The sequence below is a fragment of the Hyperoodon ampullatus genome (genome assembly GCF_949752795.1).
Source record: "Hyperoodon ampullatus genome assembly, chromosome: 13".
Lineage (NCBI taxonomy): Eukaryota > Metazoa > Chordata > Mammalia > Artiodactyla > Ziphiidae > Hyperoodon > Hyperoodon ampullatus.
The window spans coordinates 88768720-88909639 of record NC_136926.1 but is presented as its reverse complement, the minus strand read 5'-3'; the positions used below and the strand labels follow the sequence as shown (position 1 = coordinate 88909639).

The following is a 140920-nucleotide window of genomic DNA, read 5'->3' as shown; positions in this document are numbered from 1 at the left end:
GCCAGACTCGGGAAGACTGCCCCACGCTGCTGCCCCGAGGCCGTTCTCGAAGTCTCCAGAGACCGGGCTCACATGTGGCCCAGTTGTACACGCACAGACGAGGGCACCCAGGGAAGAGGCCGGGGTCCCAGGCTGAGTTACTGCTTCATTCTCGCCCCACTTCAGACACTGTGCTTTCCAGCCATGGAGGGTCTCGTTGTTTCTAGAAGAAGCCCGATGCTTAATCACTTTCACATGTCATGCTGGGGAATGCTTCTCCCGCTGAAAACTCCTCAACATCCTTCAAAGCCCCGCCCTGCATGACTGGGCCTCGCTGCCCCTGGAGTGAGCCCGCAGGCTGACATTCCGTGCACAGAAGGGGAGTGTGTGGCCAGGAGCGTGGAGCAACGCGCTCAGTGCCAGGCCTCCCCGTGGTCCCGTAGGGACGCTGGAGTTGACCAGACTTGGGATGTGGACAGGGGAGGGGCAGACAGGGGCTTGTCCAGGCCGGGTGCACGGTGCTCACCCCTCGGCTGCACGGTGCTCACCCCTCGGCTGCAGGCGGGTCTGGGAGTCCTCGGTTGTCACTTTCCCTGGACGTTCTGGGCCCCGCCCTCTCCCGCTCTCTGTCTGGCCGCCTCTCAGCTCACGGGAGAACCTGCCCTTGGCAATCCTTTGGGCAGGCAGGCTGCCCAGTAGGCCGTCTGGGGGAGTCCCGTCCTGCCCGGCCTTGGGGGCTGGGCCGCTCGGTGACCAGACCCCCTCCCCGGCCACAGGGGCCTCCAGGGAAGCTGGATTCCAGGCCTGACGATGCACCAGGATGCAGTGGTGGGGACGCGGCTGCTGAGAGCGTCCGCCAGCTGGCGGTGTTGCTGGCGCCCACGTCCCCCCAGCCAGCCTCCAGCTCACCAAATACCTGGGCTTCCAGTGACTGCCTTTCTCCCTCCCGGCAGTGGCCGGGGCCCAGGGGCGGCTTTGTTTGGGCGGCTGTCTCTCCGAGCTGTGTGAGCACAGCTGTGGAAGAAGGCAGAATCGCAGGCTTGGATTTTTCACCCTCTTCTTTCAGTTTATGTGACTGAATGGCTTGCAGCTGCTTCAAAGGGACATCCTCACCCCCCCACCTGCCGCCCCGTCACTTTATTCACCGTCCGCAGTGGCGGAGAGGCCCGGCCCGCACAGCTGGAGTGAATTAAAACCCACCTATTCAGGCCTGGCATCTGTGAGCCACGCATACCCACCGCATACACAGACTTACACAGCTCGGCAAAAATAGCCTTTTCACGGCAAGGCAGGACGGAAACCACAGCCGCGTGTAAAAGGCCTCCCAGTTTAGGTCCGGGATCCTCAGATCCAACCTGCGAACAAGGAGTGCTGTGTTCCCGCGACCTCTCTCCCTCGAGAGCCCCGGGGCCCACATTCGACAGACGTGCACCCTGAGTGTTTCTCCCCATCTGCTAAGGGCAGGCCCCAGTTTGTCATATTCTTACGCTTTTCCGCTCCCGTTCGCTTGAACCCTTTTACCCAAATTGTTCCACGCGAAGGGAGCTTTCCCCCGGAGCCTTGCCAAAGGGCTCCTGGCAGACCTGCCCCCTGGACGGCGTCGAGAACAGAGCCGCTGCAGGGCAGCAGCTTCTCCAGGAGTCAGGATGCTCTCAGCACGTCCACAGCCGGGAAGAGGCCAGGAGGGAGCCGCTACTGAGGTCCACACCCGTGGAAGAGGCGCAGGAGCGAACTGCCGCTGGGGATGCTCAAGCAAACCGTTTAGATTCGATGTGACGGGAGGCCCGAGGCAAGTTTGCTAGGATTTGCTCTCCTGGATCTGAGAAGGAAGTTCCTTTTTTTTTGTTTGTTTAAAGATTTTTGCATTTATCATTATCTCTCAGCCAGCACTGAGGTGCCTGGAATGCGTAAAAGAGTATTTTTCCAAACTGAAAATCTGAAATAGAAGCACCAATAAAAACAATAAAAACAGATCCCAGATTTACGAGCATGTTTTTTCACCTCCCTTTCCCTCCCTCTCTGTCTCCTCTTCTCTCTCTCTCTCTCTCCCTCTCCCTCTCTCTCTCATTTTTCTTTCTTCCAGTTAACTTGGGACACCTGAAAACAAGTGACTTCAGAGACCAGGCGTGGGCTCACCCCGCATGCTGTGCGCCTCGGTGCCCTGCTGCTGCAGCCCCCGTGCAGCCTTGGGCGGCCGGGCCGGGCGGGGGTCCACCCTCGCCTTTTGAACAGCTGTTTGGCAGCTCTGAGTGAAGGTCAATTTGGGGGTGAACTCAGAAACTGCAGAATGCAGGCGAGGGGTTAAGAAGCGGGTTCTCCACCATTTTTGCACCTTTGCATGTGGTTTCCCAGCTGCTTCCAAGGGCTGCCCGGTCGCGGCCGACTCTAGCCTGTGGCCCTTTGGATTCCTCCAGAAGGTGTTCCCTTCTCGGCCTCTGGGCCCCGTCCCCAGAGGCCCCGCCCTCCACGGGTCAGCAGCGTCCCCGCGGCCACCTCGCCGCCCGCCGGGCACAGGCCTGTGCTGGGCCAGCCTCGCCGCCGGCGCGTGGACCCGGGCCCGGGAACAGGAGGCCTGAGTCACGCCCTCCGGCGCTCGCACCCAGGCCTCTGGGCCCCGTGGCCGCGTCCGGGCTGGGAGCCCTTCGGGGCCCCTGCGGCATTTGGCCACCCCTCGCTCTTTCCTCATCAGCGGGGGCTGTTTGTTTTGGGGGCTAAAGGCAGACAGAGGGGTGAAGAACTCCCCACAGTGGCCGTTTGTGCCATTTAAAAATACTTCTTGACCTAACAGACGTCAAGAACTTCACAGGATTTTGCACAAGCGGTCTGTAGGGTAGAGCCCTCCCCTGTGAGAAATCAGAGCAGAACTATGCTGTCGGACGTACCGCGCCTTCCAGGTAAACACAGAATCGCTTTTGCTTTAACATTATTTTAAGTGAAAACCATTAGGTCTGCAACTTAGTATAAGCGTTTGCCAGACCCTATTTTTGAAATCCTAACCATTTAGGGGTTAAAACTTTCAGTTTCCTTTCCACTCGAGGAATACTGCAGGAGCTCAGCCCGGGTGGCTGGAGAACTCTGCTGCAGAAGAGCAGAAGGCAGAGGCTCCTTATCGAGGCAGGCCGGCTGCGCAGAGTGTTAAAGGGCAGGGCCCCCGTCGTCACCCGGGCCCCTCCCGAGGGCAGCCGTCCCCGGCACCAGCCCGGTCTTCGGGGAGCTCTGGCCTCCAGGTCAGCAGGGAGTGGGCTCAGCAGAAGGGCTCAGCAGAAGGGCCCGCTGTGTGGAGCCCATGCCCTGCAGGGAGGGGGGGTCTCCCACCTGGCCCTCCCGCACAGGGAGGCCTGGGCGCCGGTGCTGGGGCGCTCACGCCCACCCCTGCGCGGTTCATTTCTCTCCTTGGTGCGCAGTGAGGGCCCCTGGCTTCGGGCCCCTCTCTGGTGTTGATCACCGCACTGGTTACTTTTACTAAAGTTAACAAATTCCTTTAAATGTAGGCGTATTCTTATATTTGCAGGGCAACAAAAGAACAGCATCACACCCCGCCTCTCGCTCCCCAAAGGCCCCCATTCCATTTCTTTCCACTTCCTTTTCATTTCTACCTCCAATTTTTGAAAAACGTGTTTCACGGCCAATTTAGGATTTTTCAGACTTAGGTGTCATCTGCTGACGTCCTGCTATGGAAGGTGAAGGTTCGGGGCGTTGAACCTTCACCTCTGAGGCCTCACACACACCCTCCCCCGCGTCCTCGCACTTAGGGTAGGTGACTCATCCTGGGGGTGGCTTTGTTACGTCCACATGGATGCCATGGGGAACACCTGGATGGGCGGCATGGCCATCACCCCCCTGGCATCGCCAACCTCCTCTTCTAGACAAGACAAGACACGTGCTATGACTTTTTAAAAACTGACTTTTAAACTGAACAAGTTTACATAATATGAATAAATACACTTGGAGTCTGAAACAAATCTCGGACATCACGTTGTTTCATCCATAATTACTTCAGTTTGTGCCTCTTACAGGTGAGGGCTTATTCCTAACATTACCCCAACACCACTTTCATACCCAGCTAAGGTAAGCGTCACCTTCAATATCCCACTTCCTCCAATTTCCTCAGGACGCCTTTTGTAGCAAACTGTCGCGGGGCATGTGGGTAAATCTCCAAGGTTCCTTCACACCAGGTCTGCCCTTGAGTGGGCGGGAAGGGCAGTGGGCTTGGCAGCAGGGGTAAGACCGCAGAGGAGCGCCACGTGCTTAGGACGGTGAAGCCACAGGAGACAGGCCTGTGTCCCTGGCGCTAATCTCCCCGGACAGCAAGACGCACCAGACTTTGTACTGGCTCCAGGTGTTCCTTGGGGGCACCCACCTGTGCTCTCTGCTCTCACACGTGAATCTGGCCACTGGAAAACTGTCACCCAGGACATCCTCTCCCGTGGTCCTTGGAGTCCTCAGCCTCCCACCGGTGCTGGGCGCCTGGGCTCCTGGCCCCAGGCTTCCTGTTCCATGGTTTACGCTCTCAGGTTGCTGGCGCACATCATCTAGGAGCCTCCATACATGTCTGAAAATATCTCTTCTTTCCTGCTTGATTGATAAAGCAGTTCCTAAAAGGGTAGGAAATTATCTTCCTGAAAGAACAGTAAAGCATTTCTCACCGTCTCCTGGGTTCCGTGTTGCTATTTAAGATTCCAGTGTCTTTCCCGTTCCTGACCCTCTGGAAGTTGCACGTTCTCTCTGGAAGCTCTTGGGGTCTTCATCTCAGAGTTCTCAACTCCAAAACGTCCTGAAGGTGGGTCTCCAAGCAGGTGTGCTTTACTCACAGGGCCAGGAACTTGGTCCTTTCAGTCTGGAAACGAAACACTTCAATCCGTGGAAGCATCGTGCATGGTTTCTTTGACTGTATCCTGCCCTCCGTTTTCTGAACTTCCCTTACTTCGATGTTGGGCCTCTTGGACTGATCTTTTAATTTATTTAATCCCTTTCTTCTCCTCTCTTTGTATTTTTCTTCTACTTTTCAGGATATTTCAGTTTTACCTCCAACTCCTCCTTTGAATTTTTATATGTGCTTCATTTTTTCTAATTTCCAAGAGCTCTTTCTTAAACTCTGAATAATTCCTTTAACCTAGCCTCTCTTATGTGATTGCAATGTCTTTTTCTATCTTTCTGAATATTCGTTAGGGTTTTTTCCCCTGCTCCCTACATTTTCTGTGTTCCTACTCTTTTCCTTTTCTGTCTATTTTCCTCTCATATTATAGGCAGAGCAGAGCTGGAAACTGTTCAGCCATTAGCTCTCCGGAGAAAAAAGGCCTTGAGTTGTCCAATTTCCACGGGGCAAATTCTCGCATGGTGGGCAATTTCTGTTACGTGGTTCTCTCCAAAGGCCATGGCAAGCAAGACGCCTCCTGCGTCTTGGCAGTGTCCCCGGTGCTGGTCAGCCCTGCGTGGTCAGCACGGAGTGCCTGATCCTTTCTCAAATCCATTTGTGGGTCTCACTGATGCAGCTGGGAAGGAGGGGTTGAGGCAGGGGGTCTGGATTCAGACAGTCCGAGCTGGGAGGGAAGAGGAACAGTGGTGAAAGAGAGAAGGAAAGAGAAGGAAGGCCCTGCAGCAAGGTCAGCTCACCGGCGAGTGGAAGGGCCGGTTCCCGAAAGAGCAGCCGGTGGGCTCCGGCTGAGTCATTTTGGGGCACTCGAGACTGCATGTTCTTTTTCGCTCAAACGGTTCCTAATTATAATTCTGGGAGAAATTAGAGCAGTGAAGAATGGGGCCGATGGCCGAACGGCGTTTCTGAAATAAAGATCCCGTCTCTCAAGCATCGAAGCGCCCCGCCAGACGACAAATTGCAGGACGGTTAATTCCCGTCTCGCGTCCAGTGGCCAAGAGCACATGCCAGCAGGACGCTGCTACCACGCTTCTCAGCCCTCGCCCGGGAGGACGGCGCTCTCCGGCCCGTGCAACCTCCACGCGCCTTTGTTCCCCGGCGCGGGCCGTCGGTCGTGGCAGGTCACCCTCCATGGCGTCTGCTGAGGCCTCCAGGACGTCGGCTTCCGAGACGGGGGCCGAGCGCCCCCGTTCTCACCCACCTCCAGTGCAGGAAGGAGACAGATATCCGGGTGGACAGAAAACGAGACCCCTGCCTCCCACTCCCGTGAGCTTTCACGCTGTGACCACGACAGCTGTGAGCGCTCCCCTCCATAATAAGCATCAAACTGAGCAACGGTCAAGTGGCCCGTGGCTTCCTAAAGCCACTGTAAAGGCTGGCGCGTGACGGGCGCCCTTTGTACCTTCAGCGTCCGCCCTGCGCTCGCCGCCACCGCCCCCTTCCCTGGGGCCCCTGCGAGGGCTGGGGATGCTCTGTCTTCAGCGGGTCTGGCTCCGGTCTGGACGAGTCCAGTTCCCTTCGTCTCGATGGCCTGTCCCAGTGCCTCCCCAGGTGCCCAACCGAAAAAGCTGGAAGTCACGTCATCAAGGCGCCGTTTGGGGCCCAAAGGGGCCTCCTGCTTGCTCACTTCTGTTCATCTGCAGCTTCAAATACAAGGACCCTGCAGACATCATTCCTCCCACGTGTGTGCGTTTACACAGAACACATTCATACTCTTCGCCTTCTACAGGATTTAGGACTAATTACCTAGTTCCCCAAACAATAAGGGGTTGCAGGGGTGACTGTTCCTGGAATCCGGGGGTGGAAACACAGTAACGTTTCTTATCCAACTTCTTGATGCTGTTCCGTCAAAACACACCTGAAGATACAACATAAGGCTCACGGCAAATGCCACAAAAAACCTCGCAAGGCTGGTACAGCTATGCGAGCCGGGCGTGTCCCCTACAGGGGCGCGAAGCGGACCTGGGGGATGTGAGGAAACCCGGTTAGAAGCTTTGGCTGCCGCAGGGTTTCCAGATCCCTGCTTACTAGATTTGTGTCACTCTGTTTGAGTTGATTAACTTGGGTGTTTGTTTGGACCTTGGAAATGTGTTGGCTTGAATCTTGGTTTGTTAATTATGAAGAAACATTCCTCTGGGTTTTTCCGGAGATGGATACAATTGGATTCTCCAGATGTAGGACACTTCTCAGTTCCATGATGAAAAAAATTGTTAGTATATCAAGCAGCTCTAACTTAAAATCTCATCCTGTCACTGAGCTTTGTGTCCAGTTTCTAATATTTACTGGGACCCTTTGGTCAACCTAATCTGTTAGCATGTGGAAGCGCAGCTGTGTCTGGTGCCAGGTTTTTAAGCAATGTTGATGCACCATACATGACGCAACTAAAGCCTGCACAGAAAAGAAAGCTCGCAGACGGGCCGCTTCCTGAGACCTGGTTTTGGATGCATGAGTGAAACCTGAGGCCACGCGGCCACGTGATGGGGAAGAATGTGAAATGGGTGGGGGTGGCGCCAGCCCACGGCAAACAAGCCTGACCACCTGGAGAAAATGAATAGCCGAACAGTTGAAGAAGCAGTGCTTCCTGGGCTCCACGGGGCAGTCGGGCCTCCAAGCTTGATCCGTGTTTATCCTCACAGCAGCATCTGGGCTGGGCACTGCTGCCACCCCACTGCCCAGATGAGAACCGAGGCCCAGGGCGGTCCGGGAGCAGGTCAGGGTCAGAGCCCAGTTCAGACCCAAGGAGGCCTGGTTCCAGGGCCCGTGAGCCTTTACACTTGGTGCGGCAGACGCACAGCCAGGTGCACGGCTTGGGGAATGTTCACGTGAGTGTCCGCCCTAAAACCTCCACTGAGACCGAGATACGGAGGGTCCTCGGCACCTCGGAAGGTGGCCCCGAGCCCCACCCAGAGTCGGCCCCTGTGCTGACCTCGGTCCCCGCAGGTCTCCTCTGCCGGCTCCCGACACTCGCGCCACCGGGTCTGTTTGCTCTCATCTGACCTGTCAGAGCCATCCCGCGGTGTGAAGGGGCCGGTTGCGTTCCTTGCTGTGTAGTGTCCTGTGTGTGGACACACCAAACTGACGATCTGTTCTGCTGCTGGTGGACATTTGGGGTGTGTCCAGCCTTTGGCTCTTTTGTATAGACAAGACTCTACAGACACAGCCACCCCCATCCCCGGTGGGCACACGCCCGTGCTGCAGGGTGTGCGCCAGGAGCTGAGCAGATGGGCACAGAGCCCCGCGGGCTCAGCTGCGTGGACGCTGCCCGCTCGTGCCTCCGTCGGGCCTATGGCCCCATGCGCTCCACACCCACGTGCTCGTCAGCTCTTTGACCCCCAGTCACTCCGAGCCCCTTTCCAGATGCTGGCCGGACACCCTACGTCTTTGTGTGGACGGCCTGCTCAACTCTCCTGCCCACTGGAAGATGGAGCTGTTAGCCTTCCCACACTGGTTTGTAAGAGTTCTTGGCATCCTCAGTATCCGTGGCTACGTGGAGGCAGATGCCGCGTCTGTGGCACCTCTTCACTTTCTGAATGGTGTCTTCTGATGAACAAAAGCTCTTAATTTTCATGAAGTCAGATCAATCAACCTGTGTCTGTTGCTAGGTTCTCTGTGTCCTGGTTGCCCCTAGGGTCCCCTGCCCCTCGTCCTCTCAGCCTCTGCTGCACCGCCGTGTCCCAGCCTAGAACCATAAGGGCTGCACTCTGTCGTCTCAGCTTCTGCAGACGATGAAGCACAAGACAGACGGGAAACGGGACCGGCATGGGGCCTCGGCACCCCTTTCTCCCTCCATCCCTCCTTCCTCCGAGGCCAGGGTTCGGAGGAGCCCCTCTTCCGTGCACCAGGGGGTGAGCCGAGCATTCCTTCGGCCGACTCGGCTCCGGGAGCAGCACGTTCGCGCGGGACGCGGGCGACCCCATCGCTGCCACTGAAGGCCGAGTGGCCGCGGGTGTTCCACGACTCCAGGCGGAGACTGGCCTGAGCCCAGTCGTGGGGTAGCGGCCTGAAGCTCCGATCGGCTGAGAGGCACTGACACGGCTCACCCGGCTGGGGTACAGGCGAGGTGAAGAGGCTCCCGAGGAAAAGCGAGGGGAGGCACCTGCCCACCTGCGAGGCGGGGACTCACACCAGCCAGCCTTCAGCTGCGACGCGGAGGCCGCCTGGGCCGGGGGACACGGGCGGGCGGGCGGGCCACCGTCTTGTTTCTCCTCCCCCGTCGCATCCCAGGGGGAAGGTGTGCCAGGACAGGGGCCAGCCCCGCGGGACGGATGGGGCCCTCGCAGACGGAGGCTTCACCTCGAGCCGGGCACCCGCTGTCCCGTGAAACGTGGGCGGACTCCGCAGTGGCCCCATTTTATCCTGCTTTCTCCTAACCTTGATTTTCTTTCTGGTTTTAAAAGTAACGTGATCCATGGGAGACAATTTGGAAAATGCAGTTAAAAAGATAAAAGAACATTTTCAGAGTCATCCGTAACAGTCGGCTGAGGCTCTGCTGTGCTTTGTCCGGTGTAATATCGATGGCGTCTTGGTCTGTGGCCACAACAGAGGAGAGCTTCGGGCAAAGGAACGCAGGTCCCCCAGGCACCTTCACAGGAGAGGACGGCCGCCCTGGGTCAGCAGGTCCTGGGCAGAGCTGGGTGTCCAGCTGTGGCGGCCATCAGGCCAGCGTAGACGGAGTTCCCTTGTGAACTCAGCCAGGCTGCAGGCGACTTGAAAACTGCAGGTCACCACCCATTAGCTGGTTGTGAAATCAACGTCATGAGTCCTAGCTAGCATTAAAAAATGGAATAGAAATGTCCATTTCTACGATTGCAAGAGACGCTGATTTCTAGTGGGGAATCGCTCACCCGGCGAGGTCATCTCCCATCTGCGTGTGCCGTGTACACTGTTGTGACAGCAGGGCCATTTCTCATGGCGGGACTGGCCTCGGTTAACAAGGTTGGGAAGCCCCTGGCTGGTGAGGACGGGCGTTCGGAGGCTGCCCGCGGCAGATGGCCTTTTCAGATGAGGAGGACGGGGAGACGGAGTTATCAGGGCCAAGGTGTGTTGACGCAATGCGGCCGGAATGTGGGCAGAGGTGCAGCCGGACCTGCTTAGACCTGGGCTGAGCACCCCCTCCCCGGGCAGCCACCCCTCCACGCGCCACGGCCATCCCCTTGTCCCCAGCTCCAACCATAGCTTCCCTGGAGGGACCCTTGCAGTGGACATCAGAGAAACACGGGGAGCGTCCACACACATGCCTGCTTGGGTAGCACACACACTGGCCGCACACGTATCTGTTGTGGACACACTCTGGGGCGCGTCAAGATCCTCCGAGAACTTGCCCTCGACTCCATGTCTGTGCTGGGAGGGCTATTCGCCGATCACATCTCTCTTCCCTCCCAAAAAACGATTCCCGTGTGTCGCTCGGAAACTGAGGCCCCCGCTCCTGCGCTGGCAGCGTCAAGGCCACCGTGCAGCCACTACGCTCAGCCCAGGCACCAGTCTGGGGCCCTAACCCCTCGGCGGGTACCGTGCTGACCAGATCCAGTTAGAGCTGTGAAGCCAGGAGGGACCCTGTGAAGGCGACGCCAAGTGGTCCGGGCCCCTCCCTGGAAGATCAGTGGGAGGCGGGCACCTGGCGACAGCAGCCTGGCCGTGGGGGGCTGGGTGGTCCTCCTTCCAGCCCAGATGGTGCGGGGGCCCCGAGGAGCCTGCATTTTTGGCTCTCAGAGTCAAGACGCAAGATATGAGACTGGGAGCGTCTGCTCCGGGCCCATTTTCTGACTTTATATTACAGACAAGTGAGAACAGAAACGGTAGCGAGAACGGCCGTGTAGACCCCACGGGCCCCCTTCCAAGGCCAGCCTGGTGCCCTCTGCCCGCCAGCCACAGAAGTCCCAGGCTTCACATTTCATCCATAAATATTTGGGTAGTTTTCCCTGAAAAATAAAGATTTTTAAAAAGAACATTAGTAGAAATCTATAACCACACAGACAAAATTAATAATAGTCTTGACATCATCAAATTTCTAGCCGGTGCTCAGCTCTGGACCGAAGCCACCGGAACAGAGCTCGGACGCAGCTGCGGGGCAGAGGAGAGTGTGGGGAAGGGGGTCCTTTGGTGCATCTGCCCCGAGGACAGAGGTTGGACGACGGCAGGAATTCCAGGGCAGTGATTCGCTGCAACGTGAGGAAAAGCTCCTGCGATCAGAGCTGCCCAGTCCCGGGTCGTCACTGAAACTGCCCTGCTGCTTTGGGCTGCTGTGAAGCTGGCGCTGCCCCTGGCAGGGCAGAGCCCGGTCGCCCGGCCGCCCTTGAGGAGCTGTCTGCTGCCTCTGCACAGGCCCCCAGCAGGCCCTGGCTCCACCCGGTGTCCCTGGTTTCTCCTCGCGGCACGGCCCGCCGGCCCAGGCCCCACAGGAGGATCCACGCTGGGGCGGCCATGCCCCGCGGTGCAGGATGCTTTAGTCTGGCTTAAGGCTACCGACTGGCTTCCCACGTCCTGCCGCAGTGGACGTCGTTGCATCCCCACCTGGCACACCGTGCGGTCCCTCCTGCTTGGTGCAGACCTGCGGGGCCACGATGGGGACCACAGTGCCACGTCCTCACCACCTGGACACCCCCCAGGCAGCGTGCACTCCGTGGAATGTCACCGCTATTCGATGTGGAACTGCTGCTAACGGCCGACACGGGGTCACCCAGACAGAGGCCAGAGGCCTGACGGTGAAGGTCACGGGGCGAGATCAGACCACGGCGCGGGCCTCGCCTTCCAGCCCTCGGAAGTGAGGCGGAGGGCGGCATCGCTTTTTTCTTTGTTTTTTTGTGAAACCAGCTTTGCGCCTGAGCAGTTGTAAGACGGCCGCACCCGACCCTGAGTGCTTCCCGCTCGCTCACACTCACAAACGTTATACGCAGCCCGCAGAAAAGCCCAGTTAGATCCCCGCGGGACCCTGTCCAGGGGGTCCGTGTGCTAACTGCCGACCCACAGGCCCCCGGCGGGCCCAGGTGACCGTGGCGAGCAGCAAACTCTGGGGATGCGGGGCAGGTCCCCGCGAGGGCGCCGCATGGGTGCCAGGCCCGGTGCAGCCGTACCCACATGCCTTGTGGTGAGGCCTCAGGCCTGGGCTGTGGTCCTGCCCAAGGCCCTGCCCCCAGCCTGGATGCTCTGCCGTGGATGTGCTGCCTTGGAGGCCGGGGTGACCCGTCCATCGGCGCTGCCCACGCAGCCTGATGAGGTCCGTGTGAGCAGCACCCCTCTCCCCCGCGCAGATGGAAGAGGAAGCAGCGCTGTCAGCCCGTTTGGTGGAATCACTTCTCGGGGTCGTATCTGAGAAGCAGTCCTCAATTCCACAGGCGATTAGGAACGGCCTGCTGAGCGCCATCAAGCATCTCGGCGCCCCGGCCCGGAGCTCTGGGCTGCGCTGTTCCGTCCCCTCACAGGCTCATCTCAGGGGGCCGGGTGCCCGTCCCCGGGGGAGTGAACTGGGCGGCCCCCTGGGACGAGGAGGGCTGTTTGGTGCCGGGAACTGAACCTGCTTCCCTAGACCCGCCCCGCCCTTCGCAAGCCTGGGTCTCATTCCTGAGGGCGCCAGGCCAGCGATGGTCCCCCCGCTCCACGTCTGAGTGTCAGCCTGGCTTGGGGTTTGCCTTGTGCCCAGGGCGCTGTTGCGGGATCTGAGCTGCCCCGGGCGGTGAAGAGCAGGAGGCTGGGAAGCGGCGAGTCCGGGGAGCGGGCGATGTCCGGACACAGTGGTCTGTGGATGGTCAGAGGGGCACGGGGCGACCAGGTGGCCAGGAGGTGGGAGAGATGCTGACCCGGGCCACTGAGAGGGCGGAGACCCTTTCAGCTGAGGCAGGGAAGGAGCAGTGAGCTGGGCACAGGCTTGGCCGCTGTGCCCCAGTGCCTCTCGGCCTGCGGGCACCCCCAAGCCCGCCCTCCTCCAGACCTACATGGACAGCACCTCCCTCACCCTGCATGCTGCTTCCAGAAGCTCTCGCCGAGCCTCGGCACCCGGGGAGAGAAGCGGCCCAAACGCCAGTGACCACGGCCAGCAGACAAGGGGCACCTGGCCCCGCTCACCCCCCATCTGGGTGGGCAGCCCCTCCCCGTCAGGACCCCCGTGGCCTCAGGCGGGAGGGCCCCTCCTGGGGAGAACGGCCTGCCCCAAGCCAGCCCTAACCCTCACCCTGACCCCTGCAGACCCTCGGAGTCGCTCCCCAAATCGTCCGCCTGCCAGACCACACAGCCAGGGCGGCGTCAGCTGGACAGGTGGACCGGGGTCAAGTCGGTGGGGAGGAGGCTGAGGAAAGCAGATGGGGACCTGAGCCTGGTCTCTCCCCTGCCGCCACTTTGACTAGAAAAGCCAAGAATTCTAAGTTCAAAGCTGGGCTCTCAGGTGGTTATGAAGGCATAGCTTATACAACTTGCAAGCTTGATTGAACACTTTTCAATATTTAGGCAGCCCTGCACCCAGGCAGCAGGGGACCTGTGGCCTCCAGTGCAGAGAAAAAGCGGGTCTGGTTCTCAGAGTCACTGGCCCCAACGCCCGGCGGTCTCAGCCATCTCCGAGGGTCCCACTCAGCTCCCCTCCAGACGCAGCCTCTGGGCCATCCTCTTGGCTTCTAGGACCGGCGACACCCTTTTCGTGGTTAGCTGCTGGCTGTCACCACCATGGGCCCCCAGGTCCCCAAGAATGGTCCTCCTGGACCCTCTCTCTCCGGGCCCCGCAGGGGGCGGCCAGTCTTCCTGCAAACTGGCCACAGAGCGTCTCCCGGACATGCGTCTCCCAGCAGGTGCAGCGCTGTCTTGGGGTGAGGGGACTTCACCCTAGAAGCCACGGAGCTGCCCCGGCCTGGGAGACCCCGAGCCAGGCCCTGCTGCTTGGGACGGCCGGCTCTGCCTGCAGACCTGTCTCCGTGACTTCCCGAAACCACCCCGAACCAGGAGTGAGACGCAGCCCCCTGACCACACTCCGTGACCTGCTGGGCGAGTATCTCAAGCCGACTAGGGGCCTTCGCAGCCCTGGGCGGGGCCGCTGCTCCAGCCTCGCCCTCCAGCCATGGGGCCTCCCAAGCCACCATCAAGTGGAAACAATGCAGCTTTTTTGGCTGCAAAAAAAAAAAAAAAAAAAAAAAAAAAAGGAGGGGAGGAGGGAGCGGGGAGGAGAAGAAGTCACTTGCCTCCCGGTGGCAGGGCTCCAGCGTGGAAGCCACCGTGACCCCCCGCCACTGGCAGCAACCTCAAAAGGACTGTTGATTCAAGAGCTGGGAATAAATCAAGAGACGTCCCGGTGTTTGCAGGAGCACCAAGTGTTGTGAAGTGTGCTTTCCATCTACCACTTAGCGTTTAGGAAGATAAACAAGGTGTGGTTTAAACAGCAGTTCAAAACTCCTGGGTATCTCACAGAATTTTGCCAGGGATTGAGGGAGGGGCCATCGGGCAGAAACTTTTCGGTGGGGTGCGGGCAGGATGTCTTGGTCCAGGGACCGCCGGCCAGCCTCCTGAGGTTCACCTAACACCTGCCGAAAGGGCCAGGAAGGTGCAACACCCTCCTGACCGGCCAGGGATTCACAGTTACACGTGGCCGTGCGCTGCGTTTGGACTCGGGCTAACTCCTTACTTCGTTTTTCAAGCCAAACTGCACAAACACACGAAACTGATGAACAGTCCCCCAGGAAGAGATAGCCTCGCTGTTTTCAATCAGCCTCTGACATTGGTGAGCGGCTCCTAAGCTAGAGGCAGCTGTGCCACACGTTCGAATAGGGAGATGGATTTCCACCTGGAGAGTCATCTGTGTGAATCAGCAGATCAGAACGATGTTGGAATTTCTAAGGGTCCTTGGTGGCAAAGCGAGCTCTCTCGGATGATATGGTTCGAGGGGGCCAGGAGGACAACCCTCCAGCAGAGGCTTGAAATCCCATCAGCTTCTTCAAGCCGGTAGCTTAAGGCGGGAAGGCAGAGGCCTCCTCTCAGTGTCTGAACGTGATTGCTGGGCAGTGGCTCCTGGAGCGCCAGGCTCAGGGCTGTCTGGGCTCAGTAGGAAAGGATGCTGGGATCAACCAGTGATGTCTGGGAAAGGATGCTGGGATCAACCAGTGATGTCTTCCGTGGGTGCGGAGAACGGGGTGGGAGCATGCGTGCCGTGGAGACCCGGCTGTCCTTTGAGGTGGTCAGCTGCTGTACCTCGGCGCGGTGGAGCCAGGCGGCACCTGAAGGGACACGAGATGGCTTGGGGAAATGAGCCTGAACTCGTGTTCTTGTGTAGGGCCTAGACCTGCCACTGGGTCCAGGGTGTCACCCTGACGGTGATGAGTTACGGGAATGAAACTTTACTGCCAGCTAACACGGAAAGCGTGGTCACGAGGGGACCTGCTGCTGGGGCAGGGCCTCTCTCCTGAGCCTCTTGTTCCCAGTTCTCCCAGCACCCAGCACCCAGCGCAGCTTCTCATACATGTTCATTCCCTCGTTGCTTTATTCGTCTGCACCGCGTTCACTCAGAGATCAGTAGCCTGGGATTGGCTGTTTCCCACGGAAGGCAGCTTCCACGGGCTTCCGTCTCCGCGGGAAGACGGGGTCAGGCCAGGTCCGCCTCGGGAGAAGCTGGTTTCCCGCAGCGGGGCAGGCGTGGGGCTCAGACTCGGTGACTCAGCGGGTGGCACCCAGTCACATAGTCATGGAGACGCCGCCCCGCGCTGAAGGTGTCTCCCTAGGTGTGACCGTTGGAACTGGGCCCACCGAACGTCGGAGGTAGATTTAGTGCTTCACTAACCTAATTTTAAAGTCACAGGACAGAAGCCTGAATGGCCTTTGGCAAAATCACCCTGAATTTCCATTTCTCTTGCTTCCGCAGCTTCCCGGGTGCTGCTGTTAATCCTATAAAAGCAGCTCCTCTGCCAGCCCTGGAGAAGCAGGTCCCAGGGCCGGGCCCATGTGGGCCCCCAGGGCCTCTGAAGCCTCCCCGCCCTGGGGGAGGTGACAGACGCAGAGCCGCCCGGCCTGGACTCCCACGTGTTCAGAGGCGATGCCAACTCCAGCTCCTCGGAGCAAATGCCAAAGAATACATTCCTCCCCGGCTGAGTCACGGCCCGCTCCTAGCGCCTCCTGCTCTGTGCTGTGGGGCTCGGGGAGCTCTGGGGGTAGGACAGCCGGCCGCACAGAGGGGGTGACCGTGGGAAGTCCCGGGAAGTCCGCGCGGGGTCCTCGAGGCCTCAGCCGCGGGGCTCTGCAGGCCTCGCCTTCACACGCTCAGTGCCCCGTCAGGGGCGGAGGGCCCCCCAGGAGGCGGGTCGGGCGGGCTCCTGGTCCCCCTGGAGCTGGCACACCTCTGGACGCGGGTGGGCAGATTTGCGAGGGGCCCGGCAGGGTGCGGACCGCGTCTTCAGGGCGCACGCAGCACACGAGAGGGTTTCAAGCCAAAGCGACAGGCCACTGTCCAGCCTCAGGCAGTCGGCGACGGCCGGCTGCCAACCCTGGAGCCAGAGAGCAGGGCCGAGGGACGAGAACCTTGGAGAATCTCCCCGTGCCTCTGGCCCAGAGCCAGCCAGTGCGCGAACGCGGGGCGTCCGGCCCCGCCGGGGCTCTGCCTGCAGTACCTCTGCTCCTGGCGTGGGCGCGGACGGGCTCAGGCCCCCAGGGTCGGGGTGCGGACCATGCCTGAGCGGTCCACGGGGGCCAGCTTTCGTCTCTGTAGTTTTCTAGAGAAATCCTGCCCAGCTGTTCACTTTTCTTAGGTTAAATGAGGGCTTTAAAGAAAGATCACGCAGTAGAATACACTCATGTTATCTTCTGTGTAAACTGGACTAGTTTCAGTTTGCACTGTGGTGAATTAAGTCTTGTTACCAAGGGAAGTGTCAATATATTTTGTCTCGGTGACCAGAAGGAGAGAAAGGAGGGACAGTTGGTAGGAGAACAGTCCTTGGGGAAGCGGAGGCTGAACCCTGGAGAAACTGGACCAGGCCTGGGCGGAGGCGGCGGGAATGGCGGGGGGAGGCGGAGGGAGGGGAAGGAGTGGCACAGGAAGCCCCGCTGGCGACTGGACAGCAAGTACCAGCAAGCCCGGCAGCTAACGTCAGGCCTCCGCCGGGGCCCGAGCGTGTCTCCCCAGATGCACACGCTGGAGTCCGACCCTGGGGCCCCTGAAGGTGCCCCTCTTTGCACGTGACTGGTTAGGATGAGCTCGGGCTGGAGCACGGTGGCCCTGGCCCAACATGAGTGGTGTCCTTGTGAAAAGGGGACATTTGGACACAGGCACACCTAGGCAGAGGCCACGTGACCACACGGAGATCGGGAACCCCGGCGATCTCAGGCGGCCACCAGAAGCTGGGGAGAGGCTGGGATGAGATGCCTCCTCACAGCTCGGAAGGCACCAGCCTGCCCACAGCTTGGTCTTGGCGTCCAGCCCCCAGTCCCGTGAGGCGCTCAGGCCGCCGGCTGTGGGACTTGGTGCAGGCAGCCCAGGGAAGTGACAGCCTCCAGTGACTCCCGCCTTGTTTTCCTGCCACGTTCCTGCTTTTTCTCCCGCCCAACCAGGCACCTGGGTGTGAGGCCCTGTGTGCCCACGGGTTTACAGTCATGCTAATTAGAACCAATTTGCCAGATGCACTGGGCAGGTCCCAACAGGAGGTGCTGAAAGGATTGGCAGGAAATTCAGGTGACAAGGAACAGGCAAGGCAGAACCAGAAGCAGATAAAATAAACAACGCCTTCTTGAAAAGACAAATCCAGGTGGGTGGCTGGCTGGCACCCGGGATGGGGGTGGGGGGGTCCCGTCAGAAGGCAGGGAGGGCCGGCCGGCCCAGGTGGAGGGAGGACCCAGGCGGAGACAGGCGTCTGACCAGGGCACCTGTGCAAGGGGACCACGTGGGTCCCCCGTGCGGGGCCCATGGGTGGTTTCGAGGCCGAGGGTGAAGGAACGGGAGGCCCGAGCTGCGGCGTTAGGACCTGAGGGGCCCTGGAGGCCAGCCCTGGTCGGATGTGGCCACAGTCACAGGTCTTGTCGCAGGTCTTGTCCCGGGTCTGAGCTGGACCATGTGCTGTAAGGACCCCCGACCTCTCCTTCCTTTGTTCCCCACCGGCCCTGGGCACCTGTGACCCTGACCCCGCCCCTCAGCCTCTAAAACAATCTCTGCGGGTGGCTTCCTTGCTGTCATGCCCTCCTCAGGGCCTGAGCTTCCCTTTTGCCGGGCTGTCAGGAAAATCCCTGCCTCACACTCGGGCCCCACGGCCAGCAGCCCCGCAGGCCTCAGCCGGCTGCGGAGTCCCATGGGGGGTCCTGCTGACGGAGGACAGGCCACTGACTGCCCGGGGGAGGGCGTGGCGATGTGTGCGGCAGCCCCGGAGCTTTGGCTTTTTCTCTCAAACAAAGAGGAAGACAGGACACGGTGGCCTCGGGCACTTCCTGTCACAGGGTCACCTGCCCGCTGGCCTTTCCATCCACGGGGCACAAACCACAGCACAGAGCCCAGAAGATGTGGTGTCAGCTCCACTGTCAGCCACATGAGAGGGGACCCTGAGACTGTCACCCCCCAGGGCACTGTACGCTTTGCTTCATGGTGACGGAGCATGGTCTGAGTGGCCCTTGAGGCCAGCACCTGTTTTCTCAGATGCAGAGAAGGAGGTGTACACGTCTAACTGAGTCAGCACGGATCTGCGTTTGATCAAACTCGAGGGCAGGTGCTAAGCTGCCCCCTCTTGGACAGCGGGCACTGTCTGTCCCCTGTCTCCTCTCCCATCAGCTGGCCTCGGCTGACGGTGTGCTGAACGCAAGGCTCCCGGCGCCTCGCTCCCGGGCAGTGAACTCTGCGGAGGCCACGTGCCCCGGGCTTCACACTGCAGTCGTCCATGACCGAGGACAGGGCCTCGTCACGGAAGCCTCCGGAACAGAGCAGGGGCCCCACCACGGAGACATCCACGCCACCCAGCACAGCCCTTCCCCGCCGGGCGGCTCTGCCAGTCGCTGGCTCTGCGGGGCCGAGTGTCCTCCGCTGTAAAGAGGGTGGACAGGTCCCTTTGCGTCTGTGAGGACAGAGCATCACCGCCCGCCTCGGCCGCGCGCCCTTGCTGGCGAGGGGACGAGCCACACGCGTGGCCGTCGTGTGCATCTCGCCAGGAGGGGCTGCGGTCGGGGGTCGGGGGGATGACAGCCAGACAGGGTCAGGGGGACGGGCGTCTTCTTCTTCCAACTCTTTCTGTCCTGTCGCCATGTCCAGGCTCACGGGCCTCCTGGAGGCTTGTGTAGAGCTTACAGTTTAAACAGGGCCTCACAGGACCTCGATGTCCTAAACCCACATTTGAAGCAAAGCTGAGATTCAGCCTCAGAAGGTGGTGACACAGAACACACCTCAGCCGAAGCCCTGCTACAAGCGACAGTAAATTTGCTTTGCAAACCACCACTTTAGTAACAAAAGTAATACTCCTCACCCACCAAGACCAAAGACAGGAGACAACACTCCCAGATTTCGGGAGCAAAGGCACTGACGGGTCTGGCCCAGGAGCGGCCGCCACTGTCCGGTCAACAGCGGGCCGTCAGCAGTGAGCCGGCACGCTCCGTCCACGTGTTTCCCCGGAGCCCCCAGCCCCCAGGAATCGGCGTGGCGGGGTCCTCCCACACTCGCCTCCCGCGGTTCGGCCCAAAGCACCCTAAGCCCAGGTCCCGCCTTTCTCCCCACGGCTTCTGGTACATCTGGGTCCCACCTGCTCGGCCAGGCTCACCACCCGCACGGGTCCAGGGGCGTCCCTGGCACAGGCCTCGTGCGCACGGGGAACAAGGTGGGGTCCGGCGGCCAGGAGAGTGTGATTCTGGGGCCACGGGAGGGTGTCGAGTTTGGGTGACAGGGAAACGGCACTTGGCACTTGGGACCTGGAAGCAGCACGAGCTCAGCTTTAGGCCCCTGGGGGGGCTGAGGCCGGCGTGGCCCCGTAGAGTGCCCGGCCAGTGAGGAAAAGGGCTGCGGAGAGGTGAGTCCTTTACATACGGACAGAAATAAAACCGTTAGGTCGTAGCAACCTGTGAGGACTGCAGTCCCAGATATCCATGCTTCTTCACGGCGTCTGGAGGTGTGGGCCAAGCGAGGAAGAGGGTGCGAGCACGGAGCCCCCGTCCCTCGGGCGCGGCTGGTGACCCCCGCGTGTGTGCGCAGACCCAGCTGTCAGGTTGTGGTCGGGAGCGAGGGTCCACCGTTCCCTCGGGCGCCCGGCTCTCCTCCCCTTCTCGGGGACTCCCGGAGGCCAGGGCCTGGGTACATTTTCTTTTGTAATAACGCCTTCCCAGCCCAGCCCTCGTTGGGCGCTCGGACACCCCCCCAACCCCAGGACTCAACCTGTCGAGCAGGAACAGCAGATATGATGACTCTGCTGAGCTCAGGCCTTGGGGTCCCTTCCAGTCCCCACGTGCAGTCACCAAGGGCCAGCCCCCCAGTTGTGGGCGATGACTTCTTTACTGAGAGCAGGGACGAGACATCCCACGGGTTGAACAAAACCAGACTGCTCTCCCAGCGCCCAGAGGGCCCTGGCACAAACACAAATGCTTCTAATGAGGACGCAGCCTGCGATGAAACGCCCTGTGACCCGGGACTGTCCGAGCCCTGTGCTGACTGCTGTCCACAACTGGGGCGCCTCCTGCTTTGGGATCCAGACCCCGTCTCCCATCTTGCCCCTCCGCCGAGCGGCTTCCCGTCCTCAACATGCCCGTCTCCACTCACCCTCTGGAGCCAAACGTTCTGCCCTGGGTCCCCCTAATTAGCTCTGGGCTCGAGCATCTTTCTGTATCTCCTCGCTGCCCTGGCTGGGGCCTTGGCTAGCCTCCCAGCTGAGCCAGCGAGGCAGGCAGCTCCACCGTTTAGGGGGAGCAGTCTCCAACTCCTCCTCCTTAAAGAAACACTGCCTGGGATTTCATCACAAGCCCATCAAAACATCATCCAGAAATTTTTGCTTAATGGAATAATCAGGAAATAGATGATGTGGTTAATGGGCTTCCTGGTTAATGGGGGTTAAAACCTCTTTTGTCCGAGGTTTTCCTCACATGTGTCACTAGACCACCACCTCCAGTGCCTGCTGTCACATGACGCGGCCTTGAACCCTTAACTCCCATGGAACCCTAAGGAAAAAGGCAGGCCTTTCACGGCTCTGCGATCAGACGTGGCCGTTTTTGTTCCCCAGAGCAGCCTGGCGCTCCCACCTCCGTGGGCTGGAGGATGGCAGCTCAGCTCAATCGCAGGAGGACGTTCCGTGGAGGGGGCAGCTGCACCCCCAGGCGCCCACACAGCCGGCGCACGTGGGAAGCTGGGCTGCGTGGATCCCGGGCCGCAGAACAAAGTGCGGGTCTGGATCCGCTCACCTGCAGAACCCGTGTCGATACAGCAGCTGCTTACCTGCCGCCCCTTGGCTGGCCTGGCCACCCACCCCCACCCCAGCCCTGGGGACGACAGGCCTAGAGCAGAGCTGACCTGGGAGACCTCGGGCAGGGCCGGAGGCTGAGAGGGAGAAGCAGCCAGCACACGGCAGAGCGGACGGCAGAGCGCTGAGTGCGTGCGGACCTGTCCTGGCCGCACATGGGTCTCTCCAGGACCAGCTCCGAACATGCCTCACTGCTGCATATCAGGTTTGGGACGCCTGCAGACAGCTTCCAGGTCACTGTGAATGTCAAGTACGGCAACATAGAAAACTGAGAAAGCTGTTAAAGTGCCACCGCTGGTAACTCAGGCTAAAAACCCCAAAGTGCTACAAATATGGGGCCTTGGGTTACTCAGTCCCCTCCCTTAACCCCCAACACCACAGTCCCCTCAGCTTGGCAGCCACGGCCCCATCACAGCAGCACACGGGTCCCACGTGTGCAGCTTGATGTATACAAGCACACCCCTCCCCCGAGGCCTCTCCCCTGCAGGCCCCACCTTCCAGATTTCTGGCCACAGGGAAGTTCCAGGCAGGGGTGGCTAGGCCAGTGGGGGCCACAGGCGTTGCCTCCATCTTCCGCTTGGTTCTGGCTCCAAGAATAATTAGGAAATCCCTGTGAGGGGAATACCAGGCCATCTGTCACCAACATCCAGGATGGGAGGAGATGGCCTGGCCCAGGGGGCCTGATGACAGGAGCACGGCTGATGGACACAGGGGCAGATGGAAACCTACCTGCTGGGCCAGCTGCCCCAGCCAGGATGCATATCTGCCAGAACACTGCAACCAACAGATGCAAGGAAACCCAAATCTAGGCACAACGGTGGGAGGGCAGCAGGAGGGGTCCCTGACCCCCAGCAGAGGAGGGTCACCAACCATTGGGGGTGGTGGGGCACAGGGGATGAATGGGTGGGTGGATGGGTGGGTGGAAGGATAGGTGCATGGGCAGGTGGATGGATGGGTGGGTGGATGGTGGATGGATGGGTGGTGGATGGATGGGTGGGTGGATGGATGGTGGATGGATGGATGGTGGATGGATGGATGGGTGGATGGAAGGACAGGTGGATGGGCAGGTGGATGGATGGTGGATGGATGGGTGGTGGATGGATGGATGGGTGGTGGATGGATGGAAGGATGGATGGATGGGTGGATGGATGGATGGATGGATGGATGGGTGGGTGGATGGATGGTGGATGGATGGGTGGATGGATGGTGGATGGATGGGTGGATGGAAGGATAGGTGCATGGGCAGGTGGATGGATGGGTGGATGGATGGGTGGGTGGATGGTGGATGGATGGGTGGTGGATGGATGGGTGGATGGATGGATGGATGGATGGGTGGGTGGATGATGGATGGGTGGATGGATGGATGGGCAGGTGGATGGATGGATGGATGGGTGGGTGGATGATGGATGGGTGGATGGATGGATGGGCAGGTGGATGGATGGATGGATGGATGGGTGGATGGTGGATGGTGGATGGATGGATGGTGGATGGATGGTGGGTGGATGGTGGATGGGTGGGTGGGTGGATGGATGGGTGGATGGATGGATGGGTGGGTGGATGGTGGATGGATGTCTGTTCTCTCTCCTCAAAGCACGAGCACAGGGAGAAAGCCACAAGTTAACAGAGACAATTTCCTCCCCCGAGGCCTCAGTAACTTCACCTGTCGACTGGGGGTTTGATTTGTCTCACCTCCCTCACGGGATGGCTTTGAGTATCAAATGACGTACAGCGCATTTGAAAATAATTTTGGAAAGTGTCATTGAATCATGTACATGAGCCATGTACGGTTTCTTTTTATTTTTAATTTAAAAATTTAAGTATTTATTTATTTAGGCTGCACCACGCAGCTTGTGGGATCTTAATTCCCTGACCTGGGATCGAACCCGTGCCCCCTGAAGTGGAAGCCCAGAGTCCTAACCACTGGACCGCCAGGGAATTCACCATGTACTGTTATTATCTAGATTAAGTGGAGTGAGTAGAAATTACTGAGAGGTTTGGATTAGAGGGTATACTTTTAAAAAATTTACTTTATTCCTTTCAAGTATATGTAGTTACAGGAACTAATTACTAATGGTATATTTTCAAGTCAAAGTCCTGCTGGGCCTACTACAATGAATAGGAAAAAAATCATAATTAGCAGCCTTATCTGTATGCAAACAACGAATGTTCCCAAAGACCTTAACACCACTTACATTCTTATTTTAAGTGATTAAATTGCTCGCAAACCCCTTTCTCACTAGAAAGTCTAAAAGTGAACTTGAACCAGCCAAATATCATTAAAGTCTAATTGTTCCAAATTCCAAACGAACGTAGTCTCAGCTAATATGTTTTCCAGGCACAGTACATGAAAACACAAAAGGTAGCTGCGCCCATGAAGTTCACAGACCCTCATTTCTGGGTGAGAAGCTAGATTCGCCGACAGCCCACTGTGTTAGTTTTGGGTCCGTGTCGTCTGGGATGAGCCTGATAGCGGCTTTGACCTGGGAGAGGCCGCGGCTGCGAGCTTCCTGTCTTCCTGTCACAGGGACAGCAGGACACCAGGGCCGTGTGAGAAGGGTCTCACGCCACCTGAACCCAGATATGTTTTTTTCTTCTCTGTTGCATTTTGAAAAGCCATGAAACCTCTGTCTCTTCCCCAGGATTCTTTTGTTCTTCCTCCAAGTAAAAAGCATATTTGGCAGCTAAGGCGATTTTTCAGCCTCCGTTTGACGCTTTCCCTTCCGGTTAAAATTATATGAGGCCCCAAGGCATGTCTGGTGATCATGAGCCACTCTCTTGGCTAGACATGTAGTTTTTATGTGAATAGCATTATTGTTATATGATATAAAATGCAGGGAAAATGGAAGATTGACTACTTCTCTGACTAAAATTTGGCCTACCAAAGAAGCTTTGAAAAACCAAGCATCAGAACTTCTGCTTTCAGCCAAGATGGACTAACAGGGCCCAGATTTACCCTCCCACCCAAACAAGCAAAAAATGGAAAAAATATATGAAGCATGTGTTAGACGTTAGCCATCAGGCAACAAAGAACAGTGATGCCTGAGAGGGGGACCCTGCAACGGCCCAGCCTGCGGCCGCAGAGGGTTTTCCAGCCCCCGGTGTGGGGAGATGGACCCCAGCAGAGCCTCCCACAGTTGAGGAGATGAGAGGGCGGGGCAGGGCTGCCAAGGCTGCTCAAAGCTTAGGGGCGTTACTGCACAGGAGCGGGTTTCCCAGAAGGGGGCTTGGAGACCTGCGGAGGGTTCGTCTTCGGGCTGTGTATGAGTCCTGACCCACACAGGCATGGGAAGGAGTCCCCTCAAGTTCTACTAAAGAGCGGTGGTCCTAACGGATTAAAGGGAGAGATGCTCGGTCCCCACACAAGCCTGACGCACGGTGGAACACACTTCACAGGGCATCGGAGAGTGTCCTCAGAAGGGTTTTGCCCTGAGAGTGGGAAAAATTAGCCTCAGGCTAAGTGTTCTTCTGGTCCCATTAAACAAAGTTTAAAAGCTAAAAAGACCCAAAAGGATCAAAACTTTCCAAGTGACTTAAACTGCATCCCAGAACAAGCATTCATTAAGAACACAGAACATATCCAGCCCTCAGTGAGGCAAAATTCACAATGTCTGACCTCTGATCATGCAAAGAGGCAGGAAAATACAATCCAAATGAGACGAAAAATCAGTCAATGAAAATCAAGTAAATATCAGACCAATCATGGAGTTGGCAAACAAGGATATTAAAACAGGTATTATAATTACCTCCTACATGTTCAAGAAGTCAGAGGAATGAGTTAACATGTTAACAAACCAAGCTTCTCTCATTAAAGGCTGCAGTGTCGGGACTGAAACACTCCAGAGCCACAGGGGGTTGAATGCCGTGGAAGAGGACGCAGCACGAGAAACTGAGGAAAGTGAAACAGAAAAAGTCTGCAGAGCTGAGCGTTGGTGGACTGTGGACCGACTTCACGCAGCCTCATGTGTGTGATTACAGCTGCGGAAGGAGAGGTAGAAACATTGGACAGATCGTGGCTGCCATGTTCCACTTTGGATGAAAACCATAAAGCCACGGATCCTTGAAGCTCAACAAACCCCGAGCACAAACGACACGCATGTGAGGGCAGAGGCGGCTGAGGATGGGGGCTCACACGCCCCACCTCCCACCCCAACAGATGCTCATTAGTGTTTTTCCTCCTCCTTTTTGGAAAAAACGAGGAGTGGCTGCCGAGGACAAATGTGCCCTGGTAATTAAGGTCATGACCACGAGCTGCAGCCCTGCAGCCATGCGGAGGCCGCGATGCTTGAAGACCTGTGGTCACAGCCTCCAGAAAACAGCAGCTGCTGGAGGATGGAAGATTCTACGGGTGTGTGTGTGTGTGAGGGGGGTGATCTGCAGCTCTGTTTGCAGAAGGGCCCTGTGGCAGATTCCACCGTCAGCAGGGAGGTCGTGTGAAATGCCTGCAGCAGCTCCGTTCTTTAAGAAACAGGGTGAGGGCCTCCCTGGTGGCGCAGTGGTTGAGAGTCCGCCTGCTGATGCAGGGGATACGGGTTCGTGCCCCGGTCCGGGAGGATCCCATATGCCGCGGAGCGGCTGGGCCCGTGAGCCATGGCCACTGAGCCTGCGCGTCCGGAGCCTGTGCTCCGTGACGGGAGAGGCCGCAACAGTGAGAGGCCCGCGTACCGCAAAAAAAAAAAAAAAAAAAAAGAAACAGGGTGAGGCAGCGGTGGCCCCCGTGAGGCGCTTTTCTCCGCTCTTGGAATTTGGACGTGTGACGTAAAAGACACACGTGTAATCTGGGGCCTGGTTGGCACCACCTGAACAAATCAGACTCACAGGCAGAGGCCCCACTTTCCTGGCAGGAACCAGGACAGGCTGATTCCACCCAAGAGGCTGTGGTGGGCACGGGTGAGAGCCGCCTTCTGCTTGGGCATCAACGAACACTTAGTCATCTTATAGTTAGCGTAATTTTTTTTGGCACAGAGAATTATAAATACAATGTGCTTCACATATGTGATTCCAAATTAGGTTAGTGATCCAGAGTCTGTCTCAGGGACGGATAATCTAAAAATTGAACAAGGGAAAGCAGTTCTTCAAAAAGTAAAACACACAATTACGATATTACCAGGAATTCCACTCCTAGGTGTGTACCCCGGAGACCTGAAAACAGGGGCTGGAACAAACACTCATATACGAATGTTCAGAGCAGTGTTACTCACAGTAGCCAAAAGGTGGAAACAGCCCAGATGTCCATCGGCTGATGATGAACATGCAAAGTGTGGTCCATCCACACAGTGGATGGTATTTGGCCATGAGGAATGAAGTTGTGATAAATGCCGTGATGTGGATGAGCCTTGAAATCACTCTGCCCCGTGAAAGAGGCCATGAAGCATCCAGCACGTACAGATCCACGCGCAGAATTCACGTCGTTCCCAGGGGCTGAGAGAGGGGTTGGGGGTGCCGGCGCACAGGCACAGGGTTTCCTTCTGGGGGACACGGGTGGTGGTCACACAGCACTGTGAAGGGACCAAATGCCCCGAGTTGTGCACTTTAAATCGGCTCATTTCATCTTTTCTGAATTTTACCTTAATTGAAAAAAAAACAGTGGAGCAAGGACTTCCCCCACATCCGGCCCTTTTCTCTCCGCTTCAGCCGCTCCGGTCTTTCTTCTTTCAACTTCTTCTCCCCAAACACATCAACTCAAATGCAGTTTATTTACTGCAACGCGGAACGTATTTCTGAAGGAATATGTAACGAGGGTGGCGCAGAGACCCCCTCCTTGCAGCATCGCTGGCTGGGGCCAACGGCGGGGAGTCACGGGACCAGAAGCTGCCGGGCCCGCGGGTCCCTCCTCGAAGCCAGGGCAGGGCCCGCGCATCCCGGGGGGGCGGGGAGGGAGCGGCCTGTCTGGGTGACAGGGTTGGGGGGCTGCAGGAAGTCTTCCAACCAGCCGGGGACCAGCCTCCTCAGGTCAGGGGCGCCCTCGGACGGAGAGGGGTGCTCCCATGGCGAGCTCTGCTCGGGCTGCACTTGGCCTGACGTGTGGCAGATTTTCTTCACGCTGCCCCGTCCTGGGCTGGGGCCGGGCTGGAACCGCAGGCTGGAACCGCAGGCAGCGCGGGACGGGGAGAGAGGGGAGGTCAGCAGGGCAGCCCCTCGAGGCTGCCCCGCTTGTCCCGTGTCAGCGGCTCTGGGGCCGCACCTGCCCGGGCTCCTGCGGGGCCGAGGTCACCCCGGACGTCGCGGGCGGGGGCTGACCCAACGCTCCGGGTCTATACGCCTGAGCAAAACACAGTAGCTGCCTGCCGGAAACGAGCTGGTGGGTAAGCTTTCCTTATTTTTCAAGAGCAACATAAACACAAACTAAGTAAATGGGTTTTCGCAGAAGCCCGGCCTCCTCTGCAGAAACCTTCATTTTATAAATGTACATTTTTATTCCTGGAATATAAAATGCTGTTGTTGGGAATGGGGGTGGGCTTGTAAAAACTCACTTTGAAACTAACAGCCTCCAGCACATTCTTCAGTGAGGCGGACGGGAGTTCTGCCCTCCTCTGCGCCCCATAGGCTCCGGGATTCCCTTTGGGGCCCAGCTCTCCAGCCGGACCTGGGGGCTCGAGGGCACCTTGTCCACAATCTCCGCCAGGCCCTCTGAGTGTGTCCCCGATTCCCCAAGCTCCCGTAGACCTTATCACTGGGTTCCCTTCAAATACGTCGGCACAGAAAACGGGCTGGGACAGTCGGTTGCTAACTGCGTTGATGAGATTCTCCTAGGATTTTACCTCAACCTGTAAACCTTCTGGCCAGAGAAACAGGAATTCTTGCGTTTTGAACGTCCCGAATGCAAAATATTGTTTCCACAATTCAGGGCACTCATCCCTGGAGAAGCTCCAGGTGCCACCCTTGCTTTATCAACAACTAGATGCTATTCTCCCACCCAAGCCTGAGGCAGGGGTTGGGGATGGGGGCAGGAGGGTGCTGCAAGAAGCAGAAGGAGACGGCAAAGCCAGGCGGCCACTCGCTTTGTCCTGTGGCGATGGCGTGTCTCCCGTGAGCGTGCCAGGCCTCGCCAGGCTCCGTCTCTGGGCAGAGATGCTGACGGCCTCCCCGACGTGTAGGGAGGAAGGAGACACCCCTCACACCGCTCAGCGGTGAAGCCCTTCTTACAGACACAGAAGTACACGGACCTACAGCAGAGAACGCGCTTCAGAACAGAGAAGGATTTTCCAGGCGTGGAATGAATCACTCTCAAACTAAGATCGTCCAGCAAAAAAATATTGCTTTATTGGATCGATTTTCTAACTACAAAGAGAGCTAACACAGTATCAAACACTTCCTTTCCATAGGACAGTCTCCCGAGAAATGTCTCATGCAACTCCTAGGAGGCTAAATGCAGGGCAGGGCTTCAGGCGGGAAGGCAGGGTCATATGTACACGAAGCCATATGTCTTCAGCTCTTCACAGTAATGTGCAAATGTTACAAATATGGCTTTCAGATTTTCGGTTCTGTGACTTAAAAAAAAAGTAAGACATGATCGTACAGAAGAACATTTTTAAAATAATTCTTTCTGTGGGAGAGCGCTTTCCCCACCAAAACGCCGAATCTGGTGACAGGACTTGTCACCTCCCCCGAGGGTGCGATTCGATTTGCGGAGTTCCAGGAGGGGGGCGTGAGTTCCTAAGGCACAGTTATCAGGTTAAACATGTTTCGTTAAACCATGCTTTTTGGTTACGTGAAACGACAGGTCACTGCTAGCAATAACGCGTAATAAGCTGTTAAGGGTACAAAATGCAGTGGTAAAGCTCACACTAACCTATCTGGTAACAGTAACTAGTCTGGAAACACACTACAGTCACCACATATTAAACGCTGTTTTTGGTTATCGTTTCCTTAGATGAAGCAGAGTTATAAGGCTTCTGTGAAATAATAATCTTACAGCTGAACAAATATATTACACTCCTTCTGTAACGTTATTTATAGTTTCTTTCCAATTTTGCCGTTTGGTAACAGACGGTATTGTGGACGCACCTCTCCCGGCTTCTAAAGTGCTTGGTTAACTGCAGGAGATGACAACACACAGACCTCCCGGGGGTTGGGTGACGCCCCCTCGGAAATGGCTGGGAAGCTGGCTTTGGAGCCTCAGGTGAATTTTCCAGAATGGATACTGGTTATTGCTGACATGGACGCCCTTGCTGGGCGAAGAGTGAGTGTCACCACCTCCGTTATGTTCATACATAAATATATGGCTATATATGTACACACATGCAAATGCAAGATCCATCCCGAGACGGACAGATTTCTTTTTTTGTCCAGTAACCTACCTTGTGCTATTCAACTTACCTGTGCTATGTTCGAAGCCAGATTAAAAACAAAATCCTAACATGCTATAATGAATAGCCCTAAGGCTTGAGTAACACAGGGGAGGGAAGGCAGTCATGAAAGAGCTGAGATGACACCTGGGAAGAGTTCTGAAATGCTCCGAGTAAGGCAACAGGATTGTATAGCACAGCCCAGGAAAAGGTGAAGGAAGTAGGAAACGCGTTAGGTTTTCCTCACCAGGCCCGGCTCGCCAGTATTCTCTTAATTTATACATAGGATAAAGCCTCAGGACGAAATGTCTTTACAGCTTTTGCTCCTACAAATACTCTCCGGGTAGCCAGTTCAATGCTCAATTCCATGATGCCCTGCTGCTGCGGTCTGCTTAAATAAGGCACTTTCAGTATGAAACGCAGGAGTGCCTGAAGCGTACGCTCGGGGTCAGGCTGCCACGTCGGGCTGCGGTCACGAGGGGAGCACCACGCGGCCTGTCTCCTGTGCTTCCCCTACCCACCCGCCTGCGTTTCCTTCTTGAGATGACCTTCCTCCTTCCTTCCTTCCTTGAGCTACTTCTTTGTACGAATGATCTAAGCCTTCGCTAAGGTGGAAGTTCCGAGTGGTACCAGGTGCGAGTTCAGTCTGTTGACTCGGTTGTCACTGTCGAATCAACACCACGCAGCTTCTGAGAGTCCAAACTGCCGACTACGAGTGGATGCTGGTACTGGAGAGGTCGTTCCGTATGATCTCGTTTACTGCAAGAAAACAAAAACAGAGCGCGTTAGCACGACAGGACTCTGCAGACGAGCGTACATAAATCACCAGAAATTCCACCAGTCAGTTAGGTTCAGCCTGTGAAAAGGTGTCCCCGGAGGGTGAGGAGTCCTGAGCCGGGACGACACAGCTGCCCGGGAGCCGGCGCTGTGATTCCAGAGACCAGTTAGGCCTCGGCCTCAGGGCCTGACGACCGACCCAGGCGCCGGTGGGCAGCCTGGGCTCCCGCAGGTTTGCGAAACCAAAAGATAAACCCCGTGGTGGAAGCACCCCGGTGAAGTCCACGCCCTGTGGGCCCCTGTCCGTGGCCTCGTGGTCAGACAGGCCAGGGCAGCTCGGGGAGAAGGGCTGGCCGGCCGGGCCTGGGCCTCCCTTTGTTCGGGGCTCTTCCTTCACGTCTGTCCCGTCGTTCGTGTCCACGAGCGGCCTGTGTTTTTTGGCAGCCGGAGGGGAAGTGAGAAGAGCTGGCAGAGGCCACGGGAGTGACCTGCACAGCATCTGCCCCCTATCGCGGCACCAGAGGGGGAAACGCTGCCCAGAGGCTGTCACCACCGCTCGCGGGGCTCAGAGGTGGGGACGTGCTTGCGTCACGGAACTGCCTGGGCTCCCTCTGCTGCCAGATAAACCGTGTGTTTCTGCAGGGCCCCCGCCCAGCCAGGGGCGGCTTCCTGGAGCAATTAGTGGAGTGCGTTTCCCGAGCCCACTCCCTTCCCTGAACTGCCTTTCAACACCCCCCCCAACTATTTTTAAGAATAACAATAATAAGGCCCAGCGGGGGAACCAGGAACTGTGTCACGGGAACTGATAACAGAACGCGCTGGCCCGGGTTCAGTCAGGAGCCCGCCCTGCGGACCCCAGACCCGGGCTCCTCCCGAGGGGCCACCAGCACGCGGGAAGGGGGCGCCGGGCAGCGGCCTGCAGGGGCCACGCCTGGACCGACACGCCGCCCAACGGGCACCACACGTCCTCCGCAGCCAGCCCTGCCTCGCACGGTAACCACCAGGGGGACTGCGCTCACCCGGCCAAGAGGCTCCCCGGCCACCAAGGAGGCCAGGACGAGGCCCAGGGCGCGGGCAGCTCCGGGGTGGCGGGCCGTCTCTGCGCCCCTCGGCCGCCCGGGGCACGGGGTGGCGGGACTCGGGCCACCAGGACCAGAGCTCCTCTCCGTTTCCTCCACGTCACGGGTCCAGCCTCTGTGTCCCTAAGAGGCACAGGCCCCGTCCATGCCTCACAGAAAGTCACCATGAAAGAACATTCTGACAAAGAACACTCACACGTCCCGGTCTCTTCGGGGTTTGGTCTGGGTCAGGACAGGCCGCACATGCACACAGGGTGTCTCTGTCTCAGGCCAAGTGTGTGGAACGTACTAGAAAGATACAGGGCGTGTGTGTGGGGGGGATCCACACACGAGGTGTGACAGCACTGGCACCACAGAGCCCTTCGCCCTGTATTCACTCAGCAACCGACGGTTTACAAGGTGCTTTTGTGGCCACCATCTCATTTGTCCTAAAGCAGCCTAGGCCGTGGGCCCAGTGGGGCTTCCTAACCTGTTCTGAGAAAAGTGAAAGGTTTGGGGCCACACATGGGCCAGAGTCCCTCCCACCGGGTGGCAGGTGCTACTGGGAGGGGGGAAGGGAGGCAGCGGGGCCACCTCCACCCAGGAAGAGAAATTAGCAGTCAAAACCTCAAAGCAGGGACTTCACGGTGGGAACGGTGGTAAACAAGATCCCACATGAAGCGAAGAGGTGAAAGTTCAATCATACCACACAGAACTGGGGTTTGCCTGCCCACTCAGGTTTTAGGACAATGAAAGTCTCACAGCAGAAATCTGATTCTAGTAAGACCAGCAAGGGGTGGTGGAAAAATGACTGAGGAGACAATAATGATGGGGATTGAGAGGGAAACCTGAGAAGCAATAATGAAGGGAATTGGGAGGGAGGCCTGAGGGGTAATAATGACAGGAGTTGGAGGAAGGCCTGAGGGGTAATAATGACAGGAATTGGAGGAAGGCCTGAGGGGTAATAATGAAGGGAATTGGGAGGAAGGCCTGAGGGGTAATAATGACAGGAATTGGGAGGAAGACCTGAGGGGTAATAATGAAGGGAATTGGGAAGGAGACCTGAGGGGTAATAATGAAGGGAATTGGGAAGGAGACCTGAGGGGTAATAATGAAGGGAATTGGAGGAAGGCCTGAGGGGTAATAATGACAGGAATTGGAGGGAGACCTGAGGGGTAATAATGAAGGGGGTGGGAAGGAGACCTGAGGGGTAATGATGAAGGGAATTGGGAGGAAGGCCTGAGGGGTAATAATGAAGGGAATTGGAGGGAGACCTGAGGGGTAATAATGAAGGGGGTGGGAAGGAGACCTGAGGGGTAATGATGAAGGGAATTGGGAGGGAGGCCTGGGGGGTAATAATGAAGGGAATTGGGAGGGAGGCCTGGGGGGTAATAATGAAGGGGGTGGGAAGGAGACCTGAGGGGTAATAATGACAGGAATTGGAGGGAGGCCTGAGGGGTAATAATGAAGGGAATTGGGAGGGAGACCTGAGGGGTAATAATGAAGGGAATTGGGAGGGAGGCCTGGGGGGTAATAATGAAGGGGGTGGGAAGGAGACCTGAGGGGTAATAATGACAGGAATTGGAGGGAGGCCTGAGGGGTAATAATGAAGGGAATTGGGAGGGAGACCTGAGGGGTAATGATGAAGGGAATTGGGAGGGAGGCCTGGGGGGTAATAATGAAGGGAATTGGGAGGGAGACCTGAGGGGTAATAATGAAGGGAATTGGAGGGAGACCTGAGGGGTAATAATGAAGGGAATTGGAGGGAGACCTGAGGGGTAATAATGACAGGAATTGGAGGAAGGCCTGAGGGGTAATAATGACAGGAATTGGAGGGAGGCCTGAGGGGTAATAATGAAGGGGGTGGGAAGGAGACCTGAGGGGTAATGATGAAGGGAATTGGGAGGAAGACGTGAGGGGTAATAATGAGAAATTGGGAGGAAGGCCTGAGGGGTAATAATGACAGGAATTGGGAGGAAGGCCTGAGTGGTCATAATGAAGCGGGATTGTGGGCGTGTCCTGAGGGTAAATTATGATGTGGATTGACAGGGAGTCCCGAAATTAATAATGATGGGGATTGGGAGTGCTGCCTCAGGGGTAATAAGGCAGCAGCAGAGTAGCTGCGATACTTTTAGTTACTCAGGGTTATGCAGACCACAGGAAAAATAACATCTGTTTGACAAGAGAAAAGGGGAAGGAGCCTCAGAAGTGGGCTTCCCCCTACTACCCACTGGGGCACCTGAACCTCGGAGGGGGCGCCCGGGCTGGTAGGAGGCGGCGCCATTGCTCGGTGTGTCCTGGACATTCTGGGCCCAGACGCAGGCCATGGCGTGGCTACTCTCTGAGTGAGGGTTGGCCCTGTCCTCCTTTGGCCCCGTCAGGAGCCCTCAGGAGAGCGGCACAGGACGCACCAGGGGAGCCGAAGCTCTTGCCCATCACGGTGGGCCAGTGGTGTCTGACGAGCCTCCCTGAGGACAACCTGTCAGCTGGACCCACTGCTGTCCACACCTGGCAAGGTCAGGCTGGAGTCACAGGGTTTCATTCCTTTTAGAAACGGACTCAAGAACCATCCCACACGCACAAACAGCGTCCAGCATCTTCCCTGAGAGCCGCGGGGCCCGAGTCGGGCAGCTGCCCGAAGTGATGTTGGACGGCCAGGAACCCCATGGCAGATGATGCTTCACACAAGCGTCCACACGGCTGAGGGTGGACGCCCAGACCTCACTCTCTTCCACAGACACAATCTGGGCAGGAACCCTGTAGGGAAGCCATGACGGTCCCATTTCACAGATGGATAAAGAAAGACCACATCAGGGAAGGGCTGCTGAGGTGGAGGGGCCTTTGACGGCAGGTAAAGGAGCAAAGCACAGGGTCCTGGGGCCCCACCGCCTCCCGGCCACATCCTATCTTCCCTCCGTGAGGTCATGGGTCTGAGCCCGTATCAGTCCCGGCCACGGGGCTCTGTGTGGGTTATTTTGGGGGTGGCTTTCTCTCTTTGATATGGTTGTGCCGATGACACCTACGATTTCCCACAATGTCTTCTACTGATAATTTCCATCTTCTTATTCAGCTTTTCCACCAACACAGAGGTTTTTTTTTCTTAACAGAAGTATTTTGAACTGCAGGTAGCATGTGACCCTCACGGATCGTCAGGAACCTGAAAGAGGAACCTTTGTTCTGCCGCACGTCAGATGTCCCTGCAACAGGATGTGGTGAGCTGTTGTACCACGATTTAATAAGAAGGGTTTTTTCCCTTATATTTAATTTGTCTCTAAAATGCTCCTAAGGTGGAAAAGTCTTGTTTTTTTTTTCTAAAACTCATGTGGCAGTTTGAATTGTTGTTCCAATCTGGGGTATGTACGCAGGGTGTATGTGTATATCTGATACACACACACAAATCCACCTCTCTATATAAATCTGGAATTGAGAGAAAAGGAAGTTAGCATTTTTTAAAATACCAAAACTAACATGTACAAAGTACAGGCATAGCTTTTCACCTGTACTTGCATGACATTTGTAAATATCCTTCCTGACACTATAGAAAGATGTCTCTGCTATTCATAAATGAGCATGTAAATTAACTAATAAGGTGAAATGTCCTTTTTAAAGTAAAATATTTGTACTTTCATATCTGAGTTTCTTCTTTTGACCCCCACTTTGAGAACCAGAGCTTCATGTTGTAGTGAAACATCCATGGTTCATCTCTTAGGTTTCACGCGTGGGTTTTGTGTGACTATCTTGAGAACAGTGCAAACCTAAAAGGAACTGTGAGTCCAAACAGTTTTTATGTATTTCTCCCCTCTCAACGCCTAACCTTTAAGCAAAGTGCTCCCACGTTTCTGAATGCTAAACTAAGGATCTCAAGACAAATCTTTTTTTTTTTTTTTTTTTTTTTTTTTTTTTTGCGGTACGCGGGCCTCTCACTGTTGTGGCCTCTCCCGTTGCGGAGCACAGGCTCCGGATGCACAGGCTCAGCGGCCATGGCTCACGGGCCCAGCCGCTCTGCGGCATATGGGATCCTCCCGGACCGGGGCACGAACCCGTATCCCCTGCATCGGCAGGCGGACTCTCAACCACTGCGCCACCAGGGAGGCCCAAGACAAATCTTAAGGACTGAACAAATCACGTATTTACCCAACACCTACGCAGCCTTCGGTGCTCATTTCTAAGCCCTTGCATGTACATCATTCTTGATTCTGCAACAACCCCTCGAGAAAGTCAAGGCAGGCAGTGTGACGATGGAGGCTTGGCCAGTGGGAACGGGGTCACTGCCCTTGAGCGACAGGGGAGAAGCTGAGACCAGGACTCGGGGCCGCCCTCCTCCCCACCTGCACGCACCGCGGGTCTGGGAGCTTCCAGGCTGCTCCCTCCCGGCTCCATGGGCAGATCCACGGGGCCGGCGTGAACTGCTCTTTCTCAGTGCTTACTGGGAAAGTTGGAAAGGCGCAGGGGAAAGGTGGACGGGCACAGGGTCTCAATGATCCCGACAGCCCAGCCCTCGGGACCCGTGCCTGCTTGTCCCCTCCTCCTGGGTCTGCCCCCCACCCCCAGGTCCCTTCTGTCCCTGGTCCTCACGTCCTCCGCTGCGAAGCCAGTCAGAACACAGACGCGAGGGCAGGCGAGGGCACAGTCACTGCTTTCCTTTTCTGTGCACATTCCTCTTTCAACAAAACAAAACATCAACACACCCACCAACCACCACATACTCACAGTGTTGTGTTTGAGCTAAAAAGACCTTTTCTTTCAGTCATTTTTCCTGTGTAGCTTTTACGTGCTTCAGAAACTTTTTTTAAAAAAGGAGGACAAGTTGCAGGTGACCGAGGACTATCTCCCCTGCCCTGGAGGAGCCACACGCCAGCAGCACGACCCCGGCTCTAAAACCGACGGCAGATGAGCTGGTCAGTATCAACCTGCTGGTGCAGGTACCAGCGCCAGGAGGGGGCATGCTGGCCGCTGTCTTAGCAACATCACCCCAATGCCGCAGCAGCGCCAGCTTGTCACACGAGCAGCCCGGGGAGGCTCTGAGAGCTGCCCCACGCTGAGGGACCTGGCGAGCATCTCACTCTTCTCTTCTCACTATTCTACACGACTTGACTTGGTTTTCAGATTTGACATCCGAGCAGCAGCGGCCGCCGTCACAGGGGCGGGGGCCTCTCACCCTCCCAGCCCCGAGGCGGGTCCTCACAGCCAGTGTCACGGCCTTATCGGTCCCAAGACTTTATCAGCAACTGTCCCGCTTCCCCTACGCTAAGTGAAGCATGACTACGATGGAAAACCCAGAGTCCTGACACCCAGCAGGACCCTGACACCCCAGGAAATACAGGACAGCACGTGGCCAGAGTCAAAATATAAAGCAACCCCTACGGAGCGACAGAAGCCACAAGAGGGCTTCAAGGCGGAGCTGTTTTTAAAGATGGCTGGCCCGGTGTCCCTGGGCAGCACCTGGGCCCCGGCTCCTCCGACGCCAGGGGGCAGCCCCGAAGCCAAGCATCCTTTACTTTTTCAACTTCTCTCAGCCCTAAGTTCTTGCCGTGTCCACGTTGTATGGTTCAAACCGTCACTCAGAGACGCGTGAGCAGCCTGTGACCTTCCTTTAGAAAACCTGATACAAGGCCTTCGTCCCGAACACGCTGTGGGGAAAGTGCTGGACAAAGGCCACCCGGGTCCTGTCCTCTTTCTGCCTCCGAAGCCCCCGTGAGACTGTCCTGCCCCTGTGGGGCCTGGAGGTTTTCTCTGTGAAAACAGGAGGCTTGACTAAGGCCCCTTTCTGCCCCAAGAATCAGGGAACTCCTCAGTCATGTCAGAGGGGGAAACAGTTTCCTCCTGGGTTAGAGTTCTATGTGCTGGGAAAGGCATGGCCCCTGCATCTTCCCAGCTCTGGGGGGCAGCTACTACTCTGATTCTCATTTTGGATGGGACCAGAGAGGGCAGGAGACGCACCAGTGCTCACACAGCGGGGACGGCAGGGGCCTCCCTGGGGGGGCAGCCCGGGCAGAGGGGCTGGCGACAGGGCAGCCCCTCGGTCTGTCTCGATGTGGTAGGATGGCCGCTGAGAAGCCTCCATCGGCGGGCTCGCCGTCCTGCATCAGTAAAGGGAAGAGAAGTGCTCTAGCGCCTTCCGGTGAACTTTCAATTTACCGGCTGTCGGAAAAAGAGAAAACGACTGGGCGTGTGAGTGGCAGCCGCCCTGGTCTGAAGTTAATGCAAAGTCTGGGTTCAACCACAACACGCAAAACGGGATGAGGGACAGGGCCACCTCAACTCTCTCAGTTTCCTTATTTCTGACAATGTGTGTGTGGATCAGAACCTTTATGATCAGAACCAGGATCTGTGTAGGTTTTTCAGGTTAATGAGAACATCAGCCGTGTCCTTTTGCTGGTCACAGAGAATCGGCAGTGTCGCTAGTCTTTCATCGGACACAGCTGTGAGTGACGACCGGGAAAAGCAACGGGAGAGCTGCCTGTGCCTGGCCCCTGTGCCTGGCCCCTGTGCCTGGCCCCAGGCTGGGAGCGGGCAGTGGGCTCTGTCCCGTGCCCTTGTCGGGACCCCAGCAGAGACGTGGCCCTGCCTGCCGGGCTTGGGGAAGGGAGGGCCAGGAGCAGCAGGTGCTGGAACGTTCCAGCCGGCCTCCACACAGACATCATCCTAGTTTCTCAGGCCTGGGCTTGGGATTAGAGAATAAGAAATCTAGTTCAGCAGTGTTAACCTAGCCACACTCGCTTAAAAAAAAAGCTTCCTTAACTCGGGTAAGGACCATACTTTACAAATAATACCTTTGTGTGAATTCAAAAAAAACCATATTTGTTGATATAGCTTATCACATTAGCCATATTCCATGATTACATACTTAACTACACACAACACACTTTAAAGCATCTTTCTCTTTTCCAATAGTTATGTTAGTTCCAATAAGGAAATGAATTGTACTATGATTTTTTAAAAACTAACAGTGTTTATCTACTGCTACTTAGTAAACTAGCCAGCCCAGCAGGGATACTGTCATTTTTTCCATTTCTGGCTTTACAACGTTCTGCGATGCTGCCTTTTTACGGAGAGAACTATTTCTTTAAAGCATCAGTGTCCTTTAAACAAGAGCAATATAGGGAACAAAGAAGGTCTTGGCGATTCCACTGCCCCGTAGAGCGCTGTCCCCGTCCCCGTTCCAACACAGCACCACATGCTGCATGAGGTACCACGATGCTTTCCATCAGAGCTCACCATCGATTAAACACTCCACATAAACACATGCATGGCACAAAAGCAACCGTTACTTGCCCACTCCATTTTCCTCCGAGGTACAGAAAACTGCGTATTCTTCCAGAGGACAAGTCATCAAAGACATTTTTATTTTTAAGGGAAAGCCAAAAGAGCTTTTTGAAGAGCAAAACGAAACAGGAAGGACATTCTTTCCCATTCCTATAACTAAAAGATGATTTAAAAAAGTATTTGCTAACTTTCCCAGAAAATACACCTTTGGCTAAAGTTAGTATTGTAACCTAAGAGGATGATAATTTAGGTAGACGGAAGTAAAGATGTCTCAGGCCAAATCTCTTCTTAAAGAACTAACTTCTAGGAAGTCTCCAGATGCCATTTGCTGTGCTAAGCCTGCAAATCTAATGATTCTTGGATAAGGAAGCCCTTTGATGGTGGCTGAGAATCCTAATGCATGTAAGGATTGTCACTGCTGTGACTTTGTCACCGCTGGGACACACGTGCCCCCAGGTGAGGGACACACACCGTCCCCGTTTGCACTGTGCATTTACACTCAGTTCTCACTTAGGGTAGCAAAGTGGACGTGAGCTAAGCCGAGATTCAACACGACTAAAGCTGCAATTCAGAGATCAGGGCACAGCCAGGGAAGCATGTGCTCCGGTGCCACTGGCGGCGGGGGCGTCAGCTCAGGTGCAGGAAACGTGAGGTGGTGGCTCCCGTGTGGGTGTTTAGTTTCTTGAGAAGAGGCGGCCTCCTGGCAAGTCTGCCTCCCCACAGGTGGGCCCGGGTCAGTTGTTTCCCAGGTCCAGTGACCTCTGTGTCCACAGTGTGGCCACATCTGGTCCACCAGCAGCCCCTGCCCACCCCCATCGGGAGGCGCCGCCTGCATAAGACTCTGGGCTGAAAATGGTGATTTTGCCACGAGCGCATCACAACTGCTGTAATTCTGAAAATGCAGAGTTGCAACATCACTAAAATCCTTTTTGCTTTTCTGTTTTTTTTTTTTTTTTCCAGAGATGCTTTGTGAAGCAGTGGAAAATAAAACAGTTTCTCAAGTTTCATTAAAAAGTAAGTTCTTGTGTTACCTCGGGTGTCCTGGACCTATTTCAGCCTTCACTTATTTTTATCTTTTTAATCATAATAAGCCACTGCCACGGGGCCTGCTATTTTTGGAAGGAGAGAATGGGACAGCGGAGGGACTGGATGACAACAAGTCACGGTTTTAATAAAATATGACCCTCCCAGCTGGATGCGGGCTTGGCTCTGATGGACTCCATTGTTATGTGGAGCTGCCAGCCATTAAAACAGAATAATTGTCCTACCTCCGTGGCTGCTTCCTTATTTAGCCTGAATACGCCAAATAATGCAAACGCCCCGCGTGGAAACTCCAGGGCCCGTGGGGAGGGGGCTGCCACCTGACCGGGAGGGTCCCCTGGCTCGTCCCCGGGCCTCCCACTGGTGTGTGCCAGTGAATGCTTTCCATGTGACCAGGGCCATTATTTTATCTGTGCCAGAGTCACTCTGCTTTACTCGCTGGGGTCATGAAATCACCAAGAAGCATTTTTCCAGGGCCTGCTTTGTGCCACTAGAAAACACACTGCCCCAGTGATGAAATTCCTATTCCAACAATTAACAGAGTTGGATAAATAACAAATTTAAAAGCCCTCTTTAATTAAAAAATAAAATAGAATAAATGGACGCGGACAAGGAGCCACCGTGGGTTGGCAGGTTTGTCCCGTCACCCGGCTACGGGAACACAGGTCCTGTTCTGGCGGCGGGCACATGACGTCAGGGCACCCTAAGGCCCAAGACACACACCATGTGGCTGGTCTTACTTTGTGGGGTGTCAGAAGGGACAGTGAGGTCAAACACGCCCCTCTGAGTCTGGGACACTTGGGCCCACCTGGGACCCGACCCCCCATCTGGCGCCAGTTTTGGTCAGAAGATGCTGCTCATGAAGGAAGCACAGGAAGACCCTGGGTTCGCAGGAAAAGAAACCACACCTCAAAGCTAAATGTGACCTTGAACTAAACCCTCACCTCACCCAAGCATCATCAGTAGTTTTGTTAGGTGTGATCGTGTAAAAAAAATAGCCATTTAAAAGGACGCCTGTAGGACTTCCCTGGTGGCGCAGTGGTTAAGAATCCGCCTGCCAATGCAACGGGCAGCACGGGTTCGAGCCCTGGTCTGGGAAGATCCCACAAGCCGCGGAGTAAGTAAGCCCGTGCAACACAACTACTGAGCCTGCATACCACAACTACTGAGCCTGCGTGCCACAACTACTGAGGCCCGCACGCCTAGAGCCCGTGCTCCGCAACAAGAGAAGCCACCGCAATAAGAAGCCCGCGCACCGCAACGAAGATCCAGCGCAGCCAAAACAAATGAAAAAAAAGAAAAGGATGCCTGTGTCTGAGGGACACAGGGTGAAAGATGTGAGTCCGGGACTGATTTTTAAACATCTCGGCACGAGGTGGCAGATGCAGTGACAGTGCCAGACTACCCCCTGCACCCGGCCTTGAATTAGGGTGAGGGGCTGGGGGACCCTTCATGCTGTCCATTCTGCCCCAGCAGACATTTGGAATTTCCATAATTCAGCAACAGCACCACGATCAGAGAGAAGCTGGGGATGGGCTGGCTCAGCATCCATGGTCCCGTGGCGACGGGGGATAAGAGGGCCCTGCGCTCTGCCCGGCCATCACCCCTCCCTCCCCACCCCCGGCCATGCCCCGCTGCCCAGGCCGGGTCCTCGTGCTGCCCAGGGCCGCCGTGCTGCCTGAGCTGGGAGGATGCCAACGCTTAGGCCCACCCAGACCCACTGAACATTCTAACTAGATCCCCAGCGACTGGATTTGAGCCCACAAGAGTCTGGGGGGCCCTGGGCTAGTTGGGGGATGGACAGGGGGCAGACAGGAAACCTTCGGTACCACAGAAGAGATTTACCTTAAAGAGAATTCTCCAGAGCTGCTGCCGTAAAGCCCACGCCTACACCCCTGTGGACAGAAAAGCACGCTTTTCTCACCTTCAAAATATTCTAAACTATCGTTCAAATCGTTGAGAAGAGATGCTGCACCACAGGCCCCGTGCAGCCCAGGGAGGGCGCAGCTGCGCTCAGCCCCTGGGAGCAGCCCGGCTCCTCCGGGGCGTTGAGAAAAGAACTAAAGTAACACGCAGAGATTTTCACTTGTATCGGTATAGTTTGCAGGTGATACTGCTTTTAAAGTAGTATTTTAAATTGATATTGGTGCAATTCCCCGTTTCCTAGACTGAACTCCTGCAAGACCACCTCCACTTAGGGTGCACAGGCCGCGCGGGGAGGGGACCGGGCCGCACTGTTTCCTGCAGGGTCGCGCGAGCGCACCATCCTCCGCCGTCCTCCCCGCATGCGCGGGGTCTCAGGCCCTCCAGGGCCGCGCGTCTGGCAGGGCTCCGGCTCTGCGAGTGCTGAGACCGCAAGGCCTCGGCTGTGGGGAGCAGACGCCGCCCTGGCCCCGTCCCCCGTCCCTGCCCAGGGCAGCGCTCGCCCTCCGCGGCTGCGGAGGACAGTCCGGGCGTGGGTGTCGTCCGGGCCCGGCATCGTCGGGGCGGCTCTGGAAGGACAACTAAGAACTTCGGGGCCCGGTGGCTCGGGGCGAGGCTGGCAGCGGGGTGCGGTGTGGACACCTTGGCTGTTCACAGGGCGGTGACTCCAGTTCAGTTTCAGCAAAAGGTTCAAACCGTGGCCTCGGGAGCCCTGCGCCCCACCGCGCGCCGTCAGGGGTGCGGGTGCACGCTCCCGGCTCCCACGCCGTCCCTGCGGACTCAGACACGGCTGCCACGCGGCAGCAGGGCCCCGGCCTTCTCCTGGGCTCCACCGTCCGGCCCGAATCTTGCCGAGCCCCGCACGGGTCCTGAACATGGTGGCCGCCCCGTCCGCCCGCTCGCACGGGTCGCCTGAGCACCAAGCACCGCTGCCGGCCAAGCGCCCAGCGCCCCACCCGCGGCCGGCGCTAGTGGGCGCAGGAGAGACGTCACGGAGGGTGTGCAGGGCCCGTGCCTGCAGCCCACCTGCCCCCCGGGCAGCCCCCTCCTCGGCCGCACCCCTGCCCCAGGCCCCAGCCCCTGCCGACCGCTCCCCCGAGACCAGATGCCAGCCCACTCCCGCCGCCGCCTCTGTGCGGCCAGTCTGCCCCTCCCCACGGCTCCGAGCCCTCCTTGAGGGTCACACTGTACCGCTGAGTGCTGACAAAAGCAACCGACAGCAGAACCTGTTTGCTCACTCGGTAAAGATCTGAACAGAAAAACCACAGATGGCGTGAAGAAAGTGTGCAATACCAAGCTGGCAAATGGGTCGGAACTCCTAATTTGGAAAACCGGCCGACAGAGAGGGAGGCAAGGAATCAGAGAATTCGGGCAAATGAGACGGGTCCCATAATCCTCAGGACCTACTGACTTTGGAGTAGGGAAAAGGCAAAAACCAAGCCTGCATTTTTGTATTGATTATCCAATTATGAATCTCTACAGAAGCTATTCCAACACTGCACATAATGAGTAATTCATCAAAGTATATTAGGTGCCATGGAAGTTGCCTTCAGTATAAAGGGCCATTAAGTTTCTTGTAATTGCACATTACTGGAGCTTTCGTTAGCTCTAAATCAAATCAACAGGACCAGCATGCACGCACTCTAATCGACTTTATGTAATGATGCCGCGCCCCTGGTGCTTACCAAAACGAGAAGCCCTGCAGAGTTACCCTGCCCCAAGTCCACTTCTCAGCCTGAGGAATGGCACAGCCACTTCTAACGACACTTGCAAGAACAAGCAGGACAGTCACCTGCGTCTCCCTCCTGAACCCGGAAAGGACGCACAGCCCTGTGGACCAGGGACCACCGGGGGTGGGGGGCACCAGGGGCACATCCCCATGGGAAGGGTCTTACAGGCTGGTTTCTGGAGGAAGTTCTATCCATTGACCGCTCCGGAACTCGACAGACGTGGAACCCAGGGCTGGAAATGTGTCCTTCAGAGGCCTCATGCCCAAAGACACTGCATTTCCCACGTGAAACAGAGATGCCAGTTGAGGTAGAGAAGACAGCCCCTGAGGCTTAGCTCCCATCTCTCCTCCTCTGAAAAGTGCTTCCTGAAATGATCTCTAAGTCCCTCAAACCTAAAAGCAAGAGCGCTGGAATCACTGGCCTCCGTAATTTACTTGGCAGCTAATCGGGTACTGTCTGGAGCCCTGCTTTGTCATCTTGAATTGCTGTTTATATTTTAAATACTATTTAGCTGTTTAACCTGCTCTCCCTGACCCCACTCTAACTTCCCAGGGGTCAGGAGTCTGATCCAATCACGTGTCTCGACAGCCCTGCGATGCCAGAGCAGAACAAGCAATCTGCAAATACTGGTTGGGTTCTGTCGTCTTTGAAGGTTGAATTAATCCCTTCCAGGAGCCTCACCAAGGCTGAGTCTGGGCAAGGTCTGCCCCACAGGCCTCAGAGCACTTGTTGCCCAGCTGTGAAGTTACAACCACAGTAACTGCACATCATCTTCCTGTCCCTGGGGCGGAGCTGTGTGTTTGGAAATTTAGCATTAATTCCTTCTCTGTTTATCTAAATTTTATTTCTGAAGAAGCCTTGAAATATGTCCTTAGAAAAAAAAAGAAAGAAAGAAAACAGTACGTAGAGAACAAACTATGTAGAACATTAGTTCACAGTAAGTGTCAACTCAGACTGAAGGTCAGTGAGGCCTTATGGTGGCACCTTGAGGGGTCATCGCTACGCCTGAGCCGTGCTGGACTTTCACGTAGGATTCAGAGTGCGCTTAAGGATAAATCAGGGGCCCATTTCCGTCACAGGGCATGAAGAGATCCGAGATGAGGTGACAGGAGCCTCAGGCCGGGAGCTGGGGCTCTGAGCTCAGCACCTCCCCTGCTGGCCACCGTCCCCTGCTCCGTGAGCTGTCGGACAAGCTTCCTAACCAAGAGCACAGGCAAGACGTTGATCAAACTCTGTGTATTTAGCAAGCCCTGGTCCAGCGGAGATCACTGATGCAAGCAAAGGGATGAAAACTCCTTAAAAAATCCCAAAGTGTCTGTAAAATTCCCCGTGGTGAGCAGGACGTGTTTCTAAATCCAGGGGGTCCTCTAACCAGCCATTGACAGTGAAGGGCTCCGTGAAGGAATGTCATCCTGCATTTTTAAGTCTCCTCCTCACCTTCCTACCACTTAGTAAGTGCTGGTCGCCGCCTGCGGAGCGAGGCTCGCGCCCCATGGCCCAGCTCCTGCCCGCTGTGTCGCCATGTCCCGGCGGGGCAGGTAGGAGCCAGGGGGTCTGGGTGACCCCAATGCCGGCTCTGAAGACTTAGCGACGGTGGCGATCGGACAGCTCCAGCTGACTGTGGTGGCCGGTGGATGTTGGCCTGTTATGAGTCAGAGGTCGTGAGCCGACCTGGCCTTGAAAGCAGAGAGACACAGGACGCCATGCAGAAGAGGGCACGGCAGGTGAGGGCAGGGGTGCGATGCTGGGGAGAGGCTGCCCGCAAGCCCAGGTCAAAGCCCATCCGCAGGGAGCCCACCCAGCTCGCCACATTCATCCATTGCGGAGTTTCCATCCGCATGTCTCCCTGCAGCTCTGTGATTCTGCAGCGTCACGGCAGGAAACTGCTCGCAGGATGGAAAGCTGGCGTGTGATCCAGTGGAAACCACCGTTTCCAGCGAGGGAAGGACGCGGTCACAAGAACATCGCAGGCTGCAGCTGGGGGCGGCGGCTGCTCTGCATTTCGTGGCCTGGATAGCGGACGAGCTCTGAAGGATGATGACCTGTGCTCCCAGCCGCTGCTTTCTGTCCAGCCCGAAGGCCGAGTTAACAGACAGACTCTGACAACAGGATTTGAGCTCTTTCCTCAAACTAAAGCGCATTAAAACTGCCTGCACAGCACCCCGCCTCCAACGCGGACCAGCGGCCCGGCCGCGGCTTTTCCAGGGCGGCTGCAAGCGCCCCTGCCGATGCCAGAGCAAACACCCAGGTGACGCCCCGCGCGGCCACCTCGCTCCAGCCACATCCACCACCTCTTCTGCTCCGACCGGCTGCCAAGAGGAAATCACTCCGCTGTGCTGGGAGCCTGCGAATCCCAGAAAACAATCTTAAATCCACAAAAAGAACTGAACTTCGCTTCTCCTGAGCCGCCCGCTTCCATTCTGATTTTTATTACAATGTCAACAAGAGTTTAATTTGTTTTAAAGTTTAGGTTCTTAAATCTGAGTGATATAGGGTAGTTTACAGCTTGCTGGCAACAGCTACTGTGGAAAAAGAAGGAAAGTGCATGTAAAGGCGATTCTAAGTTTGACGCTGTGAAAGCAAGGAGCCGTGCCAACAGCAGCACACGGCAGGCCTTCCCCGCCGGACAGCGGCCCCGACACGTGGCCACGGTCCGTGTCCCTCCCGGACCAATCTCGCCCAGGGACAGTAATGAGGAGGAAGTGCCCTGAAGTCTCATTTCTCTCCCTAAACACTCGAGGACGCCAGCTGTCTTACCTGGGGTCCTCCCTAAAACCCGATTCCAGAGAAAGCCCTTGAGGGGGGAGGGGGAAGGAGGGTGCTCCCCCCACCCCTCACCGGGTGACTTGCTCATTCCCTAGACTTTGGTCCCCGAGCTGAGGAGACGCCGCACGTGTCTGCACGGGACGCTCCGACCTCCAACGCAGTCAGAGGCGAGATGTCAGCTCCTGAGGCCTCTGCTGGGGCCCAGCTCCCAGCTCTTTTGAAACTCTCTGCAGAGACTGGAGACTAGCCGGCCAGCCAACCCGCCTTATGGAGAAAGGACGGGGCAGGCCTTAAAACAGGGCTGTCCCCGGAGCCCCGACCCGCGGCAGGGCAGCAGAGGGAGCCGTCGGGCCAGCGGTTCACAGCCGAGGCCCCCGCGTCTGCTGCAGACGCGCCCCCGGCGGCATCTCCCCCTCTTCCCTCTTGCCAGGCCTCTGACGAGCCTGGGGGAATCACAGACGTTTCTAGCTGTCGCCCAGGGCTCTTCCAGGCACCCTTCCTGCGTATCTGAAATAACAGCAGCTGTGGGGCCCGATAGGGCCGAGTTGGGGCAGCCTTCACCTCGTGGGGAGGGAGGGCAGGCTGGGGCCGATAAAGCCCCCCAGGCCCCGGCTTAGGACGGCATCCAGCACTGTCTACCGCTGCTTCGGAACAAAAGAAAACTGGCCACCGGGTTCTGGGAGCGATAAGCATCCGCGTCCTTGGGGAGGGGGGGGTGGGCCTGGCCCGCCAGCTTGGCTTATTGTCCCAGGACCAGGCCGTGATTAGTCGGGTCCCCCGGGCCTGATAAGGGCGGATGTTTTAAAAGGGGGAATAGACGTTCTTTGTTCTTTACTGCGTGGAAGAGTCCACGTTATAATCTAGAAGGAAGGAAGGACGCTGTGTCAAAATTCAAACTGAAAAAGGTAAAGGGACTCAGGATTCTGTGTGCCCAGCCTACGTGAAGAACCCACGTCACCCACGGTCGGCAAACGTCCGCGGTTGGTCCTGCATGCGGCCCACGTTTTGATAAAGAGAATCCTTAATTTAACTAAACAGTTAAGTAACGGAGAAGCACACACATTTTTTTTTTTTTTTTTTGCGGTACGCGGGCCTCTCACCGCTGCGGCCTCTCCCGGTGCAGAGCACAGGCTCCGGACACACAGGCTCAGCGGCCATGGCTCACGGGCCCAGCCGCTCCGCGGCATGTGGGATATTCCTGGACCGGGGCACGAACCCGTGTCCCCTGCATCGCCAGGCGGACTCTCAACCACTGCGCCACCAGGGAAGCCCCAGCACACACATTTTTATTCCATGAGAGAAGCTCTGCCTTCAGCATTATGTTCGTGTCATATAAAAATGGAATTAGAATTTTCTCCCAACACCCCTGAAAGAGGGCTGCGCATGTTCCACATACAGAGGGAAACACGCACGACACACACAAGCCTTCGCTTCAAAAGCACCTTTCTCCTTCTGTGTTTTAACAAAACTGGACTTAATGAACCTGCATAAGAGGTCAGACCTAGAACCCTCCCCAAGCCAGGCCGCCTGCTGCTCCTGGAGAGCTGCCTTTCTGGACATCTTCATGCAAATGGAACCATAACACATGGTCTTTTGTGTCTGGCTTTTTGACTCGGTGTAATGTTCTCAAGGTTCATCCATGTCCTAGCATGACTCAGTACTTCATTTCTCCTTCTGGCTGAATAATACTCCATTGTATGGCTATATCACACTTTTTCTATCTATTCCCTAGTTGCTGGACATTTAGGTTGTCTCAAACGTTTAGATATTATACATAATGCTGCTAAGAACATTTGTGCGCAAGTCTTTGTGTGCACATACATATGTGTTCATTTCTCTTGGGTAGATGCCTAAGCACAGACTTGTTGGGTCTTAGGGCAAATGTATGTTCACCTTTTAAGACACTGCCAAAGTGGCTGCACTGTTTTGTATCCCCACCAGTAATGTGTGGGGGTTCCAATTTCTCCACATCCTCTCCAAAATTTGCTATCGTCTCTGTTATTTTTTACAGCCACTCTAATAGGTACGCAATGGTATCTCATTGGCATTCCCTAGGACTAATGATGTTGAGTATATTTTCATGTATTTATTAGCCATTCATATACCTTCTTTGGAGAAATGTCTATTTAAATCTTTTACCCAGTTTTTGACTAGGCTTTTTGCCTTAGTACTGAGATATGTGTTCTTTGCATTTTCTAAATATAAGCCCTTTATCATACGTTCATCTCGTAGGTTGTCTTTTTTTGGACATGCTGCATGGCTTGTGGGATCTTAGTTCCCTGACCAGGGGTAGAACCCAGGCCCTGGCAGTGAAAGCACTGAATCCTAACCACTGGACTGCCAGGGAATTCCCTTGTCTTTCTTTTTCTTAATGGTATCTCTTGAAGCACAAAAATTTTGAATTTTGATGAGGTCTAATTTATCAATTTTTAAATGTTACGGACTGTCTTCTTGGTGTCATATCTAAAAAAATCTTCGCCTAATCCGAGGTCTCAAAGATTTTCTCATATGTTATCTCCTAAAAGTTTTATTGTTTTAGCTCTTACATTTAAGTCCATGATCAATTTTGAGTTAACTTTTTCACATAAGGTGAGAGGTAAGGGTCTAAGTTTACTTCTTCCAGTGTATCATTTAAATGCTTTTTTTGGTCTTGTTTTGTTTACTACATATATTCTTAACATTTTCTTAGTTGTTCCTCTAGAGATTACAATATACTTAATATCTATTTCAGATTAATACTTATTTCTAATAATATATAGAAACTGTTCCAATATAGCTTCCTTCCCATCTCCTTCCTTTCTACTATCACTGTCACACAAATGACATTTTTATATAAGCCCATCAGCACAGTTTTGTAATTATCGTCTTATGTATTTTCTTTTAAATAAGTTAGGAGAAGAAAAGTTTTCGTAGAATGCTTATGTTGTTTTTTTAATTATGTAATTATTTTTACCAGTGCTTTTTACTTCTTCATATGGATCTGAGTTACTGTCAACCTGAAGGACTCCCTTTGGTACTTTCTGTAGGCCACGTCTGATGGCACTACATTCTCTTATGGTATCTTTGCTTATTTCTCCTCTATTTTTAAGTCTAGTTTTGCTAGACAGAAACTTCTTGGTCACCAGTCTTTTTCTTTGAGCACTTTCGAGGATGCTGTCCCACTGCCTTCCAGCTTGCATGACTGCTACTGAGAAGTCAGCTGTTGATCTTTTTGAAGATTCCACGTACTGTACCTGATGACTTGGTTTTTTCTTGTGGCTTTTAGAATTGTCTCTTTTTCTTTGACTTTTGACAGTTTGGCCATGATGTGAATCTCTGAATTTATCCTACTTGGAATTTGTTGACTTTTTGGGATGTCTACAATGTTTTTCTTCCAATCTGGGAAGATTCTGACCATTATTTCTTCAAATACTTTTTCTACCCCTTTCTTCTCTCTTTCTGGATTCTCATTATGCACACATTTGTATGCTTGATGGTGTTTCACTTCTTCAGTTTTCTTTAATCTTTTTACTTTCTATCCCTCAGACTGGATAACCTATTGACTTTCCTTCAAGTCTGTTGATTCTTTTATTCTGTCGGCTCCAAAATGTTGTTCAGCCCTTCTAATGATTTTTCATTCTAGTTACTGTACGTTTCAACTCTAGAGTTTCTACTTGGCTCTTTTAGAAAATGTATCTCCATTTGGTCAGACATAGTTGTCCCACTTTCCTTTAATTCTCGAAACACAGTTCCCTTTAGTTCCTTGAGCGTCTCTATGGTGGCTGATTTACTTTGCTATGAAGTCCAATACCCGAGCCCTCTCAGGGACACTGTCCACTGCACGCGGGTTGCTTCTTCCCCTGTGTATGGGACATATTTTCATGTTTCTTTGCACGTCTCATAACTTTTTGGTTGAAAACTGGACATTAGAGATAGTACACTACAGCAACTCTGGAATCAGCTCCCTTCCCCACCTCCCCCATCCAGGATTTGTTGTTACTGCTGGATTCTTTTTTTCCCTTAGTTGTTGCTTATTTGATTAGTGACTTTCCTGGACTAATTCCATAGATTCTGTAACTCTGCAGTGTGTAGCTGCTAAGTTCTCTGTTCCACTTTTTTAAACAAGTCTTGCTTTTATTTTTAAGCCTGGCTTCCTAGGGGTCACCCTCAGGTTAGCATCCTTCAAGGATCAGTCAGGTTTCTCTGAATGCCTTGATCCATTAGGCCTCCCCGTTTTGTCGAGGAGATATGTGTGCAAAGGCCGCCTCTGACATGCCCTCAGTTCACAGTCAGCCTGGGCTTCACTCCTGCTCGTACAGTCGCGAGGTGAAGGAGCCACAGGTGAACGGCTGGGCCCTCTCCTTGCCCAGGTCTTCTGAGCGTGCACACACCCACATGCATGTGTGTGGTCTTCCTGAGTGTGCACATATCCATGTGCACATGTGCAGTCTTCCAGAACCCCGGGAGCATGTCAGGGCTTTTCAGAATCCCCTGTGGTCACCTAGTTTGGCCAGGCTCCTTTGCCCTAATTGAGATCACAGCCTTGGGCAGCTCCAATGAGCATGATCCCAGCCATCTGCTATTTTTTATGCTGCCCTGGGAACGAGGCTTTTCCAGGGAGCTTCACGACCAGTCGAAGGACTGACTGTGCTGTGGGGATGGGTTTGAACAGAGCCCCAAAGAGGCCAACCTCCTTCACTGACAGTGAAGCTGCTGGCTTTTCGCGGCTACACTCCATGGAGCTGGGGATGGGGGATGGGAGTAGCCCCAAATTACAACACCACAGATCCCATGTTCGTTACCAAGGTCCAGTTTCCCTTGAATAAATGCTTTTCAGTTTTTTCTGCCTCTGGTTAATGTTCACACTCTGGGATAATTGATTTGAAAGTTTCATCAGTGTCTTTACTGCTTTTTAGGGGGTGCTCTCTCACTGAGGTCCTCTCTCCACCATTTTGGAAGTCCTGCCTGTCTTCCAGTCCTTCTTGGGTCATCAAAAGTGCCTCTGTTAATAACCAGAGATTCTCTGATGAAGAAAAAAATATACCACACTTCTCTTTGGCTTGCAAGGCCAATTCATACTTGAAAGCTAGACTTCTGAGCAGGAGTCTTTGCTCACTACATCTCTAGTGGGTTAAAAAAAAAAAAGCTCAATAACACAGCTCAACCTTGAGAGTAGAGAGACAGTGTTGAAATCAGGGCTGGCGGATCAAGGTGGTGTCCCTGGTCCCGTCACTCATCAGCTGTGTCCTGAGCAGGTCGAGTGACATTTCTCTCTAAGCTTCAGCCTCCGTCTTTGTCAGCTGGGGCTGAATCGGCAGTTTTGTCCACTCACAGGTTTGCTGTGAGGCTGAATATGTCAACAGAGACTATATGTAAAAGTCATTCTGGAAAGAGCCAAAGGCCACACACAGGTACTATTTTCGCCATTTGGGTTTTCTGTGTGCTGGTAATGATGTGTCAGGTTGGACTGGGAACAATCTTCTCAGCTCTGACGGGAAGATGGTTACTCCAATACCAATTACCACGTCTTCTCTGCCTGGACGTGATGGACGGCTGTACCAGGCACTCTCTGTCCCTCAGGAATCCATATGAAGAGGGCACTCTTGAATCAGGGGTCACTTAGAAGTGCCACGCCACTGACCCTGTGCATGGCGCTCCAGGGCAGGGCCGCCACGCGCCTGGCTGCTGTCGTGGAAACACAGGCGCCCCGCAGAGCGAGTCGTAGCCCTCTGTGGCCCTGGTCACCACTCTCCCCAAAGAGACGCCAAGCCCTGATGGTCCATCATCACCTGGGCTTTTGAATGTGGCTCCTGTGCTTCTGGACACCTTTCCTTCTGGCTTCGTGCTCTGGTGAACACAATACAGCCGTGTGCTATGTGCTGGCTCGCAGATCTGAGAGGATCTGTCAGGTGTGCTCGTTCTTCAGCGAGAAAGCGCTTTGAAATGTATGGCATCAGAGAGGGAAAACGCAGAGACCAGGCCAAGGTTGTGCAACCTGGTCTGAAACGGAGACGGAGCTGATTAAATCCCCCTGGAAAGATGCTCGCCTCTGCAGAAGTATTGCCACACTGGAAAACCGCGTCACAGTCCTGACGCACTCACTTGCCAACACTCTCCCACCCTCACAGCCTGCCCGAGACTGGAGACGACGTACCACAAGGAGCCCGAGTGCCCTGCATGCAGCCAGGTCTGAGCGCCAGCTTCCGTCGCCAGTGTTTCCGGCACCAAGTAGACCTAAGTGGTTCTGGTTCCACAAGACCTTTCTAGCTCTTCCCTCCACTTTCTCCCCTGTTTCTTTCCCTCCAATTAAGAACGTCAAACAGCTCTCCCATCTACAGAAGGAAATCAGCTAAGACCTAGGATTAAGGGAGAAGGTGAATATTAGCTGAAAGCAAACCACCAAATTCCCCTCCAAGTGCACAGAAGATAACTGGGCTGGAGAAGACTTGATTGGAAAGTCAAAGCAGTCCACGCTTCTAGCTAGCGTCTACCTCCTGCAACCGAGAGGCGCCCCGAACCTCGGACACCTAAGCTGCAGTGTCATACGAGCTGCAGGAGACTCTCAACGTCCTAGCCTAGCAAGCTGTGTCCCCGAGGCCAGAGGCAGTGCCCTATTTATAGAGGCCCTTACTCAGCGGACACCTCGGAGCAGTCCCTGCCTTCCCCTCCTCCTCCGCGAGAGTCAGATCCTAACGGCTGCTGCCCTGCAGCGTGGCCGCAGCAGCAGGCACACACCTCCCAGGGCGCAGCAGACGCGCAGTGCTCGAGCGCTGCCCGTGGCGGGCTGACAGTGGTCGACCGCTCCCGCCACGCACTGGTTGTCGCTCGGGTCCACCTGGTCGGGGACGAGGCGCAGACTTGCGCCCAAGCCCGCACACCGGTCTGACCCACTTGGAGGCACAGCAGCCCTGGAAGCTCAGCCCCGAGTCCCCGTGCACACGGACTCCGGCACCCGGGAGGCACGCACCGCCGGCGGGTGGGCAAAGTGGAAGTGAGTGGGCGGGGGCTCCGCTCCTCCGGGTGGCGGCTTCAGCCCTGACCCCGGTGGACTCCACCTCGGGAGATAGAGCCTGCAGGTCAGCACGCCACCAGCATCCACTGCCTCCGGTGGCACCCCAGGGGCCCGGACCTCAAGGACTGACCCTCAGGAACGGCGTGCACGGCTGAGTGCGTCCTCCCGCCCCCGGGGAGCAGCCCGCGTCTGCAGTGTCAACAAGCCCGTGCGGCTGATCTGCAAGGCAGGCTCTCTCCATCATCACCAGGCGCGGGGAAGGCCTCAGAGCCGGGCCCTGGGCCAGGTTAGCAAGACTTTCCATGAGGAAAGCGCCGCGTCCGCCCCCAGAGCGGCCCAGGCTCAGGGTAGAAGGGGGGACGCGGGGGACGCGCAGCCAGACGCGGGGCAGACACGGTCCTGGCCGCCTGCTCCACCTGCTTGCTGTTCTAATGCCATCTAGACTTGTGGAAACCCGAGAGCCCCTGCAGGGCACCGAAAGGGCCGACTGTGGCCGAGGCCGCAGGGTGGGCGGGTGGGCGGGGTCGACGCGGAGGGGCTGCTATGGTGGCAGACAAACCGACACTCCGGGAGCCATCGCTTGGGTCGCAAAGGGGGATCCTCATGTCAGCAAAACAGGGCCCCTTCACGTTAACGCTGGCTGGATAAGCTCTGCGAGCTTCAGGGACGTTCACAACGGCTTTCCGGCAGATGCACGCAAGCGGCACACAGGCTACCGTGCGTGTGCGTGTGAGCCGCCCGCACTCACACGCGTGTCGGTCAAGGACAACCCATCCCCCGGAGAGGGTGCTACTGTGTGGTCGTGCAGCTCAGCTCTGCGAGGGGCAGGTCCCAAAAGTCACACCTGGGAAATGGCTCACGTGTGGCTTTTATGACACATTTCACCTGCATTCAAAATAAGTGAGGCCCATAAAGCAAATTTTTTTTTTTTCCCGGTACGCGGGCCTCTCACTGTCGTGGCCTCTCCCGTCGCAGAGCACAGGCTCCAGATGCGCAGGCTCAGCGGCCATGGCTCACGGGCCCAGCCGCTCCGCGGCATGTGGGATCTTCCCGGACCGGGGCACGAACCCGTGTCCCCTGCATCGGCAGGCAGACTCTCAACCACGGAGCCACCAGGGAAGCCCCCATAGAGCTAATTTTTAAAAGAAAAGGTACGCCGTGGTACTGCCATGATTGAGAAGTCTGAATGGAGAGCCTAAATTTCACGAATATTGTTGAACTAAAGAATGAATTATAATTGGAACTATTTATGGGCAAGACACTTCTGAAACAAAACCGAAGAGTAGAAACAACTAAAAAAAAAAGAAACCCTATCAACAAGTTGGGGTTCGTTTGAGGCGAGTCCTCGTGCACTTGAACTGTTTCCTCGAGGTAAATGGAAACTTGGGACGTGCGTTAACCGTCCACATCTGGGGGGTCACTCCGCAGACCGAGCAGGTGGCGTCCCGCGTAAGGCACAGCTCCTTTGTGATCTCTAAATGATTCATTTACGTGCCCCAAATGCCCCAGGCTCTCTGGAGCTGGACATAATATCCTATTATTGCCTTTTTCATTCTACGTTCCTGGAAAGCAAAAAACCCAAATAAAAAACCAGAACACATGTGAAATAAGCTCTCACCCCTCACAGACCTGGCGCCATTAGCATCACAAACAAGCCCGAGGAACCCCAATTGCTCCCTGACTCAGAGTGGTTGCACCCACGAAGCAAGTAAGGGCCAGAGTCACTGCAGCCTCGGCTCCTATCAGCCTCTGAGAGCCCTGAGGGCGGGAGTGGTGAGGGGTGAGGCCAGGCGGGATGTTACCTAACCTGTCACCTTGGGGTCGGGACGCGCAATGGCTCTGCGTGCCTGCAAGTGACATGGGGCTGAGTTCGCTGTGTGAGCCGTGGTGCATGGCTGGTCCCTCCTGCCCCGGGGGAACGGCGCCACGGCTCTCGGGGCAAAGCCCAGGCGACATCAGGTCGTACCCGCCAGCGCCCCCCAGAACCAGCAACCCCGTCCTGCGGAGACAAGGCCTGGGGACGGGCCGCCCCCTCCCTTCTCCGCCTGCGCCCCCCTCCTGGTCCTTGTTCCCTGGTCCCTGTCGTCGGCCACCCCAACTACTCGCCTCTCCCTGGGTGTAAGTGACAACGATGAAGGCTTTGCCTTTTACCGTCAAGGTCACTTAAAACCGGCGTCTAGTTTTCTGATTTAGTTTTTCGCCCTCGTCTCCATTTTCTCTTCTCTGCCCTTCCTGGGCTGGGCTGCCAATTAAAACCCAGACATACAAGGAAAGTCGCGTGTGTCTTGGAGTGAGGCCGATGACCCCCTGCCCGGGCCCCCTTCCAGACCTTTCACAGGGGCCTCTTTTCTAAATCAGGGGTCGGCCCGGCCGACCGGCTCCCTCTCCCACCGGCCTCGGGGGCCGCACTCTGCACACAGCCCTCGAGGCACGCCATCCTCCGCCCCAGAACACGCGGGAGTGTGGACATCGTCCCTCTTGACAAACTAACTTTCAAACCCCTCAACCACAAACGTTTAACGGTGGGGCCGGCCAAGGATCAGGTCACTGGTGCCAACTCAAGGCGTCCAAGCTGTACAGGAACCTCAGGGGCCCACACCCACCCCACGACACCGGCGTACCCCTCCCACCATCCCCGTCAGCAGGGACCAGTAAGAACCCGCCCCAGAGCCCCTCAGCATCTGGGCCGGGGAGGATGGGGGTTCAGGTCACCACGCCCACCATGTGGGCCTTTATCCTGCACTAGTCAGTCTTTCGAGGACTCACGAGGGACTGACCTGTGTCTACGTCACAGCTCCTGTGAGCAAGTGAGCAGGCGGGTCCCAGGCGGAGGAACCAAGGTGAGCACGGAGATGTGGCCTTACGGTCCCTCCAAGAGCCCCCCGGCACGCAGCTGACAGCTCCGGCCACCCTCTCACGAGGACAGACGTGCTTTCTGCTGCTTCCACTACAAGACTTCTAGCAAGAGCTGGGCCCCTTCTGTACTCTAACTGCCTGTGGACGCGGGGAGTCTTCAGCCGCTCAGACAGAGCAATAAACACTTGAGCTGCTTTCCTGAGCGGGGACGGATGCCTGACCGGAGACGGATGCCTGACCGGAAGGTGTGTGGTTCCAACTCCAGGAGAGAAGCCCCATAGCCTTAGTTTTCGGTGGCCACTTCCAGGGCCGTTCCTCCAGGCTGTGTGCTCAGACCGACCCCGTGGGCCCGAGAGCCCCACCGCAGGGAAGCCAGGCTCGTGCGAGGCCGCCTCCCAGCCACGCAGCGTGTGCACCCGAGGCCTCCCTCCACCTCGGGGGTCTCCCTCTGGGAAAGACTGCTCGGGAGGGGGACGCTGGGTGCAGCGTCCACGCAGGGGATGTCCACCCACAGGGACGTGTCGGGGCCACTCTGCCCGGGGCCAGGGCAGCGTTTACTCTTTGCCGCTCAGGGCTGCACCCTGGCGTGGCTTTAACTGGGGACAAGCAGGGTGGCACCGAAATGCCACGCGTGGGGGTGGTGTGAAGATACATGCACGTTCACGGACACGTGTGCACCGCTTTCTGGCAAAGCCTCACACCGTGACCCCAATCCTGACCAAGGAAACCGACGTCACTTTGCTGTCGTGGCCAAAACCGAAAGGCTGCGTTGACAGCTGGCCCGGGTGATGGACACTGAGTAGAAACCAGGGCCCACAAGGATCCTTTTGGGACAGAGTCCCTAGAGCTGCTGTCCCAGGAGTGGCCACAGGTGCCCCCGGGGCCCCCTGCTCGCCGCCCCACCTGACGCTCAGGTGCAGGCAGGCCTGGAGCACAGGGGTCTTCCTGCTGGTGAAACCCCGGCTGCAGCCCCCAGCCCAGCAACAGGGCTTGGCTGTTGGCTTGGCTACCCCAGGCCTTGGGGTCTCACAGGTCCCTGTCTACTCGGGGGGCAGTGAGGGCCCTCCCAGGGCCTCCCCTGCTCTTTCCTGACTCAAGGCCACGCGCTTTCAGGTGTTCTTCTTCTGTAAATGCTCACCCTCAAAGCAGGCGACCCATCTGTAGGGTGTGCTGGTGGGATCCTAGAGAGGCCAGGGTCCCTCCCTCCCACCCTCAGAAGTGCTTTCAGAGGCACCGCCCAGAGTTCAGGGGCTCTTCCCTTGAGGACCACGTTCTGGGCCCTCGGCAACTTTAGGGGCTTGGTCACGGCCCAGGAGGTGCCAGGCTCACTTAACCAGACCCCTGCGCTCACAATGGGACCGGGACGGCGGTCAGGACGGAGGGAGGCCCGGCTCCCCACCCCCGCTCACCCTGGCACCTGCAGCGAGAACAGACTCTGCCTTTGACCCCAGGATCCAGCCGAGGTGGCCCCTGTGTCTGAGATTGGACGCTGGCCCTCACGTCTGCTTTGCGTCAGCAAGTTCCGCTGTGGTCCTGCTGGAATCTGGGCGGGGGTCGCAGAAGGCGCCCGTCTCCCTCCTCCAGGCCCTGCCCCGCCTCACAGCTTTCGGGTGACAGCAGACGGCTGGGCTTGGGCCCCCGTCCCCCACGGGCTCTCCCGGGCCTCCACCCGCTGATGGCGCTTGCCTGCCCGCTGTTTTCAGGGCACACGTGTGGTCCCGGGGCCCCTCAGGCAGAGGTTCTGAGACCAGCCCAGTGCGGCTTCCCCTGGGGGACGGGTTCTCTCTGCCTTGTTCCAGGCTGGCTTTGTGTGCCCACACGGATGGACCATCCACGCAGGGCCCACGAGAGCACCAGTGACCTCTTACCCACCAGATCACGGGGCCCCTGGCACCTTTTCCCAAAGGAAAGAGAAAAAAATCTTTCGACGAGGTGCCTTCTGCTCTCATTTTATAGGAAGACCTTAGGGCTCAGATTTTTACACAAATTAGCCTGACTGCAGGTGTCTCAAGGACGCCTGGTTTCCAAATCACCCTGAACGCGTCTCCATGGAGTCTGGGTGCCGTGCTGGGGCCTGCGCCCCGGTCCAGGGAGCCACCGGCTCCTCATCGTCTGATCACTGAGCTTCCGACAAGCCTGTCACGTGCTTAAAGTGTTTTCACGAGCTGAACAGGGTGCAAGTCGCTCACTTTCAGCTGCGCGAATACGTAAAAACAGTTTACGCAACTAGAGAAGCGGTTCAGACACTAGGAATCAAGAAGCTGGAGCCGCGGCCGAGCCTAGGGCGGTCTCGCCTCCTAACAGGGCATGTCAGCGCCCGGGGGCGCCGTGCTCCACGCGGCCAGGGCCGGCACACCCGGGCGCCCCGAGCTCTCCCTGTGTCACCCCGCGGACAGGGTACCCGAGGGTCGACAGCCACAGGCCCCCACCGGGCAGAGCTGCGCGACCCCGCTGGCTGGTGGCAACACTGCTGGCCACCAGGGGCCACTGAGGGCGGCAGGAGCGTCCCGCAGGACACACGCCAGGCGCGCCCTAGCTGGGCGGCTGGTGCACGCACCCCTCCTGCCGCAGCGGACCCACGGTGCCGGGCTGGCTGCGCGCCTGCCCGCGAGCACTTACCGTCGTCCAGGTCCAGCGGGTCCAGCTCCTGAGGCTCTCGCTTGACCGTTACGGGAATGGGGGCCAGACTATGATTACTGTCCTCACGCACCTCGGGCGCTGGCAGGGGCCGGGCGGCTGCAGGCTCGCTGCTCGGAACCTCGGACGGCTGGTGCTGCTGGTGGCCCGTCCCAGGGGGGCGCACGGGGCCGCAGGGCTGCAGGCGGGTCGGCTCTTGGGTCACGGGCGGCAGCGGAGAGGAGGGACTGTGGGGACAGAGCGCTGGCCGGCACCCCGGGGAGCAGCTACCACTTGACGGCGGACTCACCTGTGGCTGCAGCGGGGCGGGGGGCGGCGGCTGGGGGGGCCCGGGAGGCACGCCCGCGGGTCTCGGCGCCTCCTGGCCGGCGAGGACCCCGCCAACTGGCCGCGGAAGTCCGAGGGGGCCGTGGCCCAGGCCGGCTGTGGCCGGGCCGTAGGGGGCGCAGGAGAGGTCGTGGAGCTCGGGGCTGGCGCTGCTCTGTGGACGGGGCGGGAAGCCGGGCGCGAGGCAGGAGCCCGGGTCGGGCGGCAGGGCGAGCGGCTGGCCGTAGCAGGGCTTGGGGAGCGGGCTCAGGCCCTGGCTCATTGGTCCACAGGTGAGGGCAGGCTCGTAATCATCACTGGGCTCCGTTTTTATGATTGGAACTGTGAGAAAGAAAAAAAGTTAAATAAACACGAGCTGTGGATGGGAGCCGCGGGGCGGGCCTGTGGCTAGGATACCCTCCGAAAACAAACAGCGCTTTGACTGAGTCCCTGTGTGTCTCCTGCCTGGTTCTCCCACCCAATTAAAAAGAGGGTGTGAGTCATCGGCTCCAGAAAGCTGCAGCTGGTTCTCATACCGAGAGCACTGTTTTCCTTGGAATCTCCCCCAGCACTAATGTGCTATAAAAATCCATTCGCAAACTGCAGGAGAAGCCTTGGACCCAAGGGCCCGTGGATTTGTAGTAATCAAAGGGAAATTTTTAACTTGGATGTACTACTGCATTTCTGCTGCTACTGACGCCCTATCTGATAAATGTCTGACATTTGGTGAACTTGAACAGTAAGATGGCGTTTGGAAGTCAGTAAAAATCTGACAGAAAAGATGAGTGTCCATTTGCTGTAGGAGAGAAAACAGTTCCACTCGAGCAAATATGCCATCCCTCCCTCTTGCTGCTTCGTTTCCACTGGAGACGACACACCACCAGCGATCACGCAGCTCCCGGGGCAGAGCCGGAAGCCCCCAGACGGCTTCCAGACCACTGCCCCGTCCACCCCTCGCTAGGAAGCCGGCGGTGCAGAGAACCCGGCTGGGAGGAGGGCATGATGGGGACTGGAGGGTCCCTTTCACTCCCCCCCAGGCCGTGGGCCAGACCAGGCGCCGAGAGGGCCGGGGAGACGGTGAGCAGATGTGCCGTGGGGTCTGCACAGGGGCTTGGGCTCCGCTCCCGCCCTTGCTTACTTCCTGTGTCCCGTTTTCTTGTTGGTTCCTGCCTCTTACACCAGTTTACAGGAGACATCCCGGTGGTCAAATTATCCCGAGAGCGACTGGTAAGAGTGCAGTTAAATGCAGAACAGATGCCCAGCGCTGCCGCAGCAAACGCAGGATGGGTAATGAGCTGTCATCAGATCTCTCCTAATCATATTTTCACCTCTTCGTGTGTGTGCTGCTGGATTCCTGGCGGCCGGGGCAGCCACACGGAGGGAACGCCCCTCGCCATCCCAGCCTCCTCCTTAAGTAAATAAAGATTCTCTCCCAAACGTAGCTTTGCTTTAACAAAGGTCTCAAGCCAGCAAGGATGCACATCGCTTCTGTAACAGCCGGGCGCCTGTGAATCCACAGCAGCCGTGACTAGGAAGACAGCCTCTCGTGAAGCCTGTCCGCAGGGGCCCCTGCAGCACGGTAGCCACATGGCTGGGACCCAGGTGACACTCCAGACCCACTGATGCAGGAGCACATAGCTCCGCTTAGCATCTCCAGGCCCTGGGCTTTCGACTCAGGGTTCCCAGAGAAGCCGTTTCCTTTAGTTTCGCCCTCACTGTGCCAACCTCCCAGGCCCTGCTTCCAGTCATTCTTCCCGCATCTGACGTGTCTGCACACTGGGCAGGGAGGCGCCTGGTCCCCGGGTGGCGCTGACAGCTGGAGGGCAGGGAGGAAACACGCGGGGGATGGTCATCGCGGGGCCGCCGCGCTAAGTCTCCCTGCTGCCTGCAGGCCAAGCCACGGTCGGCCACTCGCTGTCTCTGAAGTCACGTCGGGCCGAGAGCTGCGAGGCCTTAGGCCTGCGCCGTAGGGCGCGGTGCCTTGGATGCCCAGAGCCCGGTGTGCCCAGCATTGTTGGACAGGACGCACCCAGCACAGCGGGTGTGGGCAGTGCAGGCGGGGGCTGGTGAGCCCGCGGAGGGCGCACGGGGCGTCCTCACCCCGGGTGCTCTGTCGGGGGTGTGGGCTGGCTTCCCTCAGCCAGGCCGACTCCCCACAGGGCCTGGCCTGCCCCGGTGCCCACACTCACCGTCCTTTGCTGGGGAAGGGACCTCTCTCCCTCTCTCTCTCACAGCCAGCTAGGGCTCTGCATGAGGCACTCGAGTCCCCGCAGGACTGGATTCCAGGGAAAGTGTCACTGGCTGCCGGCAGGACACTGAGAAGGGCCGCTGTCCACTGTCCTCAGGTGGCACTGATCTCCGTGTGGCTCACACATTGGGGAAACGCCCGCAGGTCCCGGCAGCAGCCGTGTGTCTCTCGTGGCTCCGAGGGCTTCCTCCGCCGCAAGGGTGTGAAGATTCCCCACGTGAACGTGCCCTGATGCAGGGACCACAGGCCCCAGGGGAGGGGCCGGCACTTGGTACAGGGGCTGTTCACAGTCCAGGCCGGGCCCCCAGATTCGATGCGCCTGTGGCCCCGTGTCCCAGTGCGAGTGCAGAAGCACTTGTGGCTTCGTCAGGTGGCCCCTCAGGACCTAAGGGTCGCTCCCCTCCCAATCCGCACGCCTGTGGCAGCAGCTTCTGCAGCCCAGGTGTTCTTTTTTTAAAATTAATTAATTAATTTATTAATTTTTGGCTGCACTGGGTCTTCGTTGCTGCGTGCGGGCTTTCTCTAGTTGCAGCGAGCAGGGGCCACTCTTCCTTGCAGTGTGCGGGCTTCTCATTGCTGTGGCTTCTCTTGTGGAGCATGGGCTCTAGGCACGTGGGCTTCAGTAGTTGTGGCACGTGGGCTCAGTAGTTTTGGTGCAAGGGCTCTAGAACGCAGGCCCAGTAGTTGTGGCGCACAGGCTTAGGTGCTCCACAGCATGTGGGATCGCAGACCAGGGCTCGAACCCGTGTCCCCTGCATTGGCAGCCGGATTCTTAACCACTGTGCCACCAGGGAAGTCCCAGCCTGGGGTTTCTGCCGCGAGCACCAACCGGCTGGGGTCCCTGCGTGGAAGCCCACCTCAAGGAGGGGTCTCTGCTGGGTCCAAGCTCTGTATGCAGCCCAACATGGGCTCCTGCCCCGAGCTGGGCATCCCAGGGAGGCGGGCAGGGGGTACGGGAGCGGCCTGGGGCAGCCTTGACACAGATGCACGCCCTCACATTTCAGAGGACATGTGACGTGCCGCGCCCGCTTCCCGCTACAATGCCCAGGGTGTGAAGGTGGCCGTCAGTTCCAGCACAGGCAAGATGGCCTCTCCCAGGCGCAAGCGGCCCTGCCTCTGGTCCTACAGCCTCAGGCTCCAGGACGTGGCTCTGCAGACGGCACTGCGGAGCTGGGGGCAGCCTCCAACCAGAATCATCCAGAAACGGCCAGTGGGCACAGCTGTCACTAAAAACAGCCCCGACAAACCCATATGACCCGGTGGGGGAGGGGTGGATTCGAAAGCTGCTCGTGTGACCTGTGGCGTCCGGAATGGCAAGGGTTAAATTCTGCATCAGCGTGCTGAGTCTCAGAGCTCTGGACCTTAAGGAGATACGTGTCTAGCAGGTTAAGTTAAAGCCCTGCTGGGTGCCTCTCTCCTGCACTGGATTTTCAGCCAGGAACGAGGGCCAGCTCGCCCCTTTCGTCCAGGGTCCCCTGAACTCTTTAAAAACCCTCACCCTGTCTGCTCTGCCGGCTTTGGAGGTGCAGCCGGGAAACGGCCGTGGGCCTGATTTACATGCCACGTGGCCAGCCCAGGCCCCGCGATCCCGGGGGCTGGCGGAGGGCAGGAGCGATCGGGCGTCTGTGCTGCCGGCCGCTTCAATGTCTGTGGTTTACGACCTGTTTAAAGCTGCCCGGTGGCACCTGCGTTCACTCCTTCTTCGCCCTGGGGGTCTTTCTGGCAAAGTCTCAGCAAGACGATCTTGAGGGGCCTCTGTGGGCCAGACCCGGCCGAGGGTGCGAGGCGAGGGTTCAGGAAATGCATCACCTTCCCATGGCGTCGGGACCCACCGGATTCTTCCCACGGTCGGGTGGGACCCCTCCCCACCCCAGCCTCCGGGCCTTCGCGGGCACACGAGTCCTTGGTGACCTGGCCGAGCTGGGCCCCCTTGCTCAGCTCAGATGCCCTCCCCTGCATCTGCAGCCTCTCCGCACCCGGGCGGGGGCCGATCCCACCTCTGGAGGCCCCAGCACGAGGCCACCACTACGGGCTCCCTTTGGGCACAGACTCCTGTGCACTTAACGGAGATAATCCCCACCCTGCCTGCCCTGGGGGCTCCGCACAGCCCAAGAACGGTGACCAGGACAGAGACCCCAGTGCCTCGGCGCCAGGTGGGGGCAGTTCCAAGCAGACGTGGAGCAGACGCGGGGCCCGGGGCACACGGGCCCGCTACCCCCAGGACACCTACAGAGTCTAAACGCACCGAAAGCAGAGGGTGCCTCCCGCCTCCTCTGGGGACGAAGGGGACCTACCCGGTCGTGGGCCCGCCTGCTGGCCACCCAGTGGGATCGGGGAGGCCCAGGCAGGTCCGGCGCCTTTCCGGATCCCCTGCCAGACCCGCACCTCCTCGGGGTGGGCACTCTCCAGGTCCTCGCGGTTCACAGATGCGGCCGCGCTGCCGTGTCACTCACACGGCCAAGCAGCAAGCGTGAGCCCTGCTCTGTCCGCAGGGCGCGGGGTGGACATGTGGCCGCCCAGGCACGGCTGCCCCATCCCATCCGCACGCCCTCCCAACACCTCTCGGATCTCATCCATCCGTGGAAATCGGTGCCCACGTCCATACCCTGCCCTCCACCCAGGGGTTCAGTGGATCTTGCAAATGGCTACCCCTGACTGATTTAGTGGAAGATCAGACAAAGGCAGCAGAGACCCTCGGCTCACGGCCACTCGGCCCTGGGCCGGTACCAGGACCTGGGGCAGAACTGAGGCCTGGGGTCCTCAACTCGGCCTGACCCCCAGGATCCCACGTGGATGGAGAAGCCAGTGGGCAGTGTGACGCGACCCCTTCCGGGGAGCGGGGCTCACACCCTAGCCTGCCAGCCGGTACACAGAAGGACGCTGTCTCTCTTGGATCACGTGGTCACCTTCCCACCGTCCCCAGGCAGACAGGTAGAGCACAGCAGCCGTCGCGGGCTCCCCTCACACCTGTGCGCCTGGGGCTCATGCCCAGACCAGGACCCTCACACAAAGGAGGAGCTGGGTGTCCCCCACCACCTGAAGAGCAAGGTCCAGTGGTCCGACCACAGGATGCCCGTCCTCTGACCCAGGGGAGGCCAAGGCCGACTGCTTGGCAGCTGCTGGGGAGACATTTGGGCTTCGGCCCTCTTGAGTATCAGCACCACGGGAACCCAAACTTTACGCGCCTGTGACACAGCAAGCTCCCCTGTGATTCCCCGGAGCTCAGGGTTTTACAGACATTCATATCCCCAGCACTTCGCATGGCGTCCAGACGCAGGCGAATGAAGAATAAAGGTAAAACGGACGCAGAAAAGCAGGCACTCCTCCTACATGCACAGCTCGTGTCCTGCACGCACGGATGGACACACAGACGTGGCCACACCTGGGACGAGGGCGAACGTCTGCACTGCCCTCAGGTGGATGGACCCAGAGCCCCGGCAGGCACCTGCCGGCTGCGTGGCCCTGGGGCTGACCCCATGACCCCCAGGCCTCGGTTTTCCAGTTGTAACACAGTGGTGACGGCCACCTAAGAGGTGGTAAGGGACCCAACGTGGCGTGAGCCGTAAGGGCAGCGGCACCGAGCCTCCCCCGCAGGGGGACAGCGGTGCAGGGCCCTCCCTCTTCCCAACCCGCTGGCACAGGGAGCAGCGGGGCCAGGGCTCAGGCCTGGGGCCACAGCCCAGCTCTTTGGCCTCGGACAGGCCAGGGATGCTGCTGCCGACTGAACTGTCCCCCAGACGCGGGGGCTGAAGCCCTGACTCTGGGATGACCGTGTTTGGAAATGGGCCATTAGGAAAGGAGTCAGGTTCAGCGAGGTAGGCGGGGCCCTGAGGCCGCAGGGCTGTGGCCTTAAGAGGGAGAGAGAGTCTCGCTGAACATGGGGGACGTGGCGAGAAGGGGCTCCCGGACCCGGCGCTGCTTCCAGCAGCTGCCAGATTGTGAGTGTGCATCTCTGATTGGAAGCACCGCTGACCTGCAGAGACGTCTGGCGACATCACGGGCGCTGAGCACCCCCCGCAGGCGAGGACTCCCCCTGGGACCGACTCCCGCCCCTCCCACCAAGGCCTCAGCGGTTCGGCTCCGGCCACCGCCCTGTGCGGAAGAGGTTGCTCTGAGCCCCAGAGAACGAAGCTCAGACTGTCTTCTGTTTGTTACACAGCATTCGAGCCGTTGACACCAACGCAGGCAGGGTAGCTTCAGGGCACGACTTTTCTGAGGCAGGAAACGTGGTGACAGGAGCCACCTGCACCGCCGGCCCTCAGCAAGCGGGCACCCACATCTGCGTCCAAGGCCGAGAGGGGACGGGGGGCGGATGGACCGGTGGACGAGGGGACTCACAGACCCCACTGCCGCGTGACGGCAGGGACCGCGTTTCTTCCTTTGGGGACAAGCTCCTGCCCGCCCCCCACCACGGCACAGCCGGCACTTGCGCCAGGTCCTCGGGTTCCCAGAGGACAAGGCTCTGGGCGCACGGCAGGAACCTCCCGACTGAGACACCACAGACTCCGCCGAGACCCCACCTCCGCGGTGGCGGCAGTGCCCGCCAAGCCCGACGGGGTGGCCTGTCTTCTCTCAGGTCCTCCCCGTCTTTCTGGGGGCGCTGCCTGGCAGCCTCTGCGGGAGCATCGAGTGGACACCGGGAGACAGAGACCGAGGGCGCCCGGGCGGTGAGCGATGGCCGGCTTCACAGCTGTGTCGCACAGGCGGGGTGTGAGCAGGTGTGAGCGGGTGTGAGCGGGTGTGGCGGCCTCGCCATCTGTGGCGCCAGCCCTGTGGCTCCAGGGCCCTTACCCGGGGCTCCGGCTCCCCGCAGCAAGGCTGGCAACGGCCTTCGGGCAGAGCAGACCGCCGAGCCAGCAAACGCGCCGCTTGGACTTCACCCACTGTTGCCAGCGCTGTGTCCGAAGGGAACGTGATGCACTCTCCTGTGGTTTGACCTGAGCAGCTGCGCACCGCGGGCTGTGACTTGGCGGGGGGCCGTGCTGGGGTAACCCCCACGCCGCGCACTGTCGTGGGCAGGCGCTGGTCCCCGGGGGACGGGTCACCAGGTCTTCCCTCCGCAAGGCTGTGCTCAGGCTTCCTGGGGGTCGGCCTCACTCCCGACTCACGTTGCCTTTGCAGTCGGCGGCCTGTGGCCCTCAGGTATCTGATCAAAACCACCCCCCCTCGCTGTTCCGCCTCGGGTGATGGTCTCAGGGGGAGAGCCTTGGGTGTGGCCGCGCAGGCCTCCCGGCCCCGGACCCCCCGTGGAAAGGGCCCCCGCCTTCTTTCCCAGCAGTTCAGGCCCCACGATTCACCGCCCTCGTCCTACTGTGTTCCAAGCTCAAACCCCTCCCTGCGCATCCAAGGCCGCGTCGGGGGCCTCAGGCCGGTGTCAGTCAAGACGGTCGACGGCGTCGACCCCGTGGCGGCCTTCAGGGGGGAAGCCCCCTCCCCTTCCACGCCTGGACTCTCCTGCCACCGGGTCTGGACGCCTCACGGCGAGGCCAGTGGCGTGCGGACCAGACACACCGTGAGGAGCTCAGGCCCGCGGAGAGCGCTGCGGGGAAGGGCGGCTTCCAGACCCTCCCACGGGCCCAGCCCGGCCCTGACTCGTCCCTCCCGGGGGGCCCGGTGGGGGGCAGCCTATTCCCTGCCTCTCTGCGGCGGCAGGTTTAACGCGGAGAGAAATGAAAACATCGGTCCCTCGTCCTCCTGCTGGAACAGCGAGAGCGCCCGTCAAACTGGGAATTTACGGACAGCGGCCTCCGGGACGCGGGAGTCCCCAGGAGAAGGCGCATCACAGCGCCTGCACGAGCCCGACGCGCACAGCTGTGCACCGTCCCCCTCCAACACACGCTCACCGCCACGCGGTTGCCATGCCACTGAGCCGACTCAGGAAGGTTCCAGAAGGCCCACGGGCAGCGGCCGTGCCACCGGCCACAGCGGGCGCCCCATTCCGGCCTCCGCCGGCCTGCACCGGGACCCACGCGGCTCCCCTCAGCCTCCAGGTGGGCTTCAGGCCCAGGATTGACACCCCCAGGGCCTCCGTGGCTGACTCTGGTGAAGCTCCAGGACCCTCACCCTGAGCAACAGGGGGGCAGGGGGCCCGGTGCCACCGCAGGCACTCCCGGGAACCAGCTAGAAACATCTCAGGGGAAGAGACAGACCCTCCAGACCCAAAATCTGTCATGACTGACTTCTTCATTTTAGGAACATGCTGACTTTGGCCCGTGACTCTGAAGTCATTAGCTGGGATTCCCCCCTAGTGTGTGAGCTGCCGCCCCTGCCTGCTCGTCCCGGGGTCACTGGGCAGCGTCGGAAACGGGAGCCCTGGGGACACAGCCAGGGTGGACGCCGTCGTCCCCCCGAACCCAGGGGCCGCTCCCCGCAGAGCAGGCTGCTTTCCCTCTTTAACTGGGGCTGTTTCCCCGGGGTCTCGGCCTCGTGACAGGTACCAGGGCCCCTCAGCTCACAGCGCTGGAGAGAGCGGACGCTTTCTCTCAGGAGATTGCGGTTAAACCCAGACAGCGACAAACAAGAAACCGAGGAAGACCTCCGTGGCTGCACGTGGGTGGGTCCGTGGCCCCTCCTGCAACTGCCCGGCTGTGTTCTCTGCTCTGCCTTTGACCTTCCCGCCAGGAACCCCCGCTGTACGCACTCTGCTCGCTCAGGGCGTCCTACACGCACCTGGAGCCTTGCCCCCAAACACGGCCCCCAGAGACGGGGAGGGGCCCAAGCTGCCCAGGCCCCGTGCAGACCCGCAGCCGGGCTTCCTTCCAGTTTGAACAACAGACACTAACTCGATACGTCAGACGGCGGGCGACGGCGTGGTAGGGCTCTCTGCGGCGGAGGCTTCGGGGGGTAAGGACAGGCCGAGGCCAGCCGTGGGAAGGAGGTGACAGAGGCGGCCCGGCCCACGAGGTGGCCCGGCCCACCTGGCCCCTAACCAACACCACCTGCTCAGCCATGTGAAGACTCAGCCCGAAGCTGCGGGGGGCAGAAGCGACCGCGAGAAAAAACACCAAACCTAAAACTGGAAGCTCGAGTTCCGGTCTTTCACTGGTCCATTTATTTTTTAAAAAAGAAAAGCACAGAAGGACGGTCCCCACGATCCGGGCACGGAGTCAGGGCCGGCTGGGGTCCCCGCTCCCAGGGAGCTCACAGTCCAGCGGGGTGTGGGTGATCACAGCCCCACGGGGCACGGCCACCCAGGAAGGCAGGGCAGGGCCGGGGCTCTCGGGCATGGGTGGCACGGACCCCTCGACCCCCTGGGGGTGGGGCAGAATTCCAGGAGAGAAGTGAAGGGAGGCCGGCGCCTGATGAAGGCAGCACAGGCCACAGAGAGCAGACAGCCGTGCTCGGATGGATGGGTGGATGGACGGACGGCTCTGTGGGCGGGGCTGGGTCACCAGCTCGAGGGACCGGGGGGTGTCCGGGTGACGGTCCACAGAGCCTGAGTGATGGGTGTGCTGGGCCGACACGGGGGTGATGGGGTGCGGAGTGGGAGGGCAGGTCAGCCCCTGGTGGGAGGGAGCCTGCAGGACTGAGCGGCAGCTGTAGGGTTAGGGGGAGATGGTGGCCCCTCGGCAGCCCTGCCCCAGGAGCTCAGCGACGTGTCTCTGGGGGCCTCGGGACCCCACATGAAAGGGGGGCCCGGTTTGCGCGCAGACCCCCTCCCTCTGACTGGGGGCGTCTGTGTTAAGCGGGAGGTGAACTTCGAGCAGGAACTGCAGGAAACGACGTTCGAGCTGATTTCTAAACTGCTTTAGAAAGTAATTTTTCTTTATAAGCCTAGGTTTTCTTTAAAGCATTCAATTTTTAGTCAACCATGCTTGAATTTTAATTAGGACACGATCGTTACATTTCCAAACAAAGACTGAGTATTTTCTGCTGTAAGGAATGTAGTACCATATCCACGAACAGGCAGGATCGGTGAGCAGTGCGCAGTACCCGTCACAGAAGTCCCAGAGGGGCCCCAGAGCGGGAGGGCGAACGTGCTCCCCACAGACGGCCCCACGGCAACGCGCACTCCTGCAGGTCTGCTCACATACATGCTCGTGACGTGATGAGCACGAGACCACGTGGTTCGAGCCTGGAGAGGCATGGCTAGCGTTTGCCCGAAAAACAGCTGACTCTATTTGCTATCCCCTCGGGTTTTCCAGGGCTTTCTATTACCTAGTCTATCGTACGTGACATTTCACACTAGGAGAAGACCGGAGCCTTCAAAAACATCTTGATTTTACTAAGATGATGACATGGCTGCTTTTGCAATTAGTCCTAGTGCATGGTTTCCCTCCTAGGTTGTATGAATCTCAAGTTTTTAAAACAGAAGTCACAGTATAACAAGATTGTTGGCACCGCTGTGCTTACATGACACAACTGAATCAGGACGCGGCCCTCTCCGGACACACACCCTTGCCGGCCTGGAGGAGGGCGGCATGGGCCCCAGGCGCCAGGTCTCAGGTCTGAGCAACGCCGGGAAACAACTTTCTACTAGTTCAGGGGCGAAACAACACACGATGCTGTTCTCCTTCAGAAAACAGCCTGAAAAGTGGAGAAGGTAAACAGGTCTTTTTCAGGCCAAGAAACCATCCTCAGAGTGTGTGAGCGGACAGCCTGAACGAGGTGCTTTTTGGTTGAGTCAAGGGTGTTTGGGAGTGAAAGCCTCCTGGTCACCGGAGATGCAATTATCCAACCAAGAGTTTTCTGTGGGACGTTAGCTCGAGGACAGAAATCATCACCGTCATTTAATGATCACACCAACCACCAGCCTTCAGGCTTCATACAAGGGTTTATTTCTAAAGGCACCTGCAAAATCATTGTAACTATTTGCTTCTCCGCTTTAAACATCTCTAGAATTTAAACTCACACCAAGGCCACATCAGCTTCTGTGTACAGAAGAGCTGCACCTTTTCTCCCCCTTGGCGGTTGTATATCTGCAAGCAGTCCGCAAAATAATCAGGAATTATCCCCAAATGCAGCCCCCAGCCCCAAGAGTAATAAAGGAAAATACACTGAAAGCTTCACTTTTCTTTGGAAGGAACCGATGACGTGATCTTGCTAACAGGACGGTAACGGCTCGGGCGTACAGCGCGACCACACGGTTTGAAGCCACCACGTGTCAGGGTTCCCGATTTCCTTTTAGGAAAAGCACCCCGCGGGTTCGTTCGCAGCGTTTAGGGTTAGAAAGAGAGCGTTACCATTGGCGGGCAGGTAGGTGAAGTGCTGGTACTGGCTCCGCTTCCTCTTCCCGTTGCAGACGTAGAAGTTGACTTGGACGGGGCTGGTTATCCTCTGGTTGCGAAAAGCCGGGATCTCGACCACCAGCGAATTCTAGTGAGAAAGTGGCAGAAGTCGGGGGGGTGAGCATCTCGCAAACGCAGAGACAGACCCAGGCCCTCCCGGAGTGTGAAACACACGGCGGGTTTTCCCTTCAGAGAGGCCACCCTGAGAGCCTGCAGGGACCCTGATTCCGCCCAGCAGAGCCGGAAGGTGGGCTGAGGGTGTGTGCGAGGTAGGGAGGAGGGGGCTTCACCTAAGATGCCACCGACTCGGCCCAGGAGAGAAGCCGTGAGCACAGATGCTAACAGCGGGCCAGCTATCGGGCAGGCAAGTCTCCACGAGACCCCACGCCCCTCTGCCCCCAAGCCAAGGCGTGACCTTCAGAAAACAGCCCACGTTCGCCGACTTGGAGCTCCTGGTGAAGCCGGGAGCACCAGTTCAGGTAACTGGCAGCGAAGACCCAGGGGAAGTGCTCGCTGGAGACGTTCTGTGCCAACGGCCCAAAGCCCAAGCCGTGACCCTCTCAAATCGAAGGGGACAGGAGAGTCGGACTCAGTGAACTTGGGAGGGGCGGACAGTCAGGCACGGGGGGTTCAGGGCGGCTTGTGGAAGCTGCTGTTACCTTTCCATGTTTTAAATGAGAAGTCAGCAACACGTGTACAAAACTGTGCCCTTTCAAGTACAGATATAAACACAGGTCGCCGCGGGGCAGCGTGCGTGTGGGAGAAGGAAGCAGGCTGGGGTCCGTGTGCGGAGACGGGGCGTCCACGTGGGGGCCTGCCCTTGGCGCCGAAGAGGTGCCTTTGATTTAGGGAGTGGGGAGCGAGACTTTACATCCAGAAAGTTTCTTCAAGGTTTTCTGTCATATGATTTCGGTTAACAAGTAGGAAAATGTATAAGAAAAATCCATGGCATCCCTTTTTTTTTTTAATTAGAGTAACTGTAGCCTGTTACCCAATTTAACAGCAAAATTGATTGAATCCTGTTAATAATGAAATCTGAAGAATGTTTAACCAAAACTGAGGAGAACTTCAGGGCAACCTCTTCCCTTTCCAGGTGAAGAAATGGGGCTCAGAAGCCTGCTGCTGAGGGCACACGAGTGGCAGGGCCGGAGGGGCTGGGACCCGGGCTGCAGCCCCCTCTGGGCTCCGTCCCCTGGGGCCACACTTGGGTCAGGCAACGTGTCCCTGTTGTTCTAACAGCTTCATTCCATTTGGAAGAAGCCACAAGCACGCAAGTCTCCTGCCTGAGCAAAGGAACCCCAAGGGGACGGACCCAGTGGAGCTGAGGGTGTGTGCCCGGCCAGACCCCAGCTGCGCAGCCCGTGTTCGGGAGCCCGGCTGTGGCCCGACGGGGCTGGGTTTCTGCCTGGGCTCTGCCATCTCGGAGTCTTAGCTCCACCACCTGCACAGGGAACCGGAAGAGAAAGACACTCCTCGGGGGCTGTTTTCTGAGGATTCAATGATATGAGGAGACCCTGCAGGTGATGCTGGCACCCGGCACACAGCTGGTGCTCCATGATGGCAGACACGGCAGTCCACGGTGACCGGAGCCCGATCTCTACAGAAGGAACCAGGACAAGAGACAGAAAGGAAGAGGGTTTGCCTAAGCCGAGGCCAGAAGCAAAGCGGGGAGGCATCAGCAGGAGCGGCTGCAGGAAGCACCGGGATGTGTCGGCAGGGCAAGGAGCCTCGCGCAGGTTCCCCGTCGTGCGGTCGGCTTCTGTCAGTTCTAGGAGGCTGGAGGCTTGTGTTTTGATGTGGGCACAGACTGATAAGCTAGACAAACTATGAGATTTTGTGACAAAGTTCTGTCCCCATGGGAGCACTAATGTTAAATACACAGTAAGGTAGAGGTGGGAGGGAAAATGCAGTGACAGGAAAACCTGTCACGACAGGAACAGAGTAAGGGTTACAAACGGCACTCAGTACATCCATGTCACCTGCTTTAAGAACACCCGCTGTCTGGGGGCTTCCCTGGTGGCGCAGTGGTTAAGGATCCACCTGCCAGTGCAGGGGACATGGGTTCGATCCCTGGTCCGGGAAGATCCCACAGGCCGTGGAGCAACTAAGCCCGCGAGCCACAGTTACTGAACCCCACGTGCCTAGAGCCCGTGAGCCACAAGAGAAGCCACCGCAACGAGAAGCCCATGCACCACAACCAAGATTAGCTCCCGCTCACCGCAACTAGAGAGAAGCCCGTGCACAGCAACAAAGACCCAATACGGCCCAAAATAAATAAATAAAATAAATTAATTAATTAAAAAAATTAAACCCATTGTCTAAATTGCTCATGACAGTACATAAATTATATATACAGCACAATCCGACCTTGTTTTAAATATGCACACAACATAGGGTGCACGTATATATGTGTGTGCACGTGTAGATACACACCCACGACAGGAAAAGGATGGAAGGAAATACGCCCAAATGTTAATGGTGGCTACATCCAAGTGGTGAAATTACACTAGGCGTTTTCTTTGGTTATACTTTGCTATATCTTCCAATGTTCCACACTGAATATGGCACTCTTTTATAATTAGAAAAAAATATATAAAAGTAAACTTCATTTAAGAGATAAGAAAGATGAAATGGTGAACGTAATGCACATCATTAGTCACACGTCCTGCGTTTCTTTTAGAACACATGACTGATAACTGTTAAGCTTTCTTTAATATATGCACTGTTCACGGTGGAAAAGGAAGCTCAAAAACGGAAAATCTGAACATGCAAACTTGGCGGAATTATCTCGATGCCAACGGATGCACAGCTTCTGCAGGCCTCTCCTTCCTGCCCAGGGAGAAGAGGTGGGCGGCACCGGGGCCTGGGGGCAGGGGACTCGGGCCTGCGGTGGGGCTGGAGCTGGGAGCCGGGCCCCCGTGTCGGGGTGACGGCTGGCGGCCAGTGTCTGTCACAGCAAACCTGAGGGCTGGCTCTGCAGCTGCTGGGCCTGCGGGACCCAGAGGCCCCGTCGGAAAGTGGAGCTGCCTGAGACGGGGCACTTTCTCGGGGGGGCCAGGAGGAGCCCAAGAGGGCGTGTGAGGTTAGAGGCCTGGACGCCCTGGGGGGAGCGAGGTCGTGGACACAGGTGTCGCCCCTGGGCCAGGGAGGAAGCATCTCCCTCTGATACCGTTTGAAAAGCCTTCTGGTAAATGGGTCGGTGCTTGGAAAAGAAAGCTTAAGTCGCAGGTGAAAGATGCTTCTTCCTGACGGCACCACCTGTGCGGAGGAAGCGCAGGCCCCAGGCCCTCCTTCCCAGCACGTGTCCTCCCGGCCACCGCGCAGAGGGTACCTAGATCCCTTTGGCAAAGCCCAGAGCCCGAGGTCCCCTCTTCACACGGGGGAGCCTGAGGAAAAGATCCAGTCCTTGACCTGGACAAGATTCTGAACCATGACCCCCAGTCCCTGCATCCACACACCTGCATCAGGAGTGGCTGGTGGGACGAGGCAGAGAGCCTGGAAGACCTGTGAATGCCTCCAGAAAGTCACCTGCTAGCCTGTACATTATGTCACCTGAAGGTTTCCACTGCTCTCCTGGGACTAAGTTGGACACACACGCACGCAGTGGTGCAGTCACCCAGCCCCGGCGATCATCACTTCACACACAACGGTCTCAACAGCCCAACTAGAAGACAGAGACTGTCAGGGCAGCTGAGAACACAAGGCCCAGCTCTGTGTTGTCTGCAGGGGCCCGCTTAAAACACAAAGACACAGACTGAAAGGCGTGTTAACTCTCAGCCAGAGAAGCCGCAGCAGCTACGTAAGTTCAGGCAGAAAACATGCTCCCTCTACAACTCAAGAAACAATCATTCTGCCTTAGGTGCCTCCGTGCAGGAACAACCACGAGGGCCATGCGAGGCCGGGCGTGAGGACGGGAGCAGGCAGGCCCTGGGCCAGCGCAGGTCGTGTGCGGCAGACGCCCGTCCCCACAGGGGCCCCGGCTGCCGGCCAACGGACAAGCCGGTTGAGCAGCACTGAGGTCTGACCTCGCGTCTGGGTCCTGGCTCTTCCCTGGGAGGACAGCAGTGAGGAGTCACTGCCAAGGATGCTGGCGGAATCCCGAGGCCCACCTGCCCGGGACGGGGGACGGTGCGCTCAGGTTCCGGACAGCAGGTCCTCCCGGGGGGACAGTGGGCCCCCTGGGGCCCTGGTGATAATAGCAGCCAGAGGGGACGGCAGGCCCCGGGGGGATGAGTGCATTCTGGTCCTCCTGGTGGGGGGCCTGCAGCCCACGAGGCGCCCTGTCCTCCCTGGTGGCCCCGCGTCCGAGTCGTCCCCGTGCTGCAAGTCCCGAGAGCGCTTATGTCGGGAGGCGTTTCCCAACCATTTCTATTCCTCCCTCTCTCTGTTATGTTCATCAGTGGTTCCTTTTAACAAAGCAGAAGCCATGTGCCTCGGGCCAGGAGCCACGGCCGATAAAAAGCCCCGCCCAGAGAGCGCAGCCCCATGGCCGCCCGCCGCACTCACCGGCTTGCACAGGGCTCCGTCGATTTTCGCCTCCATCTCCCAGATGTGGTGGCCGTCTGCAAAAAAGGGCGCGAGAAGTCCGTTACTCTGTCCTGACCGGGCACCGCCCTGAAATCACACCTGGATGAGGGCAGACGGGACTTGGGGCGGGAACCCTCTGATGAGAGGGTCCACCCTGGCCCGGCCGGCCCACTAGCAGCTGGTGCGACTGGGATGCCGCATGTGACTGACCGGCTGGAGAGAGGCCATGAGGCCCTGGGGAGAAGCTCAAACCCAACCCCGAGAGCAGGGACCTGGTGGGGCCTGGAGACCCCAGCTCTGCAGGAAGGAGCCACGTGCCAGCGAGCATCCCCAGCGCCAGCCCTGGGAGGGGTCCACGCTTGGGTCTCCAAGGGGAGTAAGCCCGGGAGGAGCGCGGGTGACCCGGGTACGAAGGGCGCCGTCTGGGGACTCGGACCCGGTTTGAGTCTGGCCTGCGGTGCACAGGGTGGGAGCGGGGCCTCGCTACCGGGGCCACAGAGCCCTCGCGTGTCTCGGGAGCAGTTATTCTAATGAGCAGGGGCCCGGGAGCCTCAGGTCCTGCCCCTGCTCAGGGGAACTGCCGGGTGAACAAGAAAATCCTCTCTGTGACTGCGCTTTGCCGCATCAGGATACAGAAATGCAAAACACAAGGTATTTTTAACCTTACCCTGTGGCGTTTGCATGTTTGAAAAAACTGAAAAGGCTCCAGTGCCATGAAAGAAAGGGTTTATTGTCCCCGGACCAGGCCCTCGAGGGAGCCGAAGCCTGGAAGCCCGCCCTCTGGGGTGACGGAGCCGAGCCATGTTCTGGGAGCTGGGAAGCCCTTCTGGCAGGCACGCTGTTTGTGGACTACGTCTGGCCGTTATTTTGAATTAATAGATGTCAATCTCCTACAGGGGCCTCCTTCCTCTGCATTTGTATAAAGTCGGCTCCCCAAACAAACCATTACAGCTGGATGGGCTGAGCTGTTGCTTATTCTCTGGTTTCCAAGAAGAAATGTGTGTGTGTTCCAAATCCTAAATTATAAATAAATTAGACAAAATCTCCTTTTTCTCCCTGGCAGTGCTGGCTGGGCAGAGGCGGAGGGTGGAGCAGAGAGGAAATGTGAGTCACACAGAGGCTGGGACGTGCCAGGACCACACCGGCCCCTCGGGACGCGGAGGTGCCCATGCTGAGTATCCACCAGATGGACCCACTCAGTGATAAGACACGGGCCGGAGGCCCGAGGGACCCGCATCCATCTCTCCTCTAGGAAAGAATAACAGGGGACGGAGAGAACGCCCGCCGCCCTTAAAGGCACCAGGAGTTCTGCAGAGCAGCGAACGCCCCAGAGTCCTGTGAGCACAGGGCTCGGTGAACCAAGTGCCCTGACTCCGGGCCCACAAACGAGGGAGGATCCCAGTGCCTGTGCAAAGCGCTATGGGACGCGGGCTCCCGCGTGGCGCAGCCCAGACCTGCCACAGACGCGGACGCGCTGTCGGGCCCCCCACCGGCTTGAGGAAATGGAAGTCACTCTTCCTGGAACCAAGTCTCCCATGTCCTTGGTGTCTTTTAAGATCAACAAGTTTTCTTACGACAAAGCCCATCTTTGTCCCTTTCCCCCCAAACAGCTTTAAGCGCTAAAACCTGAACTGTCGGCAGCCACTCAGTCTTTTGTCGACAGAGGCTGACAGGCCTCCCGTCAGAAGGAGACGGGAGACTGAGGCTGCTGGGGGCCAGGGACGCCTGGCATTACCCGGCGTGCACCTTACCACCCACCGCCCTCCGGGAGGGGCCCGAGACCAGACCAGCCTCCTGGGAACGCTGTTGCAGGTTCACCCGTGGAACAAAAATTAAGGGAAATACAGGCGTGGAGTGGAGCGGGCGGTGGAGTGTGCACGCTGAGGACACGCAGAGTGGGAGGGGTCTCTTCCCTTCAGGGCCTCCCAGGCCTTTGGGACACCGTCCTTGTCACGGCGCCCGCCTGGGGGCCGGTGGTCCCACTGTGCGCACCAGGTCTGCGCGCCAGCCGGGCCTGGCCACCGGCACAGTTTCTGAAAGTGCAGACCCTTCGAACCACACCACTAAAGTCCGACTCACAGGCCCAGGGCTCCCTGTGTCCCCGTCACCCTGGCCCTGGGGGGCTCTGGCCCCGAGGTCTCTATTCTGTGGCTGAGTCACAGCCGAGGGGCCGGCCTTGGGGATCCCAAGCGCAGCGTGAGCTCTTAGAGGCCAGTGTCTCTCTGGTGAGACGTGCACACGCAGCCCCGCTCAGGGACAAGACAGGAGGAGCCGCCAAGGGCTGGTAATGGCCTGCTCTGTCGTCACACTGGGACCCTCCCCACCGGCACCCACAGCCCCGCTGGCTGCTGACTCCCCAGAGCTGCCCTGGCCTCCCTCGGGTGGGAGGCCATGCGGCCTCTGGGCGGCCTCTTCTGCACAGGCCCGGCTGGGCGTCCTGCACAGGTTCAGCCTCTACCGGGAAGGGAAGCCATCGGCCCTGAATAGCCCTTTGTGCTCCAGCCTTATCAGGAGCTCGCTGGCTTTCTCAGTAGGAAACTGCGCGCAAGCCCAGAAGTAAAAATATTCCGAATCATTAGGGAATTCCCTGCGGCGTGAGTCATCAGAAAGGCTTCCCCACCCCACCCACAGCCGGGAGGCTTCCACAGCCGCCTCGGGAGGAGCTGCCTCCGTGGGACAGGGCTGAGCGGGGGCCACGACGGAGGCCCGAGGGTCCCCAGCAGCCTCGCTCGTTTCCGGCCCCCCGCAGGGCCGGGGCAGAGGTGCTGCCTCTGACCCACGTGTGGTGGCACACTCGGGCCGTCGGAGCCCCGCGGACCAGCAGATGCGCCTCCAGAGTGAGGGAAGGTCCAGACGCTGCGGCACCTCTGAGGCCCGACACCCCCACCAGGAGCGCCCAGGGGAGCAACACACGTGTGCTCTCGGGAGCCCACGCACGGAGCCACTGCGGCGTCACGCGTGACCCTGATGGACATGCGCGGTGTACGATGACCAGGACGTTCTCCCTCCGGCCCTCAGAGGGTGACGTCCTGATGCTCCCGTGGGACGGACCTCGGGGACCTCGCTGGGTGGAGGAGCTGGGCCCACAGGACGCCCTGAGTAGGCAAGTCCGTGGAGACAGAAAGCGGTCCTCGGCTGCCAGGCTGGGGGAGGACGTGGGTGACGGCTAGCGGGCGAAGCTTCTTTTAGGGTGAGGAGAAGGTCCTGGGATACATGTGCTGGGCTCTGAATCGACCCAAGCCCTTGAACGTTAAACGGGCGATTTGTGCGGTCTGTGAGTTACATCTCAACATGGCTGACACGGAAAATGAATCCTCCCACACGGCCGCACGCGGCATCGCCACACATGGTCCTGAAACGGGTGGAAGAGGCCAGAGCCTGGAGCCGCTCCCCCGCCGTGCCTACTCCCCGGGAGGGACCCAGGCCCACTCTCTGGAGCCCTCCTGGGGAGGCGCCCGGAGGAAGAGACAAGTGAGCCGGGCCAAGCCAAGGGGGCACTCTGGTGACACCCCACCTGTGCACAGGACGCCTCCACTCTGGCTACTGCAGCCCCTGCAAGGCTCACAGCCGGCCTGCACACCCCTGCACCCTCCACTGCAGGCGGCCGTGCCCTGGAGGGAGAGGTGCAGCCGGGGCCATGAAGGCCAGGGAGGGCAGAGGTCACGCTGAGCCCACCGCCCGGTCCAGCAGCTGCAGCCCGCTCCCCTCCCCAGCCTGTCGCATGCGGACCCATGAGGAGGGCCCTGCAGAGAGGGGAGGTCCCCGGGGACAGGGGCGAGAGCGCGTCCCGGGACACCGATAAAGGGGAGAGCTCGGAGCCGGGAGGAGAAGGGCCCTCGGGCCCCCGACGCCAACAGAGCCTGCGCACCGGACAGGGCCCTGCCCGTCTGCCCATCTCCGCGGGGGCTGCCGGGGTAGCGTGATTCCTCCCAAGCCTGTTCAAGATGTTGTGTAGTTTAGAAGTGTGGGAGGATCACTCAATTCCGAGGCCAAAAAGTGAGAAAGAGCCTCCTGAGGACAAGAGGGGCCCAGCCGCTGCTCTCGTCCGCTGAATGGGGGTCAGGGCCGTTTCCCGGACGGTCAGTCCCGGGCAGGTCGCAGGCTAGGGCTACCAGGGGGCAGCAGCTCCCACGCCCCCGCCGCCCCATGAGCCCACACCCAGAGGCGTCTCGGCCCAGGGCTCCCCTAAGACCCCACCTGCAGAGGTCAGCCGCCCACGACCACAGCCATCCTCGTGGACGCGCAGCACCTTCCCCGCGCGCCTTCCCCGGGCCAGCGCCAGAAACATCCGAACACAGCGTCTCCCCCGCACCAAGTCTTGGCTTCTGGGTGTGAGCAACGCACCAGCCAGCGGGGTGCGTTCTGTGCAAGTTCCAGAACCCCTGGGACCAACACCCAGGGCAGCGGGGCTGCAGCCTGAGTGCCAGCTGGACGACCGGCGAGTGACACCCGACCCGCAAGGCCCTACCCGAGACGCCCCCCGGCAAAGGCCGACCACAGCGGCCAGACCCCAAAAGCCAAAGGACCGCCGGGCACCACGCAGCCGGGGTGGCCCCATGACGACCTGACTCTGATCCTCTTCCGTCAAACGGGCAAGGTCTGTGTCTGGTTCAGTGTGGACTCTGGCTCCAGACACTTCCCCGCAGGAAGCAAGTCCTGTTTCCGTTTCAAGGTCTTAGGAAACCCTGGACGCGATCTTTTCTTTTGGGGTCTGTCTCTGTTGGCTTTGGGGCCTTAGGAAGAGGTTTGACAAGGAGGTGGTCTAGTCGTGTGGCAGGCGGTCACGCTGTGCCCAATGACCCTCCACGTCTACACCCTGGGTGTCCTACATCCAAGTCTGGGCAGGCTGGGACCTGCTGAGCCGCGGTGCGGCCCCTCTGAGTCTGGGCCTTGAGGAGGCCTGGAGCCCATGGAGGGTGCCCAGCGCCTTGTGGAGGAGACCCGGGGGCCACGGCTGCGTCCAGCCACACGCGAGGGCCGGCAAACAGTGTTGTCTGTTGAAGCCGCCAAGTTCTGGTGAGGTCTGTCGTGGAGCAGAAGAAGCCAAAACAGGCTTCACCCCGTTTCCAGGAATTGCAGACAACAGGCCGGGGCTGCACACAGCGGGGACTTTCAGCGTCGGCATCAAGAACCTGGTAACATTCACGTCAACGTAACCTCTGACGCCTTCCTCTCTCCCGTCTCCAGAAGAGGCAGCTCACCTCCGCGTGGGCGCTCTCTCTGTGTTCTCATGTATCTGTCAGGCTGTTTCAAATATTCACGCATGTGTACAGATATGTCCCCCGTGCACAGGTCTGAAGAGAGACCCCCAGATCTTCAGTGGGAGACGGGGCACAGCATCTCACTTCCTGCAAGTGGCCCTGCCATGGCATCCTGCACCTGCCATGCCGCCTATGTGAGCCTGTGTCGGTGTCCACGCACACACACGGCCACCGTGGGAGGTGTCATCTGACGCGGAGGCCACAGCTGTCAACCGTGAAGGCCAGGCCCTGCAGCCTCTTGCTGAACACAAAGACCTCAGAAGAATCACAGGCCAGTTCCGGAAAGTTGTCACTTATGCAGCCAGAGCTGAGCGTGGCTGGTCCACAGCTCTCTGTGACGGGTCCCTCGTCCACAGACGGGGCTTTGCTCCTACATCCCGAGGGCCGTCCTCCTGCGGGGACCCTGCTCGGTCACCACCATGAGGACACAGGTGATGGCGGGGCCTCAGCCAGGAGGAACCCTGAAACACTGAGGACGCTCCGAGCGCGGCCCAGTGCAGCCGAGGGGACACGGTGACGCGGAGCTCGGCTCCCCCCGGTGCCTGACGTGGCGACATTCGTGGCAGCTACAGTCCTGCTCCTGCAGCGGCTGCCACGGGGCCCACTGCCCACGTCCAGCGGCTCCAGAGACCAGGCTCACTGTGCGTGCCGGCCTTGCTGCCACCAACCAGGGGGTGAGAGAACCTTCGAGCAGACCAGGCGGCCTCCTCGCAAGCCTACAGGACGATTAGGCTTTGAATCTAAATTGACTTCAGTGGTTTCTCCCCCCGCACATCAACCAAGAGAAGCCCAGGGACAGTTGAGCCGGCCAGGCAGCATCGGTGGGCACTCTACTGAGAAAGAAACAGAGGCAGGAAGCGTGTGGACACCCGCCCCCTCCTGAGAACACAGAACTGGCACGAGTACACGCGCAGACGTGCCAACAACCCTGTTTGGACACAAGCACGACGTGACAGGACGCACAACCGCGTCTTTACGTCTCCCTTGTCACACCGTGTTCACGGGACGTCTGGTCTCCACCCACTCGCTGGCTTCTCGCCTTCTGCCTGCCGGACGCAGATCTGCCGCAGGAGCGAGCGGGCCGGGGACGGGCCCCGACGTGGCAGCGAGCGACAGCGGCCTTCAGCCTGCACGGGGGCCGGACGGCCTGGGGGGCCACGTGAGGGCAACGGCCAGACGTGCGAGGACTCGGCTCCCACCTGCAGGTGGGTGGCCGCTGTGAAGGCCCCGTGACCGGGCCACGGTGAGCCACGCCCACATAGGAGCCCCACGGGCACCCACGACAAGCCGAGGGGGTCAGGAGACGTCTCACAGTCCCATCCTGGCACCAAGGTCAAAGTCGGGGCTGACTGCTCAAGGAAACAGCGGGGGGCGCTGGCTGGTTCCCACCACAGACGTCTCTGTGCGCGGTGAGGACGCGGTGAAGACGCAGCGCCGGGCCTGGGCTGCCCCCCCACCACATGCACGCACCGCGCATGTGCACACATCTAAAGCGCAGAAGCTTAAATTATTTCAGAATCCACCTCGTCCAAGGAGGGCCTTTCCGGGAACACAGACTCCTCCCCCACCACTGGAACTGGTCGGGTGCGCTCCAGCCTCTAAAACGGTTTCCAGCCACACGCGCGATCGTGCAGGCAGAACAAGTTAAACGTGAGAGAGTTTTTAAGTCCATTTTGACTGAAGTACTTAAGTTTCCTGAAAACTGTACAAAATCAACCCCATTACGGAGGCTGAGTGCCTCCGCGGTTTGCGGTCGTCAGCATGAGCCTTGCTCCGGCGCTCGGGAGGGGGACCGTGACTGGGAAAGAGAAGGCGAGGAACCAGGCAGCAGGCCCGGACCCCACAGGAGCCCCCTCCCCAGCCTGGGGGCCAGCCCCCTGCAAGGAACCTGCCCCCAAAACAAACTCCGGAGTTTGAGAGAGACAGAAGGTCCACACGTTGCCCCTTATGCCACGTGGCCACGTGGTCGGGCCAGGTGTCCCGGGGCAGGAGCTGTGCCGCCCCTGCGTCTCCCCGGCAGCACAGCGAGAGGCTCACTGCCTGGTTCCCCAGACACCAGAGGGAGGAGACCCTTCCCATTCAGACCCACAGCCCCCTTTCCCGAGCACACGTGCAGAGGTCCACACAGGCGTGCACACACGCAGGAGCAGCCCAGAGGCCACCGTCACTAAAAGAACAACAGCATCTGCCTTTGCAGCTTGGGGCTCTGTGCCGACAAGGGCGAGGGCCTGAGGGGTGCCGCGGGGGTGCAGCAAGGTCTCCGGGCCCCAGTGGGGTCCCGCTCGGCTACCGTGGCTGCTCCGTGCCCGGATGCCTGCCTCGGACGGTCTGTGGTTCTGAGAAACAAGAAGACGCCATCGCACGGGCAGGCCCGGCAGCAGGAGCTGGTCGGAGCCCACGAGGGAGGCGCCCGCTGGCCAGGCAGACGCGGGGCCGCCCCTCAGCAGAGAACAGCCTCCCGGAGGCCCCGCACCTGCAGCCCCTCTACGGCCGGCACCGCGTGCAGTGGCCCAGGACTGTGCACGGCCCCCGTGGCCGCCCGCGCCCACCTCCTGCCAGCCAACCTCCGCCGGCGCCGAAACAGCAAGGGCTCGATGTCGGTTTTTAAAGAAGATACCTGGTGCTTTCTCCACGAAAATGACCTTGGAGTCCTGCAGAAAGTTGTGGCCGGACAGGACCATCCTCTTCCCGCCGAGGACGGGGCCGCTGGCCGCACTCTGCTTCTCCACGAGGGGCAGCTCCTGGGCCGAGCGCTGGGCTGTGTGGGGCGGGAGAGCGACGGGGTGAGACACCCAGGCCCCCCTGCCTGGCCCGCCCGGGGGCGGCCGCCACACCCCGCTGACAAGGAGCTCCTGGGTGGGCAGTGCGACCCGTCCCTGGTACACGGGACAGAGAAGTAACCACACGGGGTCTGTGTCTTCACAGTCTTACTCCAGGTTAGAGTGACACGGGAAGGCAGCCACGCCTCCGACGTGTCCACGTGGACACAGCTCCCCTCTGTGACGAGCGTGCGCACGCGTGTGTGTGAGCGAGCGGGCGCGCTCTGCCAGGGTGACTGACTGCCAGTGGGAAGGGCCTGGGGAAGCCGCGGGGAGTCCTGCTGGGGATGGGGAGGACACGGCCCGCCCGCCGGGAGCAGCAGGGAGACCCCGGGGCGGCGGCAGCCCGGAGAGCAGGCGCCCCCAGCTAGGAGGTGGGATGTGGGGACCCGTCTGAAGCGGGCTCTGGCTTAGGGGCTGGCGGGCCACAGGCGGCCGAGCTCAGGCTGTCGGGGAGGGCGGCACGGCCAGAGGAGCAGACGCAGGAGGAGGCAGGAGTCTGGCTGGGGCAGCTGGTGAGGCCGAGCCAGGGGTCCGGACACGGTCACCCGACAGCCAGGGGACCCGAGAGGGAGGGTCCCACTCCGCCTCACGGGGAGGGGGCCCCAGGGCAGGAGGGCAGAGCCCTCTGTGGCAGACCCCACAGCCTGGGGACGGACTTCTAGAGACTGGACATCGTGGGGGTCCGGCAGCAGCCGGGGGGAGGGCTGGGAAGGAGGCAAAGACCACACGGCAGAGAAGGGGCCGCGGGGGAGGATGCCCCGTCGCCGAGGTCTGGCCGACGCTCAGGTCAGAAGCCGGGGAACCAAACCAGGACGTTTCCACTGAGACGGGTGGGCGGCCGAGCCGCGAGGTCGGGGTGTCCTGAGACAGCCCACACTGGTGGGGTGGGGCAGTGTTTCAGAGACGAGAGAAGGAGGAGGGTGGATGGAAAGGCTCTCGCTGGGGCCGTGGCCAGTGGAGACTCTGGTCCCCCCAGGGTCCGGAAGCCGGGTTGGGGGCGGGCACCGTGGGGTTTCCATACGGAGCTGAACCGGTCGCCCGACTCGCTAACAAAAACGAGCAGAGTCACTGCAAGAGGAAGCTGACCCCAGGCCTCGGCGGTCCCAGCTCCTGGAGGAGCTGAGTGGCCACGTGCATCCAAGCCAGCAGCATCTCACTACCTGGGCCTGTCCACGCACACCGAGGGCAGTGAAGCCAGGGCCACCAGCGACAGAGGCCTGAGTTACACGTGGGCAGGCTTGCAAATTTAGGTCCCTTCAATCCAACAGATTTCAAGGCCAAAATGCCACTTTCTCAAGTTCCCTGAAACGTGAGGGGATTAAGTCAAATTCGGTCACTGCAAACATCTCAGTACTTGGGGACCAACTTCCTCTCCCTCTTACGCCCTCCTGCAGGTGCCGGGGGTCGGCGGCAGCCCTCACTCCACGCACGCACAGGAGCTGCGGGCGCCCTGGCCAGGGTGCACGTGTTCCCGTGACTGCACGGGAGGGTGCAGGTGCTGTGGGTGGGACGAGCGCAGCTCAGAGGCTGCGCACGAGAACCCAGGTGCTACTGGAAAGGAGCCCTGCGGCAGGGACCGGCCCTGCTCGGCCTGCAGACAGGGGGTGGGGGGCGGCACTCACAGCACTCGATGGGGTTGGAGGCGACCTGCAGCGACAGCGTCCGGCCGTTGGGCTGCGGGACGTGGACGCGGAAGACCAGCCTCACCCGCGTGTTCTTCCTCCCGATGTCCGTCTCCCCCTTGCGGAGCTCGATGTCAGAGTTTCTGAGCTTCAGGATCCCGGCGCAGTCAATGCTGCCGGAAACAAGAGTCTATGCTCAGTCCCGGACCCCAGCCCCATCCCGGGCGACCGCTCACCAAAGGATCTTTGTGGCCCTGCCAGAGGCCGGGACAGCCAGACACCCGCCCGTCAAGTGAGCTGGGGCTGAGGCAGCGGGAGACGAGCCAGCCCCAGCCTCAGGAGCCCGGATCCCAAGCAGGCAGAGCTGCCATGCGCTCAGGGCTCCAGAAGCCCCAGCCCCACTGCCCTGGGCTCGCGTGGATGCCCCAGTGCAGGACGCAGTGTCCAAAGGAAGGCTCCCCCGGCGGCTCCGAAAACCTCCTTCCACTTAAGATTCTGGCAGCGTCCCCCTTAATTCAGGATCCTGAGTTTTCTAGGGCCTCATATGATTTCACTTAATTTCATTTAACTTAACAGTTCCATTCAACACCAGACTCCAGCAGAACAATCCAGGCGTCATTCATCAGATGGAAACCAGCCCTTCCCTCTGTCAGAAGCTAAGGAAGCGAGGCCGCATGATGCCTCTAGGTCAGGACCACAGCCCAGCCCGGAGCAGCAGGGAAGCCCTGGCCCTGGAGCCCAGGCCAGTCCCAGTCCCGTGGTGTCTACACCATCTCTGGGTTGGATGGTATTGTGATAAATGCAGCCACTGAAGGAACAGCTGCTGCTGAAGGAACCAGCAGTTCTCTCAAATCATCTGCCCTGGTCCGAGGGAACTGTGATTACAGCTCTTGAAGCAAACCCAAGGATTTAGAATGAATTCCCCCCAATCCATGAAAAGCCAACATGGAGAGAAGACCTTCCCTTTCCTTTCCTTTTTGCTCTCTCTTTTTTTTTTTGTTGCGAGCCCGGGCTCTAAGGCACCTGGGCTTCAGTAGTTGCAGCGTGTGGGCTCAGCAGTTGTGGCTCACAGGCTCAATAGTTGTGGTACGTGGGCTCTAGAGCACAGGCTCAGTAGTTGTGGTGCATGCGCTTAGTTGCTCTGCGGCATGTGGGATCTTCCAGGACCAGGGCTTGAACCTGTGTCTCATGCATTGGCAGGCGGATTCTCAACCGCTGCGCCACCAGGGAAGCCCCTCCCTTTGTTTTTGACTTAGAGGGTTTATGAGTTACAAATAACTTATCCAAATCCCATGCAAAGCTCTACACGATGTGGCTTCCACACCTGCTCCCTCACCCGCCACAGACCTGAGCTCCTCGCTGCCCCACGGACGCCCCAAACTCACTCCTGCCTTGGAGACTCTGCACTCGCTGCCTTCCTGCAGGGTCAGCTCTCAGCTTCTGTGCCGCCTCCCCACAGACACTCGGCCCCGAACTCTCCAACAGGCCCCCCGTGCTAATGAGTTCCTGCCTTATGTCCCCCGCCCCAGAGCCCCCCAGGAGGAGGCAAGTCCTGTGGGACAACCGTGTCTCCTTTCTCTGCTGCATTCACAGCTCAGGAGTGAAATGCACGTAGCAGTCACTCAGTTCAGGAAGCCGCGAACACAGGCCCTACCTGGACACGAGAAGATTGCCTTGCAGCTCGTTAACCAATTCACCTCTAAACTACTGAGTCAGATCTGACCTGCATGTTCCAGCTGGTCCCATCGGAGATGCAGAAACCCTCATTGAAAATACGACCCAGACATACCGGTCTCTTTAATGTTTCAATGTTTGCCTTTTAACCATTGCTCTGACTTTCACAGTGCATTCACAGAAATAAATGGGTGCCACGTTGACACATGGAGGAAGTACTGACAGCTGTGCACTGAGATACTTAAAGTGGCAACATGCACAGGGGCTGAAACCCTAGGAAGAAACAAATCCGTTGTCATAAATATTTGTAACGTTTACTGAGGTGTTAAGCCCAGGGCACCCAGGGCCCCTGAGCTGTGGAAATGTGGGGGGAGATGCAGGCGTGCAAGTGCCCCACGGAGCCCCCGCCTCCGCCCCCCGAGCCCCCGAGGCATGGCTTACATTGCACGCATGTTGTTCTCCGGCAGCAGCGGTATTTCCAGGACCTTGGTGTTGGAGAGGATGGCCTCGTGGCTGGTGGTGGAGACGGTCTTGCCTGTGATCCGGTGCACCTGGTAGAAGGCGTGGGGCCTCAGCAGCCGGTCGTCCGCTGTCCCGATGAACAGCTGCAGGGTGAGCGGCTCACTCTCCATGTAGCCGTGCAGCTGGGGAGACAGGGGGACAGGCCTGTGAGCGCCGCGCCCCCGATGCCCGGACCCACCGTGCTCCCTGTGCAGAGGCTGGTGCAGAGGGGAGTGTGCACGGGCCGAGGCTGGTCCCCCCGCCCCTCCTGCACCTCGTGCCCCAAAGTCTGGGGCTTCTGCTCTGCAGTCGGTTCTGAACACGTGGCTGCCCACGCTGGAACACACGCGCACAGATGTGCACTGCACACCTGCACGCGTGTACCTGCATCCCAGGAGCACACGTGCCCCGTGCCCGGGACAGCGACGGGGACCCGCAGGGGCGGGCAGATGGGAAGCAGAGCCGGTCTCTCCGGGCCACTGCCTCCTCCTCAGCCCACCCCTCTGCCCACGCGCGGGCGACACAAGCAGCTCGTGGGGCCCCACCCGAAGCTGGGCCAGTGCCAAGCCCTCCGCACAAGCCTCCCCTGATGAATTCAGACACTCGCCCAAGAGGACGCCATCCACTTTCCGCTGCTCAGTCCAGTCCAAACCAGCAAACAGGACGCTTGCAAACAAGACACTAACAGCATCGGCCCTTTGCGGCCTGGCTTGCCAGGTGGTGGCTACGGGCTGCCCTGGTGCCCGTTGCAGGTGCCCCTGGACTGGCGGCGGGGAGCCCCAGGTCGTGGCCCGTCTGCCAGCATCAGGCCCAACACGGGGGGCCGCGCGTGGCCGTTCCGATCGTGCGGGCGTGAAACCCAGTGAGACTCGGGCCCCAGAACCGGAGCAAGCCCATCGTGCACCAGGAGCCCCTGGGAGGGCGCTGCTCCCGCATTTCAGGACCTACACTGGCCGCGCCCGGGCCGACCACCAGGGGCGCAGGTCAGAGCCCTCCTCGCGCCCCTGCGCCTCCAGCCGCTACCTCCCTCGGGGTGAGTCCTTTTCAGAACTGAATTTGTCTCGCCTTCTTCGTCTAGGTCACAGCTGACCGTACTCAAGAGGCAAATCCTGAAGAAAGCAGGCAGCTCAGGGCGAGGCCCAGGCCCAGCTTCCACAGGACCCCTGGGGCTCCCCCCTCCTCCTGCAGAGGCAGGCGACCTGCGTCCAGCCAGAGCCCCCGAGGGTCCCGACGCAGGACCCCCGCGGGGGGGCAGCCCCACGAGCAGAAAGGCTCAGTCAGCACAGCTGTGCTGCTTCTTGCGTTGTGGTCACGTTCTCCCTAGACTAATTTTAGCCGCTTTGACAACAGGTAGCAACTGTAACACAGTCTGATGGGCCAAACTAGTGCCGTCCCCGAGAGCGCTGTCACTGCTTCCACAGCAGCGGAGACCCTGGTACGGCAGTGCCAACGAGGCCACCTGCAGGTCCCGGACCTGCCTGCTCCCCCGCGGGATTCTCAGGGGGTCGCAAGCCCCTCCCAGCCCTGCGGCCAAGCGGAAGCCACGGAAGAACCAGCCCCGCAGCGGGGTTGTGGTCGGGTCCATGCGCTCCGTGAGCCCCGTCCGGGCTCCATCTCTGCCCTGTGAGAAGGCGCCCCGACGGTCACTTCACAGCCCACGGGGAAGAAGCTCAGGCTGGATGACCAAGACCTTCCAAGCCGCACTGGCTCAGGACACGGAGGGGGCCGGGGCACAGCGCAAAGGGCCAGGCTGCCAGGTGACCGAGGAAGCACAAGAGGGGCATGTGTCAGTAACCCAAAGAAATGGGAAACCTCCGGTACAGCTGCAGCTGACCACGGTGACCGAGATCCTGCTTCCGTCTCTACGGGTTATTTTTCCAAGTTGGGATGTTAGAATGGAAGCTGAAGCTCCGTCCAGATGAGTAAGTCGGAATTCCGCTGGAAGGTCCAGTGCTGGGAGCTGTGCACTTTCTCTGCCCTGGGTGTCTCGCTCTCTGTCTTCCTTGCAGAGAACTCACTATATGCTGCCCTGGCTGGTTTTCCATTTCTTTCTATGACATCCAGTTAGCAGCACCCGCCTCGTCCCCCCCACTCCACTGTGGCCTCCCTGAGCTCTCCTCCGTCCCCGCGTTTGGGAACAAATGTCTCTTCAACCCAGAGAAGCGAGCGCCTGCTGTTTCAAGCGTGGTTCAAATCAGCAGTGAACCGTTCATCAAAGCCGCACTGACAAAGACCCAGCTACTGCGCCGACTTCACTTAATTACGAGATGAAGTCACTTATAAATTTTCAGAGCTCAGAAGACAGTCCCAAACAATGACAGGCTGTTCACGGGAGACTCACAGGCACTCAGCAAGCAGAGTGCCAGGGCCCGCGTGCCACCCACTTGGGGCCCCCGAGAAGGATGTGCCTGGGCGCCAGGCCGCTGGCGGGGCTGAGAGCCGGGCCAGACGAGGGATCCAGGTGGCGCCTTATTAGGGCGGGGCCCCCCGCAGGGTCAGCGGCTCCTTCCAGCCCGCCCCGTCTCCCGGCCAACAGGGTCTGCGTGGTGTCGCAACTGTGGATAGGAGACAGCAGGCCGTGAGCCAGGACTGACCGCTGCTGGACCGCAGCCCCCGATGAATGGATTTACAGCTTCAGGTGAACATCCAGCAGCTCTGAGGCTCCCACACAAGCTCACCACGGGTGTCTGGTGTCTGTGGACATCTCCGGAGCCTTCTGTAGCACCCGATTAATATTTAACAGCCCGTGTTTGTCACAGGCTGTGGAGTGGCCCCCCGGGGGCTCTGAAACATCACCCTTGAGATTTTCTGGAGACGAGGAGGAGCTCCATGTAGGACAGGTGTGCATGGACGCACACGCAGCACACACCGACACACATGCACATTCACACTCAGACACACGCACGCACACACACACACACACACACACACACACACGCTCTCCAGACTTGCTCTGGAATTCCGTAGTTGGTTGGGAAGATCTTATTTCCTGGCTGGCAGCAAGAGTTTCGTGCGTCAGGCTCCCTATTTTTATCGTTTTCATCTGTGACGTGGTTCCAAGCACCCATGGATGTGCTCATATTCAAAGTGGTTCTTTCCTATTAAAATAATCGAGCTTTCACCCTGACCCACAGGTGTCTGGCCCATATGGACCAGATGAGTGTCTGACGGGCATGTGCACAGAGGAGGGGAGTCGGTCTCAGGCCTGCGGCTGAACCCGAGTGGCCGTGGCGAGCAGAGAACTGGAGGAAGCATCAAGTTTACTGAGAGACCCACAAGTCCACTCGCTGTCCTCCTGGCCTGCTGTGCCTCTCTCAAGGCCAATGCAGAGCCTTTCCTGCTCTAAGGCCACCACACAGAGAACCCGCCAGGAGCCACCCAGCGCCTGATGCTCATTTCAAGGTGGGTCCTGCTAACATGGCTTAATTCTGAAGAAACAAGATGCCTCTCCTGTTTGAACTGAAGAGCTTTTTCCCTGTGTGGACACATGAGCATCTCCACACACACAGAGTTCAGTTAGGGGGGAAGCAGGACCAGCTTGCCGGGTCCACCCAACTTCTCCCTGCTGGGGAGCGTGAGTCCAGTCTTTTGCCAATTTAACGAACCTCCTAAGAAACCTGTACTCTGTGCTGGACTTGACCTACATTTTTAAAACAGGAAATGTAAAAATAAAATCAGAGACTGATGAAGAAACAAATCTTGCCTCTTACTATTCCATTTTGTGACATTTAATACAAGAATATGTAAATGAGTCTTTGGCTAAGACTGTCTCTTGTGTGGCCAAGGCGTATTCCTCCCAGACCCCAGGCCGGCACACGGCCTGGCCAGGGTCAGACGACTTGAAAATGACAATTTCAAATCCCACGGGACTCACACTGGGGCCCTGCTCTGACGGCACGTAGGATGCAGCGGACTGTGGGAGTAACTTTGCCTTTTTAAAAACATGCCATTTCAGTGAAAATGGGAATACTTAAGGTTTAACCTGGAAGATAAACATCTATTATTTAAAACACGAAGTTCACTGTAAGAGAAGTAATTTAAATACTTCACATGTTCCACTGCGTGGGTTTTCTGTCCCTGGCACGTTCTACTGTCTGTCAAAATAATATTTATAAAATTACCTGTCATAACAATGACCTCTCTTTGCTTCAACCTAAACTAAACAAAACGTGCTATTCCATTTTCAAGGTGTAAGACCTGGTGAGTTTCCTACACATAAAAATGTTTGTTTTTAGCTGCTACGCTCACCTTCGCACTCGCACGGCAGGATGACGGGCGCAGGGAATGACCGAGGCCGAACTGACTCGGTGCTGAGATTCCCACAGCGTGAGCCCGCAGGGGCAGGGGCGTCGTACAGAGGACCAGCTAATCGAGGGAAATCACTTCCCACTAAGTGCTGAGATGGTACAAACATACACCGAGCAAGAGATCCTTGTGCACAGCGCAGCAGGCAATTTAAAGGGAAATCATGCATTTAACCCAGATGTAAAATTTGCATCTTTACACAATACCCAAAGGAACTCTGCAGGAAGGAAAAAATCCAGCTCACAAGCTGGTTCCACTTTTTTCAACCCCAATTTTCCCAGTACTGGATTAACTTAAGAGACTGCATCGTGTGAGCGTTCAGTCTCCAAAACCACAGGACAGCTTTCCCCGCAGGGCGCCGCCCGCCCCGGCCCGGGAGCGAGGACGGGCCCAGGGCACGCGGTCAGCTCACAGCAGACCAGACCTCAGGCGGGCAGGGCCAAGGCTGTGCTCCCGAGCCCTCCTTCCCCGGACGGCCTCTCTGAACTCACTGGAAACACTGCACGACGGACGGGGGCAGTGGCCACCCCCCCAGGCATACGGGGCAGGCAGAGGGCCTGGCCCTTGGTGTTTATCCCCAGCGCCCAAAGGGCGGCCTCGGGCAGGGCCCGGACGAGGGCTGACGGAGGCACTGTGCGGGCCGAGGGCGCTGCCTGCCATACACCCACACGCCCACGCGACGGTCACCGGCCTGCCGTCGGGCCAGCCCCGCCCTGGCACCAGCTGCTGCTGAGGGGACGGCCACCACCGCCAGCCACGGCACGATCATGAGTCCCGCTGGGCGGGGCCCGGCCCACAGCACGGCCGAGCTGGCCACCTGTGCTGACCAGAGCCCAGCGTCCCGTGCAGGAGAAGGAGACTGGAAGCCCGGCTCGGCGAGGCCACGCCGCCCCACCCTCGAGTGTGCAGACAGGGTGCTCGTGGCTCCGCAGCTGCGTGCGGGGTAGGGGCAGTGCTCAGGGAGCCAGCACCCCCCAATCCAGAGCGCCCCCCGGAGACAGAGCCGTCTGCAAAGCACAGCAGGGGAGGGGGTGTCCAGGAGGACCTGGACACGGGGTCGCTGCTGGGAGCCATCCACCTGCGAACCGGGCGCAGACACTGGGCCCCAGAGCTCGGGCCGGCGTGCCCTCCCTGGCTCCTGTCCTCCTCCTGCCCACGGAGGGCAGGCTGCGCAGCGGGCGCACCTCCCTACGTCCCTGTGCTGGGCGGTACCCCAGGAGGACGACGCCCGGAAGACCCTCCCTGGGGAGAGCTTGGCCCGAAGACGAAGGACAGGGCTCTGCACGGGGCAACAGGCTGGGGGCTGCCAGCGGGAGGGAGACCCGGCCCCGAAGCAAACGGGGCGGGGATCTCCCACCGGGCCATCCCCCAGCTGAGGGTACTGGGCATCCGTGACTCAGCCACCCGTGGTGTGGCCCCCAGGAGACCATGGAGCCCCCGGTCAGAGGGGAGGGCCGGCCAGGGCCACGGATTTCCCTATTTTGTCGTTTTTATCAAAGACGGTGGTCTCTCACCATTCTCTCCGTTACACCGTCTGGCACGCCCCTCCCACCTGCAGCGCGTGTGAGTGTTCTGGCAGCTGCGATGGGGCCGCAGTGCCGACGCACAGCTCTGAACTGAGACGGTCCGGCACACGGCTCTGCCCTCAAAAGACATCAGGAAAACATCCTGGGATAATGCAGAAACCACAGCAGAATTATGGACAGTCATCAGAGGTTCTGTGCCCGAGGCGGCTTTTATTCTAAAATTTCCGCAGCCTGGAACACAGAAGCCAAAGCTCTTGAATTAGAAGATTTTTGGAGGCTGACGATGTTGTTTATTGCCCTGCAAAGGTTTCCACTGCTGAGCTACTCGCGGACTTTATCCCCCAGTGACTGTATCGGCTGCAGGAAAACTTGAACTGCGCTGTCCTCAGTTCTGCTGCCCAATGAAACTCGAAAACAGGTGTTTAAAAACCAATGTGCCGTACCTGAGATCGAGTGTCTGTGCCGTGTGTCGGCAGACAGCGACAAAACCCCAGCTATCTTTCCTATTATTATTACTGGCAACTTCACTGCATCCTCGTGCTGACACGGTGCGACTCCCCTGAACACCCTTACCAAGACCACGCAGGCACAGGCACAGGCACCTCTTTGCTTTGGGTGGAACATAAATGGCAAACCCCCCGCTCGGGCCCCTGAGCTTCCGCAGAGCCCACTGTGTCGCGGGAACCATGGCAGCAGCTCCCGCGACACAGGTGTGTCTACAAAGAGCGAGACTGTCCAGGCCTGTGTGTGCGGCCGGCCCAGAAGGCAACGGCCACCTGCCCGGACGCTGCTGGAAGAGCAGGAGGCAGCTGCCCGCTGCCCAGCTGCCCCATAAAAGATTAATCAGCCCCACGGGCAGGTCAGCAGCGTTTGGCTGCCGGACGACCGGGGTCCGGGCTAGGGTCAGCCCTGCGTCCGAAAGCTGTCTCGGCTCCTGGGGCAGGGGGTGGGGTCTGGGCTGGGGCCGGGCTGCTGGTACCGGGTGGTTCTGACCCTCAGCTCCTCAGTGGGACCAAGGAATTCCTTCCACTAGCGTCTATGTCTCTGGCTTTTGTGAAAACCTCGGCTTCCAGGTTAACGATCCTGTCTCAATCCAGTTTCCATAAGAAAAAATGGAGCAAAGCTTTGGGTAAAACAGAACACGCCGCGGACCCCAGATAAAAGAAAGCACTGCTGTGCGTCCGCAGTATTCAGACACCCCCAGGAAGCCTGTTTCTTGAAATGCGGATGCTTCTGGACCCAGGGGTGCGGGGTGCTACAGGAAACGAAAAGTGATAACAGCCGACTGGCTGACTGTAACGATCTGGAGAGGATGACTGGTTCCTGGCGTGTGCCTTCCTCGGTGTCGGCTCAGACGTCTTACATCATAGAAAAATACCTGTCCTGGCCTACGGGGGCAAACCTGAGCCTCAAAGCCGACCACCCTAAAGAGAGGCCCCTGCACCACGCAGGGCACGAGGCCGGGGCCGGGACCCTCCCTCGGGCCAGCCCGGCCTCCCGGTCCCCACTGCCTGGGCCAGGGTGGCCCCCGCATCTCCCCGCCAGTCACCCGGCCGGACAGGGGTTACACTGGTCACTCATAACTGGCAGGAACACAAATTACAAACCTAAGGTGCTGTTTAGGAATTGACAGGCCTCCACCGAGTCTCACGTTTCTGCGACCTATTAATTATTCACACAGGCCTGGCCTCCTGTGTGACGGGCTAGATGCTATCGAGCCGGTTATTTTGGTAACTGGGTAAACAGAGCTTCATCCTTTGACCCCTGGGTCAGAGATCGTGACGACCCCCAGCCCACTCCCCCAGCCCCCACGGGGCGGCAGGAACCGGGGACCTTCCCAGAAGGGACCTCTGCCCTCGGGACGGGGACCAGGCTTCAGGGATGCAGCGCAGCGGGCAGGCCTGGACAACAGCCCGGGAGGGTAGAAGGGAGACGGGGACACAGCAGGAAAGAAAAGCAGAAAAACGAAGTGAACAGAGTCGGCCTCCTGGAGCTGCAGTTCTCTCTTCGGAGGGAGAGGGAACACAGGGACCCAGGGACCCCTTTGGGGACGCGTACTCTGAGTTATCAGCAAAAACAGTGGAAAGGCAAACTCCACACAGCCCGACGGCTCTCTCTGCTCTCCCTCCCCAGGGAGAAGGTGGGGGAATCTCCCTCCTCAGCCCAGACCCACTGACGGCAACGGCAGGGAGCCAGCTGCGCTGCTGTCCAGGCGCTGAGCGCGGATGCGGGGCGGGGTGCGAGCAGGACGGGCTGGGAGACCGGACGGAAGGGGGGGCCCCCAGACGCACCCAGAACACCTGGCCCCCGGGGTGGAGAGGCCGCCGCGCCCAGAGACCCTCGCCCAAGAGCAGACTGACCAGCGGGCCGAGGAGGCCGGGAGGGGCCCCGCAGTCATCCCGCCGGAGAGTCGGTGTGAGCCCTGCAGCTCAGGAGACACAGAACAACGGTGTGAAGCACCAGCTCTGATTGCTCCGGGTCGGTCTGTCCTGCTGGCACCACTGGAAAAGGCCTTTGCATCCCCGTCGGAAGCTCCCGGGGCTCCTGCATCTTAAACCAGCGAGCAGCCCATGGATTTACACACACACCCGGGGCGCTGGTGGCAGAAGGTCTGGACCGAGGACACGAGGGGCCCTGGGCGCTGGGAGCCAGGACACCCCACCCTGACCCCAGCTGGACGCCTCCTGCCCGGGAGGATTCTACGTGTGTCTGAATCCTTTGGCAGTAGGGGAAAAGGCACGATTTTAAAGTTCAGGGAAACCCACACTCCCTTCCTCCCTGGTCCCATCATTACAAAGTCAGCAGAGGCCAGCACAGACCCCAGGGCCCCTGGTACTCGCTGTGGCCGCATCACACGCACACCCGCCGGTGGAGACGGGGGCCTCGAGGAGGACGGCCCACACCCACCCAGCTCCAGCCCGCGGGCGCGGCGAGCCAGCACCCGAGAGGGCCGTCACAGCAGCCTCGGGGGCCCAGACGCGCCCGCCGGGCACACCCACCAGGGCCGTCAAGGACCCTGGAGAGTCTGGGTGGTGGACGGTCTGCGACGCTCACTCCTGGCACCAGCCCCCGAACGATGCTGGGCAAGCCCCGTACGCATCTGTGTCCCCAAATGAAAATGGGGGACAAGACCACGTGAATGCAAAGTCCTTTCCTAATCTGAAATTGCAGTCTGAATCTGCCTGGAAAGAAGGTTCTGCATTTCGTCGCGTCTCCTAGACTCAGAGGAGGGGGCCGCAGAGGTGGAGGCAGCTCCCCCTGCGTCTTGGATGCTTGGAAAATGCAGGAGTCCTCCCTGGGCCCGGCAGGGCCTCTGTCCTACACAAGGCCACTGCCCCTGACTTCACGGCAAGCTTGGGGATGCGGAAGCAAGTCGATGAGCTGGCTGTCCTAGGAGGGCAGCAAAAGCCCCTGGTGCAGTCCACACGACCGCTGGCCTCCTCTGAGCTCCATGTGACAGCGGCTCCGAGGGACGGCCTGGATGCCCCGGAACCAAAACCCGGCTTCCCTCTGACCAGCTGACCGCAGAACGGCCAGTGGGAGCGACTGTCTCCCCAACGTGTGGATCAGCCTGTGGCTGAGGCTCCGGGGAGCCGCTGGGGTCAGAGGATGTGCTAAAATAACTCACAGCGCAGAATAAAACTCTGTGGTTACTGGGCTTTCACGGCAACTGAGAGAGCTTTCTGTTTTCATCTGTTTTACAATTATGTGCAAATTCTATTTTTATCCAGTTTGTGCTCCACTAACTGAAGAAGAAAACAAACCCCAAAGCCCCTCTGTCTACCTGCTCACTTCACCTTGCACACAGACTCCGTCTACGGCAGACAGATCAGAGAACTCTCCAGTACCAGCCCTCTTGCAGGAGGAATGCTGATAGAGGCTGACATTTCTGTTGGGCCTGGTTTCCTCTCGAGGTTCAGCTGTGTGGCAGGGGGAGGGGCCTTCATTCTGCTTAAACCCAGAGGCAGCCCCGCCCATCCTGCCATCACTGAGCTCGAAATAATTTTGGAGGATTCACTCTTAAGATGTTTCCAACGCGGCTTCAAGCTTCAGAATCCCTCCACCAGTCCCAGTCCTCTCCACCTCATCTACACTGAGAGATTAACACTGCCCTGGGCCCAAGACACCTGCCCGGCGGGACGGGAGCGCGGCGCTGGGACCCTGCAGGGGGTGGGATCCTTGTGCCCCCAGAAGAGGCGGGGCACGCCCTCGTCCCCAGGGCCACAGCCACCAGGCCAAGGACAGGAACGGCCCTCGCTCAGGGCCTCAGCCCCGCGCTGTGCATCTCACGACAGGGGTGTCCAAGGGGCACGAGGCTCCCTGACCTCGCCAAGGTAATTTACAGGAAACGGGGGCTTTGGGCCATTATTTCTCTGCTGCTTTATTTTCATTTCTCCTTATTGAACAGTCTGCTTCCTCACCTTTGTAATGTCTTTTCCATTCAGCAGCAACACACTTTCTTCCAGTGGAAACCGTAGCAGGAAGGGACTTAAACACCGTTTATGGACTTGGCTAAGCGCAGGCATTATCCGACCTGCCTCCGCCCGGGAGGGGACCTGAAAGGGCCGCCGGCCGCTGGGCGCTGCTGAGCCCGCTCTACGTTTCCCAAGTCAAGCGGCCAACCAAGTGGGTATTAACCGGCGTCGAGCGCACAGCCTCCGACGTCGCCCTAACGTCGCCCCGCCAACTCCAGGCCCTGACTGCCGCGTCGGCGGACCAGCGCTCGTCTCTGTGCCCTCCTGCCCTCGCAAGCTGTATTGTTATTTATCTAAATGGAATCAAATACAAACACGGGGTGCCCTGCCGCTTCCCCTTCCACTTGCACCATCCCCTAAATGACAGGGTTGGGGAGCGGACTGGACAGGCGGGGGCGTAGACAGACGGGGGAGAACCGTCTCCATCAGCGCCGTGCGGCTGCAGTTCGGGGCAAGAAGGCAAACTTGCGTCCAAGGGGACAGTCACAGGTCACATCACAGGGGTTTGGTGGGAGACGCTGGGCTGATGAGGTGACACGTGTGACCAAATGCCAATGCCTGCAGGATAGCCTGTCCGCGAGTTCACGTTTACCTCCTGGGCTGGAGGAGGGCGACAGGTTTGGGATGGCGGGTGCGGCCTGGACACCAGCTCTGAACACGTTGACTCTGACGCCAAGTACACCCATCTCCCCCGGGGTGTGTGAGGCTGGGGAGCGGCACCCGGAGCCACCCCGACAGAGCCCCGCTGGCCCCCTGCGAGGCCGGAGCAGCCCCTCCTTGATGCCACCCCGGCCCCGACACCCCACGGCAGGTCCCCACTCCTCCTGTCCCCAGCTGAGAAGCAAAGTGGCGGGTCCCAGCCGGCACTCCAGTGCTGGGGCTGGTCAGCAGACTCAGGGCCCAGTGGGGTGCGTGGGCCAGAGAATCGCATCTCTAAGGGACACTGGGGAGGCTTACTTTGGGAACCACCACCTCAAAGGGTCCAAAGCTTCAGAGAGGAAAGAACGGACTCTTTAAAAGTAGCCTCTGAAAACCCCGAACCAGAGGCAGCAGCCGTGCAGACGGGCTTCGCTTTGGACAAATCTTAACGTGGCCCAAGGAGACCTTGGTCGAGGCTCTGTTGACGGCCGCGGGGAGACGTGCTACAAGGATGGTGGCCACGTTTGGGGAAGCAGCCCCAGGAGGTGGGCGGCCACGGCCAACGCGGGAGGGGAACAGCGGCTGCGGGCAGAGCAGGGCTGCATGCTCTTCCCATCTGTCCCCATCTGAGATCTGGGGGATGGGGCTAATTCTCAGCAGAGGGCTGGGCAGAGGTGGGCTCCATTCCCCTTGGGGCTGGAGAGGGCACAGGGCCCCTGGGTTCGATTCTCTGACTCTCCCCAGAGCAGGGGCCCCAGGAGGAGTCCCCTGCCTGTCCGTGTGTGGCGTGCACGGCACCCAGCGTGTGGCGTACGCCGTGGAACCTCTGCGGCAGAACGACGGACAAAATGCAGCGCAGCTGGATCAGAATCGAGGGGCAGCTTCTCAGCAGGAGCTTCAGGCCTTGGTTCTAATAACCCTGAACACCTATTTCTACAGATTTGTTAAAGAAAAGGTCCTCAAAAATAAAGCACTTTTATTTCAAAGGTATATTTCTTTTCTTTTAAATTTTCCTATTCCAGGACACCTTAAAACGAAATAGCACCAAGGTCAAGTCTACTACGAGGTCTAGACAGCAGCCCCCAGGCCACACTGCCCACTGGCCACCATCCAGGCAGCGAGATGGACCCTCAAGGTGGCCCAGGGCATCTTCTTGGACACACTGTCTCCCCTTGCCTTCTCTTTTCCCTCTTTCCCATCTTTTCCGAGTCAAACATGACCACTCAGGGACACATGGGGATAAAGGGCATTGTCCATCGGGACAAAGCAGTAGCCAGGCTGTACCGAGGTCACCTCAGTTACCCACCAGGAAACACAAGCAAAAGCTACAGCCGTTCTGCCTCCTAGTTGAACACCATCCAGAGGAGTCCTCCCAACCCCGCCGGGCTGGTCACGCCCCCACGATCTTCAGGGTATCGCCTGCTCCCCCAGAGCAGTTTCACCAAAGAGGAACCTCAGGTGTAACGATTACAGCCGATCTATGAGCTCCAGAAGCAAGTAGAGCAGGTACTCTCATTGTACCATTATAGGTATTGAGGAGAAAGCTGGGACTTGACTGTGTATAAAATATTTAGCTAAACTGGTTGGGAGATGAGAATTTTAGGGAAAAAAAAAAAGACAGAAAATGAAAGGCGCTGTTAGCTGTTACCGCAAAGTGGCCTTTGGATTAAACCAGCCCCAGCTGCTGCCCCTGCAGCAGGGACAGGACGTGGGGTCGGAGCACAGTGGGTACCTGCACACTGGGGTGTCCTCCGGCCAACGCCTTCACGGCCCCCCGGCTCCCCTCCGTCTCGTAATGAGCTCTGTGGTGAGACTTGGGCTGCACCTCGATCCTCAGCTCGTACGGTCCTGAGTGTGACGGCAGCTGCCAGTCGAGGGCAGGGAGAGACGGGCTGAAAGGGAACACAGAGCATTAAACATTCATGCCACGGCTTCCCGCAGACCACAGACCCACCGAAGACTCTGGGGCCCTGAGAAGCAGCTCATCCTGCCAGGCTTGCATCTGAAATTCTCATCGATAAGGATAATGGCCTGACACAGCCAATGGCAACCCGATCGTGATGGACGCCCAGAGCCTTGTCGGGCCTTCATGACGAGCTTCTGAATAAGATGGAAACATTTTCCCGCACGACCTTAAAATATTTTCCTTCCTTCATGACAGGCCTCTAAATTATTTAACCTCCCTAATAAGATAGGCTCCAGAATTAAAGACCTTTTCAGAATCACAGTTGTGTCAGCCTGGCCTCAGAACTGGGCGGCCCGGTTCCGATCCCCTCTGTCCCACGCACGCTGGCTGCGGGCAGGAGTGAACCGTCGGGGGTGCTGCCGGGCCCCTGATAAAATGGCGGGTTTGCCCAATCCTGCCCAGCCCCCTACATCCCGTGATCCGTGCATGACAACTGGGCAGCCGCCCACCCAGGGCACGAGTGAGCTGCAGCCAAAGATCCACAGAACCAAGGGAGCGGCCCTGGGGCCCAAGGCAGATTTGCAAGCCGGGTTTGTCACTTGGAGGCTGAAGAGGGGAGTGAGCCGGGCCCTGCCCGAGGGGTCCACGGGGCCCACGACCACCTCAGTCTCTGGGGCACTGACAGCCTCACTGTACAGATGGGAGATGGAGGCCATTTGCCACCTGAAACCAGGTGCACGTGAGGCCAAAGGTCCTGCTCTCCCTACAGAGCGTGCTTCAGGGTCCTGCCCTGTAAACAGACAAAAGGCTGGCCCCCAAAAGCCACGGCCCACAGGCAGAGGCCGCCAGGCCCTCACAGGAGCTGGGGTCTGGCCCACCCGCTGCCTTCCTCCAACGAGAGCCCCGTGCGGGGGGGTGTGGCTCTGGGTCCCCACGGTGACAGCCCCTCCCCTTCCCCTCTCGGATGCAGAGCCTGGCCCAACAGAGATGCTGCTCGTCAGACCTCAGAGGTGTCTGGAAGCCAAGCCAGGGCCGGCCAGGAGGGGTGCAGGGCGGGAGCAGTGTGAGGACCCCCTGCCCCCGCAGAGGTGGACGGGAGGCGCCCAGCTCTCGCCCTCCGCACACAGCCCCGAAGGTGCCTTCGCTCCCGGAGTCTCCGCCGTCTGGGCGCCACTGTCCTCTCGCCCCGCTCCACCTGTCACTGATGTGTTCATTTCCGCACGTGCAGCAGAGACACCGTGCATGCTGGCGGCTTGTTTGGGACAGGTGGCTGGGAAGGGTGGGTTTTGTTCAGAGGCCCAGACACACGGACGCAGTGCTCGTGGCGTCTCAGCCTGGAAGGAGTCGGACCACTGCTTCCCCAAAACGTCCCCCAGCTGCTCCGTCTCATCTCAGACGATGAATCGGGGTGATTTTTAAAACACAAAACAATAGATAGAATAAAGGTACTTTTTGAAAGGAGAAAAAGCCCAGAAATCAGCGTGAATTGGAATCAAACATGTAATTTCTAAAAAACGTGCAAAATACTCCTGGAAAGGACAGTATATTTTGGGGGCATTCGTGGTTTTCTAGTGACGGTAGAAACGGAATCATCTCGCCATGCACGTGCAGTTACTGCTGAGTCAGCTTTGCGGGCACCCTGTCCACCCTCGGGTTCTGCAGCCCCACCCACTGGGCCCCTCTGAGAGCACGCGGCGGTGCTGAGAGCCTGGCGGGACGCAGGCCGCGCACACCACATCCCACTATAAAGTCTTCACTGGCTCCCAGGGACACCGCCAGCCCCGATGCCACCCGGGCAGACGGGCCTCCCAGTGGGGCTGAGCTCGACCTTCGAGCAGCAAATCAAAGGCTCTAACGTGAGAAGAGGCTGCGTCTGTGTCGAGGCAGTGAGAAATTTAAAATCCTAGCTGGACTTACTTCACTCTGTATGACAGACTCTAGGTCTATCCACCTCATTACAAATAGCTCAGTTTCGTTTCTTTTTATGGCTGAGTAATATTCCATTGTGCATATGTGCCACATCTTCTTTATCCATTCATCCAATGATGGACACTTAGGTTGTTTCCATCTCCGGGCTATTGTGAATAGAGCTGCAATGAACATTTTGGTACATGTCTCTTTTTGAATTATGGTTTTCTCAGGGTATATGCCTAGTAGAGAAAGACAAATACCGTATGCTAACACATATATATGGAATTTAAGAAAAAAAAATGTCATGAAGAACCTAGGGGTAAAACAGGAATAAAGACACAGACCTACTTGAGAATGGACTTGAGGATATGGGGAGGGGGAAGGGTAAGCTGTGACAAAGCGAAAGAGAGGCATGGACATATATACACTACCAAACGTAAAGTAGATAGCTAGTGGGAAGCAGCCGCAGAGCACAGGGAGATCAGCTCGGTGCTTTGTGACCACCTGGAGGGGTGGGATGGGGAGGGTGGGAGGGACGGAGACACAAGGGGGAAGGGATGTGGGAACAGATGTATATGTATGACTGATTCACTTTGTTATAAAGCAGAAACTAAAAAAAAAAAAAAAAAAAAATCCTAACTGGAATCTGCCGCAGATACAGTGAAGTGGGCCTGTCCTACAGTCAGACGCCAGCACCTCCCCGGGGCCAGGACCTCCGTGCAGGCACAGAGGCCGCTTTGGAGTGTGTCCCTCAGCCCCTGTGTCCACCCTGCTGGGCCCTAAAATCACCGTCTGCATGGGAGGCCTTCCAACCCTGGGAAGCCCCTCCGCCAGACTACGTGTGGGATTCCAGGACCAACTTGCACTTGAAAACCCTCTATTCAACGGCCAACCTAAACCCAGGTTTCTTCAGGAAGTGAGACCGCAGGCGGGTGGGACTGCTCATCGCCCACCCCCCGGGCCCCCGTCTGCTGTCTACATTTTGATTCCATGTCAACAAGATGCCCCCCCGCCCCCCGGTTCTCACTAAGTACAGCCTTGGAAAACTCAAGACGACGTGACCAAGAAGAATGGGACGGACACGTGTGTGCGCGGAGATTCCGAGATGCCCAGAGAAGGGAAACGCCCGAGTCACGGGCTGAGCGCAGGAGCCCCCTGCCACCCCCACCAATGTCAGGTGGCTTCTGAGAAACGTTAAACAGCAATCGAATGGGAGTTTTCCTGGTGGGCGAAGCTCCGTGATGCGTTTACCAGTCTCCCGGGCTGTGGTGCTCAGAGGCACTTTCTTGCCGTGGTTATCAGCGACACATGCGGCCACACCGCCGGGAAGAAGGACCTGCAAGCCACGGGCTCCGAGTGCGAGGTCGGCCCTCGGTAACCAGCATCTTACGGGAGCTGCTCCCGACCCCCAGACAAACTGCCCAGCTCAGCACACCCCGCCCAGAGGGGACCACGTCTCCGTTTAGAATATCCAACGTACTAATCTGTTCTGTTATCTTATACATACTGTTGATCTAAGTGAAAAGACTGTCCTTTGCTGCAAATAGAAAAGAAACAAATGAAAAACAAAATAAAAGTTAGGTCCACCTGACTCCCAGGAAATTAAAAAACGAGAGTGTGCGACGGAAAGGGAAGAAAGGAAGGATGGAGAGTGCAAGCCCTCGCCGTCCGCGCAGGGCAAGCGTCTTCTGAGCCGTCCTGCACTTGAACACGACAGAGGAACAGATCTGGGGAAATACCTGGCTCCTGAATCACGGACAAAGCCAGCAACACAGTGTGTGCACAGTTTCAACTTAGAATGGTCCACAAAATAAATACTGTAATATAGACGATTAAAATTATTGTTTGGGGTTGGAAATTTTCAACATGAGTTTGGCAGCACCACAAAAAAATGTAAATGTATCTCTGATTCAGAGAAAAGGCCTAAGACTGGAAGGAATGTTCCAAGACGCAGCGGCCCCTGCTGCGAGGACGGTGATTCATGGCTGCGCTGTCCCAACGCAACCCCGTCACGGGCCCTGCAGCCGGAGCGTCATTCCTGGGGGTCACCAACGACCCGGAGAGGAGCCGCCACGGGGACCACATCAGGAGAGTTCTCTCATGGCCTCAGCCCAGGGCTGCTGAATAACTTCAAACTCACCTCCAACTTAATTTGATTTTTTAAAAAGTCACACTCAATGCAGCCAAGACAACACACGGTTAAATTCGAATCTAAGATGCAGCTGATCTGTACAAACATAAGCTATTTTACCTTCTCTCCATACACTCACGTATGTATCTCATAATCAACCAGAGAAATTACCTCCACAGCTGGGCATATATCTGTAAGTATTTTTACACAAAAGGGATAGATCTTAACAAAATAAAATATATAGTGTGATACCCTGGCTTTTTTCATGTAAAGATCACATGCTGAGCATTTTAGCATATTGTTCAAAAATGGTTTGATCTCAGCGCCACATCTTGTCCTGTAGATGACTATCAGTGCTCTGTGGATGGACTTGTGGGTTGCTCCCAATTTGTTGCCCTTATCAATACTAGAGATGTGAACATCCAGCGTGACACCCTGGTGGCCTTTCTGGTCATTTCCTCAGCACAGATCCACAGCCTCCGTCAAAGAGCATGAACACTTGGGGCTCCTGACACCTCCCGGGGGTCAGGTCCCCTGCACGGCCTCGCCAACACAGGGCCCGATGGATTTAATCTTTGCCAAACCACACAGGGAAGGGCACTCTGAGGCTGCATCTTCCTGTAACACTGTAACACGCACCCATCACGTGGTAACAATAAACTGAAACACTCTGAACCCCCAGTGGTAACATCTCTGAAAGTCTCCAGGCCTCTCAAGCGTCCCCTGACCTCTTACACGTATTTGACTAACTGGCAACGTGGGACTCCAGGCCCCCCACACCCCAACTCCAGCTCCTTCGGGGTCTCCAAAGGCCACTCCGGGATGACGGCCACTGTCCTTAATATCAGCTTGTCATTGGTGGGGACACTGGCTGAAGCGGACACAGATCTCTCTGCAACTCTCTGTGAGTCTGGAATTCTTGCAAATAGGTTTTTCTAAATGGCTGTTGTGCACTCGGTACGTAAGGACCTGAATCACGTTCCTTTTGCTCTCGTTTAAAGAAGAAGAGCCTGGGGACTTCCCTGGTGGTCCAGTGGTTAAGACTTCACCTTCCAATGCAGCGGGTGTGGGTTCAATTCCTGGACAGGGAGCTAAGAGCCCACATGCCTCGTGGCCAAAAAAAAAAAAAACAACAAAAAAAGAAGAGGCTGGAGGCCGCGACTCACCCCCCCCACCCCCCGCCGAGGAGCGACGCTGGTGCCCCATCGGTGCTGAGTGTCTGCGGTTTCCACCTGTTACCACTGGCACCATCACCCCGCCCCCCGGGCCGAGGGGTGGACCAGGCCCATGGCCTCCCCGAGCCACCAGGAGCCCCGCTGTGAGTGGGTGTTAAGCAGCCTGGCTTGGCCTGGCCGGCCTTGGCCTCCAGGCTGGGGACGCCGGCTCATGTGACACAAGGAAGGGAGTCACACGACCTCCATCGGGGAGCCCCCCGGGGCCCCAATCTGAATCCCCTGCTCTTGGAGCTGCTGCCACCATCCACTTCCCACCAGAAAGCCTTTCATGTCCTATTGAATCTCTGTGCTTCCTTCATGTGGGAAAAGGGTGAAGGATCTTTTCTGACGCTTAGTTCACGGCCTGGAGCCTGAAGCCCACCTCGCCACGGGCATGCAGAGCCCGAGACGAACCTGAACTTCTCTCAGCCCGTGTCTCCCGCCCCAATCCAGGCCCTGCCCCAGCTGCCCGGGGCCCCTCCTCCCTGCCCGGCCACTGTGGTCACCCGCTCGGGGCTTCCCTGGGTACCCGCGAGTCCAGGGCAGTCTTTCCAGCACACAAAGGATTTCACAGACAGCCTCCCGCACTTCAGCAAAAGCTGTGCCGCCCCGGAGCAGGTGTTTATGAGACTGCAGCTCTGACCTCGGCACCACCGACTGCCTGCACACGCCTCGATACCAACCAAACCCACCCCTGAGCAGGACCCAGGGACACCAGCTGACCCGCCAGTCTCCGCGGGGGCAGCCTGCCCATGACATGTTTCTCCAGCACAGGAGACCCAGCTTGGAGCGCGGCTGACCGCAGGGACACAGACGGACGGCGGCCATTCGCACTGATTCAAAACCAAGGTCGTGGCAGGGCCCAGGGCTCCAGGCTCCGGACAGCCTCACTCAGTCCCGACCACCCCTCTGTGCTCCCGATGGCCAGTGGGGCGGGGCTCGGGCCGGACCTGCTCACCCCAGGCCTCTCCATTTAAACCACTTCCTCGGCCACCGCTACCACCACGGAGACGCCAGAACCCGCCTCTGAGGGAACGGCACGCACCATTTCGTCAAAACTCGGAGCCAGATCCCAGCAAGGACCCAATTCTGCACCAATTCGAGGAAAACCCGCGAACACCAGGGACAGAGGAGTGTGCCAGGTGACCCGGACTGGGGCCTGCCGAGCCCCCTACAGCTGAGTGCAGGGAAGACAGAGATTTCTGCACCTGAGCCGATCGGGAGGCCTGGAGTTGGAATCCGACCACCTTGGAGAAAGTACGTCAGGGGAGTCTGGACACTTGCTCGGTGATACCAAGGGATTCTCTTAAATCGCATATCAGTGTCGGGTACGGTATCTACCGGTGTCATGATTCGTTTCTAAAACTGAGCCCCCATCTCTGAAAGACACGCTGAATATCGATGGGTAAGACTTGACGAGGTCTGGGATTTACCGCAAAGTAACGGGTGTGGGTGAGGAGGTGAGGCACGGGGACCACAAGTAATCAGTCAGTTAGGTGTGGGCGTGGCGACCCGTGACTAGTCTCTGACTCGTGTACACGTTTGGTTTTCTGTGATACAGAGTGAAAGAGTGAAGCTGAGAAACAGGCACTCAAGTTACCACGGTGATATTCCAGGGTCGGGAACTGTCAGGGATTCTCTTTCCTATTTGTTTATCGGCATTAAAAAGTATCCACAGGGCTTCCCTGGTGGCACAGTGGTTGGGGGTCCGCCTGCCAATGCAGGGGACATGGGTTCGTGCCCCGGTCCGGGAAGATCCCACATGCCGCGGAGTGGCTGGGCCCGTGAGCCATGGCCGCTGAGCCTGCGCGTCCGGAGCCTGTGCTCCGCGACGGGAGAGGCCACACAGTGAGAGGCCCGCATATAGCAAAAAAAAAAAAAAAATTAAAAATTAAAAAAATAAAAATGAAAAGTATCTATAGTGAAGGATATGAATTTTAAACCCCCAAATCATCTACTTTCTCACCCTCCTGTTCTTGCCCTGGCGAGCTCGGTGACTGTTCTGAGTCAGAGGCAGCGACTTCCCTAAACTGGCTGCACCCGAGCCTGGAGCCCTTCTGGAACCTTCTCCCGGAAAAAAGGCCTTGTCCACTCAACGTCAGAGAACCAACGTGCACTGGACATCCCACCGCAAGGTGCCACATACGCGAGCCTCAGCAAAGCCCCTATGCTGTGAAGTTCTCCCTCCGTGTAGACACCCGGGGAGGGTGGCTTGCTCTTTTGTTCAGATGGTTTGGGTAGAATCCTTTCAATTCTGAATTTTCTGAGACCTAAGGCTCATATGGACTTATCACTTAGAAGAAAACTGTAAAAGCTTTCAGGACTCTTCTGTTTCTAAAAGAGCTGAAGCTACAAACTGAACTTGGCAGGACTGAAGTCCGCCTGAATGAGAGAACCAGAGCAGAAGGGGAAGGACATCAGCCCAACTTCAAAGCAACGCGTTTTCCCAGGGTCGGGAGCCCACGGCCGCCTAACTTACTTGCTTTGTTTTGTCTTTTCCCCTCTAATTTTAAAAAAGGTTATCAGCTCAGTTCTTGGCTATTTAATCAAGCAGGGTCTCCGGGCCGCCAAAGGCTCCCGTGGGCCAAGGCTTGGCCGGGACCACACACCTCGCCCCAAGGTCCACCCAGCTCCCCCCGGGGCCCCCGACAGGCATGGGTGAGAAAGCTCCTCCCACGCCAGAAAGGTCGGCCTTCCTGGAGGGCGCCCTGGCGAAGCCGACCTCTCTGCTGATGACCCCCCAGAGGTTCACGGGCCGTGGGTGGCATCCTCACCCACCCACCCACCCTCCCAGGGAGCAGCTCTCGGGGAAGGGCTGGCTGTGATCCACGAAAGGCCAAAGTCCTTCGGGGTCGGCCTTGCACGTCTGATGGGTCTGGAAGGGATGGGACCGGGGGGCGGGCCTCAGACAGGAGCTCACGGCCGGGGGTCTCAGGTGGTCACCCCCAGCTGCTGGGACTGGCTTCCCCTGCACTGTCACTCAGATGGCGCTGAGGGGACTCGGGGACAGGACTGGCCACGAGGAGGATGGTGGCCTGGAGGAGGTGCCCTGACCACTCCCGGAGGCTGGAAAAGTGCTTTTATGGAGACGTTGGTGGGTGAACAGGGGGCCGAGGGACAGGGCCGGGCAGTAAAATGCAAGGAGGCCAGTGAGGTGAGAGGAGACCCCGCGTCGGCCTTCCCACCCTCGGGCACCCGCACCCCGAGAGTCTGCAGCCAGTGACCCGTCGTGAGGCCCAGGATCCCCCCCCAAGAGGCCCTGTCTGGGTCACACCAGTGCCAGACCCCTCCTTGCTGCCACCTCAGCCCTGACTTGTTCCCGACTGGTCCCCAGCTTGTTCCCGTGCCCTGGGGACTCGGAGGGGCACGGATGGGGTCTGGTGCCTGGTGTGTGTTCGGGAGGCGGGCAGCCCAGGAAGGGCACCTGCTCGTTCTCCACGCTCTCGGAGGCTCTGCCAGGCCCAGGTCTGCTCAGGAATCCAATTCAAACTCAGTCACGACCTGGAACTTTCAGAACAAGAACAGCAAGGTCACCGTGGAGAGATTCTTTTTTTTTTTTCTTAATGATCGATTCAGGAATTTCGTAAGAATCCGTTGCTTTTAGCGGCTCCACCGAGCAGGGTGTGGAGAACCCCAAGGGGCGAAGACTTCCTTCCGGCTTTCCGGAAAACTGCCGTCACCCTTACGCTGCACCACTCGTCCGCCCCGCCGCCCCCCCCAAACAGGCCAGTCTCACGTAAGCCTCTCAGGCCCTGCCGTCCAGACTTGCATCCCGACCGTTCCCACCGCCCTGCACCTGCACGGGGGGAGCCAGGCAGCCTCCAGGACCCCCAGGCAGACTGGACCCGGCCCCTCTCCCCGGGGCGGACGGCTGCCTGGGGTCTCCTCCTCGGCTCGCAAGAGGGCGGCATCGCTGCAGGGCCCTCCTCTTACAGAGCCGGCCCTCTGTTCTCCAGGAAAACAAGCCCTCCAACTCCTAAAACGTCTCCCGAGAGAAGACACGTCTAAGGACACCAGGTGCTCCTACAACTCAGTGTGGGGGCAGCCCAGTGGGACAGAAAGAGCTCTTGTCCAGAAATCCAGCTGAGGTGGAAGATAAGCTACTTTGGAGGAACTTCTCAAACTACTGGGGCTACTCCTGACCCAAGACTAGACAACTGCATTTGCACCCAGTTCCTCCGTCCCCGGGGACCAGAACTGTCTGGACAAGGGAGGACGCTGCCTTTCCCTCACATCCACTCTTGGAGTAGAACAAAGGGCACAGAGAGGGCCCGTGCCCTGGATGGTGGATGGATGTCTGGTGGATGGAAAGAAGGCTGGGTGGCTGGGTGGGTGGGTGGATGGGTGGAGGCATGTTTACTTGGTGAGGACCCCCGTGGGAAGTTGAGCCCTGGATGGTCCCTCTGCTTCACCACTGGCCCTCATGCTTGTTACAGGGGGTAGATGCCAGCGTGTTTGTGACTGTTACTGGGCCCCAAATGCCTTTTCAGATGCCATCAGAGCCTGCTGCTAACTAGCCACTACAGAGCTTGAGAAAGCTCAGATGATACCTGCCACACTGCTTATAAAAACCAAGAAACAGAACCGCCAAGCTAATGTAGGATGGGGCATAAATAAGCCATGAAACTGACACTCAGATTTGATTTCTACCCAGAGATGACAGGACAGTCAGGGGGCAACTCCCAGAGTTCATCCTTAATCTGTTTTAATAGGGGACCCACAGAAAAACCTGGACAGTCATGAAATAGTAACCATTCCATTTCCAAACTCTAAGTTTAAAACAGACTTCAGTGGCTCAGGATGTAATAAATAAGCTGTTCTCAGATCATCTACAGGAATGTACCTGCATCAGGCACGTTGCTCCCTGAGGACTAGAGAAGCTCACAGCCTCAGCGAGGGTCTCGCTGAAACAGAGCTCAGCCTGTGGTCAGGCCCGAGGAGACCCCGTGCCCGACAGGCACAGCCCGCTGGGCGCTGCCCCCGCTGCCGTGCTCTCTGGACACCAAGAGTGAGTGACCGCAGCATCCCGGACTCCGCATCCCCCCACCCCCTGTAACATATGACTTGAAATAAAACAGTGGGATGCCAGTACCACCTACAGGTGCGTGTCCAGCCCCCAGACGTGCCCCCGCAGTGGGGGACTCAGTGGATCCTCCCAGCCTCGAGCCCTGCAGTGACCACACTCGCCTCGCACCCCCAGATTGGGCAACTGGAGCCTTACAGCCTTTTGTATTTCGTTTTGTGTCTAGCAATTTCCAAGTGCCTCAGTTTCCCCATCTGTAAAGTGAGACCCATCCACCCCTCCCGTGAGCTCGCTGGCCCCGAGCCCAGGTCCCCGGGGAGGGATGCTGAGGCCACAGTGCACGCACATCCCGACGGCCCTGCAGAGCTCTGGGCTCAGGGGAATCAGGCATCATCACGGTGTGACTGCCCTGCAGGTGGCCATGCTCACCTGTGGGAAGTGACTCTCGGAAGAAAATCACGCGTCCCCAGGGGCCCCGGGGCTTCCAAGGCATGACCAGTGCTTGAGCGGAACGGTCAGATCCCGGAAACAACCGCTTAAATCTACATGAAGCCTGAGCAGGGAGAGGCCAGAACCGTGCACCTCAACAAGCCTTTACAACAACGTGGCCGGAGTGACACAGGCACCGGCGCTGAGAGCACTGCAACGCAGCGCGTGATTAACGCAACGCGTCCGTGCTCCAGTCGCGTGGGCTTTCGCAGCCGGTGCCTGTTGCGGGCTCAGAGCACAGACCAACCTGGACGGGAAACCTCAGAGGGAAAAACAACATGCGGGTCGCTTTCTTTACCGAAAACCAGCCAGCTCAACGCTGTGGGTCAAGCCCCAGCTTCCAGAAGGTATTTCAGAAGCATTTATTTAAAAAGCAAAGCCCATCATGACATATAAATACAATTTCGCTCATTAATTTTCACGGAAGGCTGAATTTTAAAGGTGGACAATCGCTGCCTCACGATTACATTTCAGTCTCCGGCAGGACCGTTCCCTTCTTTCCCCGGAGGCCCAGCCCAGGTGTGCTGCAGGTGCACGGGGTCCCCGACAAGCACCCCACACTCTCCTCGGAGGAAAATGTCTGAGCAGAAAGCAATTCTGTTGTGTCTGTGGTCAGTCGCGCGTGTCGTCACTGGACACTTGCTCCTGGTCGGGTCTCCTCACAGTTTGGGAAATCTCAAGATTGGAGACCCGGGAAGGGGCCCCGGGATGGGAGACCCCTGAGCGCAGCGGCCCCGCCTTCACACGCACATGGATGGACGGCCCGGCGGGAGCAGGACCAGGCCAGGAGCTGACCGGCTTTGTAGCCGAAACTCTGCGGGCGTTTGGATTATCTACAAAACCAGCCAACATGGCAGATCTCAATGGCTAGACTGAAAAATCTGTGTGTAAAGCCACAGAGATTCAAATTATGTTATCCTCTTCAGGAACGCAAAAGTACTTGGGATCCTCTTTCTCCTTTTCGTGGCTAAAAATAGACATTCATAGAACAACATCAAAAAGAGAAATCAGGGCCTACATCCTCCACGTCCACCCTGGGGGAAGGGCCCTAAAGGTGGAGCGGAAGCCTCTCCCTCTGCCACAAATCCACAGATCACAGCTGCATCTGCAAGGCTGATTTTTCCAGTTGGAAGGCAGTACACAGAGCACCTTTCCTGGCGTCAGCTGTGAACTCTGGGAAACCAGAAAGAGCCTGCCCCGCGGGGATGAGGGTTCGGGCCTCTGAGACCACATACTCCTGCAGCAAGAAAGCACAACTGCAGAAACACACAGCCCGGGTCCTGCACTCAGACTCCGAATTCACCTGCAGGAGCCTCTGCAGGCCTGTGGCCAAGGTCAGCCTCTGGCCTCGTGAGGACCTCTGTCTGCTGGGCTCCCACCCTCCCCGAGCAGCCACCAGCATCCTGGGAGCAGGACGTGGACATCAGAGAAAGGTCCCAGGGTCCCCGATGCCCCCCGATTAGAGGGAAAACTCGTCAGGGCTCCGGGCAGCAGGGGCCCAGCCAGCGGGCGCCTCTGGGGTGAGCTAATCACGGCGTGAGTCCAGATCTACCTCTTATTAGTGGAGCCTGAACATGTGACCCTGGCACTGGGTCTTGTAAGCAAGTGCTCAGGGGGACCGTGCAGAGACCTCCCCCCAAACTGTCTTCTTTTTAAAGCTCACTATCAGTGAGCTTCCTTTTTTTTTTTTTTTGGTAATCTTTAAAAAATTTTTTTAACTTTTCGGCCGTGCCGCATATGGGATATTAGCTCCCCAACCAGGAACTGAACCTGAGCCCCCTGCAGTGGGAGCGCAAAGTCTTAACCGCTGGACCGCCAGGGGAGTCCCCAGCGAGCTTCCTTTTGTGATCTTCAGATGACGTGGCTGAAGATCCTTTGCCAGGTCAGAAAAGAGAAAATAACCCAGGAGTTACTGACTGGTCCAAAAGCCCGAGTGGGCTGGCCTGATGGAGACCACTCGAGTGCAGACGGGCCGGGGCCAGGGGTGCCCCAGCGGAATGACGTGTAGTTGGATTTGTTACCAGCCTCCAGCTTCATTTAATCTTATTCCAAATTAGGATAAACTCTGAAATATTCAAACAACTTATAAAATGCAATCAGAGTCAGCAGTAGTTTCATCAGACTTTTGGAAACTAACAGTTAGACACAGCATAATGGTTATGGATATTATTAACATCATCAATCGGACCCCAAAACCTAAAAGAAACCACGTCTGAAATACCGATCTGGACACGCAGCCCCTCGGGTCACCGAACCCAGCAGCTCCAAGGAACCCTGTTCATCATGTGCCCTCACCCCTGGAGAAAGTCCACTCTTTAACTCCTCAAATCACAAAAGCAAAGTTTGTCTGTAGGAATTTAATTCGACACGTGTGCTGCTGCTGTTACGAAAGACTCACCTTAAAATGCTCCGCATTCCCCAAACTAGTTTCCTTTTAAGTGTTATACATTCCTCGTGTAACTTTGCCCCTTTAAAGGCAAATTCAGAGATTATGCCGGGCCCAGACAGAGACATTAAGACCTCAAAAGCTGGGACCTTCCCCGAGCCTATTCTAAAGGAAACTCAAGTTCACTGGACACACACAGCGAGGACCCTGGATATGGACCGTCGCCCAGGGCAGACGCTCAAGTACGTTTGCTTGAATCAATGGACATTTAAATTTCAGCTCCTTTGGGACAATACAAAGTCCTCTGAAAGCCACCATCTGAAAACCACCACTGAGAAACAATCCACTGGGAGTGGGAATCGGCCGGTCACCTCCACCCTCACCGCCACGGCCGATCGTGGGAGCCGCCCGGTACCATCCTTGGCGGAATTGCTTTCTCACCTGCAGAAAGAAGCGAGGTGGGAAGACCCTCCCCTTCCTGAAGAGGCTCGTGGCCTGTCGGACGTGAGGACAGGGAGCACTTAAAAAAAGTCACCTGCGTTTCCCAAGCTTTAAGAGCAGGAGCGTCGTTCTCTGAGGTTCTAAAATAAGTCTAAACTCTTATTTGAAGCCTATGAACGTCTATCCAACACTGTTGTTGGTTTCACAAACCTTCTGTGGCAAGAATTTAGCATCATTCTGTGACCCTGTGGGCCTATCAGAAGGCTCTGCACACAGGGGCGAGCCACGCATGCTGTACAGACAAAAAGACCCCAAAAGGGCAGTGATCCCATGGCCCCCAAGTTCCTTGGGAAGAGAATAACGCTGCACACTTCTCATCAAAAAGTTCCTTTTACTGGCAAGACAGAAGGAGAAGTGCCCAGAGGTGCTGCACCACAGGCTGGGAAGTGGATCTGTCCCGATAAGCCCTCCACCCCAGACTCTGGAGCCTGTCAGCACCGGGCACCCCAGCTGGGCAGCCCGAGACCCCGTGGGCAGGAAGTCTGGCCACCTTCCCCGCAGGTGAGTGCCCCGACCTCTCTCTTCTCCCGTGGCCTCCAGCCGCCCACTCCACACCCCCCACCCCCCCGCACCAGCTGACGGGATCACACGGAAACACATCGCCAGGGACCAGGAAACATATTCTGATGTGGAACCACAACAGTGGGAAAAGTTGACTTCAAACCCTCGGGGGGAAGTGTGGTGCCTTCACAGGGTTTGTTGGCGTGAACTCACAGGAACGCCGGGAGCATCACACCTCGCCCAGAGCTCTGGGACCCAGAGATCAATGGAGCAGGTCACTCAACCGGGGAATCATCCCTGAGACCCCGGAGCAGACAGCAGGCAGCAGCTCTGCATCCTGACGCAGGACGACCCCCAGAAACACCCGCAGGCTCCCCGTTGCTGAGGTCCTGAGGAAGCCACCCCATCTGCCACCGGGGGTCACAGGCTGAGCTGGTCCCTCCAGAAGTCCCAGGTTGGAGTCCTAACCCCAGGACCTCAGAAGGCCACCGCGCTTGGATGCGGGGTCTTTACAGGGGCCGTCAAGGTAGGGCGAGGCCCCTGGGTGGTCCCGGTCCAAGGACTTCAACGCCGGTACCTGGACCGCAGACTCCAAGCCCCAGAACCCTGAGGGATAAACGCCTGCTGTTTAAGCCACCCCTTCTGTGGGGTCTGGTCACAGCAGCGCCTGGAGACATGGTAGTTACCTTTGCACCTGCAGGGATGATGTGGGTTCACTGACGCCCCATCACAGTCCATGAAAATGAGAAGGTCCTAAACTGGGTGGGGGCCTGTGGGCTTGAGCAGGTTAGCTTCAAAATATCCTTCTTCTTAAGTAATGATTACAAAGAGAGGACGGCTGGCATAAACAGTGTTTATATTTTAACATGCCTCCAAATGGATTTTTAAAATCCCACATTTATGAATTAAACCCAGGTTCTGATTCCCAGTCCGTGGTAATCCTCGCTTCTCTACCTCTTGACTCCTAAACGTGCCAGCAGAAAGGACGTATTCACCGTCCGATGCTTTAGAAACTGTCATCTCTCATACTGTTTCTTTGCCACAAACTTCCAAAAAGGTTTAGCTGTGTTCGTTTGGCGCCTAGAACTACATTATCCGCTGGCAGCTCTAACTACCTCGTGTGTGCTTTAGCTGTGGAGAAAAAGAGGGTCTGAGCACAACAGAGAAAATTCTGAAACAGGTGAAACCCTACTGATCGGCTCTCCTCATCTCATGGGCACGACGGCTGGAAGGCACTAGGCCCTACCATGCAGTCTTGCCGCCAGAACAAAACAGGGAGCAGGAGCAAGAAAACACTAAGCCTCGAATACCCGGATCTCCAGGCAGAAGCCTGCATGCCTGTCACACACGCGTCTTCCTGGAGAGGCCCCCGCAGCCCCCACGGCAAAGGCCGTGTACCTCCTGGGAAGGCCCGTGTGCACGGTCTACGCCTGATAGAAGTCCTGGAGCACAAAGCACTCTGCCAGGGGTCATTAGCGGCCCACCTGTTGGGAAAGCTGTTTAGTTAAAAATAAAAACCCTGGGCTGAGTAAGTGGACCCAACGGAGCACCAGCAGCCCCGACGCTCGGAGGAGCTGAGGCTCCCGCCAGGCAGCCCGTCTCCTGGGAGGAGGAGGCTGCGCTGTTTCCAAACGCCAGCGGGCGGGGCTGGGCGGGGGCGCTACTCCGGGGAATTGCGGAGCCGAGGCCGCATCTGCACCGACAGTGCAGTGATGGCAATTAGGTGCGAGCAGGGAAGCCAAAAACACAGACGCGAGCGTCACTTGGTTTTATAGGAAACAAAACAAAAACTGAGCCCACGTGTCGGTAAACCCTTGTGACGGGCTGACTCCTGTCCCCGAAGGTCTGACCCCGCTCCCCCTCCAGCACCTCGGATATGACCTCACCTGGAGACAGGCCTTTAAAAAGGAGAGAATTCGTGAGGTGAGGTCTTTGGGGTGGGCCCTCGACCAGCACGAGGGGTCCTGACAGAGGGGAGATTCGGACACAGACACAGGCCGGGGGAAGGCCGAGGGGTGTGAAGGCGGAGGGACGCCAGGACGGCAGCAGAGCCGGCGCTGCAGAGCGGGATCCTCCCTGAGCCTCGGAGGGAACCAGCCCTGCCGGCACCCGGGCCTCGGGAACCCGCTGCCGAGGTCCACGCCCGCCTGGACCCGCTTACCTGGTGTAGGACGTCGGGGACCGCGGCCGGGCCCACGGGTACAGGTGCTGCGGCACCGACAGGTACTGGTCGCAGAAGGCGCCCTTGCGGATGTGCTGGAAGGACGGGAACTCCTCGGGTGGGAAATCAGACGTGGGCGGCGTGGCCCCCAGGTCCTCCCCGGCCGGCTCCACCTTGAGCGCCACTGAGGGCGAGTGGTCCAGGGCGGTCTTGCGGGCCTTGACGGGGACGCCGTCGCCCAGGTCCAGGCTGCCGTCGGTGCTCAGGGCGTTGATGGCGGCCACGATGGCCGAGCTGGTGTACTGCGTGGTGTTGCCCAGCCAGGTGTCGTCGGTGACGCTGACCCGTGGCGATCCTTGCGGGGACGGCGTGGGCGAGGCGTGGGGGGAGCAGGACAGCTGCCGGCCGTTGAGGCCGTACTTCCGCTTGTTGCAGGGGGACGAGGGCCGGGATGTGCGGGCCCCCAGCCAGCTCTCCTCGGTGACGCTGGTGCGCGGCGACGTGGAGGGCGAGTGCCTCGGGGACCCGAGCAGGCCGCAGGCCCCCAGGCCACGGGGGAAGCCCTCCTCGGGGTCTGTGGTCTTGGGGGACACGCAGGGGGACTGCCACGGGGACGTCTGCGGGGACGCGTACGGGTACGAGAAGCTGGACTCGTAGGATGAGGCCTCGGAGTTGCAGCTGCGGGACGACAGGCTGCTGGCCGGGCTCAGGCACGAGGGGTCGCGGTAGGCCTCCAGGTTGGGCAGGTTCAGGGTGGCCGTGGACGGGGACCGCTTGGAGCCGGGAAGGACATCCTCCACGTCCACGTCATGGAAGAACTGGCCGTTGCCGTGGTGCAGCCCCAGGTAGGAGGTGATCTCAATGCGAGGGCTCTCCAGGGCCGGGGCCCCGTTGGGCCTGACTCCGCCGGAGGAGAGGAAGTAGCTCGAGGGCCCGCCATCCAGGGCAGCCCCGTAGCCTGCGGTGGAGATGCCCGGGGCCGAGGTCTGCAGCTCGTGGCATGGGGCCGGCAGCGAGGGGTGGGCGGAGGAGAGGGGCAGACCAGAGCCGATGCCGGAGGTGACGTAACTGTAGTGCTCTGGAAGGGAGGGGGAGACGGGTAAGGCGCTGGCCACGGGACCGCCACCCACGAGCCCAGGGACCCCGCGATCCGGGACCGGCCTCACCCCTCACCCCGCGCGCCTGGCCTCCGAGACGGGCTCCGCTACTGCTGCTCCAGCGGAGAAGCAGCCCGAGCCCCGGCCTGGCCAGCAGGGTCCCTGCGCCCCTCCCAGGCCCCTCCTCTCTCCACTCCAGCCACCGCCCTCCCACTTGGACACGCGCCCACCGGGGCTTCCCTCTGCGCAAACATCCTTCCCGCAGAGCCGCAGCGCCGGTCCCCTTACTTTTTTCTGCTTTTTCTCACAAACTGCGTCCGCCACCTGCCCTACCCCAGTCGCAGCCCCCAGCCCAACAGGCGTGTCACCGTCCCCCACTTTCCTTCCTCTCCTCACGTTCACCATCTCACCCATCACGTCCTGCACCAGCAGACCCCACGCCTCTGAGGGCAGCATCGGGCCCGCCCAGGTCTACCCTGGTCCACCCCTGCCTCCAGGTCCCAGGCCTGTGCCTGGTCCAAAACGGTGCTCCACCTGCCCCAACAACAGGCGGGCGGGCGGGTTTTAGACACGGGGGCCTGGACGCTTAAAGACGCTGTGATAGACTCAGCACCAGCGACAGAGGAAACACCCCAAGGGTTTTGGACGAACACATAGGTTCCGGGATCTCTCATGTACCTTCTGATGGTGGCTCATGGCCTAAGAATCCTTCTTTTACAGGAAAAACGAAGCAGAGAATATTGATGTACAGCCATATATTAAATCATTATATATTGATTATAGCCTCAGTAAAATATGTTTTAAAAAAATCACTACTAGTGTAATTAATCATTTTTAGCAGCAAAGCCACACGTCTGGATTTCCAATTTGAACAGACCCTTTGTAACACGTGGGTACCTCATTACCGTGTGCCTAGAGCTGAGGCTCCCAAGGTCTCTGAATAATGGAGCTGCTCGAGGAAACCCTACACCACCTCCCGGGCCAAGCGCACCAGCCTGGAGACGCTTCATCCAATGACAGTGCTGCCCTTATGCTGGGCTTCAGAAACCCACCTGGGCGGACCCCAGAGAATCAAGGGCCTCAAAGTACAGGTTCACATCCCATCGGATTTATTAACAGAAGTGGCTCCAGCTCCCCAAACAGTGGGAAATCTATTTCCATTATGGCTTATTTCAGAAGGAGCGTACAACCTCCCTCTGGTAACCCAGACCCTTATATCCTTTTACACTCTGAATCCCCCGCCCCATAAAACACTGTTCTCTGCTGCTCCCCAAAAGAGCGGCCCAGAGAGAGCACACAGGCCCTGCCCTCCCCGCACCCCACCCCGGGGGTCAAGGGCGGGCTGTCTTCTGGGGGGAAAGCATCAGTGTCCAGATGCTCAGATTCGGTGCCGGATTGTAAACGGCCCCAGGGAGAGACTGAACCGTGAGGAGGAGAGAAGCGAAACTGCAGCGGAGGAACCAGAAGCTCCGAGTGGGAGGCGGCGCCTGGGCGGAGGGGGGCTAGGCGGGTCCGCGGATATGCCCCCCGCAAGCCTCGTCACCCCCTCATCCCGAGAGGGAAGGACGGGCGGCGCGACCAGGGGCCGGACCCCGACGCCAGCGCCCAGCCCACCTGGGGCTGCTGGGCGAAGCTCCCCTCAACTGCCGGGTCCCCCGCTCACACCAGCACCCTCGCAGGCCCACGGACACATTTAACACAAAAACCGTGATAGAATGTTAAAAATCGGAGGACAGTCTTTGCAAAAATCACACAGGAGGTTAATAACCCTGGAAAGGCATGTCCAGAGGAGACAGTCAAGACTGCTCAGAAGGAGGGGGCACGGGGGCTGCAGGCCAGGCCGCTGAGGCCACCCCCGCCACGCGGTGACCCCCTCGGGAAAGGTGCGGACACCCCTGCCTCAGCCCCACCCTGTGCCTGGGTGAGCGGAGGCCCTGGACGCAGAGGAGGCCGGGCCAGTGCTGTCCAGAGGGACCCCGGCAGCGGGCGGGTGTGGATCCCACAGGAGGCCCCGGGGTCTCTGCGAGGGCAGGACCCATCAGGGGCGGCAGTGGTGTCAACACGGAATCAGTCTTCTCTCAGTTACCGTGGGATCCTAAACGCTGCTCTGTGTTTCTTCCCAGAGGCACCTGGCCGATGCGCCGGGCAGAACCAAGGTCCCCTTGCGGCCACAGCGCGGCGGTACGTTACACGGACGTTACAGCCACATCCACGGACCTCCCACTAAGAGGGTGTCCCTTCACCGCCGGCCCAACGCTTTCCAAACCATTCTAACCAGAACTGCCAGTTTGAGAAACAAAAAACCGTTCCCAGTACCTGTGTGGCTTCAGGTAAGTCAGATGTCAACCAAAAGCAGGCTGGACGGGCTGGTGTGTCCTGCACCACCTGTTGTGTGATCACCATGAGGGCTGCGTGGTCAGTAAGTAGAACATTAATAAATCGTATTACATACGTCCAGGGCGGGAATTTCAGTAACGACGCTTCAGCAAGTAGCTGTATTACGTCTGACGTGTTCCAAGGTCAAGTGTGAGTTACAGAGACCCTGGCTCCCCGCCCCGCCCCCCCCATCCAGGCATCATGTGAGCTAAAGCATCGGAACCGGCATTTCTGGCGTTTCTCAGGCGGCTTCTCATCACCGGCTCTCCAGCTCCGCCTCAGCGAGTGGGGTCTTCACCCCGCCCGCCCTGGATCCCCTGCAGGCCCGCAGCCCGACACACGGGCCCCGCCTCTGCCTGCACCGACACCAGAGGGTACTCGCCGGCCTGAACCAGCCTGGACGTGCGCCTTCCCTGGCCCACGGAGGAGGCCGGTCCCAGCTCCTGCGGACAAAGAGCCCAGGGCAGCAGCCTCCGGGGGCCCCGACTTCTGGCAGGCACCCCTCCACCCGCAGCCCGGGGCAGCAGCTATGATGCAGCACGAGCTCCATGCCTCCTTGACGTTCTGTCCGCAAGGGGGCAACGTCCAGATGGCAGGGACAGTGCGCCAGCCCCCCAGCTGAAGGAGGGCTCCAGACCCGGCTGCTCCTGGGAGGAGTGAAGGTGCCCCAGACCTGCACCCTTGCTTCTGTGGCCACCGCGTGCTTTGAGCCCTTTCCTCCACGTGAAGTGCAGCATTCGACGAAGAACGGACTTCATTTTAAAGACAAGTCATCGACTCCAGGAGGGACAGTGTCCAGGCAGGACACTGACGGGAAACATACAAACTGTGCACAAAGCCCAGGCCCGGGGAGTCCGTGCACAACCTCAGGGGGCCTGCTGGGCCTCTTCCCCAGCACCCGGAGGCCTTGGGGGGCCTTGAAGCGGGTTTAGTGGACAGATCCCCACACTTCCCGCCCAGCTGAGGATATCATGTGAATCTGTCATTTATTTTAAAAGATACAGCCGATCCCATCACTGAACCACCATTTGTTGGCAGGAAGGTAATTCTAAGAATTCAAAAAAATCCTAGCAATCAGCTTGGGGCCTCCCCACCACCTGCCCACAGGACTCAGCCACATTCGTGGTCCCGAGCCCGAGTCGTGGCAGGGATCTGAGAGCGTGCCCACCCCTGCCCCCGGCCCCCAGAGGGAGATGACTCCCAGGGCACTCCAAGGGGGGCCTTTATTTAACCAACGTCGGTCAACAAGCGCGACGCAACGAGGAAGGGAAAAACATAAGCCTTTATTAAAACACAAAAAAGACCCTCTAAGCATGAGTTTTCCTTAATTAAATAAAAAAAGGAAAAGCCTTAAGCGCCTGAACTTGATTCTGAGCTCAGCCACAGTCTGGTGACGGAAGTTCTCCCTTTTCGGACAAAACGCGTACAGGTAGGTCCCAGCCTGCCCAGGGCCTGCCTTCCTGCCGGGGTGGGGGGGGCATCTCTCCCCTCCCCGCATCCCTCCCAGCTTCCACTCAATTTCCTACCAAAACCGTATTCAAATCTGAATTCTTGAACTATGCAAAGGGATTACATTTACCTGGAATGAAAACATTTCCAGTAACTTTCCTGACAGCCCTGAGATGCTCAGGCTGATGCGTGTCACACCAGCGGCCACTGGAGTGATCCGCACCCATTACCCCCAGTTTCTGCTGCTGCCTCCAGAGCCTGGCTGCCTGCGCCCAGGAGATTCATCAACTTACAGCGCAGGAGTCTAAGCAAATATTGGGGACAGCTTATTCAAAACGGCTTAATATAGTGGACACTCATGAAAGCGTGGCTCATCTCTGAAGCCATGCCGCCTCCAGGTCCCCGGTGGGGGCGGGCGCAGAGATGGACGCCCGCATGGGGAGTAGGGGTGCCTGGAGCCCGCGGGCCGCGCCTCAGCTCCCGGTGGGTCCAGCACCCACCGCGAGCTCCATCCTCAGCTCGTTCAACAGGCCAGCGCTGGCGGAAGTATTTCCTCTAGTTCTGAAAGCTCACGTATTTCAGAACCACACAATCACATCATCTCTGCACAACCACCAAAAAAGTCGAGCCGTGTCCTTCCACCGTGGCCGACTGCATCTCAGCAGGTTCCCGACCGCTCAGACCCCTGCCCGGCGCCATCCGGGCCCTCAACGGGGACGCGGAGTGCCCTGCTGGCTGCGCCCTCGCTCCGCACACGGCGGCCGTCTCACCAGACAGTGGGAGCCACCTTGCCCCTGCCCACGTCCCCCGTCGGTCACAGACCCTGAGAAGGAGCCCGTCATGGCGACTTTTGTTTTTCATTGTACGGAACATCCCCTTCAGCATTTGCTGGGGTTGAGCCGTAGGACACGAAGCTAGAAATAGAACTGGAAGCAGCCTGGCAGCCAGGCGTCCAAACGCCCCGCCAGGCCTCCTCTCCCCAGCCGTGGGCACTGTCCCTCACGGCAAGGTTATACTTCGCAGGTAGTGGAAACAAAACAAAACACAAAATAAAAAAGACGCTCCACGCCAGGACCTTTCTGTCGGGAGCTGTTTACTGGGCAGGGCAGGAGGGCACCACCGGGGTGGCCAGGCCCGTGGGTGACAGACAGACACAGCTCTGAGGGCACCGGTCAGCCCACTGCCTGCCAGGGAGACGATTTCCAAAGGCAACAAGCAGCCGTCCTCACAGGGGCCCTCTCCGACGCCCCAGCCTCACTGCCTTAGGTCTTCACCTTCCAGGCCCCACGTTGAAGGAATTAAAAACACCCCGTGGCCATGAGTCGCTGTGGCCTTCCTCTGACAAACCACAGAGAATTAAAATGTCCTCTGGGACACAGCAGCCCGCTGGTGGAAACATCTCTGGAACTTTGGGGCTGCTGAGCTGAAGGTGCAAGGGCAGTCACCTGTGCTAAGAGGCCGAGGGGCCGCCTGCGCTCTGGGTGCTGGGCCCGAGCCCTCCCCGCCCGCGCCCGGCCCCGCGCCCTCCTGCGCAGACACGCGGGCCTCTGGGGCGTCCTCGCCATCACCATCACCACTGCCGAGGAGGGAACTGAGAATAAAAACGCCCCCAAATCTTCACGTCATCACAAGATGCCCCCTTTCACACGTGAGCTGTGAAACGCCATCCTGCACAGTCAAGGTGGCGGCGAGGGACCTGCCCTCGAGGCCACCGGGAGGCCGAGGCCCGGCCCATTTCCTCCTGAGTTGCCAGGGCGACAGTCCCCAGCCCGGCGGCCAAAATAACTTAGAAAACAGGAGCCCCAGGCGGGCGGGAAGCAGGGCCACGCCCGCCGCCCGGCTGACAGCAGAGCAGCTATTTCCTGAGACCCAGAGAGAAGCAGGAGGCTCTCTGCCTGCTCCCCAGAGAGGGAAGCCCAACGCCCAGCCTCCTCCCTAGAGGAGCCGGGAGCGGCCCCGGGAGGGCAAACAACACCCTGCCCAGCCCAGCCCAGCCCAGGGCAGATTATTTTTAAAATTCTCTTTTCTTTCTCCCAACAAATGGTGGCTGACTGTCTATCCGCACCTGCCAAGTGCTCTGGAAATAAAGAACCCCAGGACCCACGGCCCCTCGAACACCCGGGTGCCACACGTCCCAGCGCAAGAGGTGGCGGGAGTGACAGGGTGACAGGTGAGAAGATGCCGCTCTCAACTCAGAGAAAATCGTGACAGGGACGAGGGACCCCAAGGTCAGGGCTGGCTGTGTCCTTTTGAGAAAGTGCCCACTTTTGGTTCAGTATCATCTCTAAGGCTCTGCGTCAGCTCGCTTCACAATCGATCTCAGAATTAGTCATTCATTCATTTATTTCTATCCAGGTTCATTCCAGAAATAACGTGAAGTCACTCCTGTCACCCATTAAGAGCTGAAGAATTTAATATAACAATGTAATCATGAACTTAATAATTAATAGTTACAATGGAATGTTAGCAACTAATAAGAACAAGAAGAAAGTACTTTATTCATAATTGCCAAAACTTGGAAGCAGCCAAGATGTCCTTTGGTAAGTTGAATGGATAAATAAACTGGGGTCCATCCAGACAAGGGAATATTATTTAGCACTAGAGCCATCAAGTCACGAAAAGACATGGAGGAGACGTAAATGTATGTTGCTAAGTGAAAGAAGCCCATCTGAAAAGGCTGCGCACTGTGTGTCCAACTACAGGACATTCTGGAAAAGACAAAACTGTGGACCCGGTGAGCAGATCAGTGGTGCCAGGGGCTGGGGGAGGGAGGGAGCTACAGGGGGAGCACAGAGGATGTTTAGGGCAGTGAAAACACTCTGTATGACCCCATGATGGTGGATACGTGTCATTACACACCTGTCCGAACCCATAGAATGTACAACACCCAGAGTGAACCCTATGTAAACTACAGACTTTAGGTGATGATGTGTCAGTGTAGGTTCATCGACTGTAACAAAGGTACCATCTGGTGGGGATGTTGATAGTGGGGGAGACCGTCCCTGTGGGACGAGGGGGAAATCTCTATACCTTCCACCCAATTCTGCCGTGAAGCTAACACTGTTCTCAAAAAGTCTTAATAAAAAAGAAAAAAGTATGAGTGTTTCTCACATAAACAGATAAGAAGGAATGTTTTCTATCAACTTCTTCCCAACACCCTGACAAGGGGAAGGAGCCCTTTCCATCTCTGCCCAGAGCTCTCTCCAGCTGCCCCTCCCCCAAAGCCTGGTGAATGCTGGGTCCCAGCTGCCAGCACCCCGAGGCCTTCCTGCAGGAGGCTTTAATGGGACTGTGGTCCCTGGAGGTTGGGGTGGAGGCTGTATGCTTGGCAGTGAGGCTGAAAACGCACCTTGAGAGTGTTACTCAGCTTGCTGTCGGGGGAAGCAGACATGCAAAGAGACAGGGGGAGGCCGTGAGGCCTTCCCCAACTCTGGGAGCTTCCCAAGCACCAAGCGGGCAGCAGAGCCCCTGAGGACACAGGACGAGCATGGCAGTCCCTGTCCTGGACTGGCTTTCACACCCTGAAGAGGTCAGGAGTGCGGTCCACGCATCACCAAGCCTCTCATCAAAGATATTTGCTAAATAGACTGAAAAGGGGGTTGGATACCAAGGGAGAAAGTCTTCTGGTGGAAACAACCCAGGAAGCCCAGCCAGGACCTGCGCACAGACAGCCCAGCCGAACCCCAGCAAGTGCTGAAGGCCTTCAGGGCCTGTTTCTCCACTTCCGGCCCCAGATCTGTTCAGACAACTGCCTCGCTCTCCCACCCTCGCCAGCCTTGGCTCCCCCTGACCCAAAGGCCTGGAGACGGCGCAGCCGAGGAAGTGGAAAAGAGAAGACGTTTAGGGAGGGCAGATTCAAGCAGCCCTGGCCTGGTTGGAACGTTTATTTTTTCAAAAAACGAGCAGGGGGCTTCCTGGTGGCGCAGTGGTTGAGAGTCCGCCTGCCGGTGCAGGGGACACGGGTTCGTGCCCCGGTCCGGGAAGATCCCACATGCCGCGGAGCGGCGGGGCCCGTGAGCCATGGCCGCTGAGCCTGCGCGTCCGGAGCCTGTGCTCCGCAACGGGAGAGGCCACAACAGTGAGAGGCCCACGTACCGGAAAAAAAAAATACAAAAACGAGCAGGACGTTGCACTTTTAAAAGAGGGGCAGTGAATGATACGGAAAATATTATACAGTCATTGCAGAGACGGGCGCCCGCCAGTGCCAAGTGTGCTGGGCTCAGCTTCACCACTTCACCGCCACGTGGGCAGGGACAGAGAGAACATCTTGAAGACAGACACAGAAAGGGGGCCGACAGGGGGCAGAAAGACAGGTCGGGGAGAGCCAGGCCGCAAGGAGGGGGCTCTTGGTTCCCTGCACGCAGGGCGGCCCCAGGCACAGACTGGGTCTTCCAGTAAAAGGGGGCGTGATCATTCAAGGGCTTATTCTTATCCAAGAGCACACACCCTGGGGGGCTGGGGGGTCCCTTTATCTTCTGTTTAAGTAGAACCTTTATTTTTGACCGAGAAGAGAAAACGAAAGGAAGGAAAGGCCCGGGGACCTTGGTGGTCCGACGTACCGGAGGCTAGTTCCATTGGAACTTTTCCTGGGGCGGGGGGCGAGGGAGGCTTCAGCGCTGCGGGCACAGGGAGCGGGCGGGCAGCCTTGGGGAGCTCGTGGCCCCCGCCCCGCCGGGACGTCCAAGTTCAGGGCCTGGCACACTGTCCCCGGGCGGGAGCGGCGCCCCGCCCTAAAGAGGAGGCCCCTCCAGCGGGAATGCGCTCAGGGCTCAGCGGGAGTGCGGCCCCGAGCCCAGCACGCTTGGCCGGGGGATCTGCCGACTCCAAAGGGGCCTCCCTCGCGACCCCCGCTCGCCCCTCAACTGGACCCGCTGGGGAGGCTATGGGCGCTGCCCCCGCCCCTGGCGCCGCGGGGGGGGTCGGGGACGGGAGACCGGGGGACGCCCCGGGGCAGAGGGGCGGGAGTCGCGGCGCGCCTCCGGGCTCGCCCCTCCCGCCGCGGATCCGGCCCGCCCGGCCCCGCGTCCCCTCCCTGCGCCCCGGCCCCGCGCGGACCCACCTGCGGTGGCCGCGGCGGCGCCCTCGTCGCTCTGGTTAAACTCGAAGAGGAAATCAAAGTCGAACTCCTGGTCCTCCTCCAGCCCCGTCATGTTGGGTCGGGGGTCAGAGATCAGAGGGTCAGGGTCGGGGTCCGAGATCAGGGGTCCGGGGTCGGGGTCGGAGGTCACGGGTGGGATCGGATTCTGGGTTCGGAGTCTGGTCGGGGGTCGGGGACCTGGTTGGGGTCCCGGGTCGGGGTCCGGGGTCGGGATCTAGGCTGGAGTCGGGCGGGGTCCGGTGTCAGGAGTCAAGGCCTGGGTAGAGGTCCTGGACTGGAGTCAGGCTGGGGTCCGTGGTCGGGGTCGGGTCGGGATGGCAGGTTGGGTCGGGGTCGGGGTTAGGGGCCTGGAGGGGGTCCGGTCGGGGTCCAGGGTCGGGGCCCCGGCCGCGGGCACCTGTGGTCGAGGCGCCCGGGGCTCGGCTGCGCCCTGCGCTCGGCCGCGCGTCCTCGGGTAACGTGACTCCCGCTCGCGCCCCTCCCCCCGGCCCTCCCCCGCCGCGCCCCTCCCCCCGCTGTTTCCGGGTTTACATAAACAAGCAGCTTGCCGGCCGCCGGCTTCCGAGTTTTAAATAAACTCTCCCCGCGAGCTGGAGCGCACGCCTTTCACTGGTGTCCCGGCTCGCGGCGCCCACACCCGCGCCCGGGGCCCCCAGGAGGCTCTCGGGGTCCGCCCCCCCCGCGCGAGCGAGACCCCCGAGTGCCCCCCGGGTCCGCACTCGGGATACGCGTGCGCCGGGGACTGGGGGGAGGGGACACGGGGTCCAGCCACCTCCGTCCGCCCCGCCGCCCGAGCGCCCCTGCGGCCGGAGCCGGGTGGGCAGAGGCTGGGGGCGGGCGAGGACGGGAGCCGGCGGTGGACCCCCGCCCGCCTGCAGCCTCACTCCGGGGAGGCGGGCACCGCGATCGGTGCCGGCTGGCTGCACCCGGAGGCAGAGGGTCGCGAAGATCAATACCTGCGTCCCGAACTGCTGCTGACGCCGCACCAACCTACTGAACGTGCCTAGAGGGGCCTCCCCGCTGCCGGGCCCCTCGTAGGACGAGGATCAGCCCGTCTCGGTTGCTGCCGAGTTTACAACGCGCACGTCCAGCCGAAGCCCCGCGGGCTGGGCCCGGAGTAGAATTCCCTGGACCGCAGGGCTCGCTTTCAAAGGAGCAGCTTCTTCCCCAACCCGCTGCGGAAAAGCAACGAACACAGGGAAACACCGTTTTCCAGATCCCAGAGCCCGAAAGAGGAAGGTGGGGGGTTGGTCGGGGCTGGGAGCGCGCTCTCCTTCGCACCTTGAGGCCGGGCTGCTGCTCACGCCTGCCGCCTTTACGCGCGGCCTGCCGCTCGCAGGCTGATGCCCAACTGGCAACCCTTCCTTTCTGGGACCCTGTTCACTTTAGTCCCTCAGATTCCTGAAACACGCATGCACACGCCTGTGCGCGCACAAGTAGCCTGCCAGCTACCCGTGAGTGACTCCAGAGCTTTCCCAGGTTGAGGGGAGAGCTCGCGGGGGGGTGAAACCCAAGGCCCGGACACAGAGCAGCCCATCTGCACAACATCAGTATAAAAAGCTAGGCCCGCCTGAGCACCAACTCTCCCCAGGACTTTCTCCCAGGAGTCCGTTCTAACTTCCCGAGACTCTTGGCACCCTGTGACACCAGCATCTGGAAGAGCAAGAGAATGGTGGCCGAGACGGCGGTGTGAGAGGCTGAGGATGACCCAAGTGGGGGGAGTCGAGTGGGAAAGGAGGAAGGTGCACAAGTGTCCGTTTCTGCAACTCCGCTGCTCATCAAACGAGTCCTGCTCTCTGCCCCGCAGGCCCTCTGGCCCCGTGGGGATTGCTTTTTTCGGAAGCAGATAACCTGGGAATCACGTGACCCCTCCCCCAAACCTTTTCCCTCTCATGACCCTTTCCAAATCGCTGGTTTTCTCCAGTGATAAACTATAGCTCACTTTGGCCTGATTTAGTTTCTAATAATAGTTCTATCTTTGAGATGTATGTTGGAGGGCTGTTTTGTTTTAGTTTGCTTTTTTTGCTGACCTTCAGGCAAATGGAAGTTCTGTTTTCCGTTCAGAAGCCACAACACTTCATTTTCTCTTTTCGAGTTTTTTTTTTTTTTTAAGTTCAGCCACCTTCTCGCCCCCACCAAAAATTTACACACCAACAACAGACTCTACCATCTGTTTAGACTAAAACTTCTCGCTCAACTGTTCTGTCCAGGAGAAAGTGGGTTTACCCTTCCGGGTGCACCCGAGCCCCCCAGGGTCAGGACTTGGGTCTGCTTTATCCTAAGGCCAAGCTGATCCCCAGCTACTTTCAGATCCCCCACCAAGGTAACCGGATAGGGTGGCCGTTTTTTAACTGTTCCTCTTACCAGCACCCCCGTGCCTTTCGTCTTGTAAATGCTTTGGAGCTATTTGCCAATTCAGCAGACACTCCCGTCTTGATGGAAATGTTTAGCTGGCGCTTCCTGTCAGAGGCTGCCGGTGTGCACCGGGCCCAGAACTCCAGCCCTGGGTGTGATAGAGCAGCAGGGCCTTTTCTAATCTGGATTAGGAAACAACGCCGCGAAGTTTAGTGGCAGGAGAACAGCGCAGGCTTTGTTCCGTTCTGGAGAGCCCCGGGCATTCTGTGTGGAACAACCTCTGAATGGGTGGGTGGGTGTACCTACAAGGCCTGCATTTCTCTGCATTCCCCACGCAGAAGAACAAGCACAGGGCCTTCCCAAACAGCAGTGCCTAGTGAGCTTTTACCAGATGCTCATTACACTGGAGGGGAGCGCTGGGGAATCCCTGAGATTCTCAGATGGGCAACTAAAGCCCAGCCGGGCCTGCGGGGGAAGGCCAGATCCGTTCCGCCAGCCCTCAGCAAGGCAGGCGTGGACCTCTCATACCCTGGGCCTGGCTATATGAAGGATTAGATCATACTTTCTGTTTAGCCTAATCCTGTAGTCCTTATAAATACACCGATATTTGTTTAGTCAAAGGGCATCATCACGCCTGGAGTGCTGCCTCTTAGCAGGGACAGCTTCAAATGTATTTTCTTAAGCTGGAAACATGACAAATAACCCCCCCCCCCATAGATGCCTTTTCCTCTTGTAAGAGAAAAAAGATTCTTTATTGCAGACAGACCACCGACTGTTGAAGTAAAGAAACCTAAACTTTGAAAGACCCACATTTTTAAAAAGCAGTGTTGAGAAACTTTGAAATAAGTGTCAAGGATGTAAAATCAAAATCTCGACAACGTTTAAAACTTTTTTTAACAGTAAGAGCTTGTCCTGTAAACGTTACCTGCTGTTTACATTTAAACATTTTCTAAATTGGGATGAAATGGTGAGAAACATAAGATACATCTTCCTCCCTTGATGAAAATACATAGAAATAACATAAGACATCAAGACACTGACCCCATACCGATTTTCTTATATTGAATGTATGGTCTTGAGCTCATGTTTGCTAAAGATAAGGAAGTTCTCCCGAGCTGGCAGTGTTTGAAAACTGCAGTTGTAACGCAAGAGGGGCCGTCACATTTATTAGAATCGTGCAGGAGACAGTAGCATTTACTTCCTAGCGCTCCCCATAAGGGTGTCTACCCTACAAAGTATGAGTACTCATCATGCATTGGCAGGCTAGGCAGTTTTCTTTTTCTTTCTTTTTCTTTTTCTTTTTTTTTTTTTTTGTGGTACGCGGGCCTCTCACTGTTATGGCCTCTCCCGTTGCGGAGCACAGGCTCCGGACGCACGGGCTCAGCGGCCATGGCTCACAGGCCTAGCTGCTCCGCGGCATGTGGGATCTTCCCGGACCCGGGCACGAACCCGTGTCCCCTGCATCGGCAGGCAGACTCTCAACCACTGCGCCCCCAGGGAAGCCCTAGGCAGTTTTCTTAAAATAATTTAGACGAAGTACTTCAGGGTTGATACGGCATTTGGAAAGGTGTCTCCCAGTTTCCATCGTGGTCCCTGACTAGGATGCTAGTCACCCCTTTCGGAGGCTATCTTCAGACACCTTCAGGAACGCTGTAGGAACTCTGGGCTGCTTTGGTCAGGGGTGGGAGGGGTGTTGAGAGGGTGCGGGTGAGAGGACTGTGGATCTAAGACCGCACGCAGGAGGGTCGCAAGCGCACTGTCAGTAGTGGCGGCCTCGCCATCACCAGCCTTCAGGGCAGGGCAGACACTTATGCCATCTTCGTGACTATGAACAAGTAGCTTGAAACTCGGAGGTCTCTTTTCAAACTGTCCTGGAACATCTAGGGTTGGAACTCTCAAGTCTCTAAGATTGCAAACTGTCTTGAATCAGGGGCTGTGCCCGACCGCTCCTTTGATGGCTTTTAGTCCTGCGGGTCGAGCCACCGGCGGGGCAGCGCCACACAGAGCGGTTCGCGGGGCCCAGCGCCTGGAAAGAATCTGCCACCGACTCAGCTCGTGGAGGGGCGCAGAACCCCGCCCCCCCGCAACCTCATTGTACCGCTGGTCTTCCTGGGGCCTTGCCCCACGGGGGAAGAAACCGGCCCTCCCTCTTTCCCAGAGAAACCTCGCTGCTTTCCAAAGTGTCCTTCCTTCGTGGTTCTGACGGCCCCTAACCTCGCCCCGTCCCCCAGCCGCCTGCATTTGAACTGAGTTTTTACAGCCGGAGCAGCCGCGAGGCTGCACCAGCGAAGGCCAAGTGCGCGCACTCAGCGCTAGAGAAGAGGAGACACCTATTGGCAAGAAGGCGCGCTCGAAATCAGGGCTGCTCTGGGGAAACACCAGGGGGACACCGCTTCCCAATCTGTGCAGCGCGCCCGCCGCGCGCCCGGCCGCCCGCGCCCCTCCCTGCGCGCGGACCCTGGACCGGCCTGCTCGCCCCTCCGCGGGCCGGGACCCCGCCGGGCGTGGGTCGGACGGGCGCGGGCCGCACGGGCGCCGGGCTCAGGGCGCGGGGCCGGGGGCCCCCGGGGGCCGCGGCGGGGGTCTGCGGCCGCTCCGGCTTACCTTCCTCTGCCGACTTCATGGTGCCGCCGGCGGGCGCAGAGGGCCCCAAAGTTTCTCCGCTCCCGCAGACTGCAGCCGGAGGGCCGAGTGGAAACTTGGAAGGGACTGGAAAACTGGTACTTGGCATCCACGCGGCGACGGCGGCGGCGGCGGCGGCGGGAGGAGCGGGAGGAGGAGCGGGCGTCTTGCGCCGCCGCGCGGGGCCGGGTCTCCCGAGGAAGGACGCCTCTCCTCCGGCGGACGCGCGCCGGCCCGGGCTTAGCGCCGCGCGCCCCAGAGAAGCGTTGTGAGGGGCGTGTGCGCGCGTGGCGGGGCCGGACTGCGGCGGCCCCGGGAGCCCTTCAGGCTGACGGGCGGCGGGGGCTCGGAGGTGTGCGCCCGCGCCCCGGTCCCCGCGCCCGGCCGCCCTCCCCGGCGCGGTGACTGACTGTGCCGGCAAGTTCGGAGCCTCTGAGTCTCGCTCTGACGCAGGGCCGCGCTCTGCCTCCTGCCTTTTTAAAGCTGGAAAACACCTCCCCCGCCTCCCCGCCGGCCCGGCCGCTCCCGCGCCCCCTCCCTGCCGTGACATCACGCCCCCGCCCGCCCGAGCCAGCGTTGGGCCCGGGGGACCAGCGGCCGAGCGCCCGCCCCTCCCCGCGCCGGGCAGCCGCTCGCCCGGCCCGCGGGGCGCCCGCGGGGCGCAAGGGGGGCGGGTGGGGGCGCACCCTGCGCACGGCCCGGCCCGGCCCGGACGCCTGGGTCCACGCGGGTGTCCTGAGAAAGCCACACTCTGCTTTAATGAGGGGGCGGGGAGGGCGGCCGGAGACGACGGGGGTGCCGAGAGGGCCCTGCATGCTGAAGTCATTATGTAAAATCGCAGGCTTTCCCTGCTGTGGAAAGTTGGAAAAGCGCTTCCACTGGCAGGCCCGAGAAAGGAAATTCCCATCCCGCTAAATTACTAACAGATTGCACGGCAGTCCCGGGACGTGGAGTTATTGTCATTTTTCTTCTGTAAATATCTGAGCGACCCAGATTGCCTGTTGCACGGCTGGCTGGGGGGAGGGGGGGTGTTGGAGAACCGCGAGCCCCTCCCCGGGCTCCCAGCCGCCGGCCCCCGGCCCGCCCCAGAGGGCCAGGGGCGGTTTACGGGCGCGACTTCGGGGTTTCTAACCGACGGGGGCTGGTCTGAGAACCGAGAGCCGGCGCTCGGGGAAACCTCTCCAACCGGCCCGTTTCACTTTACACTTTCCTCTTTCAGACCCTGCTGCTTCTCCTCGGCGCGGCTCAGCGGCCAAAACGGGACCGTAGTTTCGTGTTGGCCTTGGATGGAAGGGACTGGAGTGTTTGTTCGGGCGGTTAAAACGTCTGGTGTATAACAATCATAAATCTATTGCACGACACCCTATGTGGTTTAAAATAAACCCAAAGCAAAAGACTTGTCTGCCGCGGGGACCAGGAGGCCTGCAGGTCGCGCGGGTGGGCACCCTCAACGACTCCACGCCCGGGACCTGGAGAAAGTGAGGTGCGACATTTGACCCCCATCTGTGTGTTTCGCTGCCCCTCGGGCGCGATATTAAACAGTAAGAAGGTGCCCGGCGGGGGCGATACCCGCGTCACCGCTGCCGGGTATCGGTTCATCCCAGCGGCGTCGACCGGACAGGACTGAAATCCCTTCTTCCGGCGCAGGTCTCCCCTCGGGTGTCTGGTGGGTGTCAGGACACTTTTCGGGTGCCACTACCTGTGGGTCTGCTCCCACCGCGAGAGCCGGGCCTGGCACGCGCCTTATGCCCCAGGCAAAGGGAGGGGGGACCCCGCGTGGACACCGGGGCCGGGGGTGGGGGACCCCACGAGGAGGCTGGGGGCCTAAGAGGGGGACCTCGCGAGTATGCTGAGGCTCGAGAGAGTCGCCAGGACACCGAGGCTGGAGGGACCCCGTGAGGACGACGAGGCTGGGGGGGCACCCCGCAAGGATGCTGGACGCGGGGCGGGGGCGGAGGGGCCGGGGCGTGCAACAGAGCCGGAAGCCGCCAGGGGGCGCTAGTGTCGGGCCGCCCACGCCCCTCCCTCGCCCCTCCCTCGCCCCTCCCTCGCCCCTCCCTCGCCCCTCCCTTTAAAATGATCTGGCCGCTGTACGTTCTGGTGTCCCCAGACCTGGGTGCCAGGGTTCTGCCAGGAGAGTTTGCGTGGAGAGGTCCCGCCCCACTACCGGGACGGGCCAGGAGGAGGGGGCCGAGTCCTTGCGGGGGGCGAAGGGGGTTGTGGAAAGTTGTATTAAAGACTGACTCTCAGCCCCTCCCGTCCGCCCCTCTCGCGCTTTCACACGCGCGCGGGACCGTCTCCCGGTCCTGGAGCCCGCGGGACCCCCTGGGGGCGGGGGCGCCCCTGGGCTGCAGAGGGGCCGAGCTGGGGGCTGTTGGCCGCCACCGCCCCTCCTCCTCTTCCTCCAATAAATAATTTTCACTCCATCCAGAAAAGCTCTTTTCCTGTCTGCTCTCAACGCGCCCCTTATTCCCCCGCCCGGGTGACGGAATCCCCGTCTGTTTCCCTCTGTTTAATTCCGTTGCCGGGACCACGGTGGCCGCGCGCCAGGGCGCAGGGAGTTCCGGGGGCAGCGGCGCGGCTCTGCGGCCAGCGCGCCCCCGTGTCCGCCTCGGGCCGGTCCTGCGGCCACCGCGGGACCACGGGCCTCCGTCCCCGCGGCCGCGGCCCCCCGCGCTCCCCTTCCGCCTCTCCGGCTCCTCCGGCCTCCTCTCGAAGTGTGTTTATAGCTGCTACTAGGAGAGACGTTACACGGATTTTATTTTAAGGATGGGTGATGACTAACGAAGTTAAAAGGAGCTTAGGACAGAAAACAAGACTATTTTTAGATTACTGTTGTTTCTGTGGATTATTGGGGCAAATACACCCAAAGAAGCTTACCATTTTCAAAGTCCCTTTGGATGCCAAATCCTTTCTCTTGGAGCACACTTGGGTAATTCATCCACCCTGCCCAATATTTTCTATAGACTCTGCAGTCGCCGTTGCTCGGGTTTTTGTGTTTAAGCACAACTGCTATGGAGACGCCACCCTCAGTGACGTGGGCGCTCCGGGACCTGGTCAGGAGGACCTGGGAAGCCCTGGCCCGGCTGGAGCTGCCCTGAAGGGGATGCTCTGTCCCCCGCCCTGGGAGCCCCGCTGGGGACCGTCTGGCCCACCTGGCCTGGGGCTTTCCAGCCTCCAGGGCGGCAGCTTCCGGGCAGGGCTCCTGGGCAGGTGCTGGGCCACGGCCCACCCTTTCTTCCTGTTCCTCAGTCGCACACCCAGGTGCCACTTCTTGATGGTGAAAATCACCTCAAACGTCTGCGGGTTGGACGTGCATGCGTTGTGCTCGCCAGGTCCACATGGTGAGCCCAGCAGTGGCCAGCTTCACGTTCTCCCATTTGGAAACACTCTGGGCATCTGAATCCTCTGCAAGGGGCAGGTGTGCGTTCTTCCTGCAGCACCTTCTGGGCAGCCAGCAAGAAGCACATGGACTGAACAGAGGTGCTGGCAGGTATGCCTGGGTACAGGGGCAGCGAGCCAGAGGGTGGAGACTGGCATGAAGTTAAAAATCAGAATTATGAAGAGGGTATTTACTTCTAAGTAAACTTAGCTGAGGTTGTTTTTAAAAAGCCAATGGCAGTACATCTCCAGGTCGTGGCTGAAGTTGAGAAAGATGGGGCTGCACACCTGTGTCGGCCCCCCCCAGACGTCCCTCTTCGGTCTGAGGTGTCCTTAGAGGTCCATGGATTTAGGGTTTGGAAGTTTACACTGTGCTTTTACTTGTGAAATCGCTTTTAACCCACCCCTCTTCCCTGGAACAGTGCAGGGGCCTTCGTCTCCCGAGCACGCACTCCAGGCACCACCACCGGGTCTAAAGCCTCAGTCATCAGTCGGTCAACTCCCCTAAGCACAGCTCTCAGCGAGGCTCCTGCTGTCCTCCACCCTCCCCCACCTCACTGCCACCCACCCTGAGTCTCAGCCTCACCCCCGCCAATGCCCAGAGCCCTCCTCCAGTCCACCCGCCCCCCCCCCCGGTCCTTATCACCCGTCTGATACGTCTTTGCCCACCTCCGTAGCCCCTCGCGTTGCCGTCCAGTGTGCTGCCCTTGGGCGGCCCGAGTCTGCTTTATAGCCTAGAACACCCTCCCTGGAGAATGTTCCACGTGACCTTGAGAGGAATGTGTGTCCCGCTGTGGCGGGTGGCATGTCCTAAGCACGTTTGGCAGGCCTCGTTGCTTCACCGTGTGGCTCGGGCCTGCTGTTTCCTGGTGGGTCTTCCGTCTGGTTGTGACACCCATTATCAAAAGTGGGGTATTGACGTCTCCACCTATTGCTGTAGGACCATCTATTTCTCCCTTCCTTCCATCAGCTTTTGCTCCATATATTTTGGAGCTCGGTTGTTAGATGCACATATGTTTCTAATTGTTATGTCTTCCTGACGGATTGGCCCTGTTATCATTACGAAACACCCTCTTTATTTGTAATAACACTTGTGTTAAAACCTATTTTGTCTGACATCAGTGCAGCCATTCCGGCTTTCCCGTACTTGTTCTTTGCATAGTATATATTTTCACCCCTTTAGTCTATTCGTGCCCTTGAATCTAAAGTGTGCCTCTTATAGCCAGCTGCAAGTTGGATTACCTTTTTTTTGTCTAGTTTGACCATCTCTGCCTTTTTTATCAGCTTGTTAAATTCATCCACACTTAATGTTATCATTGGATTTATATCTGCCATTTCATTTTTCCTGTTTCCTATTTTTCTCACATCTGTTTTGTTCCTCTATTCTTCCTTTATTGCTTTCTTTATGTTAAGTGAATGTTGTCTAATGTAGCATTATGAATTCCTTAATGATTTTTACCCTTTTTTTTTTTCGGTACGGGGACTCTCACTGTTGTGGCCTCTCCCGTTTTGGAGCAGACTCCGGACGCGCAGGCTCAGCGGCCATGGCTCACGGGCCCAGCCGCTCCGCGGCACGTGGGATCTTCCCAGACCGGGGCACGAACCTGTGTCCCCTGCATCAGCAGGCGGACTCTCAACCACTGCGCCACCAGGGAAGCCTGATTTTTACCCTTTTTAAAGTTATTTCCTTAGTGGTTGTTCTAGGGTTTACCACTTACATTTTAACATCACAATCAGGTTCAGATTTATACTAGCTTAATTCCAGTGATATACATAAACATTAATCTTATGTGGGTTTATTCCTTTTTCCCCTTTTTATGGCATTATGTTACTTAAATGACCAATAGTCATGCTGCAAACTCAGCGGGACTCTGGAATCGTGCTTCCTTTACCACCTGTAGTCAATTCCTCCAGCCCAGCTCGGCCCCACCCACTTCCTTGGTACTGTTATTGATGAAAATATTACACATGTATTACATTTCCACTAATTATAGGCCTGACATTACATTATATCTATATAATTTTATACAATTGCTTTTTAAATCAGTTATTAGAACAAAGGAGGAAAATATACATTTGTACTGCTTTATAAAATTACCTGCTTACCTTTAACAGCACTCTGTTTTTCTTCATGTGGATTCAGTTTCCGTCTGGGGTCATGTGCTTTCAGCCTGAAGAACTTCCTTTACTTCTTGTAAGGTGGATCTGCCAGCAGCCACTTCTCAGTTTTTGTGTACCTGGGAAGATCTTCACTTCACCCTCAGTTTTGAAAGATAGGTTTGCTGAGTATGGGATTCTTGGTTGACAGTTTCTTTTTTTCCTTGGAGCACTTCGGATGTGTTAGCCACTGCCTTCTGGCCTGCAGTGTCTCTGCAGAAGGCCAGTCTCATTTGGGGTCAGTCCTACTGGGGGCCCCTTGAAAGGGACATCCTCCTCCTCTTGCTGCCTTCAGGATGTTCTCCTCGCCTTTGATTCTCAGCGCCTTCACTGTGATGCAGGCCTCTCCTGCCATGGAACCACCCTCACAAGCTGGGGCGAGAGCTCTGGGGTCCCGGCGTTCTCAAGGTACAGCCTCCATCCCACTGCAGGGGTGGGGGCTGAGTGGGAGCAGGTGCCCCTCTTCCCAGCCGCACTCCCCGGGGACTCAGCCCACGGGGACAGGGAGCCCCGCGTTGGTGGCTGCAGCCTCCGGACTGGAGCGCCCTCCCCACTGAGCTGGGACGCTGCGGCAGTCTTGGTTCAAACACCAAAGACTCTCCTATTCAAAGCAGTTTCCGTAGATTTTCTTGAACAGATGTTTCATTCGCCATTGTCCTTAGGAGCATTTGCAGAGGCTTTAAATGGTTGTTTTCTTTTAGATGATTTTCTCCGTTTTCACTGTGAAGCAGGTCAGCTGAGCTCACGCTCGCAGGGCAGAGGTTGACGTGGAGTCTGCATTCCAGTCCCGCGCTGCACCCACGGGAGCCCTCATCAAGGTCTTCACCTCGTGGGCTGTGGTGAGGGTTAAAGGAGGCCCCGCCCGCTCGCCTCGGTGACCAGCCCCCGGCCGCTCAATGAATGTCATGATCATCTCAGAGTCAAACTGTCCTGGGCTGGACTGCGTCGTCCAAGGATGCGCTGGAGCCCTGACCCCTGGTACCTGTGAGTGGACCGTATGTGGAAACAGGGTCCTTGCAGATGGGATCAGTGAAGAGGAGGTCACTAGGTGGCCTGACCCAACGTGGCTGTTGTTCTCATGGGAGGAGAAGGTGACGGGGCAGCGACACGGGAGTGACCCTGAGGACACCGGCACCACGGGCCCCTGGGAGAGGCTGGAGGACCCTCCCCTGGAGCCTAGGAGGGAGTGTGGCCCGGCCGGTGCCCTGGCCCTGCACTTCCGGGGCTGTGAGACAATATCATTGGATCACTGAGGCCCCAGTTTGTGGTACTTTGCTGGGCGGCTCCAGGGAACCAACTCAAAGGCCGGGTGGTGTGTATTTCCTTCCGGGGGCCCAGGCCACGTCATGTCCTGCTGTCTCCCTCCCTCGGGTGCCCGGGAAGTGCCCACCCAGTGCTCGCTCCAAAGGACCCGCCGTGGAGCCTGGCTGACAGCCCGCTGGGGACACGCCTGATCCACTGAGGCCACCACTGCCGGGATGGCGGCCATGGTGCCACCCCAGGCCCCTCTTCTCCCCACGGGACCCTCGTCAGGCGACTTCGCCCGGGGACCCCTCCGTGTGCGTCGTGGGCTGCCCGGCTCCCCTTGGGACTCAGGCCTGGTGCTTCTGCAGCTCCTGGGGGCCGTGGGAAGCCGTGCCCACTGGGCCTGCGAGGAAGGCGGGGCCAGAGGCGGATTCCTGGGCGGTTTGATCACCTGGATCCAGAGGCACTTGAAAGCCCGACTCTGAGTTCCTCACGCGGGGAGGAGACCCCTTCCCTCTCTCGCTGCCTCCGTCTATTTTGCTGTGGGATTCGGCCTCAGCTAGAACCCCAGGTCACATAGGAGCCACCGCTGGCACCCAGGGTCTGGCCCTGCTCTGCAAGGCCCGAGAGGGACCGGCAGCTTCGGGGCGGATGCAGAAGGATGGGTGAGGGCGGAGGCTGCGAGCACCCCACTGAGCAGAGTCCTCGAGCTTCACCTCGGTTCTCCTGGGGAATCCTGCTCGATCGAGCTCCCCCTGCCCTGAGCCCCGGGCGGCTGCCTCGCACCCTCCCTGCCAGCCTCAGGCCAGCTGCGGGCTTGGTGAGCCCTGTCCTTTATTTCTGAGAAGTCGGAGGGTGTGCGGAAGAGAAGGGCACTCAGCTCCCCTGTTTGGCCGTCGCAGCATCTGCTCTGGCCACCGACCTGGCCGGAGGGGACTAGGTTCCACCTCTTGTTTCTGGCGAGTGTCGGGGTTTGCACCTGTGAGCTCACAATGCTTTCCTTTTGTGAAAGAGTAAGAGGAATAATAGTAAGTTTCCTGCGGCAAATTTGTTAAATTAAGCAGCAACCCAAGGCGCGCAGCTTTCACCCCCAGCCTTAGACGGGGAGGCTGCTGAGTCCCTGTCTCTGCTCTGATTGGCTTTCGTTTTACATGCGGCGCAGTTTTCGGGAGGGGGGCACAGGCCAGCCGCCCCTCCTGGGCCCAGGGCTTCGACCCCGCGGCGAGGTGGAATCTGCCCATGGCTTGGGGGCTGCCGGGCTTCCCAAACTATTTTTAAAGTGTTTTTGGTTCAATAAAGCTCTAAACAAGTTTTGCCAGCCACTTTTTCCATTAATTTTTAAACCGGAGTGAATTTCAAGGGAAATTTAATCCATGTGCTTCTGATTCATTTACACTTAACTCATTGAGATGCCGTGTTGAACTGTTTGATGTTGAAGCAGAAGGCAGCTTTCTACAAGCCTGCTTGGCCTTTTTTCCTTCTTGGAAACAGGAAGTGGCATCTTGCCAGAGTGTAAATGGACGTGATCCCTCAGTGACGATGCTGTTTCAAACCCACACCCAAGAGCCTGGGGCTGTCGCAGGGCCCTGGGCTGCTGGGTCCCCAGGCGGGTGGGGGAATGGGGCTGACACCCCAGCACAGCCCTCTGGCTCTCCCCCATTTGGGCCCCAGGTACCTAAACAGCAAGAGAGCCTGTACTGTGCTTGTCTCTTTAACACTTGTGTCAACGCACATAACGACACTTTACCATCTTAACCATTTTTACGTGTACAGTTCACTGGCGTTACGTACCTTCACATCGTCACCAGCATCCGTCTCCAGAGCCTCCTCATCGTCCCAAACGGACACTCGGTCTCCGAGCGGCGCCGGGCCCCTTCCTCTTCCCCACCGTCACTCTGCCTGTGAATTCGCCTGCGCAGCCCAGGCCCCTCGTGTAAGTGGAATCACACAGGATTTGTCCTTTCGGGACGACTTGTTTCACTCCGCATCATGTCCTCAAGGTCCAAGCGGGTTGTGCCAGGCTTAGAGTTTCCCCCCCTTCGAGGCTAAATCAGATTCTGTCGTGCGCGGGGACCACGTTGTCCTCCATGCTCGTCCGTGGACGGGTGTTTGGGTCATGTCCACCTTTCAGCTGTGGGAGCGGTGCTGACCTGACCGTGGGTGCGGACTCCCCCTGAAACCCTGCCTTCAGTCTCCGGGCGAAATGCCCAGACGTGGGGTTTCTGGATCCCACGGTGCTTCTGAGTTGGGCTCTTCGAGGGACCGGCAGCTTGTGATTGGTTTGTAGGTGGCATCGTGGTGGCCGCTCTGGACAGGTTCTCAGCAACTTCCCCTCCGGGGATCTGCGCTCCGGTGAGACCTCCAGGCGGGTGGCCGGAACTCGGCACGGCCTGGGGCAGCGGGGAGGGGCAGCAGGGGGCCTCTGGGCCTGGCACCTGGGGTGCAGTCCGCTCCAGGCTGGAGGCGCTCCAGAGAAGACACGGCGCCCGTCCCAGTGCAGGTGGAGAACCAAGGCCTCTGGGACCCAAGGACAAAGGGCATGGCCACAGCCTTGCGGGCTCTGGGCCTGGGGGAGCAAAGAAATAACTCGGGGGTTCTCTTGTCCCCGTCAGGAGTAGCTCTGTGGCTGGGCCCCGCGCTGGCTCCCTGTCTCTGTCCCTCCCTCGTCATCGCTGTTTTTTTTTAAATTTATTTTTTATTTATATTATTTTTATTTTGGGCTGTGTTGGGTCTCCGTTGCTGTGCGCGGGCTCCTCTCTAGTTGCGGTGAGCGGGGGCTACTCTTTGTTGTGGTGCGCGGGCTTCTCATTGCGGTGGCTTCTCTTGTTGCGGAGCACGGGCTCTAGGCGTGCAGGCTTCAATAGTTGCGGCTCACAGCACAGGCTCAGCAGCCATGGTGCACGGGCTTAGTTGCTCCGCGGCATGTGGGATCTTCCTGGACCAGGGCTCGAACCCGTGTCCCCTGCATCGGCAGGCGGGTTCCTAACCACTGCACCACCGGGGAAGCCCCCATCACTGCTCTTTAATGATGAACGTAGCCATGCTCTCAGCTGTGGTCCTCACGGGGTGTCCTCCTGATCTGGTCGTGCTGGGCACTGGGCTGCCGGGTGGGCTGGGCCTTGGTTGCTCCTACTGGGCAGTGTGACAGGGGTCCTCGATGGCCCCGGTGTCCCGGGGGGCATGTCTGCAGCTGAGTGGCTCACCCACCAGCCTGGGGGATGTGGTTACTGAA

At 58.3% G+C, this 140920-nt stretch overlaps 1 protein-coding gene across 5 annotated transcripts; it reads right to left on the bottom strand.

Moving 5' to 3' along the window:
* Positions 1-30216: 30216 nt before the first annotated feature.
* On the bottom strand, positions 30217-131014 carry NFATC1 (nuclear factor of activated T cells 1; the record flags this gene model as incomplete). Of its 5 annotated transcripts, none has more annotated exons than XM_079717388.1 (10): positions 30217-30266; positions 58535-59200; positions 70289-70421; positions 74840-74895; positions 82739-82879; positions 84566-84738; positions 86681-86883; positions 99418-99577; positions 115909-116986; positions 130888-131014. In XM_079717388.1, the coding sequence occupies 10 exons, from the start codon at positions 131012-131014 to the stop codon at positions 30217-30219; spliced, it is 2787 nt and encodes a 928-aa protein (XP_079573514.1). The 5 variants fall into 5 exon arrangements, with proteins under 5 accessions (XP_079573514.1, XP_079573516.1, XP_079573517.1 ...); XM_079717390.1 differs by lacking the exon at positions 130888-131014 and adding an exon at positions 125890-125980; XM_079717389.1 differs by lacking the exon at positions 30217-30266 and adding an exon at positions 46900-46928.
* Positions 131015-140920: the final 9906 nt, after the last annotated feature.